The sequence below is a fragment of the Bos indicus x Bos taurus genome, chromosome 11 (assembly GCF_003369695.1).
Source record: "Bos indicus x Bos taurus breed Angus x Brahman F1 hybrid chromosome 11, Bos_hybrid_MaternalHap_v2.0, whole genome shotgun sequence".
NCBI classification, from domain to species: Eukaryota; Metazoa; Chordata; class Mammalia; order Artiodactyla; family Bovidae; genus Bos; species Bos indicus x Bos taurus.
Window position 1 is genome coordinate 78,046,066 of NC_040086.1, and position 143,122 is coordinate 78,189,187.

The 143,122-nt window shown below is 40.8% G+C and overlaps 4 protein-coding genes and 1 long non-coding RNA gene across 11 annotated transcripts; 4 read left to right on the plus strand and 1 right to left on the minus strand.

Moving 5' to 3' along the window:
- The first annotated feature begins 2,732 nt into the window (after positions 1-2,732).
- Positions 2,733-20,739, plus strand: LAPTM4A (lysosomal protein transmembrane 4 alpha). The gene is made up of 7 exons (XM_027556005.1): positions 2,733-3,009; positions 13,193-13,313; positions 16,692-16,768; positions 16,864-16,986; positions 17,819-17,914; positions 18,748-18,846; positions 20,118-20,739. Exons 1-7 carry the CDS (start codon positions 2,899-2,901, stop codon positions 20,190-20,192), a joined length of 702 nt encoding a protein of 233 aa, XP_027411806.1. The 5' UTR covers positions 2,733-2,898; the 3' UTR covers positions 20,193-20,739.
- An 8,588-nt stretch (positions 20,740-29,327) lies between these two features.
- Positions 29,328-48,643, plus strand: MATN3 (matrilin 3). The gene is made up of 8 exons (XM_027556006.1): positions 29,328-29,658; positions 34,227-34,793; positions 37,879-38,004; positions 38,780-38,905; positions 40,474-40,599; positions 43,898-44,023; positions 44,623-44,733; positions 47,564-48,643. The coding sequence occupies exons 1-8, from the start codon at positions 29,442-29,444 to the stop codon at positions 47,617-47,619; spliced, it is 1,455 nt and encodes a 484-aa protein (XP_027411807.1). The 5' UTR covers positions 29,328-29,441; the 3' UTR covers positions 47,620-48,643.
- Positions 48,644-52,479: 3,836 nt separating this feature from the next.
- WDR35 (WD repeat domain 35) lies at positions 52,480-104,562 on the plus strand. 4 transcript variants are annotated; one of them, XM_027556007.1, is made up of 28 exons: positions 52,480-52,634; positions 53,306-53,423; positions 61,100-61,171; positions 62,646-62,738; positions 64,250-64,378; positions 65,183-65,316; positions 66,182-66,347; positions 66,472-66,617; positions 69,787-69,912; positions 70,904-71,089; positions 73,672-73,704; positions 74,066-74,126; positions 80,028-80,172; positions 83,172-83,241; positions 84,271-84,324; positions 86,195-86,304; positions 86,777-86,987; positions 91,040-91,120; positions 94,604-94,740; positions 95,160-95,363; positions 96,215-96,361; positions 96,963-97,095; positions 98,585-98,695; positions 99,584-99,748; positions 100,821-100,961; positions 101,945-102,101; positions 102,842-103,082; positions 103,596-104,562. In XM_027556007.1, the coding sequence occupies exons 1-28, from the start codon at positions 52,611-52,613 to the stop codon at positions 103,744-103,746; spliced, it is 3,546 nt and encodes a 1,181-aa protein (XP_027411808.1). In that variant the 5' UTR covers positions 52,480-52,610; the 3' UTR covers positions 103,747-104,562. The 4 variants fall into 4 exon arrangements, with proteins under 4 accessions (XP_027411808.1, XP_027411811.1, XP_027411810.1 ...); XM_027556009.1 differs by lacking the exon at positions 91,040-91,120 and having other exon boundaries at positions 52,482-52,634; XM_027556008.1 differs by lacking the exon at positions 73,672-73,704 and having other exon boundaries at positions 52,483-52,634.
- A 355-nt stretch (positions 104,563-104,917) lies between these two features.
- On the minus strand, positions 104,918-110,235 carry LOC113901536. Of its 4 annotated transcripts, XR_003513462.1 has the most exons (5): positions 110,144-110,235; positions 109,717-109,753; positions 107,452-107,473; positions 106,612-106,850; positions 106,141-106,495 (listed from the first exon to the last, which is right to left on the minus strand). It is a non-coding gene; the product is annotated as an uncharacterized LOC113901536 (long non-coding RNA). The 4 variants fall into 4 exon arrangements; XR_003513465.1 differs by lacking the exon at positions 107,452-107,473; XR_003513463.1 differs by lacking the exon at positions 107,452-107,473 and having other exon boundaries at positions 110,110-110,198.
- TTC32 (tetratricopeptide repeat domain 32) lies at positions 110,068-117,029 on the plus strand. Its single transcript, XM_027556011.1, has 3 exons — positions 110,068-110,587; positions 115,160-115,326; positions 116,324-117,029. Exons 1-3 carry the CDS (start codon positions 110,436-110,438, stop codon positions 116,449-116,451), a joined length of 447 nt encoding a protein of 148 aa, XP_027411812.1. The 5' UTR covers positions 110,068-110,435; the 3' UTR covers positions 116,452-117,029.
- The last annotated feature ends 26,093 nt before the right edge of the window (positions 117,030-143,122 follow it).

The following is a 143,122-nucleotide window of genomic DNA, read 5'->3' on the forward strand; positions in this document are numbered from 1 at the left end:
CGTGTCCGACTCTTTTCGGCCCCATGGACTGCAGCCTACCAGGCTCCTCCGTCCATGGGATTTTCCAGGCAAGAGTACCGGAGTGGGTTGCCATGGCAACGTACTCCAGTACTCTTGCCTGGAGAATTCCAGGGACAGAGGAACCTGGTGGGCTACAGTCCATAGAGTCACACAGAGTTGGGCATGACTGAAATGACTTAGTATGCATGCATGCATCTTTCTGAGCCTGGGTTATGTGCAGTAACAGCAACCAAAACAAGATTATGGAGTAGACTGGACTTGAGCAATACACTTTGGGTGTCACTGTCTCCCATTATCCCCAGATGGGAGCATCTAGTTGCAGGAAAAGAAACTCAGGGCTCCCACTGATTCTGAATTATGGTGAGTTGTACAGTTATTTCATTATATATCACAATGTAACAATAATAGAAGTAAAGTGCACAATAAATATGCGCTTGCTGCTGCTGCTAAGTCGCTTCAGTCGTGTCCAACTCTGTGAGACCCCGTAGGTGGCAGCCCACCAGGTTCCCCCATCCCTGGGATTCTCCAGGCAAGAACACTGGAGTGGGGTGCCATTGCCTTCTCTGAAATATGCACGTGAATCATCCCCAAACCACCCCCTCACCTCTGCACTATTGGTCTCTGGAAATATTTCCTTAACAAAACCCGTCCCTGGTGCCAAAAAGGTTGAGGACCACTGGTTTTAAGGATGAAATGATTGAAAAAAAAGTGATTAAATCCATGCATAGAACACAGTTAGGGTTATGGAATTTTTTTTTTTTGGAGCATGTGGAATTATTATTACTCCTTAGTAAGTGGAGAAATGTCATAATTTATTGAGTTAAATTGCTACCGCTGCATTCCATTCTTCACTGTAGCTTGGCTTTAGTATGGCCTCCGAGAGAGTTTGAGAGTATTATCCGAACTAGGATAATTGTCTGCAGACAATGCTTTCAGTGTCGCAGAAGTAAACAAGCCTCTGCTCTTCTAGAATTTATATTTAGTGAGGGAAATAAATAATCAACAAATCAATAAATAATTTCAGGCAGTGTTCATTGAAACCTTGCCCATGTAATAAACTTTACACTAAATTTACTGTGGTTTTCAGCTAAGAAAGGCAGAAGGGAAGGCATTTCTGTTTCCTAAAAGGAAGTGTATTTTCCAAAGAATAAAACAACATCTTTTCATAAAAAGATAAAAGTCCTAAGTCTCATACAGACAAAAAATGAACAGTGTAAAACATTTTATTTACTCATTAACGAGGGGATCAGTGAAATTTTATAGAGTCGGTTTACAGGACAATGTAAAGTACCCACTTACATCATTCAAATCAGGATTGGGAAATGAATTTACAAATATTTTTTCCAAGGAGGGGGATTCAATATGAACTTTAAAGGACAAGAGTTTCTCTTGCTATCAGTTAAAAACATTTAGAGTTGAATAGATGTTGCTTGAGAAAAATACACACAACCTAAAAGCTGAGAATTATCTTTTATTTGTTGGACTTAGCTGAGGATTGAAGCCCAGGAGACATTCTCTCAGACAGCTCTGAGGGCCTTTTCCAAAATGCAAACGGAGGAGCCAAGATACACAGGGGTTTTTTTTTTTTTTTTTGAGGGGGGGGGTAGGGGGCGGCGGGAATCACTGATAGCAGAACACCAATAGATTACTGCTAGTTAAAGATAGATCAGATAGCCCAGGCCAATGAATTAAGTGTTTTTCCATGTATGGGAAGATGCAAGAGTCTGGACTTACTAAAACTATTCCCTTACATCTAAGCCCAATAGCTTATTTTCCTCCATCCTGAATCCTGCATCACTGGTTGTGGCTGCAAAGGCCACACTTGGTTTGAGGGCCGCACTTCACCGCCACAATAGCCTCTGTTTACTTAAATGACAATTATGCTCTCTTGCCATACTTGACTGCACAAAAATGGAGAGCTCCCCTAGATTCAGAATACCCAGAAAGGTGAGCCAGACTATGGCTTGTTTTTCATGGAAGACACCCAGGAACCTCAGTGCATTTCATTATGTTTCACAATTTTTCCTTATAAAAGTCACTCTATCTGTAAACACCCAGCAGCTAAACAGTTCTGCCTTATGTTTTCTTCAATTCTTTTCTTCTCTGGCAGAGTAGCATGGTATTTCTTTGCTCCCAACAAAGAGGTGTCAAAGAGAGACAAAGGGGTAGGCTAACATTTGATCCCTCTAAATAAAGTTCAACTTACGCAGCCAGGAGGGCCCCAGAGCAGGGTTTAGCCCCACCCCCTTCTCCACAGGCACCTCTCCTGGCCAGCCCCATAATTGAGCTATGACGCAAAGGTCACGTGAGCAGCCGCGGTCCCGTGATGCGTTCGAGCTGTACGTGGCAGATTCACTCAGACAAGTCCTCCCTGCCCGGTTTCTTCCACCTACTCCATCTAGACTTTCTTTTTTCCCATTAAATGCCTCTCACCTCCTCGCTTTCACTTCGGGGAGGGTGAATTACCAGGCTCCCTCTCCAACCCGAACTACCCTAAGCCCAGGAACCAGCCCTCGCCGTCTAGTAAGAGGAGGGGAATCTATTAGCGCCGAGGCGAGTTGCGGCTCTGATTGGGTGTGAGATCCTGTCAATCTTCAGGCTTTTCCAATCAAAACCCGCTTCCGCCTAGCTTCCCGTTCTTCCATTGGCCTGAGTGCGAGGAAGGCGAGGAAAAGCGTAAATCGAGCTCTCGCGGGAACAGCGCTTTGCCCTCAGTGCGCAGGTGCGAAGGCTCTTGGCTTGGGGGCCCTGGCAGGGGGGCGGTCTTGAAGACGCGTCGTTTGGTTTGACCTCAGTGACGGAGTTCTCCGTCTTCAACCGCTGGGCGGAAGGCGTTTGTTAGGGGCCCGGCCAAGAAAGAGGCCCTCGAGGTTCCTGATGGTGTCCATGACTTTCAAGCGGAGCCGCAGCGACCGGTTCTACAGCACCCGGTGCTGCGGCTGTTGCCATGTTCGCACCGGGACGATCATCCTGGGGACCTGGTACATGGTAAGGGCGGGCGAGGAGGCAGGGAAGGGGCCATGGTGGGGGGAGGATACGCCGGAGGGGGAAGCGGGAGAGACTCATATTTGACCGGGAGGATCCACTGGGAGGGAATGGGGCGGGAAGGCCTCGGGAACCTTCTTTTTAGTGGCCTCTTAAGTTTGGAGGGGGGAGACTTGTGTCTGGGAATCGGCGTGGGGGTGGGAGGGACCAGGGAAATTGTGGGGTTTTTTTTAGGCGAGAATAAGAGGAGAAAAGTGGGGGTTGGGGAAGGCACAGGCGTTGCGGCCTAGTGTGGAGGGGGCCTGCGGGAGGAGAGAGCTCGACTTTGGTGTGGTCAGTTCTGGAAATGACCAGGCTGCGGGATCTTTATGTGTGCTTCCGTGATCTGAAGGAACTGCCCCCCACCTCCCCACTCTCCGTCAGTGCTTCCTGGGATTTTTTTCTTTTTACCCCCCTAAAGGAAAGAATTAGGAACGCACCTTCCGAGATGCAGCCTGGTTTTAAACATTATTGTTTTACCTGAAGGGAAGGCAAGAGATCCAGTTGAACACAGTTGTCTCTTGTTTCTGGAGCTTATTTGTTACAGTGTGTTTGGGATGTAGGCAGACAGGTCTCTGTTGTGAGTCTGGAAATTCTCTTGGAGGTAATACCTTTGGCCAGTATTTACTTACTATCTGCCTTTTTCCAAATGCAGTAGGTTTTCTCCTGCCCGCTGGTGAGAAGCTTTTCACCACAGACCCATTCAGGTTTTTGAGACCTTTGTCTAGAACCTGCTGTGTTTTGGTAACGTGCTAACGTTCCCGGGGGGGTGGGGGCAGGATTTGTGTGATTCTGTGTCATAACCAGGTTGACAGTGTTACTGATTGGTGGTTCACTAGCAATGCTGTTGTGATTTCTTAGCACCATCTCCACTACTATTCATTTTCACTAAAGCTCATGATTTGTAAATACAAGATTCCATTTAGGTAGTCTGGGGTTATGATGACTTCACAGAAGTTTTGAAAAACTACTCATATTGTCTGTCGGCTTGGTCATCTTCGCTAATGACTTTGTGATTTTTAAAGTTTTTATTTGTTTTTGTTTTGAGAGGTTGTGGCATAAGTGATAATGCAGTTTCTGATAACTTTGTGAACTGCAAAAAAGGAAGAACTTTATCAGATTTTTTTTTTTTTTTTTTGCCTTTTTCTGTTCTCATTTCTTCTGAACCCAGAGGTTCCATTGAAATTATTACTGTTTGGTAAACAGCTGATGAGAATCATCTTCAGTTAGGCAGATACAGTTTCATGCCCACTCACAGGGGACCTGAACTCCACGTTACTCCTTATTTACATTTTTTTTTTTTTTAACCATCTTGCTTCATTAATGTGCATTAAAAACAAAACTTGAATGGGTGGGCTTATTTGCTTATTTCTAAGCTTATTTTAATATTTCCTCTACTTTTATCTTCAGAAACATTGCTATAATTATGTCACCTTTCCCCACAAAGACCCTCACCCCTTTTGTATTTTAACTGATTTGTAATACTGGACATGCATTATATTTCTAATTTTGTTCTTCATTTTTTTAAAGGGCTGGGTCTTATGTTTCTTTTGTTTGTCCTTAGCTCTGCCTTCCCTAAATGAATAATTCAGATCTTTAGGGTCCTCAAGCCTCTTATTCAGCCCTGTTTCCCCCATCCCTGGAAGATGACCTTCCCTTTTACTTAATTGAGAAAGAGTCCAGCAACCTGGGACTCTTCCATGCAAACTTAATCTTCCTGTTTCTTCTCAGATCCTTCCCTCCATTCACAGAACAAAGGATTTCTAACTCCTTGAAAAGAAAATAAGCACCATCTCAGTTTCAGCCATCTGAATGTAATTGGCTGTGTTTCTTTCCAAGGCAGGTATTTTTTTGATGCTCTGGTCTCTGTTCATAAAAAAGAAAGGAATAGCAAGCAAAAATGGGAGTTATAAACCATGAAACTCAAAATGCAGAGAGAAGGATTTTAGTAAGGGCATTTATTCTCTCAAAATAGGGAACAGGGAGTTTTACATCTGTTTCCCACTGGAGGGACTTGATGTGAAAACATTTTGCACAGAGCTCTGTTTTTCCATGCTTTAGTTTCATAAAAAGATCCCATAAACTATTCTTTCTTTGCATGAATTTTTCTAGTTCATGGAATATAATATGCTGCTTACATCAGTTCATCTGCTTTAAGAGATCTGTTGCTCATCTACAGTGCAAATGGCTGTGGTGCACATAGAAACAAAGTTACAGGGACGTGTGTTACTCATCTTTTGTCTTCCTATCAGCTGCTACACAGAGGCTCTCAAGTGTTTTCTTATCTTGACCGTGGCATCTGCCCTTAAGATACTGATGGCATAGCAATGAAGTTTGGAGCAAAGATATGAAAGTGCAGTGTTAAGGAACGAGAAGCTAATCAGTAATAACAGATTCAAATTAGGTTAAGGGTTCGAAAAGGCCATTGGTTTTGTTGATTATAGTATTGCTGGTGATGTTCAAAACTGTGGCTTCGGGATCCTGGCAACATAAAGACATAATTTCTGCCTAGTTGGGGAGACAACATTTAAAAACCAAGACCACCAAGACACAAAGAGGACTTGTCCAAACAGCACTTTTGTTTTTTTTTGTTTTTTTTTTTTGCCAGAAGCTTCTTTACTAAGAGTGAGTGAAGTCCAAGTACCTTGTCAGGATACTCTTCTTCCTGTATTCCAGGTGGGAGAATATTTATGATTCTCCTTGAGGTTGCCCGGTGCTGTTTAGAACCTTGGGTGCAGTCCTCAAGCTCCTGTTGGTTGCAGATGCTGTAGCAGTAACTTTCTGTTGGATACAGTGTCACTGCTTTCTAGCATCTGCTTCTGCTGAGGTCATGTTAGGTGATTGCACACTGTGTACCAAAGGGTTAATTAGTGAAGTGAAGTCGCTCAGTTGTGTCCGACTCTTTGCAACCCCGTGGACTGTAGCCCACCAGGCTCCTCCGTCCATGGGATTCTCCAGGCAAGAATACTGGAGTGGGTTGCCATTTCCTTCTCCAAAGGGTTAATTATATGGTAGTAAATAGTGCAGAAGACACAGAGAAGCCAGAGCCAGTTACTATATGTACCAGCCCTGAAATGCTAGCCTTTGGCATTTAGATTTAAAGAAGCATGTTTAGCTTAATACTTAGTTTAAATAATAGGGAATTTCAGAATGAGTTCCAGATTAAAGTCTGGCGTTCATAAATTGTTTTTTCTATCATTTAGTGAAAAATTTGAAGCCAGATGATTTTTAAACAACATTTTCTTAGGTTGGAAAAGGCCATTGGTTTTGTCGATTATAGTATTGTTGGTGATGTTCAGAAGTGTGGCTTTGGGATCCTGGCAGTCGAAGGAGATACAAGTTCAGATGTTTATTGAATGGTTGAAAATGAGCTTTAAAGTCTACAGCAGCAGTGTCCTCCTTCATGGTTGATGGTGTACTACAAGAAGGCATTTAGAGCACTGGTTAAAATTGTAGGTCTTGGAAAGGTGTAATAATATATGGCTAATTTTTTATGAATATCTTCACCATAAACAGTCTAAAAGTGAGGTAGCTAGGGAAGAAGTGAAGACAGGCTCCTCAAGCTGTATTCCTTCCCAGTCCTCACTCCTGACTCCTTTAAATCAGTATGGCTTATTTATATTTCAGAGTTAGTATGTTTCCCCAAACTTTTTAAAAACTTCATTGACAGAAATCTCAAATATACAAAAATAGTGAAATAGTATAAAAGCCTTTCTTTTACTTATACAACTTCAACTACTAACAGCCATTTTGCCAATTACAGTTAGTTTTGTAATAGTTCAGTAGTTTCCTTGGCGAAGCTTCCTTGCTTCCCTGCCAGAAGAAGCTGGTTTCCTCACTGTTTATCTGGAAGAATTACTGCATACCTCTTGTGTGTGCTTATTAAAAATACTAATTACACATTTGAATTTTTCTCCCTACAACATGATATCCTCTTTGAGGGAGAAAGATGCTATGCCTTTCTCTATAAAATGTGTGTGTAATAGTAACTTATTAGAGCATTTGAAGTATTCATTAGACCATTGTTAAATGAATTGTCTCCTCCAAAAATAGTAGGAATATCTCATTCGTAACCGCACAAAAGGGTAAACAACTGTATGTGTACATTTAACTACATATACATTTAACAGCATTTTTAAAGACAGTTTTGGTTTTTATCTGATGACAGCTGTCTGCTGACTTGCCTGAGACCCTTATCAAGATGCCCTAAGACATTGTTCTAATTATAGTCTGAGCATAAGTTGGGTTGTGGCAGAATATACTGTGGGAAAACTAAAGAATAAGGATTAAAGGGAAAAAAAAAAAAAAAAAAACAGTCCTCAGGAATCTTCTAGGATGGGTGTGGCTGTGAAATGAGAAGCAAAGAGGAATTACTCTCCTGGGGCTGCGTGCTTCCAAGGATCTGATCCTACTCCTTTGAAACAAGTGAAATGTGACACATCTGTTCTTTGTGATTGTTTGTTTACTTAAATAAAGTGTGTAAAAGTCTTATAACGCAGACCATATTGTTTATCCCAGTAAATGCAGTACCCCTTCTGCATGGATGTGTCCATTGCCCTGGCTGTTGACATATGTGCATATTGGCTGCATTCTGTACCACTCCGTGTGACTAGATTTAGAAGTCAGTCATTATTTTAATTACATTTTTGCAAATTTTCTTTCCTGAATGCAGTAAAAGGGAAAAATGAATCAGGAATAAATATACTGGAGTTGTTTGTATGTAGTTGTTCTGTTCAGATTTTATATTACAAGATCACAAAGTTCATCTTATGTATGTTTTGAAAAATGCTGCATGGAACTTAGAAATACCAGTGGTAATCAGAAGTAAATAGAATGGAGTCTGTGAGCATAGGATAGGTACTCAGGGGTGAAAATAAGATCACAGGATGAGTTTTCCAGTTGAGTGCTTTAAAATGTTACATTGAGGTGCTAATGAAATATAATTAATCAGTGAAGAGTTGAAAAATCCTTTGAGCTTGTAATGAAATAGTGCTGAAATTTATCATTTCTTGCTTCTTTTGATTAGACCTATGATTTATTTTGTTTAATATTCAGAGAATGACTCACAATGAAAAGAAACTTGAAGTGTCACTAATACTAGAAGATAATAGTGGGTGAGTCTGTGACTTACCCATGAAAGAGAAGAAAAGATTTCTATAAATGCTATATGTGATGCAAATATTTAAGAAAGGAAAAATAAACTTCTGAATATTTTTGATGTGTCATTTCCTTCATTTAGTAATTGAGTTTGCATGTTATTTTTCACATAAATATTTTTCATTCCCGTACAGAGCTTTTAAACTATGACAGTATTGTGCTTAGTAAAGAAGGGTTTGCTGAATTGATTTTGAACTGATTTCCATGCACAGAATATACGGTGTCTTAGTAGAGATATATGTTCAATAGTTAATTCACCTAATTATATTAGCTCATAAACCACCTACCCTGTCCAAAACCCACTGCAATAAAAATGGGCAGTTAAAACATCAGCTATCAACTGGGGAGTCACCTTGAAAATATGATTGTCTCTTACAAGATCTTTCAAGTGTTGAAGGATGAAATACCTTGCTTTTGAGCAGTGCAAGGAAAAAGCATGTACCTGAATGTATTTAGAGAGTAACAAACATTTTGTGGCCTTCAGTTCAGTTTAGTCGCTCAGTCGTGTCCAACTCTTTGCGACCCCATGCCAGGCCTCCCTGTCCATCACCAACTCCCGGAGTTCACTCAAACTCACATCCATTGAGTCAGTGATGCCATCCAGCCATCTCATCCTCTGTCGTCCCCTTCTCCTCCTGCCCCCAATCCCTCCGAGCATCAGAGTCTTTTCCAGTGAGTCAACTCTTCGCATGAGGTGGCCAAAGTACTGGAGTTTCAGCTTTAGCATCATTCCTTCCAAAGATATCCCAGGGCTGATCTCCTTCAGAATGGACTGGTTGGATCTCCTTGCAGTCCAAGGGACTCTCAAGAGTCTTCTCCAACACCACAGTTCAAAAGCATCAATTCTTTGGCGCTCAGCCTTCTTCACAGTCCAACTCTCACATCCATACATGACCACTGGAAAAACCATAGCCTTGACTAGCCGGACCTTTGTTGGCAAAGTAACGTCTCTGCTTTTGAATATGGTATCTAGGTTGGTCATAACTTTCCTTCCAAGGAGTAAGCGTCTTTTAATTTCATGGCTGCATTCATCATCTGCAGTGATTTTGGAGCCCCCAAAAATAAAGTCTGACACTGTTTCCACTGTTTCCCCATCTATTTCCCATGAAGTGATGGGACCAGATGCCATGATCTTCGTTTTCTGAATGTTGAGCTTCAAGCCAACTTTTTCACTCTCCTCTTTCACTTTCATCAAGAGGCTTTTGAGTTCCTCTTCTCTTTTCTGCCATAAGGGTGGTGTCATCTGCATATCTGAGGTTATTGATATTTCTCCCGGCAATCTTGATTCCAGCTTGTGTTCCAGTCCAACGTTTCTCATGATGTACTCTGCATATAAGTTAAAGAAGCAGGGTAACAATATACAGCCTTGACATACTCCTTTTCCTATTTGGAACCAGTCTGTTGTTCCATGTCCAGTTCTAACTGTTGCTTCCTGACCTGCATACAGATTTCTCAAGAGGCCGGTCAGGTGGTCTGGTATTCCCATCTTTTTCAGAATTTTCCACAGTTTATTGTGATCCACACAGTCAAAGGCTTTGGCATAGTCAATAAAGCAGAAATAGATGGTTTTCTGGAACTCTCTTGTTTTTTCCATGATCCAGCAGATGTTGGCACTTTGATCTCTGGTTCCTCTGCCTTTTCTAAAACTAGCTTGAACATCAGGAAGTTCACGGTTCACGTATTGCTGAAGCCTGACTTGAAGAATTTTGAGCATTACTTTACTAGCATGTGAGATGAGTGCAATTGTGCAGTAGTTTGAGCATTCTTTGGCATTGCCTTTCTTTGGGATTGGAATGAAAACGGACCTTTTCCAGTCCTGTGGCCACTGCTGAGTTTTCCAAATGTGCTGGCATATTGAGTGCAGCACTTTCACAGCATCATCTTTCAGGATTTGAAATAGCTCCACTGGAATTCCATCACCTCCACTAGCTTTGTTCGTAGTGATGCTTTCTAAGGCCCACTTGACTTCACATTCCAGGATGTCTGGCTCTTGGTGAGTGATCACACCATCGTGATTATCTGGGTCGTGAAGATCTTTTTTGTACAGTTCTTCTGTGTATTCTTGCCACCTCTTCTTAATATCTTCTGCTTCTGTTAGGTCCATACCATTTCTGTCCTTTTTCGAGCCCATCTTTGCATGAAATGTTCCCTTGGTATCTCTAATTTTCTTGAAGAGATCTCTAGTCTTTCCCATTCTGTTGTTTTCCTCTATTTCTTTGCATTGATCGCTGAGGAAGGCTTTCTTATCTCTTCTTGCTATTCTTTGGAACTCTGCATTCAGAGTTTCCTTTTCTCCTTTGCTTTTCACTTCTCTTCTTTTCACAGCTATTTGTAGCCTTAGATAATGGTTTATTTTGGAAAGATCTCAAAACAAGAGTTGCTTAGGAATGGTTGTAAGTGATCCTGTAGTAGTAAGAAGAAAGATGTTTTTAAAAGAACCAGATTGGTGTCCTAACTCTGTCCTGTTATCACCTCAGTGAGCTTAACACATGGTATTTCACTTTGCTGAACCTTAGTTTAACCGTCAGCAAATGAGCATAAGTCATACTTTCTTCACAAGGTTGTTGTGAAGAATAAAGTCAAATAATATATGTAAATTTACTTGATTTATAGTGTGTCTTTAGAAATCTCAATTGATTCCGAATTAGGTATTGTGACATTTATCTTATTTAAAAACCTTGGGCTGCTTGTCTTCGAGAATGTGAAATGCCTTTAGCTGATAAACGTATTTATCATTCAGGGTGGACAGGAGAGAGCTCCATGATAGAGATTGTTTAAAACACTATTGATAAAGAAGCTCAGATGTCCCTTGAAAGTATCCCATGTTCACGAAGGGAAGGAAGGCAGATGCTGTGGACTTTAGATAGGGAAGCCTACTCCAGTTCTTAAATCATTAGCAGGGTTGTTTTGAGCACTTAGAGGAAGTGGTGCCTCTTGGGATAACTGTGTAATTCACGAACAACTAGAGGCATAAAGAATCTCCTTTTTGAATTGGAGTTACACCCTGGTAGACCAGGGAAATTCACCAGATACTGGTGATGGGATTTCAGCAAGATGTTTGACAAAGTCTCTAGATGTTACTTTGGACCAGATAAAGACTTTATTTGAAAGCTGCTGACCAATGGGAAGAGAAGAGCCTCTATCTGGCAGCTTGTCCTCAGCCCTGTTCTCTTGCTAGTGACTTAGGTGGAGAATCTCATTAAATGATAATCATGTTTTCAAATGCAGGAAGCTGAGAGAGTGTAAATCTATCCATAGGGTGTCAGAATTCAAACGGAGAAAATATTGATATGCAAGAATGTTATAAGATGAAATTTGCAGATAATGTATAAGGGCTTACGCTTAGGCCCTGAATCCAGCTCTACAGGTAGATATAGGTGGTAGCTTAGCAGGATCAAGTGTGAAAAAGAATTGGGAGTTTTAGGAAGTCACTCATGTGACATTCCAGTGTTCTTGCCTGGAGAATCCCAGGGATGGGGAGACTGGTGGGCTGCCGTCCATGGGGTCACATAGAGTCGGACACGACTGAAGCGACTTAGCAGCAGCAGCAGCATGTGACATTTAAAAGATTTATGCAGCCAGTGCATAAAAGAACCAGACTGTGTTAATTGAAATTTGTTTCAGACACGTTGATTGAAATTTGTTAGTTAGGATGTGGGAACTGAGATCCTGATGTGCTGTGATCAGATTGCTCTACTCTCATTTTACTAGTTTGTTGAGCAAAGTTGGCTTAAAACTCGGCATTCAGAAAACTAAGATCATGGCATCCAGTCCCATCTCTTCATGGCAAATAGATGGGGAAACAATGGAAACAGTGAGAGGCTTTATTTTGGGGGGCTCCAAAATCACTGCAGATGGTGACTGCAGTCATGAAATTAAAAGACACTTGCTCCTTGGAAGAAAAGCTGTGATCAACCTAGTAGCATATTAAAAAGCAGGGACATTACTTTGCTGACAAAGGTCCATCTAGTCAAAGCTATGGTTTTTCCAGTAGTCATGTATGGATGTAAGAGTTGGACTATAAAGAAAGCTGAGTGCCGAAGAATTGATGCTTTTGAACTGTGGTGTTGGAGAAGACTCTTGAGAGTCCCTTGGACTGCAGGGAGATCCAGCCTGGATCCTACAGGAAATCAGTCCTGAATAGTCATTGGAAGGACTGATGCTGAAGCTGAAACTCCCAATACTTTGGCCACCTGATTTGAAGAACTGACTCACTGGCAAAGACCTGATGCTGGGAAAGACTGAAGGCGGGAGGAGAAGGGGACGACAGAGGACAAGATGGTTGGATGGCATCACTGACTCGATAGATGTGAGTTTGAGCAAGCTTTGGGATTTCGTGATGGACAGGGAAGCCTGGCGTGCTGCAGTCCACGGGGTCGCAAAGAGTTGGACACGATTGAGCGACTGAACTGAACTGAGGTGTTAGAGGAGTACTTATTCAGAAGGGATAACAAAATATCTCAAACCATAGACTAAGACCAGCAGGCGGAAGTTAAGTGATGTAGTCAAAATCTTTTTAAGCATTTTAGTGTAGCTCAAGAGGAAATAATTCCTTACCACTGTACAGGAGATACTGTGGAGAGGCCTTAGACTTACCTGATGGATCATTAACATAGCTAGACATGGAAATTATATTTATCTGATAGATCAGCTTCTTCAAATCCAGAAATTCTGAGATAGGAGTATGAATAAATATGTGATTCAAATGAGCAATTTGTGATCTCTCATTTTTCATTTTGGTGTCTTTTTATTCTGTTTTATTAATATAGGATCAGTCCAACATCTTTTCTCTGAAATGATTAAGTTTATACTTTATGAAATATTTAAAGTATTCTTAAAGTCATATTGTGTATTTTATCTCATAGGTAGTCCCCATTTTATGTCTTTATTACTTCAGGGAAGATGTTAGTTAAACAGAGGACGTCTGAAGATTGTGTTGGGGATTGCTTCCTGATTAATAATATAGTCTATAAAATGTTATCTTTCATAGGTGGTCAACCTGTTGATGGCAATTCTGCTGACTGTGGAGGTAACACACCCAAACTCAATGCCAGCTGTCAACATTCAGTATGAAGTCATTGGCAATTACTATTCGTCTGAGAGAATGGCTGGTATGTTTTTGGTTGAAACTTTAGCCTGCTAATCACACACACACACCTGTTAGGTAGAGGATTGATTGTTGTTATACTTGGCTGAGGCACAAAATGTGTTTGCAGGCTTTTCAAAAATACTCAGAATTAAATTTGAGCATTTGTAGCCAGAAGATCTAGTGGACTGCTAGGAGATTTCTGAGAAATATGCATTGTCCGCATTGAAATACTGTGGAAAGAGGAGGGGAGAAGAAATTAGAAGAAGACTGAGTCTTTGAGGGTCAGCTGGTAAGTGTAGTAGAGAATGAGACATTTGCTCATGGAGCACAATCCTACAGTAAAATATAGAATACGAATTATTTGAATATTTGGTGGTATCTTTTGCTCAGGGTCTCAATTCTTAATATATTTTTATTGTTTAGATGAAGATTTGACATTGGACTTTATTTAGAGTATTCCTAGAACATTCATGGAAATTACTTTTTTAAAATTATTTGTTCCCAATAGTATTTTTATTATTTATCTTTCTCTAAAATGCAAGTTTAATTTTATGTTAAAAATTTAATATTTGAATAGAAAATTATGCTTCAGACTTTTCGGTGTGAACAGTTTCTTCAGAAAAATGTTCCCAGTTCACATGTGTTTTATATTTGTAATATTACAGGATCTTAATTATATTTTTAGATTAGCTTTTGTTATAAACTCTACACATTTTTACATTATGATCCTCTCTTATCTGTTAATGAAGTGTTTTTTTTTTTTTTTTTAAATGGTTATTAATTCAAATGATTACTGTCCTCAGGCCTAACCTATTTCTTACAGCAGGTAGAGTTTTGTGGCCATCAATAATACATTATAGTATGATGACACTAACAGTTGTTCATATTGTGTTTTTTAAAGTGTTTTTGTTTTGTTTTTATATGAGTGTCCTAGTTTTACTTTCAAACATATATAATCTTTTAATTTTGTTGTCAAATTGATAACAGAAATAGCAAGAATATATGGAAACATCCCTTCTGGCATTTGATTTTTTTTTTTCCCTGAATAAATCTGTTTTTAATTAAAAACCAGAATAGAACAATAAATGTTAGCTTCTGATGTTGATATTTTTTTTGTATTTATAAACTTTAGGCTGTAAAATTTTACTGAATCTGCTAATGTCAGCATTTTCCTTTGTCATGTATATTGCTCTTAAAATTGAGGTGTAGAAAAGATTTATGGTTACTGAGATTTTTGTAGGTCTGTGCAACTGGCTCTTTAGTCTCAAGTTTATTGTGTGTTGCATGAGTGTTGTCGCTGCTGCATAGAAAATCACATTATTCATTATATCTTTGTTGACCGTATTCTACTGAAGCCCTCAGTTCAGTTCAGTCACTCAGTCGTGTCCGACTCTTGTGACCCCATGAACTGCAGCACGCCAGGCTTCCCTGTCCATCACCAACTCCCGGAGCTTACTCAAACTTATGTCCATCAAGTTGGTGATGCCATCCAACCATCCCATCCTCTGTCGTCCCCTTCTCCTCCCACCTTCAATCTTTCCCAACATCAGGGTCTTTCAGATGAGTCAGTTCTTCGTATCAGGTAGCCAAGGTATTGGAGTTTCAGCTTCAGCATCAGTCCTTCCAATGAATGTAAGCAAATATAAAAATACATAGTTCTTGGTGATACAGTAGTTGGTATTTCTTTGGAAGGTAAAATTTGACCTTCCCACAGACCCGGTGTTGCAAAGGTAAGTTAATTTCTGATCACTGGCCTGATAACCAATTTTTTAAAAGATGAAGTTTGTGATTAATTATTTTTAATCAGCCAAACAGGCTGTAACACTCAGTTTATACTGCAGCATATGCAAACTGTTTTTCAAATAGGAATTTATCATTACTTATACTTACCTGGGGTCGCGAAGAGTCGGACACGACTGAGCGACTTCACTTTCACTTTTCACTTTCATGCATTGGAGGAGGAAATGGCAACCCACTCCAGTGTTCTTGCCTGGAGAATCCCAGGGATGGGGGAGCCTGGTGGGCTGCCATCTGTGGGGTCGCACAGAGTTGGACACGACTGAAGTGACTTAGCTTAGCATAGCATAGCATAGCATACACACCTGGGAGATGGGTAAACACTTGGGATCTCCCAGAGGAGGTTCTGAATATGGTGCAAATCTGAGGTTCTTTGGGCATTGAGTCCCTCATGTTTTGCTTGCTTTATTGATTCACACCTACTGGAGTATCCCTTGTTCCTGGCATTAAATGTGTTTTGCACCCACCACTCCATCTCTCCTCGGTTTTGCTATTTGTTGCTCCAGTGGAAGACCTTGAGCTTCACTTTAATTATTTCAGTATTTCAAGAAGTTTAAATCAACTCGTAGTCTTCCAGTAACGGATTTTTGAAAGCTAATTGTTTGAATTACACATTTTGCTTTCAAGTTTGTTTATATCTGAATTCTTCCCTTTGAGAACCATTGTGTGCTGCAGCAGGGAAGTTCTTTAAGTCTTTAACATTTAGTTGTCCTATATCCTCTAGGAAAATTTAGAGAGCTCTTCTTAGTTCAGTGCCAGATACTGATGCTGTTTGTATTGCCAAGTGACACAGTGATACGTAACACTTACCCACTAGTGCGAACACTGAGCAGGTAGTCTAATCATTCGTTATTAGTGCCTTTCTGGTTCTTGATATCTAGCCAGAGCCAGAGAATCAACTTTAGACTCTTACAGTGCTAAGAAGCTCATCAGGTCAAGTGTGGGTGCTTTTTGGTTTGTTTTGTTTGAGATTACATGAGCACTTTGTGAAAAAGTTTAGTGGACGTGGATTAATGTAGAGAAAGGCAGCAACTCAAGGACGGATTGAGGACCAGAGAAGAAAATAGACCTGGATGTAGCAGAGAAGCCACGGTGAAGGGATTTGGCGCAGGGAGTTTGGGTGTTGAGGTGGGAAAGGGGCATTGAGGGAGAACTTGACTTTCAGGTGATTTATTTTATCTTAGGCAAGAGGGGGTGTCTGTACAACTACGTGTTTAAACAAATACCAGCCTTTTGCTCCAGCTGAACCCTGCTTATCTCACAAGACTCAACTTGTGTTATTTCATTTATCTTTTTTCCCTGATGCTAAAGGCAAAACTAATTGTTTTTTTGCTTCTGTTGTAGCACTTGCCACATTGCATCATAATTATCTGTTTGCCCATATTCAAAACTTAGACCCTGGGCAGGGATCTGTCTCTGGCAGAGTACCAGGTTCACGTGCTGTCCTAAATCAGTGGCCATGAGTCGTAGCAGTTTAACAAATAAGAAAGAGCAAAGGCATGAATTTCATAAGCTTCATTACTTAATAACATTTTGTCATAAAGAGTCTTATGCTTTTTGTTATATAAGTAGCTTAATTAGATTTTTGCTTCTGTTTTCATAGATAATGCCTGTGTTCTTTTTGCCGTCTCTGTTCTTATGTTTATAATCAGTTCAATGCTGGTATACGGAGCAATTTCTGTAAGTATTCTATACTTTTCGAGTTTTGACTTCACTGCGTGGTCCTTAGTCATTCCGTATATGTGATGTGATGTTGTGGTTATTTTTTCCTTCAGTATCAAGTGGGTTGGCTGATTCCGTTCTTCTGTTACCGGCTTTTTGACTTTGTTCTCAGCTGCCTGGTTGCTATCAGTTCTCTGACTTACTTGCCAAGAATCAAAGAATATCTGGATCAGTTAGTAAGTGTGTATGCTAATAAAACTTAAAAAAATTTTTCTTTTGTTGAAAACCAAAGTCAGCTTTTGGGTACTATTTTTATTTAATCTACTATGTTTTATTTATTTATTTTTAAGCGTTTTAAAGTATCATTACTACTGTTACTGACCATATTGAAACCAAAAAGATGAAAATAGAATATCTTCTTACATACCATGTGAATAATGAAATATTAAAAGTCCCTAAAGATGGATATCATAGAACTTCAGGAGTAGTTCAACTTTTGGGTGTATGAAAAGTAAATAAATAATTGGACTGTGTTTGGCAGTCGTTGGAGTTGTGCTCATTGGCACTCATTGGCACTGTCAAAGACAGTACCTTCTCTCTGTAGCAAATATGTGAGTGCCTCCTGTATTCTTCACTCTATTCTAGGCAAACTGTTGGTGTATGGTGTATAAACATAACTTCCTTCTCTTCAAGGAGCAAACCATGTATTTGGGGAATCAAGACATGAAGATCTTATTTGTAATAATAAAGTAGGGCTGTCTCGTGACAGCAGGCAGTGAGCAGAGGTTAATGCTGTGGGATGGAGGGGCGGGGAATGCTGTGGCCCGAAATAAGGTCTGGTGGATGGAGGTGTGGGATCCAGATAAATGAAAATTAATTTCAAAAATGCGTCTTGTAGGAATTTTATTGAAACCTACTGTAGAGAGTCCATTTTGCATACTGCAAACTTATTGTTCGTTCATTCGAAAAAACATTTATATTGATTGCTTCCTGTGTGCAAGGCACTCTGCTTGAGGGCTCTAAAACTCCCTTCTGCTCTGCCTATTTGTCCCTGCCTTTTTTTTATAGCCTGATTTTCCCTATAAAGATGACCTCCTGGCATTGGACTCCAGCTGCCTCTTGTTCATTGTTCTTGTGTTCTTTGCCTTGTTCATCATTTTTAAGGTGAGTTACCGACTATTTGGTGGGGAAGGGGGGCATTTGGATTGTGAGAGTGTCCTTCCAGACCTTCTTGTTGCCCGTGTCTCCTCATAGCTCTCCTTATTCTAATATGGTAGAGATAGCTCCAGGGAATGTCTTCTGTCCTTTTTTAGGCAGTGGTTGGAGATAACCAGGATTCTTCTTGTCTAGGAACATCATGTTTTTGGACATGGTTCATGGTTGGGATTGAAAATCTCTTAAAATTCCCAAAGTTCAGAAATAGAATTCCTTCTGCAGCATCGTTGTTGTCACACGTGAATTGGAATCCCAGACTTGGGTTTCTCTGTAAAATAGTGGTAATAAAGCTTGTGACATTTAAGTGAGGGCACGTAGGGAAAACTCCTGGCCTGTACTTGGTCCAAGTGGATGCTGGTTCCCTTCTCTGGAGAAAATGCAGGGAGAGCATTATAAGACTCCTTAATTTTAGAGCAGGTAAATTTAAATTAAATTTATAAGTTAAAAAATAAAGTTAGTTGCTCAGTTGTGTCTCACTCTGTTCAACCCTATGGACTATAGCCCCCTAGGCTCCTCTGTCCATGGAATTTTTCAGACAAGAATACTGGAGTGGGTTGCCATTTCCTTCTCCAGGGGATCGTCCCAACCCAGGGATCGAACCTGGGTCTTCTACATCTCCTGCACTGGCAGGCAGGTTCTATACCAGTAGAGCCACCTGGGAAGCCTTAAAAGAAGAAAAAGGCAGTCGCTGCCAGTGGCTTCACAGTGCAGCCGCATTAAAACTATAATTGTACATACAGTTGAGTTTGGAGTATATGTAAATTTTGTTTGTATTCCTTTAGGCTTATCTGATTAACTGTGTTTGGAACTGTTATAAATACATCAACAACAGAAACATGCCGGAGATTGCTGTGTACCCAGCCTTTGAGGCGCCTCCACAGGTGAATGATCTTTTATGATATTAAAGCTTCACTAGCCATTATTGAGAATTTCCAAAAGAATAATCTGAACCTTGATTTTCTCTTCAGTGCTGTAACTGTGGTTTAGGGCACGAATAGCTTAAATCTGCAAGTTTCAGCATTTCCCAGTTGGAATCCTGGGTATGTGAGCTGGAGACACTCTGTACTGCTCATCTCATTCCATCTGGCCAATGGTTTTGACTCATGATCAGTCTCCAAGTGTTGCATTTTGAGGGGGAGACCAGTCAGTGAACAGCAGTATGAGCGATGCCAGGCTCTTGGTTTCTGGAACTTCTGAGGATAGGGTACCATCAGCTGAAGCTTGTGGTGTTTTCCAAAAACATCCATAGGATCCAAAGGGGAAGCTGACTTTCCTGTAGGGAGAAGAATGCAGTATGTTCCGTGAGTCTGTTGGGAGGCCTCCTTCTTAGACCCTCTAGTTGCTGCTGTACTGTCTTCCAGGCTTCCAGCATGTAGAGTGTATATGGCCCATGTAGCGTCAGCCTGTCACGTTGGAGTCACTTAGCTTAAAAATGCCACTGTTTACCTAGGTATGCCCTTCACCTTAGAGCAGGCGATACAAGTCCTTGATGCTTTGACTATAGATTCTGATAAAATACAGCCTCGTACTGGAGGGTTCCTGTAGCAGGGTTCAGCGGGCCCTTCACCGAGATCCTCCGTTCTTGAGGTGACTTGGCCTGGCTGCTTTATCAGTCACAGTGGAGCGAGGGGAGGGCAGTACATACTGCCTATCAGGGTATCCTGGTGGCCTCAGGGTCTGTTCAGAAGCAAAATTGTCTCTGCCTTCCCTTCTTAACTTCCTCTTCTGTTATCCTCTCTAGTGATCTTGGATCAGACACATCCCCTGCAGGTAAAGCTCCAGGTTATTAGTTATCTCTACTCCAAAGAACTATAGTTGACCCTTGGACACCATGGCTTTTAACTAGAGAGTCCACTAATACACAGATGTTTCTCAGTAGTAAATAATACAATACTACCCAGTCTGCATTGAGTCCATAGATATGGAACCACAGATACGGAGGGCTGACTGTGCAGTGTTGGCACCTCTAATGTTCTCATTACTTAAGGGTCAGGTATCCTGAAGAGTCAGGTGTACTTAGCTAACAGTTTCTTTAGCTCTCCTCTGTGGGTTGGTATACCCCTATTTAAGGTATTAAATCTGAAAACAGTTATTAAGGTAGAAATTTAAAGGAGAATTAAGTCCAATATAATTTTTTCTTGTCTCTTTTCAGTATGTTTTGCCAACCTATGAAATGGCAGTGAAGATGCCTGAGAAAGAACCACCACCTCCTTACATACCTGCCTGAAGAAATTCTGCCTTTTTCAATAAACCCTATACCAGCTTTTTGTCTTGTTCATTTTACAGAATGCTGCAACACAGGGCTCATCATACTTGTTTGATACAAAGTTCATTTTCCTTTGTTTAAGCATTTATTTTCAAACACTAACAAGCTTTTTGGATAGTATTAAAAGTCAGATTTTGTTGTTAAGTATGTTACATTTTAGTAGTTTTTGAAGACAATCTAGGTTAAGCAAGAGCAAAGTGCCATTGTTTGCCTTTGATTGGGGGTGGGTGGGAAGGGGGCATTCTCTACACATATTCTTTTTTAACTTTGCACTTTCTTTATATAATAGTTTGCATTTTGGTTATTTGCTGCCCTGGATACTTTCAGGAAGAATGAATTAAATATTCAGGGTGAATGAGTTCAGTTTAAGATCTGAAGTTTTCAGCTATGAAAATACGAAAAATATATAACATTTTAACTTGACTGTGGAAGATGATGGTTGCATGTTTCTAATTTGTATGTGTTTCCATCTTTGAGATAAGATGCTTTAATAAATCTCTTAAATATTTATTGTTGTTTTTAATCTATTACCCTTTTTTTTGTTGAAACCCAGCATTTTCCATTATAAGCAACTCAGACTGCTGCAGATTTTTGGCACTTTGAGAACAGCCATAGCCAAGCTTGGTGGACCCAACCTGGCGTTGTTTTTCTCCTTGGAATGGGAATGGTGGACCATTACGGCCTGTGATCACTACTTCATTCAAGGCACATTTGTCTTTTGGGAAAGGACAGGGCTTAGACTTTATGTAGAGAACAGTCATAATATTAATCCTAATTATTGCCCCCAGGAAGGGGAGTCCTATGAGATCTGTGTTCCAAAGACTGAGCTCACCAGAATATACATTCTCTGTGCATTGTAAGCACATTTGCTGTAATGAAAGAGCATGGACTGTAGCATACCAGGCTCCTCTGCCCATGGAATTCGCTAGGCATTCCACTGGAGTGGATAGTCATTCCCTTCTCCAGGGGGTCTTCCCAACCCAGGGATTGAACCCTGGTCTCCCACATTGCAGGCAGATTCTTTACCATCTGAAAAAAGATAAGCCCAGGGAAGCCCATAAAAGATTTATTAGTACATGGAAAATTCTGTGAATTGGCCATTTTCTCTGCTGCTGCTGCTAAGTCACTTGTGTCTGACTCTGGGCTACCCCATAGACCGCAGCCCACCAGATTCCCCCGTCCCTGGGATTCTCCAGACAAGAACACTGGAGTGGGTTGTCATTTCCTTCTCCAGTGCGTGAAAGTGAAAAGTGAAAGTGAAGTCACTCAGTTGTGTCTGACTCTTAGCAACCCTATGGACTTCAGCCTACCAGGCTCCGTCCATGGGATTTTCCAGTCAAAAGTACTGGAGTGGGTTGCCATGGCCTTCTCCCATTCTCTGATCATCTGACAAATGAACTTCCAGTAAACTGGCTTTGGAGAATGACTTGTTGAGTTGGCCTGCCTCCTTTCCTGGAGTACTTACCTCCATTACAGTTCATGTGAAGTGTATCTGAGTCTCTGTTAATGAACAGCTTGGCAATAAGGCCTTTTTTTGTTCCATCTATAGCACTTAATTCAATGACCTACACAAACCGGAGGTGTGGAGGGTGGGGTGCAGTGGGATGTTCACTGAATGAAACAATTTGTCTCCACAAAATTTTCACTGGTAATAGGTTATTTTTAGTATAAATTTCCGTCAGATCAGTCATTCAGTCGTGTCCCGACTCTTTGCAACCCCATGGACTGCAGCATGCCAGGCCTCCCTGTCCAGTACCAACTCCCGGAGTTTACTCAAACTCGTCCATTGACGGTGATGCCATCCAACCATCTCATCCTCTGTCATCCCCTTCTCCTACCTTCCAGTCTTTCCCAGCATCAGGGTCTTTTCAGATGAGTCAGTGCTTCGCATCAGGTGGCCAAACTTTTGGAGTTTCAGCTTCAGCATCAGTCCTTCCAATGAATATTGAGAACTGATCCCTTTAGGATGGACTGGTTGGATCTCCTTGCTGTCCAAGGAACTCCCAAGAGACTTCTCCAACACTGCAGTGCAACAGCATCAATTCTTCAGAGGTCAGCCTTCTTTATAATCCAACTCTTACATCCATGACCACTGGAAAAACTATATCCTTGACTAGATGGATTTTGTTGGCAAAGTAATGTCTCTGCTTTTTAATATGCTGTCTAGGTTGGTCATAACTTTTCTTCCGGGGAGCAAGTGTCTTTCATGGCTTCAAATTTCATGTCTATAAATTTGGTATCATCTAAATGTGGCCACACCACACTTAAAACATTTAATTTTTTTTAAAGATTATTTATTTTGGGCTGTGCTGGGTCTTTGTTGCTGTCCACAGGCTTTCTCTTGTTTCGGCAAGTTGGGACTACTCTTCGTTGTGGTGCTCAAGTTTCTCATTGCAGTGGCTTCTCTTGCAGAGCACAGGCTCTAGGGCTTTAGTAGTTGGAGCCCACAGGCCTAGCAGTTGCGGCTTGCAGGCTCTAGAGCTTGGAGCTCAGTAGTTGTGGAGCATGGGCTTAGCTGTTCCAAGGCATGTGGGATCTTCTCTGACCAGGGATTGAACCCCTGTCCCCTGCATTGCAAGGCAGATTCTTAACCACTGAACCACCAAGGAAGCCCCCATGCCTACATTTAAAGCATGTTAAAAATGAGACCAAGAAACTTCTCATTGATAAACTGTACATTTTATTCCTTCTGTTGGATGGTGTACCAATCGCCCTGTTTTCCAATCTGTGACTAATTTGTTCGGTCATCATGGAACTTTCTTTAATCGTTCCAATGTTCCTTGTAGGCAAACGCTAAATGTGCCATTTTCAGGTCTCCTTTTGCTGAGAGAAGGAATATGTTATAAATAAGCCCAAGGGTTGAGTGAAAGAAAAAGTTGTAATTTTGCTTTTCTGAGGTTGCTTTGTTTTTTTTTTTTAGTAAAGTCATGACTTTTAAGTATGAGAAAATAATTTACTAGCAGGAGAATGTTGCCACCTAACATGGAATAAGGACACGTGAGAGGCAGAATGGTGGAATGAGCACAGGATCTGGAGTCAGAAAGTTGAAATTCAATTCCTCGTGTCACCAAGCTATTACTCTCTCATCTTGGGAAATTTAACTGGGATCTGAGCTTCAGTTTCTGCATCTGTGAAATCAGGAAAATGCAAATTCCTGGCCTACGGCCTTCTTGGAGTTGTTCTTAGGATCAAGTGAGGTAACAGACATGGAAAGGTTGGCAGTTATAAAGCACTGTGCAAATATTATCATGAGGGGCTGTGTTGAGCAAGGAATGGGTAAAGGAAGGCCTGAAGAGGAAGTATTTGACCTGGAAACCAGAAAAAGAGTAACTGTTTTCTGGTCCGTTAGAAAGGAGTTTTGTATCTGTCATCATTCAGTTAGGTAGCTCAAAATCCGAACACGGCATCAGGAAAGCTGATTTATATTCCTGGCCCTCCCGTCAGTTGAATGAAATAAGTAAATAACTTTGCAAACAAGTGACTGCCCAGATTCCATCTTTCTCTGACCTATGACTTTTTCCCCCCCAACAGTTAATTATCTTTTAAAGAGAAAAATAATTTTAAAACTTCCAAATATACGCATTTAGTTATCAATTCTAGTGCTCTTCAGTCTGTTCATAGGTACACATTTCAATCTGTTACCATTCTTCAGCCAGAGGACATGTGTTACTTTTTTCTGTTTTTTTTTTTTTTTTCCAGCATGGTTCTGCTGCTGCTGAATTCTTTTGGCTTTTGCATGTCTGAAAATGTCTTTAATTTACTTCTGTCTTCAAAAGCTATTTTCCCAGGGTATGGAATTCTAGGTTGTCAGGTTTTTTTTTCACTTGGGACTGTAAAGATGTGGCTGCCCTGTCTTTCTGGATACATAGTTTCCACTGAGAAAATTGCTGTCTTCCTTAACTTTGTTCTTCTGTATGGAAAGCCTCTCTTTTTTTTTTTTTTCCTTCAGGTAATTGGAAGTTTTTCTCTATCACTGATTTTGAGCAATTTGTTTATGATGTTCCTTGATTGTACTTTTTTTTTTACATTATGTACATTTTTTATGTTGTGTGTGTGTTTTTTTAAACTTTTTATTTTGTATTGGGGTATAGCTAATCAGCAATGTTGTAGTTTCAGGTGAAAGTGAAGGGACTCAGCCATACATATACATGGATATACATGTATCCATTCTCCCCCAAACTCCACTCCCATCCAAGCTGGCACATAACATTGAGCAGAATTCCACATGCTATACAATAGGTCTTTGTTGGTTATCCGTTTTAAATATAGCAGTGTGTACATGACCTTTCCAAAATCCCTAACTATCCCTTGTGTGTGTTTCTTGTGGTTAGGGTTCATTGACCTTGGATCTGTGGGTTTATAGGTTTCATCAAGTTTGGAAACTTTTTCAGCCATTATTTCTTCAAATATTTCTTCTTGTCTTCCCCTCCCTCTCCTTTGAGGATCATATCTGGTTGGAAAGATAAAAATAGACTTCCTATAGTGATGTGATTTGAGATAAGCCTTGAGAATTGGACGTATATGAACCTGTGAAGATGCGGGGTAGATGACTTGATAACTTATTTAATACAAAAAGCTCAAGAGGGGGAAGTGGAAACCAAACCTTCATGTCTGTGTGGCTGGAAGGATCCCAGTATCACTAGCAGAAATGAGGAGAATAAAGGAGAGGAAGTTCATTAAAGAGGAGAGGATAAGTTCACTCCTGGAAATGCTTGAGCTTGGGGTACTTTTGTGATCTGTGAATAGAGAGTAGCACAGGCAGGGTAATTGATGGAGTTCTACTTCTCAGGAGCAGGATTAGGACAAGAGACCCAGATTTTGGAATTTCCCTGGTGGCTCAGATGGTAAAGAATCCACCTGCAATTTGGGAGACCTGGGTTTGATCCCTGGGTTGGGAAGATCCCCTGGAGGAGGGCATGGCTACTCATTCCAGTATTCTTGCCTGGAGAATCCCCATGGTCAGAAGAGCCTGGTGGGCTACAGTCCATGGGGTTGCAAGGAGTTGGACATGACTAAACGACTAAGCACAGCACCAGAGGAGTGGTAGCTGAAACCACATCAGATGAAATTCCTGACATAGATGGTACATAACCAAAGAAGCCCTAGTCATTCAGATTTCCCACCCCAGCAGTTTATTCTAGGGAAAGAACAATAAATCATCACAAATCTGTCATCTGGCTCTTCCATCTCTCCTTTTCCCCCTTTATCTCAAGACCAGCATATTCCAGATTGAGGCTGCCCCTTAAGTTTGAGTGCTGGAATGAAGATGTAGATCTATGAAAGACACATAACAGAGCAAGAAGTAAATTTTTGTTGCTAGAAGACCCTGAGGTTTTGGAGTCATTCGTTACCAGAGCATAACCGAGCTTGAGTGGAGTGATAAAGAAATAGTTTCTTAGAACTGTAAAAACAAGAGAGCAGTAGTAAAGTGAGTTTTTAAAGGAAGCTATGCATAATTAATGGCACCCCCTCCAGTACTCTTGCCTGGAAAATCCCATGGGCGGAGGAGCCTGGAAGGCTGCAGTCCATGGGGTCGCTGAGGGTCGGACACGACTGAGCGACTTCACTTCCACTTTTCACTTTCATGCATTGGAGAAGAAATGGCAACCCACTCCAGTGTTCTTGCCTGGAGAATCTCAGGGACAGGGGAGCCTGGTAGGTTGCCATCTATGGGGTCGCACAGAGTTGGACATGACTGAAGCGACTTAGCAGCAACCCATAATTTACTCCCTAACCTAACCAAATAGGTTTACTCTCTACCTATGCCTACCTGCAAATGTGCTGAAACAGACCATTACAGTTCATGTTGCTTCTCCCCCTGCATTTCTTCAGAGAAGGAGCCTGTGGTGGAGGAACACCAACTCCCCCGCTAGAGGAGGCCAGAGGAAGGGCCTGTGCAGAGCCCTTGTCCGCACAGAGCGGCTCTTGTCAGGCAGTGGAGTGAAATGGAGCAAAGCCATTTCCTCAGCATCCTTCGACTCTTGGAAAAAGTAATGCCAGGTTATTTCTTTTCTGACAAGTAATCTATCATGCCTGTTTACTATCCTGCCAAGGTAGGGCTAAATATCAGCCCTGTTCGTGAACTTTTATTAATATTTCTTGAAATCGTGGTCCCACTGTAGACTATAAACCTGCACACAGTGAGGGAGAATTTACAGCAATTTAACAGTGAACAATGCAGGCATCAGCTCTGTGCTCCTGGAGCCTATAGTTGAGTGGGGTAAAGAAATAAATACACTATATATACATATATTGGAGAAGAAAATGGCACCCCACTCCAGTACTCTTGCCTGGAAATTCCCACGGACGCAGGAGCCTGGTAGGCTGCAGTCCATGGGGTCACTAAGAGTCGGACATGATTGAGCAACTTCACTTTCACTTTTCACTTTCATGCATTGGAGAAGGAAATGGCAACTCACTCCAGTGTTCTTGCCTGGAGAATCCCAGGGACGGGGGAGCCTGGTAGGCTGCAGTCCATGGGGTCACACAGAGTTGGACACGACTGAAGCGACTTAACAGCAAGAGCAGCAGCATATACATGTGTATATAGTACACTTTATATATATGTGAAACACACAGATATTGATACTGTATATATGTATATATACATGAAACACAGGTATTGATACCATAATAAATTGGAAAGGAAGAAAGAGTAGGAAAGAATCTAATTAAAACAGTTTTTCAAACTGCTGACTGGGAAACAGTGAATCATGAACTCTGTTTAGAGGTTTATGACCAGATCTTTTTTTTTTTAATTTTATTTTTAAACTTTACAATATTGTATTAGTTTTGCCAAATATCAAAATGAATCCGCCACAGGTATACCTGTGTTCCCCATCCTGAACCCTCCTCCCTCCTCCCTCCTCCCCATACCCTCCCTCTGGGTCGTCCCAGTGCACCAGCCCCAAGCATCCAGTATCATGCATCGAACCTGGACTGGCGACTCGTTTCATACATGATATTATACATGTTTTAATGCCATTCTCCCAAATCTCCCCACCCTCTCCCTCTCCCTATCAAGCTACCAACGGTATTCTTCACAGAGCTAGAACAAATAATTTCACAGTTTGTAAGGAAATACAAAAAACCTCGAATAGCCAAAGCTATCTTGAGAAAGAAGAATGAAACTGGAGGAATAAACCTACCTGACTTCAGGCTCTATTACAAAGCCACAGTTATCAAAACAGTATGGTACTGGCACAAAGACAGAAATATTGATCAATGGAACAAAATAGAAAGCCCAGAGATAAATCCACACACATATGGACACCTTATCTTTGACAAAGGAGGCAAGAATATACAATGGATTAAAGACAATCTCTTTAACAAGTGGTGCTGGGAAAACTGGTCAACCACTTGTAAAAGAATGAAACTAGAACACTTCCTAACACCATACACAAAAATAAACTCAAAATGGATTAAAGATCTCAACGTAAGACCAGAAACTATAAAACTCCTAGAGGAGAACATAGGCAAAACACTCTCCGATATATATCACAGCAGGATCCTCTATGACCCACCTCCCAGATCTTTTTTTAAAAAAATGAAACAGAACTGAATGGACATGAATAAAGCAGATTAATTAGAGTCTGTCACATGTGGTAAGGGTAAACACTGTTTCAGGGAACTACTATTTCTGTTGTATATAACACTACTAGATATTTATGTCACTCTCAAATTATGATATAAAATGTAGCTGTTACAGTGGATAGTTAGGCTTCCCTGGTGACTCAGTTGGTAAAGAATCCTCCTGCAATGCAGGAGACTGGGGTTTGATCCTTGGGTCAGGAAGATCCCCTGGAGAAGGAAATGGCAACCCACAGTCCATGGTGTCGCAAGAGAGACACAGCATGGTGACTAAACCACCACCAACACAGTGGATAGTAGTAAAAATAAGTTTGAAAAAACTAAGATATAGGGATGTCCCAATGCCAAGGCCACAAGGTGGGAACAAGCTTGGCATCCCCAGGACAAGGGGAAAGCCTAGTGTGGTTGATGCATGGAGAGAAGAGTACAGTTTCAGATGTGGTCAGTGTGGTCAAGGAGGTGGCCATGCAAAGGAGTTTGGAGTTTATTGGAAGTGAAGTTGCAAGGTTTAAGAAGTGATCTTAAGGTTACTATGTGGAGTGTAGATATTAAAAGGTAGCAGTCTGAAAGTAGGAAGACCACACAGGATCTGTTGGGACTCACGTTCATTGCCGTGTTTTACCATCCAGCTCAGCAGTGACCTGCTTTTGGAAGCCTTCCTGGTTTCCTCAGGCAGAGCCAGTCTCTCCTTGACCTCAGTATATTTCCTTAGACAGGTACACCATTGATGCTTCTGTCTCTACCCATGGGCTACGAGTTCCTGGAGGGTCCCCTGGGTGGCCTCCAGCCCTGTGCTGCCACCACCATCACCCCTGGGGGAGGAAGTGGGATGGAGGGAGAGCCTTTGAAGCCTGTGGTACAGGCTGTCCTTCCAGCTCACAGAGGGCTCTCTGGGGAATGTATGTTTGACTTTCTATTCCTGGTAATATAAGTTCAAATGTTTAGGATGTTTGAAGTTAGGATGAAAGTATTTCTATTCACGCTGCTAGCATCTGTGAGGTTGTTTTTTTTTTTTTTTTTAAGGAAAGCCCACAGCAAAACTTGGATTCCCTGGCTGGGGAAAAAAAATGTAGTTGTGAGGAGCTAGGGGAAACTCTGAGGTGGGCAAACCTGGATGGAGCTGGACCGTAAAGCCTGGGCCTCCTGAACTGGGAGCTTGGGAGTCAGGAGGGCGAGTTGGGGGTCGACCAGGCCCCGGGTATATGGCCAGACAGAAATTTCGAGAGGGGCAGAACCTGGCCAGGAGGCAGCGGACCGAGCCCACCAGACGAGACCGGAGCAGCGGCGGGCCGGGGTCGGGCACCGCGCCCCTGGCCGACGGGCCCCAGACATTCCAGGTCCGCCGCGGGTATGCCCTGGACCAGGCGGCAGGCTGCCCTGGACCAGGCGGCCCGCTGCCCTGGACGGGTTCGCGGGCTGGGCCTAGGCCGAGGGGCGGGGCCTACGGCCGAGGGGAGGAAGGACCCCAGGCTGCAGGGCGGGGCTCAAGGCTGCAGGGGCGGGGCCCACGGCCGCGGGACCTTTAAATTGGCCGCCCGGGCGCTGGTCACCCGCCAGCCACTGACCCAGTCACCGATCGACGACCCACCGACGGACACGGGCAGCAGCGCGGAGCCCACCATGCCGCGCCACCTCCCGGGACTGCTTCTCTTGCTCTGGCCACTGCTGCTGCTGCCACCGCCCCCCGCCGCCCCCAGCCCCATGGCCCGCCCGGGCTTACGCAGGTTGGGGACTCGCGGCCCAGGGGGCAGCCCCGGACGCCGGGGCCCCGCTCCGGCCGCCCCAGCCAGCGTGCCCTACTCCGGGACCGGTCAGCCCGGCGGGGCCCGCGGCGCAGGTACACGGCCTGGGCGGGAACGGGAGAGGGATCCCAGACCGAGAGGGACAGGAGAGGGTCTCAGGGAAGGACACCCGCTTGGAGCGAGGGAGATCCTGGACCAGGGCCCGGCGGGCTGGATGGGTGGGCAGGCGAATGTGGAGTCAATTAAGGAAAATCCTTGGTCACCCACCAAGTATTCCCTTCACCCCAGCCCAAGCCAGACGTGGTGCAGGAGAAAGATCCCCTCCCCTGCGGGACAAATCCTGTGGGGAAACTGAGGTCCAGAGAAGGGAAGGGAGATGCCCAAGGTCCCTCATAGCCAGGGCTAGACTTCCCTTCTCCTGAAGCTCAGACTCCAGCAGCTGCCCCCTGAGACTTGGGCAGAGAGGATGGGGCAGCTGTGGGAACAGGTAGGGGTGCCTCACAGCTCTCTGTCCCAGACCCCGCCTCTTGTTCAGCTTAGTAATCTTTCCCTGAAATTCTGCTTTCAGTTCTCTGGCTGATTGCACCACAACCCCAACCTGTGCTCTCTTACATGCTCAAATACCCAGGACACTTTGGGTCTTTGGTGAACAATCGCAATTCACTTGTGGGTCAGTAGTTGATTCTTGGGGCAGAGGAAACCCCTTAGAGAGCAGAGTTGGAAGGTGATCCAACACAGCCCCTGACAGCACATACAGGGGAGCCGAGCAAGGTGAGAGAATCCAGCAAATCAGGGTCAGAGCCAGGAATAAAGCTCGGGGCTCAGATATTCCAAGTGTGTGTCTTTTCACTGCTTCAGGCTACCAAGCTCTTAGTGTGGTTTACATAGGATTTTTTATCTTCATTACCAAAAAGTCCAGCATCAGAGTTGTTAAAGAGAGGCAGCACCAAACCATTTTCTGGATGTCTAGTTTCATTCGCCAGTGATGCTTCACGCCCCAGGTTGATTTGTGTTGTCCACAATGCACCTTTTGAGTAATGTTGAGGAAAAACAGAAAGGATTCTTTCCTGCATCAGCTCCAGTGGGCTGGATTTGCTATGGCAAGAGCATTGTCATTGAGACAGGGAGTCACAATGGTTATATACAGCCTGACCAGTGGGTTGCTTCAGGTCAAGAATGAGGATAGGGAAGAAGTCTTTCTCCTAGAGGTTATTTTATCTCTGGTCTGATCCACATTCCTTGGGGAAGGGACTAGAAAGAAAAGGAAGGATTTCTTATGGGGTGGTCAATGTTCCCCTGAGCAGCATTGGTCCTTTATTACTTGAAATAAAAACCAATATTAAATGATAATTCTTTAATAAGCACCATATTCCACTCTTTTTCAAATTCTTTTCTTTTTGCATCCAGAAATTGCTAGGCTTTGCTATGGACTTTTATTTCTAGCGGAGTTCTCAGAAACTGACAATTATTATGAGTAAGGAAACATTTTTGGAAATTCAGATTCTCATTTTCTTGATTTCTAAGAATCAAAGTGCTGTTATCTAGAAAAGGGGAGTGAGATTCAAAAACAATGAATGCAAAGGGGGTCTGAATCAGGAAGTAAGCAGATGCTCACAGAACGTCCTGCCAAGCCCCCTGTATTTTCTATTCCTGCTGTAATAAATTACCATGAATTTAGTGGCTTAAAACAGCACACATTTACTGTCTACGAGTTCTGTAGATCAGAAGTCTGACACTAGTCTCTCTGAACTAAAATTAAGGTATCAGCAGGGCTGCTTTCCTTTTGGAAAGATCTTAGAGGAGAATCCGTTTCTTTGCCTTTTTCACCATATAGAGGTGACCCTCATTCCTTGGCTCATGACATTTTCCCTCCATTTTCAAAGCCACCAAAGGCAGGATGAGTCCTCACATGTCATCTCCCAGATCTCCTCTTCTGCTTCCCTATTCAACTTTTAGGAGCCTTTGTAATTATATTGGATCCATCAGTATAACTGCCCCATCTCAAATCTTCAATGCAATCACACTTGCAGAATCTCATTTACCTTGTAAATAAACATACTTACAGGTTCTGGGAATTAGGTCATGGACATCTGTGAGGGGAGGGTATTATCTTATCCTGCCCACTACACCCCTGTAACCCCCATAGATGATTCCCTGCGAAAAATCAAGTGAAGAAGGAAAGGAATCCTGCACATTTACTTGCAAGAACGTAACCTCAACATGAGTAAAGACACCATTTGGATGTTAGACACAACACTGTCAGATACAGGGTTCATATCATATGTAGTTTTCCTTTTACTCAAATTATGCAAATACAGCCAGATCCATCTCCTGGAAAGATTTTTCTTCTTCTTTGCTCTCAATGCATGGTAATCAGGGATGAAATGAAATTCTGAAGTTTTTTTTTTTTTTTAAAAGAATTAACTCCTTTTGACTTAGCTAAATACATGACGTGTAGCATATTCAGACTGATGACTCAACATCACCAAGCAAGATATTTACTAGGTACTTGAGATAATGTTAATTTTGGTGGCAGAAAATGTTGCCTCAGAGAGGTAATCATGCAATGAAAAGTCCCTTTGGGCTGGGAGTCTGGAAACCTGGAGTCCAATCTATATTCTATCACTTTCTAGCTCTACACCTCTCTGTACAAGGGTATAAAAGCAACTCTAACTTGCATCTCTAATTGCATCTCTAACTTGACAAGGTTGTTGGGTTGAAATCCTGTGTTATCTAAAGTGTTATTGAAAGTAGGATTTATTTATTGTCTTAATTAATACCTCTAGGAATCAGGCTGAAAGCAAGAGGATATTTACCAGTTGTTGTTGTTGTTTTTTAAACTATACGGAGGCATAATTCCTATTGCAGACAGGGCTTTTCTGTCATCAACTGCTTAGCTAGGAATTTAATTTTGAATAAATAAATACCTACACTTTTCCCCTTTACACACTGAGTAAATTGCTCTCTTAGAGTTTCATCAATTTCTAGCCAGCCTCTTATTAGAAAAGGAAAGAACCCTGAGTGACATTTCATGCCAAAGGATCTCATTTTGTTTCAGGGCTTGGGGGTGTGTGTGTGTGTTTTGGGAAAGAAGGAGGAATGGCTGCTCTCTTGGATTTGATTTGGGTGGCTAGGAATGGAGAAGGCAATGGCACCCCACTCCAGTACTCTTGCCTGGAAAATCCCATGGGCAGAGGAGCCTGGTGGGCTGCAGTCCATGGGATTGCTAAGAGTCGGACAAGACTGAGCGACTTCCCTTTCACTTTTCACTTTCATGCATTGGAGAAGGAAATGGCAACCCATTCCAGTGTTCTTGCCTGGAGAATCCCAGGGACGGAGGAGCCTGGTGGGCTGCCGTCTGTGGGGTCGCACAGAGCGACTTAGCAGCAGCAGCAGGAGAGGGAGGAGTATAGAACGAGATTAGACGGGGAAAGGATAAGAAGGATGTGCTGAAAACAAAACTGTATTGTGTCTCTACAATGTGCTAGGTCCTTTTGTGTGGGAACGATACATGTTCCTTGAGGGCAGGTAATCTGGCTTATTATGATTATTATTTTTGTAGCCCCTTGGTTTAATACACGGTGAAAGTGAAGTTGCTCAGTTGTGTCTGACTCTTTGTGACCTCATGGACTGTAGCCTACCAGGCTTCTCAATCCATGGAATTTTCCAGGCAAGAGTACTGGAGTGGGTTGCCATTTCCTTCTCCAGGGGATCTTCCCAACCCAGGGGTCAAACCAAGGTCTCCCGCGTTGCAAGCAGACACTTTACCATAAAAAAAAATATTTGGGGAATGAAAAAATGAAAGAGAAGTGACTAAGAGAATTTGGTGGGGGCAGTAGTATAGATACCAGGTCAGAATCTCTGCTTCTTGAAACAAGACATGCTGACAAAGACGGATCTCAACGTGGACCAGACAAAGTGGTCACCCTTCTTTCTACTTTTCGAGGTTTAAACTCAGGGCTATTTGGACCTCAGAGTTCACTAAACATGAGTGAATGACCAGATGGAGGGAGAATTTAGGGCTGCTCTGGAGAAGGAAATGGCAACCCACTTCAGTGTTCTTGCCTGGAGAATCCCAGGGACGGGGGAGCCTGGTGGGCTGCCGTCTATGGGGTCGCACAGAGTCGGACACGACTGAAGTGACTTAGCAGCTGGAGCAGTTTTCAGCACATTGAAAGTGGAGAAAAAGAAGGAAGTCACCAGGAGAGCACCGGAGTGCCTCGCGCCACAGTCTGCCGTTGTCTGAAGGGCTGTGAGGCTTGAGCAGGCAGTGGAGGGGGCATTGAGGCTGCCCTGAATTCAGTTCAGACAGGGTTCAGGGATGGCCAAGGTGCCCAAGAGAGGCCTGGAGTCCATTCATTCCTGGGCGTCAAGAGGAACCTTTGAACAAAACTTTAAGCAGAAGGATGAAACTTTCCAAGTGAAAAGTTCAGGACATTCAAATAGGGGAGTTCTTTGAGGAAATGTCACACCTCTATGTGAATTCTCGCTGGGGAATCCTGAAAGGCCTCAGTGCTTTCAACCACCAAAGGGAGGGTGGTCTTCAGGAAGACAGCAGAGAGTGGGGTATCTGGGGCCAAGGATGCTGGTCGCAACATTCCCCTTCTGACTGTGATCCGCTCACGGGTTAGCCATGTCCTGTTCCCCATGCCCTTCTTTGCAGGTGTTTGCAAGAGCAGGCCCTTGGACTTGGTGTTCATCATCGATAGTTCTCGTAGTGTACGGCCCCTGCAGTTCACCAAAGTGAAAACCTTTGTCTCGAAAATAATCGACACTCTGGACATCGGGCCGATGGACACGCGGGTGGCAGTGGTGAACTACGCCAGCACCGTGAAGATCGAGTTCCATCTCCAGACCCACTCGGATAAGCAGTCCCTGAAACGAGCCGTGGCGCGGATCACGCCCTTGTCTACGGGCACCATGTCAGGCCTGGCCATCCAGACGGCGATGGATGAAGCCTTCACAGTAGAGGCAGGAGCTCGAGGGCCCTCTTCCAACATCCCCAAAGTGGCCATCATCGTGACCGACGGGCGGCCCCAGGACCAGGTGAACGAGGTGGCGGCACGGGCCCGGGCGTCCGGTATTGAGCTGTACGCCGTGGGCGTGGACCGGGCCGACATGGAATCCCTCAAGATGATGGCCAGCGAACCCCTGGACGAGCACGTTTTCTACGTGGAGACCTATGGGGTCATTGAGAAACTTTCCTCTAGATTCCAGGAGACCTTTTGTGGTAAGTCTTTGCTTCTAGTTAGAAAAGATGTTATAGTCAGACATCATGTGTCCGAAGAAAAAGAGATTTATTCTTTTCTCTTTGGTGCAAATTTTATGGAAAACTTAAATATAAGCAACGTTTTTTTGGTATGTGACGGTTTTTTTTTTTCTCTAAACTTAAGCATACTTTGTTGGCTTAGGAATATAGAGCTGCCTTATGTATAAGTTGGTTTGCTCATAAAATCTTCCTGTTTGCATTAGAAATGTGAAGTTCTGGAAATATCCAGGGTAAATGATCCTGCTGTTCCCTGATGGGGTCAGAAAAAAATACAAATAAAAAACCAGACACCTCTCTTCTCCCCTCTGCCCACCGCATTTTTTCCAGATATTTTCTTTAGTTTTACCATCTCTAGATTTAACAGAACTCTGCTTGTTTTTTTTTTCTCAGAAGACAGGGACTGCATCTGTCCCTGGAAAGATTGGCTGGCTTCTTGTCCGGCATAAATGTCCATTGGAGTGTATACTTAGCAAACACTCCAGTTTTCAGATTCGGCTCTTTCTCTGATTATTCCTTGTGGAGGGACAGGATTAAGAACCACGGAGACTAGGATTTCAGCTCATTTTTGAGATAGCAAGATGTAGGCTATTTTTTGGTTCTTTATTTTAATGTTTTAAGTTTTAAATTATTTTGCTACTGCCCTCCCTCTCCTTTCTTCCTTTAGGATGGAGTTTAAATTAAATGCTGATTTAATTAGAATTTTTAGCATGAAACAGTCAAACCCATGAATATGAATCCATTCAAGGCTCAGTTTTATCTTTAGTCACTGATCAGAATTATGAATTTGTGGGACTCGAACTTTTTAATTTTTACTTTTAAATTTATTTTTTGTTTTTCTTTAAAAAATTTATATCTTCCTTTGTTTCTATCTATATTAATTTTTTTAAAGTCATTTGGAGATAATCTTTCAAAACTTTGTAGAATTATCCAAGCAGGTGTGGACAAATTTCTAGTTCAGGTGAATTTTAAAGTGTAGATAACTTTTGCCATATAATTTATCCTACATTTGTTTTCTCAATATGTGTTTATCGATCACTGATGATACAAAGATAAAGGTAATCCCTGCCTACCATCAAGCATAAGTCTAGGGCTGGAGCTGAGACAAGCAAGTGAACCAATAATTATTGTTGTCAATTTCAAGGAGACTTTATACATAAATGAAAGTGAAACTCAGTAATCAACAGTTTGTCAGGAAATGGGAGATGAAGTCTCAGTCTGGAGCGAATTCTGACCTCATCTCAGCCAGACCTGGCAGGGGGCCTCTTGTGTTTCCTGCCTTAGGACACTGGGTCTTCTCAAGCTGTCCTTGGCTTTGGTGGCATCAACTTGGCAGTCATTGGTTTCCCAAAAGAAAATAGCTTTCTTTCTCCCAGGAAACCCCCCCTGTATTTGTGGGTGAGAACTTTTCCATGAAGATGCTGTTCTGTGGCAAGGTTGGGCCTCAAAGCTAGCACCTGGGGAAGGGCTTGAAGGACATAAAGTAACAAGTGGTGAGTGGCCACCTTTTCATCCTGGTACAAGAGACCTGCTTGTTCTGGGGGAAAAATGTCCTGTCTTTGGAAAAAAAGACTGAGGGGCAGCTGTTGTAGTCAACCGACTGGAAAGATTATTCCATGAAAAGGCCCTTCTTGGAAAAATATTAGCCTTGTCCTGTTGCTAGAACTGTGGGGGCTGGGTGAACTGCCACAGGGATGCCAGCCTCCTCCAACAGGCCTCCTTGGTTTCTCAGAAATGACCAAATTCATGATTCTTTTTTCAAAACATGTCGCTTGGGAAAAAAGTCTGACATAAAAATGGCTCCAGGAGCAAAAAGATGAGGATGCCATTTAGCTAATGTGTTGTGTTCTTCTTTTTCTTTTACCGACTCGTATATAGCAGATGGAGAAGGCAGTGGCACCCCACTCCAGTACTCTTGCCTGGAAAATCCCATGGACGGAGGAGCCTGGTAGGCTGCAGTCCATGGGGTCGCTAAGAGTTGGACAAGACTGAGCAACTTCCCTTTCACTTTTCACTTTCATGCATTGGAGAAGGAAATGGCAACCTATTCCAGTGTTCTGGCCTGGAGAATCCCAGGGATGGGAGAGCCTGGTGGGCTGCCGTTTATGGGGTCGCACAGGGTCAGACACGACTGAAGCAACTTAGCAGCAGCAGCAGCAGCATATAGCAAATGGGGCTTCCCTGGTGGCACAGATGGTAAAGAATCTGCTTACAATGCAGGAAACCTGGGTTTGATCCCTGGGTTGGGAAGATCCCCTGGAGAAGAGAATGGCCACCCACTCTAGTATTCTTGCCTGGAGAATCCCTGGACAGAGGAGCCTGGCAGGCTATAGTCCATGGGGTCGCAAAGAGTCAGACATGACTGAGTGACTAACACTGTCACTTTCTTTTTCATACAACATATGAGTTTAGACTCCTTGCAGATATGAGAGTCACATGTAGATACATTTGGGCTCAGGAACCCACACCATATATTTAAAAGGCAGTTACCTGCATTGCCGTCCACCATTTGCATGTTCAAACATGTATTGGTACCCAAAGAGTGAGTGGATTCCAGGCCTCGTGCAATACCTGGGGATGAATTCTGTTTAGACTCACACTATAAAACCCTTGGAAACTGGCTTCTGATTGCAGTGGGACAACTAGCTTGTAGAACTTCAGGAAGTACAATATTGTTCTCTTCTTGCTGTTGGAGAGCAAAAATCTTTTTCTCTGTCCAGGTGGATACATTGGATAAAACCCTGAATTGTCTGATTCATGTAACTGTTTGGTTTTAGCTCCAAATTCAAAAATCCCTTTCTCCTTTGAGAAACTCAACCACAAGATCTATGATTTTAAATTAGTAGCATTCCTAGTTACTAATTTAAACATTACTAAGAGTGGGGCAGAAATAAGCCAAGGGCAGAAAACAAATAGTCAATTTTTAGAGTGAACTAAAGATGGAATTGGAGAGGAATGTGCAGAGCGATTTTTTTTTTTGACAAGAGAGGAAGTATCTGAAATGCTTCTTATGTGTTGACGCTGACTGTTGTAAATTTCCTTTGCACAGCTCTGGACCCGTGTGCACTGGGCACACATCAGTGCCAGCATGTGTGTATCAGTGACGGGGAAGGCAGGCACCACTGTGAATGCAGCCAAGGATATTCCTTGAACGCTGATAAGAAGACATGTTCCGGTGAGGCCTGCTTAAGGGACAGTGGCTGACAGGGGCATATTTTGGGACTCACTCCCCAAGACTTTGGACTGGCCTTATGCTTTTCTCTTAACTGCCTTGTGGCAGATTTACTGTTATCAACAACTTTCCTTGAAAAGTAACATGAGGAGGAAAGTGAGATAATACCTAAAACAATCTATTACAGCATTTATGGCTTGTTTTAGAGAGAAGGGTTAGTAGGGGAAAAGGACAAAACTCTTGGTCTTTTGAGGTTTTGGAATTTTTCCTGGATTTCATTTAATTAAATACAAGCTACTTTTACCTCTCTGTAACCCTAGATGCTCATGGAATCTAGAAGTGGAAGAAAACTTAGGGAGGTTCTCACTCGTCTGCTGTATGAATTACTCATATACTGTCAATGAAGAGTACAGATTAGGTCCATTTTGTTAGATCCTAGAAAATAATTGTTGAGAGGAATAAAACTGAAGAGATCATTTGACTCAACCTGATCATTTTATAGAAAATGAAATTGAGATCCGTCCCCGCTGCCCCAAGAAGGGAGAAGACTTACCCCTGTAATGGGGTCTGTTAGTGAAAGAACCAAGATCAGGAAGTGAGTTCCAACCCTCCCATCCAGTAGGCATCCTCTTGTGTCAGACTGGCCCATTTCAGTAGCATTGTGTGTGTGTGTATGTGTGTGTGTGTATGTGTGCATGGATGTGTGTGGTGTGGCCCATAGTTATTTGCTTACCATGTTTTCCATCTGTTGGCATTTGTCCTGGTTGTCTTTTGATAGCTATTGATAAGTGTGCTCTTAACACTCATGGCTGTGAACACATCTGTGTGAACGACAGAACTGGCTCTTATCATTGTGAGTGCTACGAAGGTTACACCTTAAATGAAGACAGGAAGACGTGTTCAGGTAAGTGGGGGCAGGGGCTTTACTATTGCCTCTCTGTTGGGGGGGTCATCTCAACGGGGAACTTGATATCTTTTTGTCTGTTGCCATCTTGGGCTTTTCCCATTTCTTATGAGACAAGTTAAAAATGGCAGTATGTTGTCTCGTGACCTACCTGTGTGAGTGTGTTGTTCATTTCCTTCTCTGTCCCCAGCCCTAATTGTCCTCTCCAGATGCTGAAGACAATTTAGTTAAAATCAAATAACAGCCCACCAATTTAGTTAAAATCAAATAAAAAATAAAAAAAGAAAAGCAGTAACTCCGCAGTGGAGAGACCTGGCAGACACCACTTCCACTAAGTCATCAGAGCTGATGTCACCGGCAGTGACAGAGTGACGTCATGCTTCTCCTGTCGTCACATGACACACAGTGACGTCATGCTTCTTCTGTCGTCATGTTCTCAGGGCACAACAGCATTTCTGTGGTTTTCTTGCTAAAGATTTACGATCATGAGGAAACCTCAGACAAACCCAAACTGAGAGACATTCCAAAATGAGAGATGTTCCATGAACTAATTTTTCAGTAGTTTTCAAAAGTGTCACAGTCATGAAAGGCAAAGAAAGACTGAGGAAATGTCCCAGATTGGAGGAAACTGAGGAGATGTGATAGCTTAAAGCAACGTGTGAGCCTGGATTGGATCCTGGGCCACAAAAAGGCATTTGTGGTAGAAACACTGGCAGACTTTGAATAACGTCTTTGGTTAGTTCAGGGCATCGTATCAGTGATTAGTTCCCTGGTTTTGGTCATTACTTATATAATGATGTGCTTATATAGGATGTTTACATTTGGGGAAATTGGATGAAGTGTAGGACTTCTCAAAACGAAAAGTTCACAAAGATAAACAATAGTTTAAAAATATCATGTCGGTAGAGAGAGAAGTGCACAAAAGTGCAGTTTGGGTCTTGAGTTCTGATGCTGTTCTGAGTCAGTTGATCTCCTTTAGACTCAAATTTCTCATTTATTACAGGAGAGGACTGAGCTACAGTTTCTTCAAACGTGGATTCTGTGTCTTTCTGAATCTAGTATAATTAGTTCCACAACTGTTGGAATCCCTCTGATTCAGCATAAATACAGCAAATCTAAAAGGAATGCTTTAGAAAGTATTTATGAGATACTTAGATTATAAAAGCTCAGTATAGGGGACTTCCCTGGCAGTCCAGTGGTTAAGACCCCATGCTTCCAATGCAGTGACTGTGGGTTCAATCCCTGGTCAGGAAACTAAGATCCCATATGCCACATGGTGAGGCCAGACAAACAAACAAACCAAAAAAAAAAAAAAAAAAGACCAACAATATAAACTCAGCATAGATTATGAAAAGGAGTAGGGGAAAATAGAAGACTAAGTATTGTGTGTGTAGGAATTTGTTTTACTCAACTAACTTCTAGTAAGAGCAAATATTACTGATGGCTTTGAGTGGTTTCTAGTAAGTTCTCCTTTTTTGCATTGCTAGCTGCAAATAAGATTTCTACATATGGGTAATAAAAGACCTTTCCGCATTTAATTTCTTTTCTTCTGGACTTCCACTTGGCAGCTCAAGATCAGTGTGCTTTGGGCACGCATGGCTGTCAGCACATTTGTGTGAATGACAGAGCTGGGTCCCACCACTGTGAGTGCTACGAGGGCTATACTCTGAATGAAGACAAAAAAACGTGTTCAGGTAAGGTCCACTCAGTAAATTCTTTCGTATGGGACCTTTTCTACTGCAGTGAAACCAACTTTCAATTCACCATGAGAGAGATTCTTAAACGTAAGGTAAGCAGTTGGACTTCAGACATTCTACCATGCTTACAGACCAAGGCACACACTGCTAGGCGGCAATGAGCTCACTAGGTTTTGCAAACATAGCTCACTTCAGAAAATTACTGGGTAATGGGCAGGGAGTGGGGGATATAAGAAAAGCTAATTGGATGTACGGTCCAGGAAAATTTTATATCTCTGAAAAGCAAATAGGAAACTTTGGAGGAAGTCAGTGGGACAGTAACTATTTGGTGTGATAGGCTGAACTGATCTTTTTCCAATTAAAACTAGACCTGGAACTTTTCTGTAGTGTTCGACTTAAAGCTGGATCGTTTTTAGTGAAGGAGGCTTTGTAAATGACTGAATTAGACCCACACATATCTTCCAGTAAGTTTGAAGCAAGTCCTTCCCTGACAGTTTCTAGATGATCAATCTTGGGTGAATCTGAGGCTTATGACTTGGTGAGGGAGCCCGTGCCAGAACTGCTAATCCTCATTAATTTGATTTAAACTCACTGGGAGAACAGAGTGGCATTTATAATGTAAAAGCAGTCCTCTGAGAAATTCCTAACTCTCAAGGTGGTGTTTAATTTTGGCATATTCAGTATTTTTTTTTTTTTTAGATTTTATGTATACTCTCCTCTTCCTTGAGGAGGTGTAATGTGTGACCTTTTCAAGAGAGATTAAAGGAAGTGGCACATCACCAATCGCCCTTTAAAAAAGAATGAGATCAATAAAACAGTACTGAACCCCTATTTTGTTCCCAGGACTGTGCTTAGCCATGTGAGCATGTAAGGAAGCATCAGCTTCTGCCTCTGAGTTACGACAGGTTGGGTGCAAAACCAAAAAAGCGTCATTTTTTTTTTTTTAAAACATTGGAGGATAATTGCTTTACAATGTTGTGTTAGTTTGTGCTGTACAACAATGTGAATCGGCCATAGGGACACATATATCACCTCCCTCTTGAGCCTCCCTCCCACTCACCTCCATCCCACCCCTTTAAGTCATCACAGAGCGCTGATCTGGGCTCCCTGTCTTATATAGCCGCTCCCCACTAGCTATCTGTCTTACACATGGTGGTCTATATATGCCAATGCCACTGTTTTAATTACTCCTGAACCAGTACCTGAAGAAAGCAGTGACTGGTAGTGAGAGTCCATAACTAAGGAGAGGCCAGGGGTGGCCGAAGGGCTGGGACTGGAGGAGTGGAGCGGGTATGGGCAAGGGGAGGGGCTTGTGTCAATTTGTTGAGGTGGGTGGGACTAAATCACAAGGGTGGGACTAAGTCCCCTGGGTGCAGAGGATTCAAGGCTGCTCTTCTCTGCAGACCTTCGAAAAGGAAACAAAGTGCATTTACATGTAAACTAACAGATATTATGGAATAAAATGAACCACTTTATTAAAAAGAAGAAATCAAAGGAGATTTTTAGTTAAGACAGATTTCAGTTAAGGCAGCAGTTCCAGGTAATGGTTCACCCACGTTCTTCAGTGTCTGCTGGGTGCCATGCGCTGTCCCAGGCATTTTAGCAACAGTCACACATTTACTGATCACAGCAAATTTACTCATAGCAACTGAGTTACTTGCTGGTGGTCACTTGGCTAGTGAGTGGGAGAGCCAGGATTTGAACCCAGGCACTTGATCTGGTGGTTCGTAGTTCTCAAACACTGAGCTACACTGTCTCATGGTGCAAAGCACATGACAGCAAAAGGAGATAGAAAAAGAAAGATGCGATGGTGGGAAATTATTTATATATTTTACAGCAATAATGGGTGCCATGCTAAAACTGGGGTATACAACATGGGGCAGATCCCCTCTACTGGCTTGCCTTCCCCTCGCTGGGCAGTGGGAAAGCTAGTAAATTAACCGTGGGGCCCCAGATCGGGGGCTGGGGACTGGAGGCATGTCCCCTTGTTATCTCTGGAGTTGCTGCTAAGCTGGGCTGAGGGGAAAAAGAAATGCTCTGCTAGCAGGCATTTTGCTGGAAACATCTGAATTGTAGTAGTGAAGGGAATATCAGTGTGAAAGTTGGAAAGACGTTGTGGTTAGATTATCTAGGGCCTTCTGTGCCATGAAAGCTCTTTTATAGGCAGTAGTGAGCTATAGATGAAGGTGAAAGAGGAGAGTGAAAAAGCTGGCTTAAAACTCGACATTCAAAAAAACTTAGATCATGGCATCTGGACCCATCACTTCATGGCAAAGAGATAGGGAAACAATGGAAACAGTGATAAAATAAGCAGACTTTAAGAAAATCAACCCCAAATATACATTGGAAGGATTGATGCCGAGGCTGAAGCTCCAGTACTTTGGCCACCTGATGCAGGGAACTGACTCATTGGAAAAGACCATGATGCTGGGAAAGACTCAAGGCTGGAGGAAAAGGGGACAACAGAGGATGAGATCACTGATTCAATGGACATGAGTTTGAGCAAGCTTTGGGAGATGGTGAAGAACAGGAAAGCCTGGCATGCTGCAGTCCATGGGGTTGCAAAGACTCAGACACAGCTGAGTGACTGAACAACAATAGTGAGCCATGGAAAGTTTAGAAGCATGCAATGACACTTAAGAGGAGATTTAGAGGGGAACAAATAGTTTGACTCCTGTAATGGCCGAGAAGGACCTATGAACCCCAGGAAGACTTTGCTCCTTGTACTGTATTTGTGACAGATAAAAAATACATTCTTATCCAACCAACATCATCAGCACCATCATCATTGTTATTATTTTTCTCTCTCTGTGTGTGCATGAGCTCGCAGGCCATTGTTTTCTGTACCACTTTAAGCATCAAAGACAGGCCCTCGGTCAATACAGTCTTTTTTTGTGCAGCATCAAATTATTAGGGACCTGTGTGAGTAGGTCCCTAATAATTTATTTTTGGTAATGGTGAAGATGATCCATATGTAGCTGGAGAGCTTGGAGGTGTTATGGAAAGGCCAGAGGTAAGTTCTGGAATAGAATTAAGATGCAGTGCAGCCCTCCAGGACTGGCAGCGAAAAAAAGAGAGGCAGAACCCAAAATATTTGCAAGAAATAGCAAGAAAAGGGCTGTGGGGGAGGGATCAGGAAGAGGCTCCCTCCTTCTGAAACATGGGAGACTCTGATGACTGAAGGATTCATATGTGCCCACTTTGGGACCAAACCAAAGCTTCTTTCTCCCAGAAGTCTGTGTCGTTTCCGATTGTAATTTGTGAATATTCTCTCTCCTGCCCCAATCCTGGCCAGTTCTTAACCAGTGTGCCCTGGGCTCTCATGGTTGCCAACACATCTGTGTGTATGATGGCAATGCCTCTTATCACTGCGACTGTGACACTGGCTACACTTTGAATGAAGACAAGAAGACATGTTCAGGTAAAGATGGTCCCTTTAAGCCTCATCCATGCACTTGGACAGGAGTGAGCTTTCCTGTCTCCAAGTCAGAAGTACAGTTTTGAGTCTTGCCTCTTGGTCAGAATCCTCCAGTGGTTTCCAAATGTCTTCAGGATGGAATGTTTCTACTTTTCCACCAGGCGACCTTCCTGCCATTGGTTTTTAAAGGAACCTCCACCCTGTTCTCCTTAGTGAACATTTTCGTTTCTTAATGAAGACACAGTATCACAGGGAGATGGTCTTTATCTCTGCATTCTTGGCTTCTCCCTACATCCTGTTGAAACATTTTAACTTTGTATCATGGAGAATTTCTGATCATCACAAAAGCATTGAGAACAGTAGAACTCTCATATAACCATCACCTAGCTTTGACAATTGTAAACTTTTCCTCAACATCTCTGTTTCTTCTTTGACACATCCCACAGTCTTTCCTCCTCTTTCTGTGTGCTCTTACATCCTTTTATCTCCTAGAACATGCACGTAGCTTAAGTCTTAAAAATAAAAGTATTGAATCGTCGATTTCCCGATTTCCTATGATTTCTGATTAGCTGTAACGTTCTGTGTACTGTCACTGCCTCCAGCCATTGAAGAAGCACGAAGACTCATCTCCACAGAAGATGCTTGTGCGTGTGAAGCCACTCTGGCATTCCAGGATAAGGTCAACTCATATCTGCAGAGACTGAACTCCAAACATATCCTTTTTGGAAGGATTTCTACTTCTGCTTGAAGCCAACCTAGGTCTTAACAATGGACATTTGAGGACATGTCACAGGATAAGGGCCTTATTCATTAAGTTTTAAGATGAACAGTAGTAATACACAGCCTTGATTTTTTAAGAGTTCTTTTAAAATATTTTAGGGGACTGTTACATCCATTTTTATTTGCATGTGAAAGCGGTGTAATTATTTTTCTAGTGCTTTTCCACAGCAGTATAAGCTCCTGCTGCTAAGTCACTTCAGTCGTGTCCGACTCTGTGCGACCCCATAGATGCCAGCCCACCAGGCTCCCCCATCCCTGGGATTCTTCAGGCAAGAACACTGGAGTGGGTTGCCATTTCCTTCTCCAATGCATGAAAATGAAAAGTGAAAGTGAAGTCACTCAGTCATGTCCAACCCTCAGCAACCCCATGGACTGCAGCCTACCAGGCTCCTCCATCCATGGGATTTTCCAGGCAAGAGTACTGGAGTGGGGTGCCATCACCTTCTCCGGTATAAGCTCCTAATTGAGCTCTATTTAACCAGGGCTATCATCCTGATTCCTTAATAGGACTTTCTTACTCAGAATCTGTACAAGACCAGTCAGCTGATGAATGGAGTGTGATAACTCAGATGATACACAGTTATACACTTTGTTTAGCCAGGTGGTCAAAGAGCAGGTTTCAAAATGTAACATGGTACCACCTCAGAAACTTTCAAAAGCAGTTCTTCAGCCAAAGGAGTAATTCAGGAAGAGTACTTTTTCTTAGTCCAGCTGAAGTTAACAACACTGTTCTCAGGGATCTTCGAGGAGTATTCAAACTGTGATAGTTACCGAAAGAGTGTGTGCTTGCTGCTCAAAAGTCAGTAAACAGGCCAGGTTGGTGGAAAGGAAAGTTTGCTTTATTTCAGATGCTGGCAACTGGGGATGGTCAAGGGGTGAGAGTTTTTATAAACAGGGCGTGGAGGGCTAATGCAGAAACAGAACAGTCATCTCTAACAGTCATCTTCAGATTGGTCCACGGTGGTTTGACCAGCATCATCTTGGTTGTTTTAGGTACACTTAACCTTCTCTTCCGAGGTCCATTTGTTCTCTTTTCTTTGTGGCCAGTTCTCTGAACTGTGGCAGCTTCTGTCTTGCCTGCAGTCTCGTCATCAGGTAGTTAACTTCTTCCACCTAGTGTTTTAGTATCGATGAGACAGTTCACAGGATATGGCTCAGAATATTATAACCCTTGAGAAAGAACTGAAAGTCCCTGACTGTGCTTAATGCTTAACAGTCTTTGACTGTTTTCGTTTCCAAATTTCTCATTTCTCTGATTAAGCTTATTCTTGGACTGAAGTTTTCCACAGACAAAAGGCAGGCAGAGGACATGGTAAGGGGGCCAGGACCAGAGGGTTCAGCGCTGTTCAGCAGGGCCACCTCAGAGCTTGCAGAGACATTCAAGGGATGTGAGGGGACACAGAGCATTTTAGAGGACCCTGTTTCCAAATCCTTCACTTCCGTAAATTGATCTGCTTACAATGCAACTTGGGGTCAGTTGGCAGTCTCTTTTCCCATCGCTCACTTCAGTGCCACCAATCTCTTAACTTTACACAAGAAAGGGATATCTCTTGCTTACCCTGAATTTTAATAAGGTGAATTTCTTGGAAAGGTAAAATCTCCAGAGAGCCAAATAAAAGGACAATTCAAGTTTTTTTTTTTTCCCTAAGTTATTTATTTTTGGCCATGCTGGGTCTTTGTTGCTGCACACAGGCTCTCTCTAGTTGCACTGAGAGGGGGCTGTTCTTGTGGTGCATGGGCATCTCATTGCGGTGTCCTCTCTTGTCGGGGAGCCTGGGCTTTAGGGTACACAGCTTCAGCAGTTGTGGCTGGGGGCATCTAGAGTGTGGGCTCAATAGTTGTGGTGGGCAGGCTTAGTTGCTCTGCAGCATGTGGAATCTTCCCGGACTGGAGATCAAAACCCATGTCCCGTGCATTGGTGGTGGATTCTCAACCACTGTACCAGCAGGGAAGTCCCTCAACAGTTTTTTAAATTAAGGTTTCATAAACACATCTCTCCCAATTTGTTCCATTAAGAGATACCTTTCTAATTAAAATTTACCTTTTATTTTTTAATGATTTTATCTCAAAATTTATAATTTACTTGTTTGGATCAACTGTGTGCCCATCATAGTTGTAATGATAACTCAACCAAGGTGATTAAAAAAATTAGAGCCTTTGGTCAAAAGAAAATTAATTTAAAGGTAATCTAGACGTAAACATGTATGTGCTTGTTGTCTGTATAAAGTTTATGTCAGAAAGTGTAATAGAGTGATCAAGAACAGATTTTCAAGATTCAAGTAGAATAAAATTCTGTGGAAGCAGAAGAAAGGGAATACAAATTTAAGAAGATATTTTATTTTAGAAGAACAGTAGTAGTAAGAATTCAGTATGTTATTAATATTACATAGGATACATTTAAAAGATTGGTTTAAATTTTATTTTAAAACATCAATATTTATAATACAGCAAAATTGCATACTTTGTTACATAAAAGTTATGAACATTTTCATATAATTTAAATATGCACAAGGTATTACTTGTCAAAATTATTTTAGGGGACAGATGAACAAAAATGCTTGAAGACTGCCACTTTATATCCTGCTCTCTAAAGAACAAAATATCTGAGTTTTAGACACATTAGATTTTTGGTGAGAAAATTTCACTCTTTTTGTTCCATTGAGAACTTACATTTTTCTTTTACCTTGTATTGAAGTGTCTTAAAGTGTGTTTACATTTTCTAATGTCTAAAAATATGTGGTTTTGGCCTTAACAACTAGTCACTCGATGACATTTTGGAGAAGCTGCAAGCAAATGAATATGGACAAGTACATCGTTAAACTACTCAAATGTTTTACCTGGAAATAACGAGCATTTGGTGTAGTAAATACTTCGGCATATTCAAATGTTCCTGCTACTAATCTGCCATTACAAATGCTTGAATGCTACCGAATCTTCTGGTGAACCAGTGTCATTTTTCTAAGGAAATAAATGTCCCTAATTAAGTGCAAATTTTAGTGTCTCTAAAGCTATGACTGTGAAATAGTTGGTAGAAAATACAAGAAAAGTTTTCATAATTTCTTTACTTCTTTACTAATTGAGCCATTTAATTTTAAAATGTTTGTATTAGTAAGATAACCATACTTAAATTGCAAACTTTTCATCTATATTTTTTTCTTGATATAGTATAATCCAGTCTTGTTACTTTAGAGTGTAACTTGTAGAGGGTATTTACACATAAAAGTTCATATAATTAAATTGAGATGAATATAATTTAGAACTATATCGCTAACACTTTTTGTTTTTTCTCATTTTTGCCAGGGTATTGTTGAAGCTGTGATCAGGGGATTGTAATACATATATCTAAATATAGTTAACAGATTAAGTGAGCTGTTACATACCATTTTTAATTCATTCTGATGTTAGAACGAGACACACACAGCTAAAGACTTAGTTGTGAATTAAGTGTTAAACTATTTACCAAGAACAAAAAATTCTAAATTTACTTGTTTTACTTTAGAATCCAATCAATAAAATTATATATTTATAAATATTTCTATAACAACATAATCTAATGTTTTTTAAATGTTAATGATAAGCCTGTTTTTTTCACTTACATATTTGATAAAATTTGTTTTCACCTTTAAAGCTTATAACTTTTAGAAGAAAGTAGTTCTTTAAATTATAGACGATTCATTCTTTTTTGGTTTATGTTGTCTTTACTGTAATAAAAACATCAATATCTATATACTATTGTCATGATTTTTTTTTACTTATATCAACTTTGCTCATGTATTTTCTTAAATTAAGCTGAATTACAATTATTTTGAAAATGAAACATTTTCTTGTCAATGAAACAATGTCATGACTCATCCTATAATTTAATCTCATGCTCTCAAAGTTAAAATTTTAAGTTCAGGTTAAATAGAAAGGTTTTGATCAAGAATATTGTGGGAGAGGGAATAAAACAGAATTACATAAATTCAGATTAAATAATGATGAGGGTACATTAAAATAAAGACCTGAAAAGAAACCCAGAAACAAAAAAACAAAAAGCTAAACTGTCAAGGGAAGAAATGAAAAATGAACACATCAAAGGCAATAAATATTATATGAAACATATAATGTTATTTGTCAACATTTTTGAAAGGACCTGACATACAGCAAGTGCTATCTTCCAAACTTATTTGAGCACACAATCAGTTATATTAATATATCACAAAGAAATGGTATTACAGGGTAATAAATGAGAGCTCATGTACAAGAACTATGGAAAGGTATTTAGAGACAAATTTTTAAGGATGTGACCATCAGTAGCTTCAATTAAACATGCCTTAAACTTAACCAGTTGGTTAGAATCCCTCTGGCTTAGAAAACTGATTTTTGTTTCCTGAGTCCAGTATAGGGAGCCTGTGATCAGGTGCCAGAAAACATATAGGGATGTAATCTGGTGCTGAAAAAGATACACATACATTTGAAAACAAATATGTATTACACAAATATATTTAGTAAGGATTTCTCAGGGAGACCTATTTTGTGCATTTGGCTAGGCACAATTGGCCAAAAGGAACATCACAGGATATATAAAAATGGCCTTGGAAGCAGACAGGAATGTTGGGATGAAAAAAGCATATTGGCTCATTTAAAGTGTGAGCACCAAAGTAAAACAATTTAAGACTGAAGAAAGATCTGATTTTAGCTCCAGTTTAGATCTGACAGGAAAGGCACTAGGATTTATTGTCAATTTCCCAGGATGCTGAGACAACAGACTCAGGTCAAAGGATTTGAACATTATTTGCTGGGGATGGGGAAAGAATTCAGGCGGGGGAAATTAGATAAATTGGAAGGACTGATGTCCTTTTCATTATAGGGGACTGGAATGCAAAAGTAGGCAGTCAAGAAACACCTGGAATAACAGGAAAATTTGGCCTTGGAATACAGAATGAAGCAGGGCAAAGGTTAATAGAGTTTTGCCAAGAAAACCCACTGGTTATAGCAAACACCCTCTTCCAACAACACAAGAGAAAATGCTACACATGGACATCACCAGATGCTCAACACTGAAATCAGATTGATTATATTCTTTGCAGCCAAAGAAGGAGAAGCTCTATACAGTCAGCAAAAATAAGATTGGGAGCTGACTGTGGCTCAGACCATGAACTCCTTATTGCCAAATTCAGACTTAAATTGAAGAAAGTAGGGAAAACCACTAGACCATTCAGGTATGACCTAAATCAAATCCCTTATGATTATACAATGGAAGTGAGAAATAGATTTAAGGGACTAGATCTGATAGAATGCCTGATGAACTATGGAATGAGGTTTGTGACACTGTACAGGAGACAGGGATCAAGACCATCCCCATGGAAGAGAAATGCAAAAAGCAAACTGGCTGTCTGGGGAGGCCTTACAAATAGCTGTGAAAAGAAGAGAAGTGAAAAGCAAAGGAGGAAAGGAAAGATATAAACATCTGAATGCAGAGTTCCAAAGAATAGGAAGGAGAGATAAGAAAGCCTTCCTCAGTGATCAATGCAAAGACATAGAGGAAAACAACAGAATGGGAAAGACTAGAGATCTCCTCAAGAAAATTAGAGATACCAAGGGAACATTTCATGCAAAGATGGCCTCGATAAAGGACAGAAATGGTATGGACCTAACAGAAGCAGAAGATATTAAGAAGAGGTGGCAAGAATACAAAGAAGAATTGTACAAAAAAGATCTTCACGACCCAGATAATCACAATGGTGTGATCCCTCATCTAGAGCCAGACATCCTGGAATGTGAAGTCAAGTGGGCCTTAGAAAGCATCACTATGAACAAAGCTAGTGGAGGTGATGGAATTCCAGTGGAGCTATTTCAAATCCTGAAAGATGATGCTGTGAAAGTGCTGCACTCAATATGCCAACAAATTTGGAAAACTCAGCAGTGGCCACAGGACTGGAAAAGGTCAGTTTTTATTCCAGTCCCAAAGAAAGGCAATGCCAAAGGCAATGCCTCAAACTACCGCACAATTGCACTCATCTCACATGCTAGTAAAGTAATGCTCAAAATTCTCCAAGCCAGGCTTCAGCAGGACGTGAACCGTGAACTTCAGATGTTCAAGCTGGTTTTAGAAAAGGCAGAGGAATCAGAGATCAAATTACCAACATCCACTGGATCACCGAAAAGGCAAGAGAATTCCAGGAAAACATCTACTTCTGCTTTATTGACTATGCCAAAGCCTTTGACTGTGTGGATCACAATAAACTGTGGAAAATTCTGAAAGAGATGGGAATACCAGACCACCTGACCTGCCTCTTGAGAAACCTGTATGCAGGTCAGGAAGCAACAGTTAGAACTGGACATGGAACAACAGACTGGTTCCAAATAGGAAAATGAGTACGTCAAGGCTGTATACTGTCACCCTGCTTATTTAACTTATATGCAGAGTATATCATGAGAAACGCTGGGCTGGAAGAAACACAAGCTGGAATCAAGATTGCTGGGAGAAATATCAAGAACCTCAGATATGCAGATGATACCCCCCTTATGGTAGAAAGTGAAGAGGAACTAAAAAGCCTCTTGATGAAAGTGAAAGAGGAGAGTGAAAAAGTTGGCTTAAAGCTCAACATTCAGAAAACAAAGATCATGGCATCTGGTCCTATCACTTCATGGGAAATAGATGGGCAAACAGTGGAAACAGTGTCAGACTTTATTTTTTTGGGCTCCAAAATAACTGCAGATGGTGACTGCAGCCATGAAATTAAAAGACGCTTACTCCTTGGAAGGAAAGTTATGACCAACCTAGATAGCATATTCAAAAGCAGAGACATTACTATGCCAACAAAGGTCTGTCTAGTCAAGGCTATGGTTTTTCCAGTAGTCATGTATGGATGTGACAGTTGGACTGTGCAGAAAGCTGAGCGCTGAAGAATTGATGCTTTTGAACTGTGGTGTTGGAGAAAACTCTTGAGAGTCCCATGGACTGCAAGGAGATCCAACCAGTCCATTCTAAAGGAGATCAGTCCTGGGTGTTCTTTGGAAGGAATGATGCTAAAGCTGAAATTCCAGTACTTTGGTCACCTCACGTGAAGAGTTGATTCACTGGAAAAGACTCTGATGCTGGGAGGGATTGAGGGCAGGAGGAGAAGGGGACGACAGAGGACGAGATGGCTGGATGGCATCACCGACTCGATGGATGTGAGTTTGAGTGAACTCTGGGAGTTGGTGATGGAGGCCTGGCGTGCTGCAGTTCATGGGGTCGCAAAGAGTCGGACACGAGACTGAGCGACTGAACTGAACTGACTGACCTTCGTTTGACCAATGGGCGCCAGCCTACCAAATCCTGTAAAGTACCTTTCCTTTTCACAATGTTGGGACTTTGGGGCTTACACAACACCCCATCCTTACGACCTCATTTGAATGGGCGCCCTTACTGAGCTGGTACTGAAACCTCAGTCGAGTTCCACCGCGACCGTCCGAGGTCGAGGCCGGTCCTCGGAGCCCGTCCGGACCAAGGACACCTGAGGCTACGAGGCAGGGAACTAACAGTCGCGGCGCCGGCCGGGTCCCTGGGCAGGAAAGCCCAGAAGCAAATCCACCACGTCCAACACCGGTTTGGGCCCGCGACAAGAGCTCTACCAGCAACCCCGACGTCCGCGCAGGCGTACTACGCCCGGCGATGCGAGGGCAACGCCGGAAGTGTCCCTTCGGCGCCCCGGATGCGACCGGGAGGCAGCGGTTGCCAGGGCGACGAGAGCTTCCCAGAGCCGCTGGTACTCGCGATCTGCAGCTTAGAAGGTTTCCCGTGGCGGGCTTTGACTGCTGGGGTCGTCCTCTCGGGGTTTCCAGGATGTTCTTTTACTTGAGCAAGAAAGTGAGTTTCCCAGGGTTCGCCCTTGCTCCTCCTCTGGTTTCTCAACCTGCAGGCGATTCCGGCATTCTGCCCGAGAGGCTATGCGTAGTGATCCAGCCTTCGCCATCCCTTCTTTCACCTTCCTGCGCGGTCCAGCCTCGGACTTCCCTTTGCCGTCCCTGAGCCCACACAGTCCTTGGCGGAGCCAGCCGCTCTCTCGCAAGATCTTTCCCATTCCTGCCCCTGGTTAGGTCCTTTTGGGGGGGCCCGCAGGGCAGATCACTGTTTGCGTCCCTATCTTTCTCTACTTCACCTGTTGCTCATCAGATGATTTAAACTCGTTGGATCATCACGGGCCGCTGGGCGGGGAGAAAAGTAATAAAAACGTAGGCAAAGTGTGTGTGGAAAGGGAATAAGGATTTGGAGGTAGAGTTTTATGCCTGCTTTACCTCCCCTGCCTTTTAAAAATCCATCAGGTCATCCTCATTGGGTTTCTTTTTGCAGTCACTGCCCTTCTTCTGTGGGCAGTTCTTTGTCTCTTTCCCAAATGGGCCCCGGGCAGTTCAAGGGACTATGCTTATTTTCATAGTTTCACATTTCTGCAAGACCGTTTCTTCTGCAGTCTTCATCTTCCGTAGACTCACTACCAACCCCTTCGTTAAAAGTTGTGAGTGGCTGTGGTTGCTTTTCAGGTTGCCATGTCCAATAACGTGAAGCTGAAATGTATATCTTGGAACAAGGACCAAGGATTCATAGCATGTGGTGGTGACGATGGATTACTGAGAGTTTTGAAATTGGAGACACAGACAGGTAAATGAATGCAAGCCCAGATGTTTGAACATAAGGGAAAATCATTTGTTCAGAGAGATTTGCTTATGGTATTTGTCAGTATGCAATTCTAATTCTTTCAAAAGGAAAAAAAACCCCAACATTTTGGGGTGTTCTAGAATATTTTTGTAAGGAAGTTCAGAAAATATCGAATGTAAACCTCAGATGGCTTTTGCTGAAATTATCGCTGGCAAATGAAAATGAATGAAGGATGAAGACTAAGTCATTATATTGTCTTGTGCCATGTTTGTTGATTGTGCTGTATCATTAGCAGTCTAATAAAAATGACGTGAGTCACCTTTTCAGTGAGGTCACAGAAATCTCACATTTTGGCAGCTTATTTACAGGCCTGTGTTCTTTCTGCTTTTCAGATATGTAAATAATTACGCGCTTAGTTCTCAAGAACAGCACATGGGATTAAAAAAATTGTTTTATTAAGAAGTCTCTTGTGTTTTACAGCTTGATTTCTCTTTTTCTAGTTCTGTGGAATCATAGCACACAGTTTCACATTTCTTAATTATCTAGTGTTGCTCTAGGTTGAAGAGCTAGACAATCCCTGATCTATATAGGAGATCTGGATAAGGAGATTGAATTGGAACCTGAATTGGAACCTTGGCTCTGCCGTAAGACTTCTGAATACATTTCAGCAAGTTTCTGAATATCTTTGATTTTAGTCCAATCTTTTGTAAAATTTGGGTTTGAACTAAGTTACATTTTGGATTTCTTACCAGCATTGCTTCTCAAGCTTTATCAGGTATAGGAATCATCTGCAGAGGTTGTTAAAATGGATTTCTGGACTTAGCCCCAGAGTAGAACTGGAATGGGGTCTGAGAATTTGCATTTGTAGTGATACTGGTGTTGCTGGTTCTCAGACCACACTTTGAGTAATACTGTTTTACAGCTTTGAAGTGATAGTTGTAAATATTATTAAGCACTTTCTATGTCTAGGGTGTTTAACCTTTACCGTCTAATTTGACCTCACAGTAATCTTGAGAGGTAGATATTTCAGATGAGGCAACTGAGATACTGATCAATGAATAACCTGCCCAAGGTCACATGGGAAATAAGTGACACAGCTGAGATTTTAATAAAAGGAATAGAAAAGAATTTTACTTCAGCCAAATGGAGAACTGTAGCCAGGGAGGCGGTCTCTCAGATGATTCTGAGAAACTATTCCAAAGAAGATGGTTTTTAGCATGGTTTTATCTCCTGTCTGAACAAAGAATATCAGACACAACAGGGAGGGTGCATTCTTTTGAGGAATTTATTTGCTTCCTACGCAGTGAGTCAGTGTGGCTTTGGCTTCTGGGAAGGGAGCCTCATCATTGAAGGAGTACTAGCACTGATGTCCCAGGAAGGGCAGCATGGACCTCTGTCTTTAGGATGGACATTCTTTACTTCTGGACAATGCACACTTTTCTTTGATGGTTAAAGCAGATATACAAGTTATGTTTGATAGCTTAAAAAACACACTGTTCTAGTTAGCATGAAGTTTAAGTTAAATAATGTATAAACCATTTTGACTTTCCTATACTGCAATATGTGAAAATTTCTTCCGTCAAAACTTAGTTTGTCTCAATTTCAAACCTCATTTTTAACCACTACATGGAGGGCTCATGGACGGCCTAAGCAAAGAGAGAATAGTTGTTTTGATGTGCTAGATTAATTATATGAAAAAAAAGCAGATTTGGAAGGTAGAGACTTATGTACCAATTTGAGTTTGTCTTCTGTTGCTTAGTAATTTAATCTCTCAGTGCTTTAGCTTTCTTAACTGTCTTAAAGGAAAATAACTTTTGTCTGTGTTGCATTTCTCAAATACTTACAAGTATATGCTCATATGTGCATGTACATATACATATTTTGCCTAAAATATGTAGGAAGTTTTAGTTACATTAATAAATGGATGTATTATGCTTAATATTGAAGGCTTGTCAAGAAAAAATTACTTCTTTTCCTTTTATACACTTCTGATGAAATGTGGTTAGAATATTCTTTGAAATTGAGCAAGTGAGCAAGATGAAAAATAGATTCTTGAATGGCTTGGAATATGGAGTTAATTATTTGTTTTAAAATTTAATAATGAGTGTAAATCATGTTGAAAGAGAGAAATATAAGAAATATGGCTGGATGAGTCTTTAAAAGGTCAGTCTATTGTATCACAACTATTGTTATTAAATACGATAATAATAAAGTAATAAAGTTACTGTTACTCCAGTAATCATCACCAGATATTGATTGCTGAGTACATTTGAAACATTGTGATATGCTGAAGATGTGGCTTTGTAAGTGCCATTTTGGTGGTTGGCTACAGAATAGCTAAATTATCATCATTCTTCCATATAATATAACAGTCGTCTACATCAGTAAAATACCTATTATAGCATTATTTTAATGGCTGTTTAGTATTCCATTTTGTTGATATATATAATGATTTATATATCCAGTTCTAGTGTTGGATATTTAGATGTATCCACATAAGTTGTTCCCAACAATATCTTTGTATCCAAAGATCTTTGCTAAAGATGTTTCTTTGCATGGACCTTTAATTACTTTCTAGCATACAGTTCTAGAGGTGGAATTTACTGGATCAAAGGTCATGTAGATTTATAAAGGTCCTCATATGTTTAGCCAGTTTACCTTCTAGAAGGCTTGCATTGCTTTGCATTCCCTGTAGTGGTATTCCCAGTTTTCACTCTTGCTTTAGAAGGAAAGGAACTATTAGAACTGATAGAACCAGTGTTTGTCCCCATCTTGTTACCTCAGGTTAAGATGGAGAGGCGGGTAGTGTTCTCTCACAGGCCACCTTTCACAGGTTTTGCTGGAGCCCACCTCCTCTTGCCTTCTCAGGGCCCTTATTCCTTTTTAATTCTCTCTCTCTTTCCTTTTGAGTATCAGTCTGCTTTCTCCTTCTTTTCTCTCCCTTGCCAGCCACTTTCATGTTACAAAGCTAATGGGCAGCTTTTTGTTTTTTTGTCCTTATGCACATTTGACTGGTTCTTGAACTGTTGTTTTTTCAAGAAAAGAGAGAATTGCAATGTTTTAAATTATTGTTATACATATTGCTATCCCCTCCTTTATTTTCTTATAAGTTCTCAGTCTCTTTTACCAGATTCTCCTCTAACTGTTGGAATTCCTGAGAACTTGCTTCTGGGCTCTTTTCATTTCGCATTCTCTTTAGACTTATTCTTTCATTCCCATGGCTTTAAATGCCCTCTGTGGAATGACGATTCCTAAATATATCTCTCCAGCCCAGTCCTGATTTATCAGACTTGGACATCTCCTCAAGAATCTTTCACAGGCATCTCATACTGAACTCTTGACCTTCTCCCGTTTATCTTCTCTCACTTGTCTCCATTTCAGTAAATATCTTAAATTTCACCCATTTGCTCAAGCTAGAAGCCCACTTCTTCCCCCCTTACCATCATCTTCATCAACAACCCTATGCTTCTGTCTCCAGATTATCGAATCCATCCTTTCCCTTTGTCCTCTTCTGCCCCTCCAGTCCCAGCCACTATCATCTCTCACCTCAACTGGTTGAGAATCAACTTCATGGTTTCTTGCCTCTTTCTTGTGTGATCTTAAAACAAAAACAAAAACAAACACAAAAAGAACCAGGTCATGTCATTTCCTTTCTAACAGTCTTTAAAGGGACGCCGGCTTGGGCCAGAGTTGCTTGTGGTGGAATTTGAGAAGGGCCCTGACTGGAGATGGCATCTCTTGCTCTTCCTGCCACTGCTGCAGACGGCGCAGTGTACTCATCTTCATGAGAAGAAATATTGCCGGAAAGCAGGCATTTGAGTCAGAGAAGAAGTGTTCCAAGACCATCCAAACCACCTGTGTAGCCATCTGCACAGCCCTCCAGGAACTGCAGGCAGTGGGAGTATCAGCTTTCTGACGTGCCCGTGCAGTGAGATTGACACTCAAAGCTTCCTGCCTTTGTTCTAGGAATGTTCGTAATCCAGACCAACTCCATACTTAAAGAATGTGCTGCGAACCCAGGCTCCAGAAACAGCAGGTCAGGGGCCCATAGCTGTACCCGTGGATGTGTGCATAGTCACTTGTAGCCAGTCATGCAGCGAAGCCAGGCAGCTGAGTGATCCTGCCTGGGAGTCTGTAGAGCCTATAGCAGCTCCTTCTCAGAATCCCACCATCTCTTCAAGTGTTGCAAAAATGTCTTCTTCACATTTCAATCCTGCTTGTCAAACTCACCGTGCAACACATAATGTGAATTTCTCTTGCAGTTGGGCTGCTGACCACTTTCATGAATGCAAAATGTGAAAACTGATGTTAATGAATGTCAGCCAGGTTTTCCCAAGATGAAAATGCTCAGACTCGGTGTGCTTGGTTCCTCGTTTTCTGAGCAGGGTCTTCTGTTTTCCTCTGTTATCTCTCTCATTCTCAGTGACTTTATTACCGTTAACTTTTGTAAATCCTTTGGATCTTTTGAGCTTGTGGGAGATACTTTGAATGGTTTGAATTGCTGATTTCATTCCAAAATTTCCCTTCATGGGTTTCAAATGCCTTCTTTTATTGGTGCCTCCTTTCATCATGCCTTTCAAATCCAAGGGTTATTGATGCTTTGAGAAGAATTCTGTCAGTATTAACAGATGCTTGTTCCCATGCCAGTTTGTTTGCTTATTGGCTGTGGGGAGTTTAGTAATGTAACTCCGTGGAGTCTTGAAATCTTGGTGGTTTTACTTGACCTCACTGAAAACTTTTGAGTTTTTTTCTTTTGGATATCTGAGCTTTCAGACAGATTTTGCAGATATTTTCTGCATAATAAAGTTCTAGAGTTACTGCTAGCAAAAGACAATATTTAGATGTGGAAACTATTTGTTCACCATGTAAAGGAGAATTTAAAAAATGTATTCTCATGTATGTCAGAATATGCTTTGTGAAGAGGCTACACTTCATGGTTTAACAAATAGAAAACATGCATGCAATGCAGAATTTTGAATTCAGACCATGTAAGCCAATGGAAGGATGGAACTGCTTCATCAAACTTTCAAATATGTTGGGTCCTGCAAACCCTTAGAATCACGTATCACTAATTTTACTTGATTATAGTGATTGTGACTATAGGCATTAGAATGGATTTTTAGTGCTATAAGAAATATGTTTTTATGAAATGTTTTTAGAACTAGAATAAGGCTTAAGTGTGTAGGTACATTTTTAAAGAGATTCAGTGAGTAAGAGAACCCATTGTTAAAAAAACAAGGTTCAACCTAATGTGTATGTCAACATTTATTCTATCCTAATTGTTTGACAAATGATTGTGAAGTTATATATGTGTATTCTTGTTCATGTTACTAAGACAGTAACTAGATAGTTAGAACCAATGGTTTTAGAGGAACTCAGATTTTTTTCCCTCTGAGATTGTTTTCAGAATAAAGAATATATTTCATAGTAATTTTAAGATACATGTTATCTGAAAGGAGAATTTTCTTGAACTTATAAAAATTCCCATTCTCACAAATTCTTAAGATTTTCATAAATTAGTATTTTTAAATGAATGCTTCAAATGGTATATTTTACATGTGACTATCAGATTTTCTGGGAGAAGGAAATGGCAACCCACTCCAGTACTCGTGCCTGGAAAATTCCATGGATGGAGGAGCCTGGTTGGCTACAGTCTGTGGGGTTGCCAAGAGTCAGACACAACTGAGCTACTTCACTTTCTTTCTTTGTATAGTTCCTTTTGGAGGAGGAAATGGCAACCCACTCCAGTGTTCTTGCCTGGAGAATCCCATGGACGGAAGGGCCTGGTGGGCTACAGTCTATGCGGTTGCAAAGAGTTGGACATGACTAAGCAACTAACACACACACATACACACATGTCAGATTTTCTAAGTGAAGATTCATTTACTGAGAAGACATTTTATGTTACTATATTCTGGATAAGAAAGCTATGCTACATATACACAATGGAGTATTACTCAGCCATTAAAAAGAATACATTTGAATCAGTTCTAATGAGGTGGATGAAACTGGAGCCTATTATACAGAGTGAAGTAAGCCAGAAGGAAAAACACCAATATAGTATACTAACACATATATATGGAATTTAGAAAGATGGTAACAATAACCCGGTGTACGAGACAGCAAAAGAGACACTGATGTATAGAACAGTCTTATGGACTCTGTGGGAGAGGGAGAGGGTGGAAAGATTTGGGAGAATGGCATTGAAACATGTAAAATATCATGTAAGAAACGAGTTGCCAATCCAGGTTCGATGCACGATACTGGATGCTTGGTGCTAGTGCACTGGGATGACCCAGAGGGATGGTATGGGGAGGGAGGAGGGAGGAGGGTCCAGGATGGGGAACACATGCATACCTGTGGTGGATTCATTTTGATATTTGGCAAAACTAATACAATTATGTAAAGTTTAAAAATAAAATAAAATTATATTATATTACTATATTCTTCTCTGTAGTATGATTAGTAATCCAAGAGAAAAAGTCACTTCAAATAATAAACAGCCTTTAAAGGCTTACATTGCACTTTGGATAACAAAAACTTTTCACTGCTTCTTGCAAAGACTTCAAATTTTTTTCTATGCCTATCACTTCTGCCTCATCTTATGCCATTCTCCCCTTATGAACTATATAGGCCTTCTTTCAGTTTGCTAAAGGCTCTAAAATTCTACCCGGGGGCTATTGCATTTGCTGCATCCTAGCCTGAAATACTTTGCCCCTTTCCGTAACTGGCTTGGCTTTTTCCAGTTTATCCCTTGGTCTCAGCTTAGATACCATTTCTTCAGAGCTCCTTCCTTGGTTCTTCCTCCCTCCAATCTAAATTAACTCCCCCTCTGTTTCTTGTCTCTTATTATGCTTTTACTTTTCCCAGTTGATAATTTTATATATGGTGGTGGTTTAGTTGCTAAGTCATGTCTGACTCTTGCGAACCCATGGACTGTAGCTTGCCAGCTCTTCTGTCCATGGGATTCTCAAGGCAAGAATACAGAAGTGGGTTTCCATTTCCTTCTCCAGGGGATCTTCCTGACCCAGGAATCGAACCCTAGTCTCCTGCATTGTAGGTAGATTCTTTACCAACTGAGCTGCAATGGAAGCCCAATTTTATATATATGCATATGTATTTATGTGGGTGTGTGAGTGTCTATTTAATATCTGTCCCCTCAGTACACTATAAGCTTTCTAGGGGGAAAAGCCTTTTTTTCATCATTTTGTATTCAGAACCTTCCACAGTGCATAGCGGAGTGTAGACATTCAATAAATGTTTGTTGAATGAATGAATGAATGAATATGATTCTGCAAAATCTAATAAAAACTAGTTTCCCAAATCTTTGCTTTTTGATCTCACTTATGCTTTAGAGTTTTCAATCTAAAATCATAAATACTTCTTTTTTGTTGTCTTTTGGGAAGGAATAAGTAGCAATAATAATTACTAATTATATTTAATATGCTAAATAAAGTATTCTTTTATACATCTTGCTTTATTTCACCAGAATAATATCTTGCAAGGGGGTACGTGTTTGTCCATGTTTCTACCATGAGAAAAATAAGTCAGAATAAGGCATTCTTTAAAATATTATTCTAATATTATTTAGGAATAGGAAAAAAGCAAGAAATGTCAAAATCTTATAATCTGTCACTTTTATATATTTGCCATAGTATGTTTTGTTTTTGTTTTTTCAGATGATACAAAATTGAGGGGTCTTGCAGCCCCTAGTAACCTTTCTATGAATCAGACTCTCGAAGGTCATAGTGGTGAGTCATGTAAATTTTTAAATCATATTTGAATAGTATTTTTAGCTATTTAGAACCGCTTGTGTGTGTATGCTTAGTCGCTCAGCCGTGTCTGACTCTTTGCAGCCCCACGGATTGGAGCCTGTCAGGTTCCTGTCCATGCGATTTTTTAGGCAGGAATATTAGAGTGGTGCCATTTTCTTCACCAGGGAATCTTCCCGACCTCGGAATCCAATCAGAGTCTCCTGGAGCCAAGGGGTCCAGTCCACATTGCAGGTTGTTTCTTTACCCGCTGAGCCATCAGGGAAGCCTTAGAAATGACTTGTGCGTGCGTGCTAAGTCGCTTCAGTCGTGTCCAACTCTGCAACCCCAGCACTGTAGCCCACCAGGCTCCTCTGTCCATGGGATTCTCCAGACAAGAATACTGGAGTGGGTTGCCATGCCTTCCTCCAAGAAATTACTTAATGCAAAAATGTCATTGTTTAAATGATGGTCTTATTTAAAGTAATCACTTCTGTTTAGCCACAATTATGCAAAAATGTTGTTTTAAACAATGGTCTTATTTAAAGTAATCATTTCTGTTTAGCCATAATTTACATGGCCTAGAGTCATTCAACAACTTTCACATGATTAAATAGCATCTTCAATAGGTATGAAAAAAATAGCTATTATTTTATATATTAAAAATACTATCTGTCTATGGATAGGATATCCTCCTCTTTAAGAGTATGTTTTATGGTCCCAGATTAATGTAGACTGAAGAGACATGACACCTGAATGTACTGGATGATGCCAGACTGGATCCTGAAATGAGAAAAACAGCTATCTATCATGGACATTATTTGGACATTTGATAAAACTTAAATGTGGACTGTGGGTTGGAGATAATAGTGTATGTGTTAAAAATTCTAATTTGTAAAACGGTTTTGAAAGAGAATGCCCTTGTTCTTAGGAAATATACAATAAAGTATTCAGGGATTAAAAAACTAAAAAAATGTTCATATAACCCAGAGGTTTAAGATATGCTCAAGAGTGTGTTACTAATAGAATAGAAAACAAGGTGTGGTGCAGGGGGAGAGATTCAGAGACATCTCTTTGACAAATACCACCCCCTCTAAAGAAAAAAAACAAGTACTTGGTATGATGTCCTTTGGGCATCATAGTCCTTGGGAGTCAGGCTAATTGGGTAAACCTTACTTACATTTGTATCTGTCATCAGATCTATGGCAGCTCTTATAGCTGATCCTAATTGGTCCCTTAGCCGGCATAAAATAGGAATAAACATGAAAATTAGTATTAGGCATTGTTGTAGAAGCAACTGATAATACTAACTGTGTTCTGTGAACATTTTTGAGTAACTTTAGACTGGTTAATTGCCCAGAAATGGTACTGATTTTAACATACTCTCGGCATTTATTATAAAAATATAAATTTAAAATTAATTGTAGCTTCTTTTTGCTTTTTTAGTTTCTAAACTGTTTTTATAAATTTTTAGGTTCTGTTCAAATTGTAACATGGAATGAACAATATCAGAAGTTGACTACCAGTGACCAAAATGGGCTTATCATTGTTTGGATGTTATATAAAGGTATATTAAGACAGCTTATTTAATCTTCCACAGATTGGAGTTTGGATCACAGTAGTTGAACGGAGAAATAACATCTTTGAAATAGACCCTTTTTAACCAGCAGTAGGAGTTCACGGGGGGTGATATTTCCAGATTTATGGATTCCTACTTTTCCCTTTAACCTTATTTCTTTTGAACTGTGACCGTGCATTAAGAAAGTGAATTATGTGACTGTTGATTATCTTCAAACTGAGCTTAGACTCTTGGCAGAATAGTTTCTGCTTGAGATAGCTCTTTTTTTCAAGTTTCCAATAAGAATTCATTTCTTTGTGGTCAGTGACTGGAGTTAGTTTAGTAGATAAAAACACATTTATGAAGAAGTCAAAAGCAATAATTCATTTCCTTTAATGAGTCAATTAGCTTCCTTTTCCTTCATGGATATAGATTTTTATCTCAGCTCTGACTGCTGGCTCCCCATTTGTGCCTTTTGCCCAGAGTTGAAAGAGTCAGAGAAAGATTAATTTAGGTGTATCACTGTTACCAGAAAAATAACTCATAATACATGTTCTCTTGAGGCCTGTAGGCATCATCTTTGAATGAAAAGGGTACCTTAGCTCATGTGTGGTTTTAAAAATGCTTAGGGTATATACCTTTAAAAAATTCTTAATTAAAATATGCTGTAGTGCACAAACTCATCTATTTATTTTTAAAGTTTATGTCTGTGTATGTGTGTGTGGGGAGTAGAATGTGAAGGTACACGAGATTAGAGTAGGTCCTCTCTGAGCCTCAGTCTTGATGGGTAATGCCCTGTTCTGACTAGTTTTCCATGTTACTTAATTACTTGCTTGGCTTTAGGCCAGAATTGTATGTATGGGAATGTAATAAAGCCTTTTAAAGAACAAAAAGAAAACAAAATAGCCTTGTGATATGCCTCACATTTGATTATACCTTGAGACAAGTCACATCTCACTTCAACCCCATGTAAGTAAATACAAGAACGTTTTTGTCACTCAGGTTTAGTGATGTGATATCACTAATGTGACGTGAGCTTAAAATTTTTTTCAGTCTTCTAGTTTTTACATAATACGCTTACATTTAACATGCCTACAGTTAATCATTGGAGAGTTTGGGTATACTTACGAAGTAATTGTGGTTATTCTGTTTTTTTCCTTGCTTATTATCTGAGGTGCACTCAAGTGGGAAAAATCAGTCTTTGAGAAAAATCACTCATTTTGGCCCTTTGGAAGCAAATGAAGTTTTATGTTTTAATTGATAGAAAAAAAGAGAAAAAGGATAGGCATTTATTGTGTTTTCTGTGATAATCTTTGAAGCAATTATTAGTAAAGGCATGAGTTATTTTTTTCATCTTGTTCTGTTGGATTTGAAGATTTTGTAGTTTAATGTCTTAGGTTGTGGAAAACTTTGCAGTTGTTTGTCCCATCGTCTATTTTATGGAAAGTTTCCAACTCTGAAGTACCATTTATCAGATGTGAAAGTTTTGACTTGCCATTTGTTTTCCTTTGTGAATACAGGCTCTTGGTATGAAGAGATGATCAACAACAGAAATAAGTCAGTGGTTCGAAGCATGAGCTGGAATGCTGATGGACAGAAGATCTGCATTGTATACGAGGATGGGGCTGTGATAGTTGGTTCAGTGGATGGTAATGCGTTTTGCACCCAGAGCTAAGGTCAAGATTTACCTGAAGTTTTGATATTTAGAGGTTTAAATGTTATCATATGTTAGCATTCTGACAGAAAAATAAATACGAAAAGAGAAAATAGTTGCTGTACAATTTGATGACATAGAAGAACCACTTAAGTCTTACTGTTTAGTCCGTAAGTCGTGTCTGACTCTTTTGCGATCCCATTGCGACCACATGGACTGTAGCTCACCAGGCTCCTTTGTCCATGGATTTCCTAGGCAAGAACACTGGAGTGGGTTGCCATTTCCTTCTCCAGGGGATCTTCCTGACTCAGGGACTGAACCTGTGTCTCCTGCGTTGGCAGTCAGAGGGACTAAATCAGAATAGGTAGAGGGATTCACTTTAGATTGGTGTCTTGTTGGGGACATGTCTTCCTTTGTATTAGGAGGCAAAGCAGAAAAATAAGTGTGGATTCACTTGTGTTCTGAATGTTTGAAAGTAGGAATGGGTTTTTTTTGGAGAAAGCTTTTATTTTCTTTCCAAAGTAAAAGGTGAATTCTTCTGCTAATTGGGAGTAAGGTTCTGAGTCAGAATTTAGAAGAGAAGGGAGAGAGTTGGAAACAGCTGCTATTTCAAATGCTTAGTAGGGTGTTTGGCACATAGTAGGTGCTCAGTAAGGATCTAATGACTGAATAAATTAAACAACTGAATGCTGTGAAGAATGTGAGAGCCCTTTAGGGAAACAAAGATTTCTAGAGCAGTTGTTAGAGAATCGTGACTTTGAAATTTTAGTGAAATAATTATGTTTTATGTTTGTTTTAGGGAATCGCATTTGGGGAAAAGACCTGAAGGGTGTGCAGTTATGCCATGTAGCATGGTCTGCAGATAGTAAAGCCTTACTTTTTGGAATGGCCAATGGAGAGATACACATTTATGATAATCAAGGGAATTTTATGGTATGTGTATATATACTTTTGTTTTTACAACTTTGTATGCTTATATATCATTTTTATATGTGTACACACATTTATTCATTATGATAATTTGTGTAATCAAGATAGTCTTTAATTCAGGTTTTTTTTTTTCCTGAATTTGTTTTATTAAGAAAACATTCTGTGTTGCTTCAAGGTAAATTAGTGCTTTTAGTTCTGATTTTCTGATAGCTGGAAGGGACAAAACTGCAGTGTGTCGAAACTGAGGAATGATGGGTAGGATGATGTGAAGTTAACCTTTGTGTCTTCTAATTTCCAAAGCCGAAGTTTACATGAGATACCAAAGATATTTTTTGTAGCAAGGCATTAAAGCTTGTGAAAAGGATGGCAAGCTTATACAGTAAGGGACAAAAATCAGGTCCTGGAAAGAAAGCAAAATAGAATAGACTAGGATAGAATCTCAAGGAAAGCTCTGGCTTTGTGAGATCTAGCTGTGGCAGACCTCTGACCTTACTTATGGCGATTTGTTTTTAGTCAGGTCAAGACATCACATGAATCCACTCAGTGGAAGTGATAATAACCAGTATCTACATATTGCTATTTGCTGTTTGACACTTTGCTATTTTCAAAGCACTTTTGTATACCTTTGATCATTTGAGTCTCACAAAACTCTATGAACTTTTTTTTACTTTTAATCCTCATTTTATGAATTGGGAAAACTGAAACTCAGGTGAAGTGATTTGCCCATGGTTGGTGAATCAGTAAGTGATGCAGCTTGCATTCAAAACCAGATTTTCACATTTCAGTGTTCCTTCTATAATAATACTCTATTCACACTAATTGTACTACTGTTTTCAATATAAAATACTGGCTCACTGATTTTATTTAGGTGAAAATGAAGATGAATTGTTTAGTGAATGTCACTGGAGCAGTCAGCATTGCTGGAATTCATTGGTACCACGGCACAGAGGGTTACGTGGAGCCAGATTGCCCCTGTCTCGCCATCTGTTTTGACAATGGGAGATGCCAAATAATGAGACATGAGAATGACCAAAGTATGTAATTTTTCTTTTTTTTTAAATGTGGAGAATTAAAAAAATATTTAAAAAATTGTTCTTAAGATTATAAAAAGTTCTCTCGGCTAAATATTTTACCATTATTCCTTTTTTTTTGGCCTAGATCCTGTTTTAATTGATACTGGCATGTATGTAGTAAGTATCCAGTGGAACCATACTGGCAGCGTCTTAGCAGTGGCAGGCTCCCAGAAGGTCATCACTCAGGATAAAGATGTAAACACTGTGCAATTTTATACTCCATTTGGTGAGGTAAATGTCTCATTAAAGATTTTGTCTTTCTTTCTTTCCATTTAAATATGCAGTGAATAAGGTAGGGGAAAAAAGAATGGAGGAAGGGATATACACTTGTCACTTTTTTTTGAAAGGGACATTTTAAATAAAAATGATCAACTATTAGGTGTATTTCTTTGATTAATATCCTCATAAGCCTTCATTTTATCATGGAATTTATTTTATAATCTTTACATTTAGAAAACCAGATGTTTCATGTAAGAAATCACTGGGGAATAGTTATTGAGAATATTTTCTCCGTAATATGCATATGCATCTTTTTCACAGGTGGTTTTTGAGTTGTTTTTAGTGTAATTTAGTTGTTTCAGATTAATTTTAGGGGGTTTTAACATGATATATTAAATGTGGATAGGTATTAAATATACATTGCAGTCTGTCCTTCTCCCAAACTTCTGTTTCAATCTGTTGTGAAATAATTGCTTATTTTAAGAAAAATCTATCTTAAGAATGAATCATAGGTGTTACTACATTAAAAATAAATACATTTTAAAAAATAAATACTATCCTTCTCAGTATTATTATTAATAAATTTAATTTTCAAAGAGTTTTCTTAAAGCAGTAGTAAACATCAAATAGGAGAATTAATATGTTATACACTTTATTTAGAAAGTGAGAATTTAGTCACTAATATTAATAAGTATTTACCTATTTTATTTTCTAACCATAGACTAAACTCGGTTTCTTTTGGATATCCTGTTGGTTTTTATAAATTCATCACAAACTTCAATAATTTCTATTTTTGCCTATACCAAAGTCTGTACCAGTTGTTTTTACTATGTTAGTATTTTTTTTTTCTGTATTTTAATAATTTCTGTCAGGGTAAACATTGGTGTCAGAAGATGCTGAAGGTTACCTAGTAGAATGTTCTCTAGAGTGTAGGCGGTCTCTGTTCATTATCAGCTAATAATATTTCTGGTAGATGCTAAAAGCTAAGGAAAAACAAAAGTGCAGTTCTCAAGGTTCCTAAATAATTAAAAATCTGAATTCTGGTTATCTCAGTATTTATAGCTTTCTTTTAAATTCATGTTCTTTGTTGGTTATTTCTATCTGTTGCCATTGGCTTATTTATCACTGTATTATTCAGCTTATTTTTGTTAGTTTAGTCTTCTCTAGGTAACATGCATTCAAAGGCCCATATGCTTTATCTTGCAAATCACCGTGTTATGTGTTAAATTGAAAACTGTAAGTGGCTTTTGGTATAGTTGTAATTAAAAATATCTAGCCTAGTCCTCGGGGTATTTGGTCACTTAATATTTTTTGAATAAGTGAATATATAAGGTATTTATTTTTGGATCTATGTTATTAGGAAGAACTTGAAAGGAACTTAACTAGAGATGTCAACTTAAGGAAAACCTCAGGGAAGAATTCACTTTTGATTCTGAGGGCTAGGATCTTCTGGTCTTTTCAGTGTGGTCTTAGCTATGGGAGGGGATAACAGAGTGTGGGGTTTGTAGTCTGGCCTGGCTTTGGCTTTGAACTCTGTTTCTACAGTGCTGTTACACTCAGAGAAGTTACTTAACCTCTAAGACTCAGCTACCCTATTTCCTCAAGACTCTACTGTAAACATTAAATGAGGTAGCAGTGGGAAAATGCCTACCGCAGTGCTCTGTGAGTGCTCACTAAAAGTCAGTTGTTCGTCCTTGCTGCTGCCACCACCTGCCATGTTGGCAGAGTGAGATGGCAGCCTTCTTCTCACAGTGTGGGTGTCAGTACCAAGAGTCATGTTGTGAGAGCCTGTTTGTTTCCTCTGGCTTCATACAGGCAGCAGGACAGATAGAGTGCACCCTCCTAGGTTAAAACTACGCCCTCCCCCAACCCATTGGATGCCATGGCAAATGGAGTTTAATATATTACATTTGATTTTAGAGCATATCTGCTTAAGAATGAGGGATACCAGTATAATTTATTAAAATTCTGGGGAGTATACTGTTTTGTGAAATACACATAGATTAAAAATGTTTTCTTTCTATGGCCACATTAAAAAGATCTTTGTATTCATCTATTCATTTGCTAATTTAACCTTTAAGTATACTGTCAGTATACAAAGAAATTCATTTGATTACATTATACATTTATTTACTTGATAGATTTTTTATTTTTTTGTACTTGTTTACCAAAGAATCTATTAAGGGATAGGGAAATAAAAGTGAATATGAGCAAGTTATTGCTGTCAAGTAGCTCACTGTCTAAATTCTCTGGAACCACAGAGGGAGGCAAGAAGGCAGGAAGTAGTATTTAAGATGTGTCTTAAAGGGTGAATAGGAGCACTCCAGGAGGACAAGGTATAGTTGGATGGGAGAGGCTTGGGGGAAAGGATTTCAGGCAGAAGAGAGATTATATGGGCCAAAGGAATGGAGACAGAGTAGTTCCCTCACGAGGAGAACACGGTAACTATGGTTAACTCGTAGAGTATTGAGCCACAGAGTTTTGGGCAAATGGGGGAAAGGCATTGTATACTACTCCAGAAAGTGTGATGGTGGGTAGCTACTGATTTTGAAAAAGTATTAAACATTTTTAAAAGCAGACTAGGATATGATTGGATTGGTGTTCCAGAATGATAATCGTGGTAGCAGGGATTGAATTGGAAGGGTGGGAATGAAAGAAGAGAGTAAAGGTAAATTGTAGTTAGGAGGCTACTAGATAGTTCAGTCAAGAAAGAAGGCAGTTGTGACGAAGGAAAGGAGTGAAAGCAAAAGGCTGGGCGTCTGGTTGGCTGTTGAGGGCGGGTGGAGGCCGAATAAGAGGTGGGACTTAAGGACTGAGTTTACTAAGAAGCACAATTCTTTCCAACCCTAAATTGGGATGCATCTTAAAATCAAAGTTGTCCTATTTTAACTTGCAGCAGTGTGTTTTTCTTTCCTAAGTTGGACATAAAAATAAAGATGCATATTTAAATCTCTGGCATCTTAGATATGATGAAATTTGATACTGAATTCTTTGGCAATAGTTTGTTAATTTCTCCTATCATACATTTGTTTTTCATTATAAAAATGGAAGGAAACTGATTTGAAGTATGTAACAACCTTTCATAAAATAATTTTTGTACCACTTTTGATCTCTGTGAAGTGATAGGTGATATTTTATTTAAATTGTGATACTTTAGGTTAAATATAATTATTTTTTTCAGCATCTAGGTACTTTGATGGTTCCTGGAAAGCAAATGTCTGCACTATCTTGGGAAGGAGGTGGACTGAAAATTGCACTGACTGTTGATTCTTTTATATATTTTGCAAATATTCGACCTGATTATAAGGTGAGTATTAAGAGCAGTTGTGAAAAAAAAGATGTTTTTTATTATATAATTTTATTATGGTTGAAAGTATAGTCTCTGTATTTTGTATATATTCATAGCCACTTTGTTTTAGAAAGCAGCTGAAAGGAGGCTCTTCAGTGTGAACAGTGTAGAATTAGTAAACTAGTAAACTTTTCTGGAATACTATATATAGAGAGTACCAAGAGTGTCAGCGTGCCGTGTGCCCCCTGAAGCAGTAGTAAAGACAATGATAATAATGTTGACACTGAATATCAATTTATCCAAAATTATGTATAAATTTGTCGGGAGAGGGAAAGCTCTAAGTTCTATAATCAATACACATATGATATGGAAATCAAAACCAAAACAGTTTTCAGCTAAAAGAGTTGTAAATGGCTACTCCGAGGAGGAAATTAGGCAGAGGGGGTCCTGCATTTTGTTTTGTGTTAAATAAACCATGCAGAATTATTTGACTATAAACTGTGTGCATATGCTACTCTGATAAAAAACAAATATAAAAAATGTAGATGAGAGAAAAAAGGCAAAGCAACTGTCTTTGAGTTTTGGCTTCAGGACTTGGAATTGAACTTCAGAAGGGATCCCTCTTGCTGTAGTCCCCCACACGGCTATTATTGACTATTGAAAAATCTGAAACTTTCCCCAGTGAAGCTTAAATCTTACAAATTAAAATGAGGAAAGTTAAGCCCAATTTATTTTTGCAGTGCTTTTTTTTTTTTTAAACTGTGTTTATTACTTTTAGATTTGTTATTTTAGTGAGAAGAGATATGAAGCTGAATATTCAGTCCCTCTCTTTTCTATTTCTAAAGGATTACTTTTGTCAGCACTGATAAAACACATACCTGCAATATTTCTAGAGGAAGAAAATATAATAATGTGACTTTCCCAACATTAATTGCTATTTCTCTCTCCTTTCTCTTCCCTCCCACTTCCCTCCTTCTGTTCCTCCCTTTCTTCCTTCCTTTCTTCCTAGTGGGGTTATTGCTCAAACACCGTAGTTTATGCTTATACCAGACGCGACCGTCCAGAGTACTGTGTTACCTTTTGGGATACAAAAAACAATGACAAATATGTTAAGTATGTGAAGAGTCTCATTTCTATTACTACCTGTGGAGACTTCTGCATTTTGGCAACAAAAGCTGATGAAAATCACCCTCAGGTAGGTGTTCCTTGATATCTTAAAACTTAGATGGGTTTAGTACTTGGCTGAATTAGGCTCTAGTTATCTATCTTCTCAAGCATAGCCTTTCTACTGGCAGGTACAGAAAGTATTGGGTCTATTGGCCAGGTCTGTCTAGACCTCTGTTTGGAGAGTTCTGTGGCTCCATTGGTTCTCTGTCCCCTGATATTTTTTCTCTGATCAATTAATCCATTGGCAGTTTATGCTGACTGGTACTGAAGCTTTTGATCTATGAAATATATTTAAAATACCACAGTCCTTTTCCAATTTAAAATTCCATAAATAAAAATGAAAAACCAGATGTCTAGTACAAAGGCTCAAGAAATGTAACAATGGCCATTTATAACAGTTTTGACATTCAGAAATGTACTTTTATGTGGAGTTATATTGTTTTAAAAGTCAATGTCTCATAACATAAAATATGTAATATAAATAATGCCCTTTAAAAAAGCCTGCTAGCCATTTAAATATTTGCAGAAGTATGCACATTTTTCAAAAAAGGACTACCAGTGTCTTTGATAAACTATTTTATCCCACTAAAAAGCATAGAAGTTTTAGTTGAAAGCAGCCATTTGAACAGTCACACTTGGCTCTGTTCTCTCCTGAAACTCACTGAAACAAAGGGAAAGGTATTTTTTGCAAAGCCACAAGCCCACAGGGACCAGAAAGGGTGAGGAAACAGCAACATAATTTTGGAGTTTAGAGAGTAGGGGGATTAGTGGTAATTACCTTAGCAGACCCAGGAAAGTGGAATCCTCTCTCCATCAGTGGAAAAAGGAAAAAAGCAACCAGTTTGTATCACAGAATCCCAGAGACATGAGATTTGATGGTGGTACCTGGTAGGAGAAAGAGAGTAAGCAGCAGAGTACTTTGGGGGAAAATAAAAAGGGTGTATAAAGAAGCAGATTTCTAGATTCCCTCCTTCTCTGAGCCCCTGAACAGCTGCCCTTCTCAGTCCCAGGGAGACTGGTTTGCTCTCCAGAGAGGATACAGAAAGTCTCTGCACTGAGGGGCACTAAGCATAGGGAAGGGTAGAGGGACTCTTGCTGAAAACAGGGCAGTTAAATGGATGCTACCCCAATCTTCTGTTCCCACTTGGTTCCAGAACAGATTTCATGGGATCAGGAATCATACTAGCATTTGACTTGTCAACTTAAAATACTTTGGAGAATTGCTTTCAAAATTCTGAAGGAAAATGTTTTCCCACCTTGAATTCCATACCTTAGGTAAACAATTCTTTAAATATAAGGGTGGAATAAAGACACTTTTAGATGTACGAGATCACCGAAAATTTACCTTCTGAGCTTCCTTAACTTCAGAAGGGACTTCAGGATATGGTTCACCAAAATGAAAAACCAGGAAAGAGGAAGAAACAAGGTTACGTGACGAGCGTGGTGAGGAGTGGTACCAGCTGACAGTTCTGCACGTGCTGAGAGAGTGGATCACCAAAGCAGAGCAGGCCACGCAGCTCCAGAAGAAATTCAAGATGAAATTAATACAATATTTAGTGTGGTTGAGCTCCTGAGGGGAGACATACGTAGCTGGGAGATAATGGGGGACTTGAGTTAGTATGAAATACAGAGAAAACTAAGCAAAGAGAAGAAAAAGGCAATTATCCACAACAGGGAAAGCAAAATATGCTTGAGAGGAAAATAAAATCATGTTGTACCTGACTCAGCTGTGAACAGCATTTATGGAGTCAAAATAATGTAGTCCCTGAATTTTTAAAAAATTAAAGTTGTTTAAAAATTGAACTGTAATAATACCAGTGTAAGCCCTAAGTTCTGATATAACGAAGTTATAGTGGAAAGATGGAGGGGTGAGAATGTGAGATGGGAGGCTGGGCAAGAAGGGTGACAGACGGGCGCGTGCTTAGCTTTCCCGGTGGGTGTGGTGCGTGGTGTCGCAAGGTGAAACAGAGTGAAGAAGCAGCGCTGTAAACACGTCACTTACGCTTGTGCAGGTAAATATCGAACGAGTGAATTACAGGAGCTGAAAGTAATTACTCTTGGCAGCAAGAAATGGGAAGTTGGGGGGATTTCGTAAGAAGTCTTATTTGGTTCTTTAAACTATGAGCTGAGCATGTGAATGATAAGCATGTAAAGCACTTGTATTTTGTGGCAGTAAATAAGTTTAAGCAGTGGAAGAGTAAATCATGATATTTTAGTATAATTTTTACCATTTAGTTTATGTTTATGAAATTAAACAAGTTTTGAGACACTGAGAAAAGAAAGCATCTGTGCATAAATAGAACATTGAGAATGGGCTTGTTTGAAAATATTATTCTAATCAGAAAAACATCTGTATAAAATAGTATTCTTAGTACTAGATATGGAGAAGATGACTAACAGCAAAAAATGAAATTATCATTAGAATTATCTTATGTAAAGTATACATTATGCTTGATTATTTTTCCTAATAGGAATCATTGATAATTATTTGTGTATATTTAACTTAAAAATAGCATTTTAAGTTATTTTCAGTGGGTTGGATAATGTTTTTTTTCCTGAATTAACTGAATTTTTCTGAATTTCTCATGTCATTTATATATTGCTTCAAAGGAGGAGAACGAGATGGAAACATTTGGTGCAATGGTAACAAATTAAATTAGCCTTTATATAGCTGGTTATAGGATAAAAATGAGTTTTGAAGTTACAGCTGATCAGCAATTTTAGAAATATAAATAATGAAATGTAGTCAGTGTACTTGTGTTTCTTAAATGGTCTCTTTAAAACCAGTGTTCCACTATATCTAGAAATCAGCCTTAGTTTAATTTTAGTTTGTATTTCTTTACTTTTGTGCTATAGATTATCTTTGCTATTCTTTGTATTTAATTTTTATCAATTCTTTCTACGTTAGTGATACTTGAAAAATAAATAAACATGCTTTGTTAAGCGTTATTTCTTTTATTGTGCATAAGCAGCAGTTTTGATACTTTCTGTTTTATTTGTTCAGTTTGTTCTAGTTCTGTGTAATTCTATTGGCACACCTCTGGATCCCAAATACATTGATCTTGGTAAGGAAATGTTAATGTTTACTCCATCTTTATTCAAGTCTTATTTGTAAACTAATTTTAAAATGTAACAATGGTATTATTAACTAGGATGTTATTCTCTAAAACAAGGATGAGCATACTTCCTAGTGTGCTTGGTTCAGGTTTGGTACCAGTCTATGCCTGTTGTCATAGTAAAATCATTAGTAATGTCCCATTTCACTCTCAGAAGGATCCTGCTTAGTACAATAATCATAAGTTTACTCCAGAATTCACAATAATCTCATGACTGCTATACTGCCATTATTTGCTTTTAATGGGAAATATAATTGTATGAGGATTGGATCCAATGTGATGATTAGTATGTAATAAACTGAGGATTATAGAAAGAATTTTGCCATGAAACCACTCTTATTACTAATAAACTGCTTGTAAATACCTCTCTTCCATAAAGAACACTTTAGCTGCTTGTGGAAGAGAGTTTTGCCTGTTCAGATTTTTCTGATGAAATCAGTCTATTAATAGGAACAACATAAAATATTTTCCTGACTTTTTGTTTTCAGAAGACATTTGTTGCTTTAGATCTATCATGCCCTCTAATAGCTCTGGAAGTAACCACAAAAGTTTCCAAATCTTATTCTTAGTATTTTGTCAAAAGTTGTTACCAAATATTTTATTGCCATTTCACTATAACTTCCAAAATAATGTTTTTTAAGAGCATGCTAGTTTATTGGATATGGTGTTAGAAAAAATAGGTATCAAAAATTGAAAACCCATTGAATTATTGAATTATTTTCTCAATCTGAGAATTAATCTTTTTTTTTTTAAGATTTCACATTGAGCCTTAACAATCAATTGTTAAACTCTGCCTTCTAAGTATTTTGCTAAGGACTTTGAGTGATACAAGCAAATGTAAAACACACTTGGTGGTTTTGTTGCTAAGTCGTGTCTGACTCTTGTGACCCCATGGACTGTAGCCCACCGGCTTCCCTGTCCATGGAATTTTCCAGGCAAGAATACTGGAGTGGGTTGTCATTTTCTTCTCCAGAAGATCTTCCTGATCCAGGGATTGTACTGGGGTCTCCTGCAATGCAAGCGGATTCTTTACTTACTCAGCCACCAGTGAAAAATACTTAGCTGGTCTCAAAGATTTTATACTCTATGTTTAGGGCCTAGGTAGCTGATTTCTCTTTTCTTTTTTTTGGTAGCTCATTTTTAAGCATTGAAACTTTTCAGCTTCTTGTCTTATGTTCACTGTTAGGTTTGTTTATATGTTTCTCTATATTTATATATGTACATTAATGGTAGTATTCTTTGTAAATGTTAGTATTCTTTAGCTTAAAATTGTTGCAGACTCTTACCACATGAGTATCTTCTATTTATTAAAAATGTGAGTCTTAAATGTAAAGGATAAATTATGTCAATCTTCAGATTATATGTTTTTTCTTTTTAATATCAAAAGTGTTAATATAGAATCATAAGGATGATAGGGTTAGCCTCAAAGTAATTTTAATCACAGGCAGTCTGTGTTTTAATAAAGCCAGATGTAAATCTTTTACCTTCAAAAAATGGCAAATGCTTGAGGGCATGATTATTTGTATTTTTGAGTCTTGAGACTTTTTTATTTTGCGGTCTTGCTGGCTGAAATTTTAACAAGCAGTTCTTTCACTGCTCTGCAGTAAACCCAGCCAAAGACTCAACATTTTTGTTTCATACATATCCTGTAAAATTCCTTTTTAAAGTTTTTATGCCAAATTTTCATGAGGACTGGAGGCTGAAGCAAAAAAAAGTATTTAACTGATATTGTCCTAGGAAGTATAATTTTTGTCATCTACTCTTCCTGAAAGCCTCTGCAGAAACTTTGAAAAAGAACATTGTATATTATTATATATTATATAAAGTTTAGTTTGTAGGGTTCTGTTGTACTATACATGTAAGAGCCAGATACCATTTGGGGGACCTCTTCTTTTAAGCCCTCAATTCCTTCTGTGTGCTTCTGTCCAAAGTACTTACTCTGCACTGTGATTATTGATTTTCTTGTCTATTTTCCCTACAAGATTTTGAGCTTCTTAAAGATCTGTCTACAGTGTTTCATTTCTGTATCCCCACTGCCTACCACGGTGCTTGCCCAGTAACAAATGTTTATTGAATGTATAAAAATATTTAAAAGAGAATCCATTTATTTAGCAAACCACCAATGAGCATATACTGTCTCAGGTACTGTACTGGGTACAAGGAGTGATAAGAAGTTAATTCTCACACTTCCTGTGGGATGTCTAAAGACAGAATTAAAATATAGTTCATCTATTGAACAGTGACTCTTTCTCCCCGGCTGTGTGCTTAGTATTGTGCAAGGTGCTGGCTGAGTGGATATCCGTGCATAAGGACGTTAGGGACACGTCCTCTACTTACAGAAGCTTTCATTTGAGCTGAGTTCTGAAGGGTGGGTATTTCATTGAGTGACATTTAAAGAAGAGGAAATAGCATTTGCAGAGGAATGAAGGCATGAAAAGTGCCTGAAAAGTACCAGCTGCCTGTGCCGCAGCCATGGTGGGGAGAGCACATAGGGCTTTCTCATCTTGGCCTGTAGCTCATGCACTAAATCTTCTGTATACCTCTTCAGCGAGAGGTGACGATCAAAGTCATTCAGTGCAGTTTCACTTTACCAGCTCTTTAAAAGGCCGAGAAATGAATAGGTAGGAAAGTGGGGGAACATTACGATGTCGACATTTATTTCAGGTCTCGGCATTAAAATATAATGTTACAAGCAGGTTTTACTTATATGTGAATTCCTAGATTGTTTTAAATTATTTTACATCGTTGCTTGGCTACTGACTATTACCTGTTAGTGTTAACAAGGTTCAATTATTGGAAGCGTAATTACTTTCTTTAACATTTTTTTCCAGTAATCTTTATAGAGATTTCAAATTTTTTTTTCCAGATATTGAATAGTTGAGAAGGACATGGACTGCTTTTATTCTGGCTGTGTTTTTTTCCTAAAATATTGTATCTATTATAATATGTGGTTGTCTAACTTTTTCCTAGAGGCTTAGTTCCAGGAAACTTAAGAACTAAACTACCTGGATGGGATAGATAATAAATAAAGATCTAGCATAATTTATGTAGATAGCATTATCTATGCATATGAATTTGCCAAAATTACTGCCATAATGATTCAGAAGAACACATGTCATATATATTTTTGTTTTTTGTTGTATTGACTAGTGAATATATATAGTTTTATTATAAAAAGCAAAAATAATAGCAACCACATCTAACAGTTATTAACCCTTAAGGAGAAGCAGTCTGCCATAGTGGTTAAGAACACAGACTCTGGAACCGGATTGGCCGTGTTCGTGTCCCAGCTTCTATTGTTTTTCTAGTCGTGTGACTTCAGCTAGTTATTTAACCATTCCATCCTTCAGTTTCTTCATCTGCTAAGTGGGGATAATGATAGTGCCCACCTTACAGGGTAGGTATGAATTATGTATGTGATACATTAATTATATACGAATGTAATTACATAACATACCTGGCATAATTTTTAGAAATTCAGTAAATACTGGCACTTAAAATTACTATTATTAATTATGTATTCTGTGCCAGATACTATACTATACTTATATTTATTTCTCTCTTAATCCTTCAAGTAGCTCTATAAGGTTGGTAATATTATTATCTTCAATTTACAGTAAGCAGACCAAGGTTCAGCTGGAATAAGTAATTTATCTAAGGCCTCCATGGGGCCGCAGAGTCAGACATGACTGAGCGATGGACCATGTACACAAACTTAAAGCAAGTGCCTGTGATTTGAATCCAAAGTTTGACTTGCTGTGAACCACTAACTTTTAAATTTTGAATTCAGCTAATAATAAACTTGTGATTATTTAGGCTGTATCAAAAAAAGGAAACATGACTATAATTTTTAATTGTAGCTAAGCACTGGTTAATAATGCTTTTATATGCTTTCTAATAAAATTAGAAAGCAGTTAAGGTTTGTGAACTTACTTCATATCACACTAAAGGCATAATAGTTATTTGTGTCAGAGTATCCATGGTAGAATTTACTGAATATTTAGCAGGTATCTTATGATTTAGTGCAGATGGGATCAGCGAAAGCTGAGCAAAACCTGGACGTGGGCTGCTCCTTCGTCTCACTCAGGGCTCCCCCTGAATTGGGGCTCTGCCACCATTCTCAGGACTGCCTTCCAATCAGCTGTTCTTTAAAGGAAGGCTTCTTGCTCCCTCTAGAGTTTGATAGCAGTTGGTACACATTTTGAATAGAGAAATCGTGACAATTGTAATGAAAAAATTTTTTTAAATATAATTCAACTTACTGAGGTATTTAGCATATAAAAATTCTTGTATTTGAATCTCAACTTGTTTATTCAATTAACACCATACCATCAGTCTAGTTTCTAATTTTTTGTTCAGTTCCTATGTCTCTTACTGCCTTAAATGTCCTTTATTTGGACTGTGGCAAGAACTCCCTGGTGGCTTAGACAGTAAAGAACCTGCCTGCAATGCGGGAGACATGGGTTTGATCCCTTGGAGAAGGGCATGGCAACCCACTCCAGTATTCTTGCCTGGAGAATCCCTGATGTACAGAGGAGCCTGGCGGGCTGTAGTCCATGGGGTCACAAAGAGTTGGACACAACTGAGCGACCAAGCATAGTACACAGCATAAAAACTCCATAAAGGTAGCTGTTATTAACACTTTCCCATTATCCTGACTTTATTAATGATTACTTTGTACAGTGTTTGTGAATTGAAAAATATGTTTTGTACCATTTTAACTGTGAATTTAGAAATTAGGTACTAAAATGAGCTTTTAATGAGTTTTTTGTTTTTCTGTGTTTTGTGTGAATGTGTGTATTTCATTTTATATTGTTTACTTTGTTTATTTTTGCTTGACTAACCTTGGGCAAGTTATTTTTTATCTTTAATTCTCTGTTTCTTTATCTGTTTACGATGGATTTTCTATTTCATCAAAGGGTACACGGTGGAAATTTAATTAAATATTCACTAGGAAATGGAACAGATGAAAAGATGTTTAAGAGAATATATTCTTAGTGAGAAGGAACTTTGAAGAATATCTTTTTCTAAATTAATGATGGGTGTATACCTAGGAGTGGAATTGCTAGGGCATATGGTAATTCTATATTTATCATTCTGCAGAACTACCAAGCAGTTTCTCAAAGTGGATGCACTGTTTTACATTCCTACTATTTCTCCACATTTTTGCAAATACTCATTATTGTCTGACATTTTGATTCTAGCCATGCTAGTAGATGTGAAGTATTACTGTGATTTTGATTTGCATTTGCCTCATGGCTAATGATGTTGAGCCTCTTTTCATTTGCTTAGTGGCCATTTGTATATCTTCATTGGAGAAATGTCTATTCAGATGCCTTGCTCAATTTTTAATTGGATAATAATAAATTATCCAATTTATTGTGATACATTATTGTTATAAGTGTTATTTGGACATTCTAGATTTAATTCCCTATCATATATTTGATTTTCAAATATTTTCTTCCTTTTGTGGATTGTCTTTCGCTTTTTAGATGATGTCCTTTGGAGCACAAATATTTTAATTTTGATGAAGTCCAGTTTATCTCCTTTTTTTCTTTTATTGCTTGCATTTTTGGTGTCATATTTAAGAAATCATTGCCTAACCCAATGTCACGAAGATTTATACATAAGTTTTCTTCTAAGAGTTCTGTAGTTAGGTCTTTGATCCCTTTTGAGTTGATATTTTTATATGGTCCTATAGGCTTTTGACTCTTCTGATTTCTCAGACTGTGTTTGGAATATTCCGTCTGTAAAATAAGGGGTTGGATTCATGATTGCTGAAGTCATTTGCGGCACAAACCTTTTGTAATTCTAATTGTAACCAAATTGTCTTTCTGTTCTTTTTAATAGTGCCATTATTTGTTACAATGACCAAAACCCATGTGATAGCAGCTTCGAAAGAAGCATTTTATATCTGGCAATATCGTGTGGCAAAGAAGCTTACAGCATTGGAAATTAATCAGATCACCCGGTCTCGAAAAGAAGGGAGAGAAAGGTATATCTTTTAGTGCACATTTTTTAGTGGCTCAGCCATATCACATTTAAATCAGACATAGCTATTTATAAATTGTCATGCTTGAGAACCATAAATTGTTTTGATTACTAGAAATAATATTTTTCCATTAATCTGAATATCTTTCAGATTTGTGTGTTTAAATTTTTTAAATTAGTTTTACTTCTGGCTGTACTGGGTCTTTGTTGCTGTTGTACTCAGGCTTTCTCTATTTGCGGCAAACAGGGGCTACTCTAACTGCAGGGCATGGGTTCTCATTGCGGTGGCTTCTCTTGTGGAGCACAGGCTCTCGGACGTGCGGACTCAGTAGTTGTGGCTCACGGGCTTAGTTGCCCTGTGGTACATGGGATCTTCCTGGAACAGGGATCAAACCGGTGTCCACTGCATTGGCAGGTAGATTCTTAACCACCGGACCACCAGGGAAGCCCTATGTGTTTAAAGAGAAGTAGCATGTGGTATAATAAAAAAAAAAGCCTTTAGAGATAAAGACCGGAAGCCTATGTTTTTATAAGGAATGGCTATTCTCACTCATCTACTCTCATCATATTACAGTTGTTAATGCTACAGTGAAACGTGATTATTCAATTGAAATCTAAATGTCTAACCAAAACTTCATTCCTAGGGTTAGTGGTAGAAGTTTTTCCAAGAAAGTGGGATGATTCTATTGTCATAATCATCACAGGAGAGGCAGGTCCTTAGACACAGATATGGAGAAAGTCTATAGGTGGGCAGAACTGGTTCCTCACCTTCTTTCTCCTGCCCTGGATTCCAGGGGCTTGGGGGTTGAAACTATTTCTTAGAAGTGGGGGTAAAGACGACTCTACCACATGGAGAAATTAGGAGCCCTGATGGAGGGATTCTTTGTAGTAAGTATTGCAGTGCATTTACTGTGTTTTGTAAGTTACATGGTCTCTGTTAGTGATATTCCATGTCTGTTGCTCTGTTGTTGTTATCCTGAGCCTTGAAGCAAAGCATTTGGTTGAGTAATTTTAACCTGATGATTCTTAATGAAGGCACAGGCCTGTGTTGTTGTTGGTGGGCAGCGAGCAGACTTTTCAGAAATCTCAGGTTGCTTTTTTCAAATCATTTTCCTTCAAACATACTTGAGATCTTAATGCAGTCTTCCCTTCCTTTTATGACTCATTTGTGTACTAAGGTAGGCGATACAACCCCAGTAAAAGTATTTTGGATATGTGAATTCATGTGGAAGCAGAAAAAAAAAAAACCAAAACAGTTGAAAGAGAGTCCGTGTTGTCTTCTGGGTAGTCCTGAGAGACTCAATGCAAATAACTTCTGGCCTCTTTGAGGAGAGCACGTGGTAGACATAGCAGTAATAATGAGAGACCTGCAGTATGTGGGGAGAAGGTAGATCTTAGGACAAGGTTGGGGAAGAAAAGTCTAGCCTCTCCACGGAGTGAGTGTCCTCCGTGAATGAGCTAAAGCGATTCCGGCTTTTGTTTAAATAAAGAAGGCATCATTTCCTTATATTTCTGTCTGGAATATAATTGCTAGTTTTAATGATTTTGGACCAGTTATCTCTGAACTTCAGTTTCGTCATCTGTAAAATACAGCTGGCGATGGTGATAAGAGCCAGCATTGATTGAGTACTTCTTGTTACTTCTTGCGTGCCAGATACTGGTGCATCTTGTCAGTACTCATATTATTCCTGTTTCACAGGAAACAGACAGAGGTACCCAGCTGGTAAGCAGAGATGGGACATCCTGCCAGGTCTATCTGGCTCTGAGCCCCTTGACTCAAGATTAGCCTTTCTTGTAGTACCCTACTTGTTTTAATAAAGGGATTTGGGTCAGGTGATCTCTTGAGAGACCTCCTATTCTAATCTTTGACTTTTACTTTGTGACAACTAAGTAGAGTTATTAACTGTATGTACTTAATGGAAATGTATTAAAAAGTAGAAATATGGTTACTCTAAACTGGTATACCTTTCTGTGTTTCATGCAGTTCTGTCACCTGTATTTATTTAACATTCAATCTCCTTATTATATTGATGAAAATACAAATGTGACTTCAATTTAGCAGTGATAAAATTTAATGATATTTTAAAAGTAGAAAATGGCTTAATTTCCCGTGATTATATTACAGCTACAATGTCTCAAACCCCTTTTTATGGATCAGGCTCTGTACATGTGTGCTTTACAAACATCATTTAATTTATGCCTCTCAAAAGTCCTGCAAAGGGCAAATTGTTAGCCTTCTTTTACAGATAAAGAAATTGAGGCTCAGAGAAGTTAAATAATTTGCACAGGGCCTCAGAGCTACTCAGTGATGAGGTATCTCTGTTCCTCCATTCATTTTAATGTTTTTTTCAGCAGACGTTATGGAGCGCCTGACAGTGTGTGGCAGGCACTAGAGATGTAGTTTTTGCCTCTAGGAAAATCACTGCCTAGTGGGAAAAGCAAGTAAGCTAGCTGTGATACTGTGGTGTAAGTGTTACAGTAAAGGTATCCAAGAGACAGTACACCTGAGGTGGTGCCTCTTTATAACACAGGAAGCTCAGGGGAAGGTTCTTTTCTTCAGAACAAAAATCCCATTAACGAGAGCTTCCCAAATACACTTAAGTTTTACTTTTATTAAGCATATCGATAAAAAGGAAATTACGGAGAAACAACAGAGACACTTGGTGCTTTAGAAGTTGTTCCTGACAAATGTTCCTTGGGAGAGTAAGGGAAAATATCTTTTGCAGCTCATTGAAATTCATTGGAAATCTGTGATTCTATGTCCAGGTATAGTTTTGGCCCAGCTTCCAGGAACATGGCACTTGCATAACTAGTAAACACGTGGTCGGTAGTTTCTGCCTTTATAAGGTTGAGCTGTGTCGAGAACTCTTTAAAATAATCAGGACATTAATATTAAATAACAGTATTCATTGGTGTCATCCAATCCTTTAATTGTTCTAGAGATCATGAAATAGTATAAACCTTACTTACACTGTCATTGAAATTTGAATTTTTTTTTTCCAGAATTTATCATGTTGATGATACTCCTTCTGGATCATTGGATGGTGTGCTTGATTATAGTAAAGCCATTCAAGTAGGTGATTTTATTAGTGCCAGCAAATGTTAATATCCATAGATTTGTAAATACTGTGATTTTATTTTGAGACATGAAAAAATTTATTTCCAGTGAATAGCATATTAGTCGAGTAATTTTTTAAAAAACTTCTATTCTGATCCAACTTGTTCTAGATCTGCTATGTTTTCATCTTTTGATTAAAAAAAATTTTGTATTTTGACACAATCTTAGGCTCATAGGAAGTTGTAAAAATAGCACGTAAAACCGCTTTACCCAGCTTCCCACGTGGTGACGTCTTATGTAATGGTAGTGTAATATCAAAATCAGGAAACTGACATTGGTAATGATGCGGTGAACTAGACTACAACTCAATTCCTTATTCAGTTTTCACTAGTTTTTACGTGTAGTTTTGTGTAACTTTATCACCATAAAGGAACTTGCCTAATGCTACTTCTTCATTTTTATACTCACTCTCCACCCCCATCCTTGTCCCCTGGCAATCACTAATCTGTTTCCATCTCTATAGTTTTATCACTCTGAGAATGTCTTATGAAGAGAATCATATAGCATGTCACCTTTTGAGAATGGCTTTTTCTTTTCTTTTTAAAGATCCATCCAGGTTGTAACAGTGCCATACCATTTACCCCTTCTTTATTTTGGCATATGCTGGTCCTCATGCTAAACGTTCATCTTTTACGACTAAGCTCAAGTGTTTGCCTCTCCTCCCATTTTGGTCTAAGTTTAGGCTCCTCCCTCTGTGTTCTCGTAACTCTCATGTTTACCTCTACTCTGATCACACTGTACTGTTGTTAGGCGCTGGGTCCAGTGTTCCCCACTAGACTTTTGAGTAATCCCTGAGGGCAAAGATTACATCCGAGTATCTCCAGTGCTTCAATGTCTGTCACAGAGTAGGTGCTCAGTAAGTAAATAGTGGTTAAGTTAATAAATATATAGCTGAAGTATTCTTCTTAGTGAATTGCATACCACCTTATACCAGATCAGTCATTCAATAAATGTTTAATAAAGAGTAACATTGATTTATTTTAGGGCACAAGGGATCCGATTTGTGCCATAACTGCATCTGATAAGACGTTGATTGTGGTAAGTGGTTAAAAAAAACTTATTCTATGAACAGTAATCTTTTAAGTGGTGAAAACAGGGCAAAGCAATATGTTTTGGATTTGAATCTCATCTTGTGGGCACCTCAAGTTTTACTAGGTCCAACAAAAGAAATAAAGTTTTAAAGATTGCCTCACAAATTGTTAATCATTTGCAAAAAATAACTGTGAAAGTAGTAGACTCGTGGCCAGCTGGGGAGAGTCCGTCACTGGGTTGAATGAGCCCTGTAAAGATTGGCCAACGTGCAATAGATTGGATGGTGGCAGTAGGTCTTGGAAAGTTTCCTCTCTATGTAGCCTGCTTTGTTGTGTACTAGAGAAAGTGCTTTGGCTCAGCTGTTTTTGTAAGACTTAGAATGAAGAGGTAGTGTGTTTGCTAGCCAATAAAATAAAGAAGTCTGTGGCAAATTTTTGCTGAATTTTTCAAATAAAATCAGTGTATCAATGTTATAGTGTCTCTTCTTGAGCTCTGATATTTGAAAATAGTGATTTTAGAAATAAATGCTGAATATAGTCAAGCTGGTAGAGTCATTAAGTTTGAATTATGTAAATAGATCCTTGAGTGTGTATATTCCAGTTCTAGTTACATTCTTTAGACATTAGCTAAGCTTATGGGGGGAAAATCTTAAGAACATAGTATTCATTTTTCTCACCAAATGAATTTGGTGTATGTTTTAAGCAGTTTGTCTTACAGTCAGCTCTGTGGAGAGTCTTTTCTTTTTATATTCTTTGTTACATAGCACGTTTTTCGGTTGTGTTGTGATTCTGACATTTGCAGGAAAAAATGAAAAGAAAATGCAAGTCAGATCAACCATAGAAGTGGACTTAATTCCTAAATGAGAAAGTCTCCCTATAAGAAACACTCAGACAGTTTTAATACCAGCAAAAATTTTAGTGGTAAAAATATCTTCTGCATTGAAAACTTTCCACTGTTGAAATATAAAGAGCTTTTAAAACCATGACGTTTTCAAACTCAAAGTCATAGGACCTACTTTTTCAAAAACAAAATCTGATTGCATACTTCAGTATATTAAATCTTTTAAAGCCTGTACCTGTCTTTTGCACATTAAAAAAAATATCTGCCCTCGTTACCAGTCCCTTGCCCTTCCCAGTCTTCCTGACAGGCCCTCTGCAGAAGCATGCTCAGAGGAGACAGCTGCTCCTGGCAGAAAGGGAGAGGGAATAGTGGGCTGAGGGTAGCCTCCTGTTTTTTCCCATTGCCATGGCCCAGGCATGGTAGGATTTCAGTCTGTTGCTCTGTTGATTTGTCAGCCTTAAGGCTTGCAGAGTTGCATGGAAACTTACCTTCTGTTCTGTGTTTAAACACATTGAAATAGTACTCACTGTATCACTGCTTTCTGATCATCACCTTTTGCCACGATCTGGTATCATATAGATGGCTACAGGATGACAACATAGACTTTCAGTGACAACTGTATTTGTATGGTGGTCTTATATTTATTTTTCATGTATATGAAATTTAGTTCAGTAGGTGCTGTATATGTTAGCTTTCAATGTACCCTGAATATTAACCTAGACAATTGTAAATAACCCTAGATATGTCTTCCATCTGATATAAGACTTGGTGTATTAAAAAGAACTAGGTTTCTGACTTTTTTTTCTTGGATATTACATGAAAAAAATTAGATCATCTTTGGCCACTTTAAAAAGGTTTTAATTAAATTAGGAGTTAAATATGTACTCAGAACATGATCAGTATCAGAATTGAGAATTCACTGTGACACTACCACTTTGGATTTGAAGCAAATGTATGAACATATAGAGAGACCTGTAGTTGTAATTTAAAGTTATTATGGTAAATAGGCTTTAGTAATCAAAAATATTTTCTGTAGAGTCGTGAATCTGGCACCTTTCAGAGATACAGTCTTCCTAACGTTGGTTTGATTCAAAAATACTCCCTTAATTGTCAAGCCTACCAATTATCCTTGAATTGCAACTCTAGGTAAGTCTGAAAACTTTCCATAGGTAGACTGTCATCCACTGGGATTGTTGTATTTATGTAACAAATGCAAAGACGTGTGTTTGTGTTCAACTTGTATAGTCCAGTGTGGTTTTACTATACTATATTTGTATTTAAATATTATATTTATTAGGAATATATATATACACACACATATATATATATTATATGTTTTTCTCGAATTGGGCAAAGATGTTTTTCTCTAATTGGGCAAAATATAGAAATTCTACTGTAATATTTTAGGTTATTTGCATACCAGTTGCTTTAGTCCCTTGGATACTTTTTTCTCTCAAGGAAGCAAAATGGAAATGTTTGTTTCAAATTAATTATTTAAAGCCATTTCTACCTTCTTCCTGGGTTCTGGTGAAGTTGTTTTGAGGAATGGTGACAGGTAATTATATTCATGAATGCGGGATTACTGTTTCTCCCCCTCCTCCAATTTCATTACTTGTAGCCGCCTTGCTGTCATCGACATCTTAGGAGTTCTAACCTTCTTTGACTTGGATGCTCGAGTGACAGACAGCACAGGACAGCAAGTCGTTGGCGAGTTGTTAAAACTGGAGCGAAAAGATGTCTGGGATATGAAGTGGGCCAAAGATAATCCTGATTTGTTTGCAGTGATGGAGAAGACAAGAATGTATGTTTTCAGAAACTTGGATCCTGAGGTAAAACCAAGAAACAAGCATTAATGGTACATAAATAATGAGCCAAAAACCAAAACCTGGACATTTCTCCTTTGTTTCTTCAAGAACTTTCTTAGTGTTGGCTGCATGAATTCTGAAAATAAATAGGAACATTTCTGTGGAACTCAAAAATATTTGGTCTTAAGTGGGATTAATGTTTATCTTTTAAATATTCTCTACTTTCACTGAAAGGTACTTTCTAAGCATTTATCTGTTCTATTTAAAAGATGGAACCATGGTCACTAACTGTATAGTCTTTATTTCTTCCCTTGCCAAAGTTTAAAAAAAAAAGAGAATCTGTAGTCTTATTTACCAAAGTTGCTTAAGGCAACCTAACCAAAAAGTGGTTGTGAAATTCCTTTGCCCTTTCATTCTATTTTGTCTGTTCTGTGCCTACCTTTGTCTCATTTATATTTACATGAACTTTGTCAGCCAGTAATCCATGTTCTTTTCTCATCCTGATAATCTTGTGGACGATGACTAATAATCTCCTCTCTCTGGTGTGTCAGAATGCTCCTTTCTCACTGATTTTTAAAGTTATATTTTTTGTTTTCTACTTGTGACTCACATCAACTGAGTTTTAGGCACTGAACTTTCCTGTCAGTCTGCTCTGTAATTCTTAGCTATTGTGTTTGGGAATTCAAAATTTGAGTGGTAGCCTAAACAAAACATAATTAAGAAGATAAATCTTTTAAACAATTTTTGAATTATCTGTGGATTTTCAATTTGAAATTTTCAGTACTCCTATTGTACTCCTCTAGTTGGAGAAGGCAGTGGCACCCCACTCCAGTACTCTTGCCTGGCAAATTCCATGGACGGAGGAGCCTGGTGGGCTGCAGTCCAGGGGGTCGCTAGGAGTTGGACACGACTGAGCGACTTCACTTTCACTTTTCACTTTCATGCATTGGAGAAGGAAATGGCAACCCACTCCAGTGTTCTTGCCTGGAGAATCCCAGAGACGGGGAGCCTGGTGGGCTGCTGCCTATGGGGTCGCACAGAGTCAGACACTACTGAAGTGACTTAGCAGCAGCGGCAGCAGTGGAAATAATAAGAGATGACTTGATACGTGCTTTGTGGCAGTAACTGATGTTTGTTTGGACCTGTAGTTTCCTTCTTGGGAAAAAATTACATGCTGGGGCCTCTGAGCTACTGAAGATCTTCTGTAATAATTTATTTAGTGGTAAACTATTTGCCCTTTTATTTATTTTTTTTAATTTTTATTTTATTTTTTAACTTTACAAATATTGTATTGTTTTTGCCATATATCAAAATGAATCCGCCACAGGTATACATGTGTTCCCCATCCCGAACCCTCCTCCCTCCTCCCTCCCCATACCATCCCTCATTATTTTCAGTTTTAATATCCTAAATTATATCCTTATTTGAGTCCTACTCAGGATCTTTGGGTTGGCCAATGACCTGATGTAAATTGCCCTCAAAGGCTTTGTTAAAGCTTTTAGGTGTCTTATGAAGTCACTTAGTCATGACCGACTTTTTATGACCCCGTGGACTGTAGCCTACCAGCCTCCTCCTACCATGGGATTTTCTAGGCAAGAGTACTAGAGTGGGTTCCATTTCCTTCTCCAGGGGATCTTTGCAACCCAGGGATTGAACCCGAGTCTCCTGCATTTCACACGGACGCTTTACTGTCTGAGCCACCAGGGAAGCCAGGTGTCTTATGGATCTTTGTAATTTTTAGACCCTGAGTAATGGCTCAAAGGGCTTCCCTGGTGGCTCAGATGGTAAAGAATCACCTGCAATGCAGGAGACCCAGGTTCAGTCCCTGGGTGCAGAAGATTCCCTGGAGAAGGGAATGGCAACCTACTCCAGTATTCTTGCCTGGAGAATTCCAAGGACAGAGGAGCCTGGCAGGCTCACAAAGAGTCGGACACGACTGAGCAGTTACCACCACCAGTGGCTCAAAGGAAGGGCATTGCCTTTAACCTGTATAAGCCCAGCTGTCTTTCAAAGGTTTAAAGAAAACTTGACCTTTCCTAGAAACAAGTGTGGAAGTTTGGCAGGTAACCATGGGATAAACTTGAGGATGGAAGTGAAATACTTTTTGAATGTGAGGGTCCTTTATCCATTGTTGGCCCCACTTACACTGATTTTGAAATCATGTGCCTGGAGAAGTGAGAGGATTATGCCTGGCTGTTTATGATGTGTGTGCAGCACACATGGTGAGTCCAGGACCAGGGCAAATCTTTGCTTAGTGGAAAGTGTTTCTTAAGTAGTTTCAAAAGAACAACCTTTTATTTATTTATTTTTGGAGTTTGTTGTCTGGCTTGGCAAGTATTTCAGTTTTCTGTTAGATTCAGAGGTAGGTGAATTTCTTAAAGACTTAACCACTGACTGAATTTCTTTATAAACCATGCTAAGCTGTTGTTTTCATTCATGAGAACACTGGCTGGCTGTGGTCCCTGTTTGGTCAGTTACCCTGCTTGCCATGCCTCTAGCACATGAGGACATACTCTTCAAAACTGGACTTACTAGAACTCCTTTAGGACATCGTATTCTGTCCTAAAGGGACAAAGGGTCTTCCTGTGCCATCCTGATCCTGCCTGATCACTCTCCTTACCTTTCTGTTTCTCCTGTCCTCTTTGTTTTTGGTATTATTTTTTATCCACAGATCATCTTTTATGACTTTATCTTTTGTCTGCCTTGCTTTGTTGAATTATCCAGCTAGAAATAAAAAATTTTCTAGTGATGAACCTTTTTATACAGGTATACTTGGTTTACATGTAGTACCAAAAGAAAGCCTCTAAAAGGTTCCTATAGTCTATAAGGAATATTTCACCACGTGTGCTTTTTTGTGAGTTAAACTTTGTTCCGATTCTTTCTGTTCATAAAAGCATACTATTTGCCTTTATGTAATATGATTTTTTGAGGAAGTGTAGGGATTTTATAAAGTTTTCTCATATAATTTTAATCAATTTCTACTTTTTAAAGAAAATATATATTTTAAAACCTAATAAACATATATAATATGCCTGCAAGAGCCTCAGTATTAAACTTAGACATATTAAGTGCAAACTAAATATGATTCAATATTTACTTATTTTCATCTTTTTAGTGTCTTCCTATTATTATAGTTTTTAAGTTTCTATTATATATGAAGCACTAACTTTCAGAGTTATAAATCTGATACATTATTGCATTTGGATTTTAGGTTACTTTCTATTTCTTTATGACTTTACACATATATTTTGAAAAATTTCATTCTTGAGTTATTTTCATTATCAGACATTATCCTATTCTTTTTGCAGTGTTCTTGGAGGTATTAGGTATATTGGGAGTTTATTTTTTTTTAATATAATATTTATACCTATTTTTTCCACTAGGGGTTTAGGACAGCTACTTTACATTATAATATGCATTTGCTCTACTTTATTTCTACAAGCCTGTATAGCACTAGGACAAGAAAGAGACATATAGCAGGTTCATGTATTTCCATGTTGGCAAATTAAATCTCATATAGGAAATGAATCTATCAACAATACCCTCGGGCTAATGTTACAGAGAACATACTTTTCATGGTATGAGACTTCTTTGATATATATATAAATATATATATATACACACATATATATATATACTTAGATACAAATTTCATTAAGAACTAAATTTAATGTTACATGGAATGAATGAGAATTATCAAACCGTATAAACCATCTTTGGATTAATTCAGAAGCTGATGCTGGATCCCATTAGGGAATTAATACTGCTTATGTGAGGTGTGATCATCATCATATGGCTATGTAAGAGAACATCCTTATGTTTTAGAGATACATACTGAAATAGGAGTGAAAGTCATGATGTCTCTAGATTTACTTTACTTTAAAATACTTTAGCCAAAAAATTGACAGAAGTATATCTCCAAACTGTTAATATTTATATGATAGGTATGTGGGTGTTAATGACATTTTCTCTACTTTTTTGTTTTGAGAATTTTTATAATAAAATTTAAACTCATGATAAGTCAAAGAAGGAAAATTTTATACTTTTAAACATAACATTTGTTTTTGTCTTTAAAGGAACCCATTCAGACTTCTGGATATATCTGTAACTTTGAGGATTTAGAAATTAAATCTGTTCTTTTGGATGAGATATTAAAGGTACTTCTTATTAAAAAAACAGTTACATTTCTGTTGTTGGCTTGACTGGAATTCGTTTTTGTCCTGGGCAGTATGGGGTGCTGGTGAGGAGTGTGGGTTGCAGTTCCAGCCCGCTCTGTCACTCACACAACCTTTAGACAGCTTCCTTCATCTTTTAAAGTTTCATTTTCCTTTCCTGCTTGTGAGCCTGCTTTTATCTCTATAAAATGTGGGCAGTAATAGGACCTTTCTTACAGTATTGTTATTTTGTAAGATAATGAGTAGAAAGCAGTTAGTGGAGTGCTAGGACCAAGAGCTCAGAAAGGGTAGTTAGTTGTCATTGTTTTATGTTAATAACAGAGAACACTGTAGAAATATTTGATAATTTTCTTTATAGTCTTTTTCTTGTTCTAGAATATTTGAGTAACTTTTTGTTTGGAGGTCCACCTTCCTTCCATTTTTATTTTCAGGTTTTATAAAGTAATCTTTCTAAATTCCAGATAATTTTTGAACTTCTACTTTGACCTTCATTGAACAGTCTTTGAGAATTTTTTACTCTGAGAATATATTGCAAGTTTACTTTCATCTTTTTCAAAGTGTTTATTTTCCTATGTACTATGTATGTTTTTTGGAATTGGGATAGTAGATTTTAAATTTCCAGAAATGTTCCATTTGATAGCATGTTTTCATATTTTAGTCTGATAATGTAAATTGCAACTCTTTTATTGTGATCCAGTCTTTTCTGTATATGATGACCACACAAAAGCAGCAGGAATGGCTCCCACCCCAAATTTTGTTTGCATGTCAAGAGTATTAACACCACAGACATACCAAAAGGGTATGGTAAGAAGATCTTACCTACATAGTGAGGTTTTTCGGGGAGGAAGGACAGCTTTCCTAAGCTGGTTCAAAATTGATTTGCGAGCAAGGAAAGGAGACAGGCTAGGGTTTTTTGGGTAATTAGAGGGTGGGGCTAGAGTGAGGGTTCCCATAAGTAGGTAGAGATATGTGTGGTTTGAAACTCCTGTGGCACCAAAGGATGGAACACTTAACACTTTCTTATCACCTTGTCCAGATGTGAGGCAGAAGGGGAAGGAGTTGGGGTGAGGCTTAAAAGCTCTCAGCAATCAAACATCAAAAAGGAAGGTCTGAAATTCTGTTGTAATCTAGATATTTTAACGATTGCATGTTAAATTGCTTCAGTTGTGTCCGCCTCTTTGTGACCCTTTGGACTGTAACCTACCAGGCTCCTCTGTTCATGGGCTTCTCTAGGCAAGAATACTGGAGTGGGTTGCCATGCCCTCCTCCGGGGGATCTTCCCGGTTTAGGGATTGAACCTGTGTCTCTTAGGTCTCCTGCATTGGCAAACTGTAACCAATATGTGGAAAGATAGATTTGATATGATAGATGAAATAAACAGGAAAAATTTTATAAAAGTGGCATCATTGTACAATCTACTTTTTTAGTGTTCAATTTAATTTAAACAATGCGACAGTGAATCTGAAGAAATTGTAGAACTTCAGATAATTTTTTTTTTCCACCACAAATGTTGCCATTTTTCTGGGTTAAGAAAGAAAACTGAAAAACTAAAGAAACTAGTGAAATTAAAAAACTACTGCTTTTAAACTGCATCTTAATGTTTGATATTATTGATTGTGCACTCTAAAAGATGGTGTTCTTACATTTTCTCCCTCTTTCTCGCCTTTCTTCATTAGTTATATTGTTATTTTTACTTTGTCAAGATTTAGAATGTTTACATTTTGTTTTCTAACCCTATTTTTCCAGGTGTTTAGTCTTATATTTGTTTAAATGAAAGCTACTAATCAGCCTTTTTCTGTATTTTCTCTGTGCATGAGTTCTTAATTTTGATTAATCTTTTAGTTGGCTGGATTTCATCATTACAGCATTTTTCAAGAAAGGCTCATAGTTGCTGATTGCCTTGAATTCTGGAATGCTTAAAAATGATTATATTGACACTTATGAAGAATTTTTAAAACACGTATTTAAACTGGTTCAATTCAGTTCAGTTCAGTCTGTATACTTTATTTTTTTTTTTTTTTTTTTTTTTTTTTTTATTGTTTTTTTTTTTTTTTTTTCTTCCAATTTTATTTTATTTTTAAACTTTACATAATTCTACACTGGGCAGTTTGTGTATATCTTGTACTAGGCTAAAGAATCACTGCAGTACTATTGGCTGGTTTACTGGTAGGGGTTGTTAAACTGAGGGAAACCAGCTGCTCTGTGACAATTTGGTTCTCTGCCTGACTTACCACATGCAAAGCCATAAAGAAAAGAATATTGTCATATCATAGTTCCCTCTGAGGCCTTGTTGACCCAGGAAATATTTATCTGAACTGTGGCTTCCTTCAAGCATACAGTTTTAAGGAATAACATGAGTGTGGTACACCTAAAAATAATAGAATGTTATATGCCAATTATATGTCAATAAGATAGGAAAAAGAAATAACATGAGAAATTTCTTGGAGGAAGGAGTGCAGAAGAAAAAGGAAGGGAATTAACAGCTTTTTATGAGGTGTTTATTTGTTGTTACAACTGTACCTGATAGATATTTAGATCAGGAAGGTTCTTGGTAGATAAAATTATTTACCTAAAATTCATCTGTTCATGGATTCAGCAAATATTGTTTGGGAACAAGTAAAGACAGTTCCTGGCCTCCAGTAGAGAATCTGGGGAGATGGACAAGAAATTCAGCAACTAAAAGAGGATTATGGAGAAGGCAATGGCACCCCACTCCAGTACTCTTGCCTGGAAAATCCCATGGATGGAGGAGCCTGGTGGGCTGTGGTCCATGGGGTCTCGAAGAGTCAGACACAACTGAGCGACTTCACTTTCACTTTTCACTTTCATGCATTGGAGAAGTAAACGGCAACCCACTCCAGTGTTCTTGCCTGGAGAATCCCAGGAACAGTGGAGCCTGGTGGGCTGCCGTCTCTGGGGTCGCACAGAGTTGGACACGACTGAAGTGACTTAGCAGCAGAAGAGGATTAAAGGTGCTGTGGTTCAGTCAGCAGGTATATTTCTTCAAAGGTCTGAAACAAGTGTGTGTCAGGTTGGTTCTGAGACTGAATAAGGTGAATAACACAGCTGGGCATTGTGCTCAGTGTTCGATATGGTATTATCTCATTTAATCCTCACAATGCTAGAAGGTAAATTTGATTGCCATCCCATTTTTTTAGATGAAGAATTTGAGGCCTGGAGAAATCAGCTGGCTTGCCAGTGATACCCAGTTAGCAGTAGGCACAAGCATGATTTGACTCCAGGCTCTCTAGCTTCAGAGTTGGTGTGTGTAACTGTAGTGCTGGATTATGGGTATTTTCCAGAAAATTCAAAAGACCCACACATGGGAATTTCTTTTCTTCCCAGTTTTGCTCATAATATGATGCAGTTGTTCATTTGCTTTTTTTTTTTTTTTAGACTGTAAGAAAGAAATACATACTCTAAAGGCAACTATTTGGATTTCTCTCTTTTCATCTTTACTTTTAGAATCCAGAATATCCAAATAAGGATTATATCATTAACTTTGAGATCAGGTCCCTGCGAGATAGTCGAGCACTGATCGAGAAGGTTGGAATAGAGGATGCATCTCAGTTCATCGAGGATAATCCACACCCCCGACTTTGGTATTTAAAAATAAATAAATGAAACCTCATAAAGTATCAAGTGTAAAATCTCAGCCGTTGTCCACTACTCTGATACTAGATTCCTAGTGGGAATAACTTTCATTCTTGCTCTTCTTTTTAAAATACAGAAATTTAGAGGTGGAAATAGTCAACATAATATTAGGACTTCCTTGGTGATCCAGTGGTTAAGACTCTGCACTTCCACTTCAAGGGCCATGGGTTTGATTCTTGGTCAGGGAAGTTCTGCGTGCAGCTCAGTGCAGCAAAAAAAAGAAAAAGAAAAAGTTTATAAATTTGTTAAAATAATCACTTCCCACTGTGTTTCACTAGAAGCAATAGGTGTAGTAATTGAATTCTGATTCAAGACTGGTTTATCTATAGTTCACCATAGGCTTTTACTGTTTCTCTTTTTAATATAGGCGCCTGCTAGCTGAAGCAGCTCTTCAGAAATTGGATTTGCACACTGCAGAGCAAGCGTTTGTGCGTTGCAAAGATTACCAGGGCATTAAGTTTGTGAAGCGCCTGGGCAACCTGCAGAGCGAGCCCATGAAGCAGGCAGAGGTGGCTGCCTACTTCGGCCGGTTTGAGGAGGCGGAAAGGATGTATCTGGATATGGACAGAAGGTAAGTGCGGAAGGTGCAGGTCTGGACTGCTCCCAGAATCTGCATTTTTTTTTTAAACAAATGAGGATTGTAAAATAGACTAAATATATCACACCATTTCTTTTAAAAAAATAACTTCAGTTTGGATTCCAACCCAGACATTCAACATGACCTTAATTTATGCTTTGTAATTCAGGGGCAGCTTTCTTCTCTCTTTACGTAATGTTAATGACTGGCCATGGGAGATTTTTTTCATTTGGTAGGGGAAAAACCCATGTAACTACAGAGACCAGGGGCTTTATCATTTATTGTACCACTCGTTATTTAGGTTCTCTGTTTTGGTTTAGGTCATTATTTAATTTTCTGTTGTCAAGGAGCATGAAATGTAATTCCAAGGTATTTAGGGATTGAGTTTTACTCTTTATATGTCATTTTTCTTTATATAAACTACTGTATGAACTTCATTTCAGCTGTGAACATTATATCTAGTTTTTATTATTTGTACTTTCAGGAGATTGCTAATAATACAACTTAAGCTTTGAAAAGAAATATTAAACATGTAAACATGAAATAAGCTTGATCATGTATAAGAAACTGATGAAAAGAAATGATTATTATTAAAGAGATTATTTTGCCAAGTAAATTGAAAGCCTAGGAGAATAAGAGGCAGAAAAGTGTTTCTTTTTTCCTGTTGCAGGTTCTCCCCATTGCCTCTTCCCTGGTCAGGCTAAATTTCTAAAATGTTTAGAGTTACCTTATCTGTCTCTTCATTGCTGTGTATTCTCAGTATCAGAGAATTGAACCTAGCACATAGCAGGCACTTGATAAATGCTTGTTGAATGAATGAATATCTTTTTTTTTTTTTTTTGTAGAGATCTGGCTATTAGCCTGCGGCTGAAGTTGGGAGATTGGTTTAGAGTACTCCAGCTCCTGAAAACTGGATCAGGTGACGCGGATGACAGTCTCCTTGAGCAAGCCCACAATGCCATCGGAGACTACTTTGCTGATCGACAAAAGAGGTAGGTCACCTATCTGGACCCCCCATCCATTCATTCTGCACTTGAAATTGTAGCTGCCTGTGTAGAGTACTTCCCTATGAAATAATGCCAGGGAAATGAAGACCATCCTTCAGGTCGCAGAATTCACATAGCCCTAGTTACCATGGAGGAGCAAGGGATCCTTCCAGTTGTCAGGTGAGCATTGTAAGACTTTGGAATTTCAAAACTCAGAAGACGTATGCTTTAGCACTAGGTAGCTTTCTACTGTTTGTTTGCTTGTTTTGTTACAGTAGCTTATTTTCAGAAATCATTGGCTTTTATTCTGAAACTATCATTTTGATCAGTATGCTTACTTATATATGTCAATGTTTGAAAATACAACTGTGTCAGAGTAAAGCAGTATTTCTTGAGAATATTCAAAGAATATTGTAACTAAAATATGCTATGCAGTCTTTTTTTGGTTTTTCAATTTATGTGCTTCAAAGATATTTTACAACTAAAGCTGATGATTAGAATAATATTATACTAGTGCTGCCATTCTAATGAAAGAACTTTTTTGGTGAAAGTGCTTATTTATCAGGAGATTCACATTAGTTTAAAAGTTTTTCTTTTCTTTCTGTAGGTTGAATGCTATTCAGTATTATGTACAAGGCCGGAACCAGGAACGCTTAGCTGAATGTTATTATATGTTAGAAGATTATGTGGGATTGGAGAATCTTGCCAGTTCACTTCCAGAAAACCACAAGTTGCTTCCAGTAGGATATTATACATTTCAGTTTTGGGAGTTGTTAGGTTACTTTATAAAGCTTTTCTGTTATAGTGAGGAAATGTACTTTGTCATATGGAAAATTAAAAATTATAACTTCACAGTTTCTAAGACGTGAAATGATCCTTTAGTTATTAAAACAATTTTCAGTATTACAGAATGCTTCAAAATGGAGAAGGAAAAAATCAATCATATTCCTACTATTTTAACATGATTACCGTCTTGTGTGGGGCTTGTAAGTTTCATAACATTGCTTTAAAAATTAGCTGAACACATGAAATATTTACAGATGAAATATGTTTTCAGAGATTGTCTTCAGAGTGATTTGAGGTGGGTGTGGGGAGTAGTTCGTGTGTATGTATGTTTGAAATTTACTATAAGAAAAGTTTAAAAAGATAGCTAGACTTTAGTAGATTATATTAACAACAAAGAATGTAACGTTTAAAAAAAGAGTGAAACTAAAGGCAGAGTTCTCTGTAACTTTGTTCTAAATTTTTTTCTTTGGGCTCTTTAAATTAATTGTTGCATAATTAATGCTGCTGCTGCTAAGTCACGTCAGTCATGTCCAACTCTGTGCGACCCCATAGACGGCAGCCTACCAGGCTCCGTTGTCCCTGGGATTCTCTAGGCAAGAACACTGCAGTGGGTTGCCATTGCCTTCTCTGGCATAATTAATGGGGAGAGAAAAACTCTGACCATTTAGATATTAAGAAATAAAAAAAAAATCCAGATAGTCTGAAAATTGGCAAGTATAGCCCAATGGGCATAATCATTTTTGTTCTGGTCCCCTCTTCCATTTTTGGCCTAGTTTCCTGAACAGATGAATAGCCAACTTGTTTGGAACGTTGCTTAATAGAGGTATTTGAGAGCCCTGTGAGTGTGAGATTTCCCGTAAGCCTCTAGTTAATGATTAACACTGAGTATCACATCAATCCTTTAAAGGTATTTTTTACCCACTAGCTTGGGGTTTGCTTTGGGGCTTGGCATTTCTGTAAAGTAGCTACTGAAGTGAAAGAAGACAAGAGTTCGGTATCTTTAGAACCTGGTTGAAAATCAGATCTGTGCTGTGAGCCAGTGAAGCACAGATATTATAAAAGGTGATGCCTTAGCATCCTTTCTAGTTTGTACCCTCTGCCTCTATGTCCAGTTAAAAGAAATATTACTATGCTGTTTGCTGTATAGTCACTAAGTTGTGTTGTACTCTTTGTGACCCCATGGACTGTAGCCCTCCAGGCCCCTCTGTCCATGGGATTTCCCAGGCAAGAATATTGGAGTGGGTTGTCATTTCCTTCTCCAGGGGATCTTTCTGAGCAGATGCCTTAGTATCCTTTTTGGTTTGTAGCCTCTGCCCCTATGTCCATTTAAAAGAAAAATTATTGTTGCTACCAGTAATTGTAATATTCTTATGGAGTTTTATAAGTTGAAATGTAAGTGATTTCCTTGGTCTGTGAAATCTGATGGTAATGTTTTGTCCACAGGAAATAGCACAGATGTTTGTGAGAGTTGGAATGTGTGAACAAGCAGTGACTGCATTTTTGAAATGTAATCAGCCTAAGGCAGCAGTGGATACCTGTGTGCATCTCAACCAAGTAAGGAGCTGAAAGTCACCAGAGTGATGTTGTAAAGACTGTTGCCAGGACAAGGGTTGGAAAGCTTGAGACAGATTTTGTGAAAGGAGCCAGATATTTGTTTATTTGGTTGAGGACTGAGAAAATGTCAGAATTTGCATTTACCTCTTGAAGTGCTACCATTAAGGGTGACCACCTCATAACTAACTCAGTATGGGAACCAGAAAAACCCTGTGCTTTTAGTCTGGCAAGTTTTGTCTGGAAGTCATTTCACAATTTTCTGCATTTTATTAGGGTTGTGTTTTGTTTCCAAAGAAGGACCAGTTAATGGTCATTGCAAGAGGAAGGAATTGAGTTACTTTATCAATATTTATTTTGGCAAATCTATTTTCTTTTCCTTATAGAAAACATATATTTGATATTTTTAAGAGCTGGAATTTAACTGAAATGAAAATGCAGAATTGTTGAAATTGTTCACTATCAATGTATTCTTTTAAGCATTTTCTTAAAGTATTTTATAAAGCTCCATTTGCTTTATAAAAATAAATGTTAAATCTGATAGGATATTTTCTTAACTGAAATTCCATATTTTTTTACTATAAACAAATGTATCTTTTTCTTGCTCATAGTTTGTGCAAAATTAGAATTATAAGATTAATATGACTATAAACTTTGATTCTTTCTTTTTCAGATGTGCTCCTTAAGCACATCAATCTTAGATCATTTGATTATTTTGCATGTTTAACTTCTAAAATTTATAATTCCTCTGATTTAAAAAAATTTATATACCAGTTTTAAATTTTGATATAGTGTTTATTATTATAAATTTAAAGCTTTATTGTATGTATTTTTAGACGTATCGGACGGTAAATGCTTGGGTAATTGTATGTTGTATATATTTTCCCCAAGTGGAACAAAGCTGTTGAATTGGCTAAAAGTCATAATATGAAAGAAATTGGTTCCCTGTTAGCAAGGTATGCATCTCATTTATTGGAAAAGAATAAAATTCTTGATGCCATAGAACTCTATCGGAAAGCCAATTACTTTTATGATGCTGCCAAGCTGATGTTTAAGGTAATGTAATAATCTTGGTGAGTATTTGATTTGTTTTAGTTACCAATGTTTTCTTATATACTAAAGAATATATTTTCCATTCTTTGGAAACAAATATTTGTTATAGCAAGATCCCTCTCATTTTATTACTATCATAATATAACTATGTGTTATCTTAGTAGTATTACCTTTTACTAAAAAGGCTGTTTATTAATTTTAGCACCTTACTGATTTCTAAACAACTGTATATTTACTTAATACTGAAGTTAACAATTAGAGAATTTTCGGCTACTATAAAGTACAAGTTTCCGTAACTGGAAATTAAATCCCGTTGATAATAAATTTTCAAGTCCTTTTATTTTTATTTATTTTTTTAAATTTAATTTTATTTTTAAACTTTAAAATATTGTATTAGTTTTCCCAAATATCGAAATGAATCCGCCACAGGTATACATGTGTTCCCCATCCTGAACCCTCCTCCCTCCTCCCTCCCCATACCATCCCTCTGGGTCGTCCCAGTGCACCAGCCCCAAGCATCAAGTCCTTTTAAATGTGCAAGTTTTAAAGATGTTACACTTTTCATAGTAGGCATTTGGAGGGAACATGACTAGTATGGAATTAATGTAAGCAAATTTTACATTCTGTTCTATTCTTTTACCATTTGATTTAATGACAAAGGAAAAATTTCCTTCTGAATCATTTAAACAGATTTAAATTCCTGGAGATATACCATGGTAAAGCCATCTTATCTCTAGGTACTTGAAAATTATTAAAAAAAAATCTTTTATATAAAATACTACCCTTTCAATGAAAGCTTTCTTCACTCTGACTTAATTATTTATCAGCATCTGTTATTTTCTAAAATTGTTTTGCAGTCTAATTCCAATGGCTAAATACTAAGGAAATAACTAATTACTTATCAGTACTAAGGAAAAGAAAATGTGTTTTAAAATATTTGTCATAAACGGATAGTACTTATATTCCACCCTACTGACTTTCCTCCTCTTTTTAGAGAATCAGATTTCAGAAATGAGAACATTTGTACAAACATAGATTAAGAAATATCTTCCCCCAACTCTTTAAATATTTAAAGATTGCAGATGAAGAGGCAAAGAAAAGAACTAAACCTTTACGTGTGAAGAAGCTCTATGTACTGTCAGCTTTACTTATAGAGCAGTACCACGAGCAAATTAAGAACGCCCAACGAGGCAAAGTTAAAGGAAAGAGCTCAGAGGTAAGGTGCAATATTAAGTAATGTTAAGTCATGTGAAGCATTTAAGGGAAAAAAACCCCAAAATGATCAAACTTATCTTTATGGATAGACCATTTAATGTATTTGTTTGCATTTATTTTCTTAAGTGATATGAGGAAAAAGAATAAATGATTTAGAATTAGTACTCACATTTAGACATCTCAACTTGGAAATATTGAACATGATTTTTTTTTTTTTACTAATCTGTAATCTTTGCTTAATTCCTTTCTTGGTAAATCCTTTCTAATCAGGGAGTTTTAAAAGCTTCCCTAGAAATATGTGTATTTTTTTAATTGTGAATGAGTGTTGTATTAACATAAAATTTAATCAATTCTGTTTAAAAATTTGATCATTTCTTGGGGAAGAGAATCCTTTCACAATATATCCGTATATAAAATCACCACAGTCTACACTTAAAATATCTTACAATTTGATTTGTTGATTACGCCTCAGTAAAACTGAAGAACAAATTTGATCATGTCAGTTTAACAAAGTATGAATTATAATAGAGAAGTCTGTGGTGACAGTTCTGTAATGATGAAATATGCTAATTTATTCATTTATTATTATTTATTTTGGCTGTGCTGGGTCTTCATTGTGGTGTAGTGCACAGGCTCAGTAGTTAGGATTCGTGGACTTAGTTGTGGTATGTGAGATCTTAGTTCCTCTGCTGCTGCTTCAGTTCCTCGCTTCAGTCGTGTCCGACTCTGTGCGACCCCATGGACTGCAGCCTACCAGGCTTCTCCATCCATGGGATTCTCCAGGCAAGAACACTGGAGTGGGTTGCCATTTGGAATCAAACCTGGGCCCCCTGCATTGGGGGCACGGACTCTTTTCCCCTGGAACACTAGGGAAGTCCCCTTCCCTAGATATTTTAACGTATAACAGTTTCAGAAATCATCTCTATTGGAAGGACTGTTGTTAGATTTGTGCTGACAGCAGATGCGGGTCTGCTTTATTTGTAGGCCACTTCTGCTTTGGCTGGTTTGCTGGAAGAAGAAGTTCTGTCGACAAGTAGTCGTTTCACTGATAATGCTTGGAGAGGGGCTGAGGCTTACCACTTTTTCATACTAGCACAAAGACAGCTCTACGAGGGCTATGTTGACACTGCACTGAAGACAGGTGGGTGTATTAACTCATATATGCAACATGTCTAAGAAGTCATAAATTGAAGATGAAGGGCAAACTCCTTCAAGTTACTCTTATATTAACTTCAATAACACTTTTTTCTTTTTTGGCCATGCCCTGTAGCCTGTGAAGATAGGATATGGTAATCAAAATAAATGATCTGAGCTGATAACTTAGAGACTCAGTTTCACTTCCTTTTTTCTCAAAGTTCTATTTTTTCAATAAGACAGACTGAGAAGCGATAATCTGTTCAAAGAAACACAAAGAGAAAACATATGATTTCATACTTCACTTTTTTTTTTTAAACAAAAAGAAACATGATATTGTTTTGAGAATCCACAGAAATTTCTAACATATTTATATGGAACATATAAATGTTTTATGTTTTATAAATATAAAACATATAAAATTATACAATTATAATATATATATTTATATTTATATCTGCAGTGTATTTTGACACCAATAATTTTTCGTATATTTCTAAGTGGTGCAGCCATGTGCGTCATTTGGTGGTGGTAATTTTTATAGGCCCTGAGCTGTTGGCTCGTGTTACAGAACGTGGTGGTCCTGTGGTCTACTTCCCCTACTAGTTCTCTGATCACCTACCATTGTTTTCATTAACTTTGCTAACATTCATGTGGGTTAAACTGAGCCAGCCTAACATTCTTCCCCATGCATGTTCACGATGGCGTTATTGCTTTACACAATCCAAATTGCCTTCTCTTTCCTAGCTCTTCACCTGAGAGACTATGAAGACATCATCCCTGCAGTTGAGATCTACTCTCTGTTAGCACTCTGTGCGTGTGCCAGTAGAGCTTTTGGTACTTGTTCAAAAGCTTTTATTAAACTCGAATCTTTAGAGACCCTCAGTTCGGAACAGAAGCAGCAATATGAAGATCTTGCTCTAGAAATCTTCACCAAACATACTCCGAAAGATAACAGAAAATCCGAATTGGACGGCCTTCTTGAAGGGTAGGGCCAATTGTAATTAGTAGATGTCATTTTTATATAGATTTTTATATCTAAATATCTAAATAGTGTAGTATAATGATGAAATCACTAAATTTTAAAGTGTCATACCTTAAATCCCTGGTGGCTCAGCAGTAAAGAATCCACCTGCAGTGCAGGAAATGGTTCAACTCCTGGGTTGGGAAGATACCCTGGAGAAAAGAAATGGCAGCCCGTTCCAGTATTCTTGCTTGGAAAATCCTACAAACAGAGGAACCTGGTGGACTACAGATCATGGGGTCACAAAGATTCTGACACCACTGAGCGACTAAACAACAAGCCACCTTAACATTGTACTCAAAGCCTATTTTCTTTAGTCTTAATAGTATATTAATGATTTCTCATTGCAAGAAAAGTTTTTATTTGAAATTTGCCTTGAAATGTTTTACATTGTTCAGGGTTTTTTTAGTATAATAAATAAGGTCTTAAGTGATTAGACATTTTAAAGTGTAATTCTTTCTCCTCTTATTTTTACAGAGGTGAAGGGAAACTGCCGACGTGTGTGGCCACAGGAAGCCCAATTACTGAATATCAATTCTGGATGTGCAGTGTGTGTAAGCATTGTGTCCTGGCTCAGGAAATAAATAACTACAACTTCTGTCCCTTATGCCATAGTGCAGTGGGATGAAGAACTGACAAACTGCATATACCAGGAGAGTTTATATAATAAGGTTGATTCCATATAGTTTATGTAAAAAGCAGCATCATTTCAGAGTTGTATTTTTATACAAATATGTATATATATATGACAGAAACTGGTTACGCCTCACTGTCTTCTGAACTTTGGGTCAGCTGTTGAGAAATCCATGATTGAGACAGAATGAGTAAAGAGAAGGTCATCTGCATGTGGTGGGGCAACTCTGTTAGGCCATTCTTTTGGGTTTTCATAAACGGTAAGATAAAAATTAAGCTGTGAGATGTGAAAACACCAGACTGGCTTTCTTCATGTATCAGGAAATACAGCATCTTACTATCTCCACCATAGGAAGGGACTCCCACTCTTAATTCAAGTTTGAAATGAAGGGGAAAAAAATTGCTAAATGGCCAGGCTGGGATCAGTGCCCATCCCTAGAACAGTCCCAGGGTCTAAGAGGAAGGGCAGGGTGCACCACAGATGTCTACTCTAGTATCACTAATGGTATAGGCAGTGAGACATGGGTCTGGAAGAGCAGTAGTCTTATAAGGCTATGCTCTGGAAGTTGGAAGGACTGAAGCTGACCTCTGTTCAAGACAGAGATCAGGAACGGAAGAAAAAAAACAAAACCCAATAATATATACACATAGACATGTTATGTATATATATAATTTTGTGTAAAAATATAACTGAAATAATGATGCTGATTTTCATATATTTAGAAATTGACTATATTATCTGCCTATCTATTTTTGTGGCTGGTTATTATACTATGGAAATATTCCAAATAAAAAAAATTTTCTCACAGTGTCAAGGTTACTAATTCATTAAACATTTTTGATGGAGAGGGATGGGGAAGCGTGAGAATGGAGCAGAGTTGAATTTAGGGAATTGACATAACCTGTAGTAGGAGATGGTGTGCGTGTGTGCTCAGTCACTCAGTTGTGCCTGACTCTTTGTGACCCCATGGACTGTAGCCCGCCAGGCTCCTCTGTCCATGGGATTCTCTAGGCAAGAATACTGGAAGTGGGTTGCCATGCCCTCTTCCAAGGGATCTTCCCAACCCAGGGATCGAACCCATGTCTCCTGCACTGGCAGGTGGATTCCTTATCACCAGCACCACCTGGCAAGCCCAGAGGGAGATTAAACAATTGTAACACTGAAATGAGCTCTATTTCTAGTCATGTTTAATTAAATACGCATTGAAAGTGTTCTCTGTTTTACTTTCAGAAGTGATAAAGAGGCATTTAAAGACTTTTTGCTTTTGTTTTTACAATTTGAATTGTTTCTAATAGCTTTTTAAAAATTTATTTTTTATTTTCATAGCTGCACTGGGTCATCGTTGCTGCATCCAGGCTTTCTCTAGTTGCAGAAAGTGGGGGCTACTCTCTAGCTGTGGTATGCAGGCTTCTCACTGCAGCGGCTTCTTTCGTTGGCAGAGCGCAGGCACTGGGGCTTGTAGGCTTCAGTAGTTGCTGCATGTGGGCTCAGTAGTTGTGGCTCATGGCTTCCAGAATGCAGGCTCAGTACACAGGCTTAGTTGCTCCACAGCATGCGGGATCTTCCTGGACCAGGGATTGAACTGGTGTCCCCTGCATTTCAGGACAAAGTCTTAACCACTGGACCAGCAGGGAAACCCTAATAGCTTATTTTTTATATCTTTTCCTTTTTACCCACTTTCTTAGTTTCATCTAAGAGATGGCAATTGGCATGTACTCTTCATAATATTGTGCAGAACACTTGTCTCTATTTATAATGATGTAAATTTATAGAAAACATCCAGTTTGTAGTTATAGTTTTAGCTGAAACATTGTCACTAAGCTGGACCTTTTATCTAAACAAGTCTTGGGTTTGGGAAGTGATTCTCAATAAGTGCCTGTTTTGATTTACTGTCATTAATTTTAAAAAGAAAAACTGTTATCAGTCATGCATAATTTCTTACCTGTTAAAGATAGCTAATAATGTTCTCTATTTCCCATGAACTTACATCTTTTTATTCTGTGGCTGCAAACCAGACTTTAGCACTATTTTATCAAGATTATTTGCTGAACTTTGACATTTAGTAGAGGCAATAAAGAGAAATATACAACATTGTTATAGCAGCTTCAGTACTGAAGTTAGTTAATCCAAATGTGTTATGTTTTTGGTCCTTTAGAGACAAGTTAGGCATGTAGCAGATAGAGAATAGTGAGCTATGAGAAGAGGTTTGGAGCTTAAATGAGTTCATGTAGATAGTGGGTTGCTGTGCCTAGTTAAAACGAGAAGACCAGGTCTTCTAAGTCTCTGTGTTCATGTGCCTTGTGGGAAGTTACCTTGATACAATGGTAGCCTCCAAATACAGTACCAGGCAAGCCATTCACGGAACACAAAGGATTACACACCAAAAAATGATGCTTAAGTCACATGGTTTACTGAATCAACTTAACCTACACAGTGAGGAACAAGGAGAAAGTGATGGGAGAGATTAACACTGTTAGTGAAGGATGCCAGTCAGGTACACGGATTCCAGTTCCCGATTCCTGAATTATGTACTGTTCTATGTCCTCACTCTATCTCTTCCTCACCAGCTTCCCCCAGGGGTGTGGCCAGGAAGAGGACCGCAGTTGAGATTGGGGAACTCTGTCAAGTAGAATGTGCCTGAGGCCAGTGAGGCACACTTGCTCTGAGGAGGAGGCAGGTTTACCTGGTCCCAGCTGTAGGTGCCACTGGGACTGCTGAGCAGTCATGGATTCAGTTGTGTTTCCTGGGTAGAGGACAAGTGTCATCGGTGGGTAACTGAATCGAGACCTCACACATACTGAGCATGTTCTAAGCCTCATGCATACCCAGTGAGCCATGAATACTTAGTGCCTTGGTTACCTTTTGGATCTTAGCGCCTCATCAATATCAAGTATGCTGTGCTGTGCTTAGTCACTCAGTTGTGTCTGACTCTTTGAAACACCATGGGCTGTAACCCGCCAAACTCTTCTGTCCGTGGGGATTTTCCAGGCAAGAATACTGGAGTGGGTTGCCATGTCCTCCTCCAGGGGATCTTCCCAACTCAGGGATCGAACCCCTGTCTCCTGCATTGCAGGCAGATTCTTTGTCATCTGAGCCACCTGGGAAGCCCAATATTAGGTTGAGTCACACAAATATGCTGTATTTACTTTGTATAACATATCTTATAAGTTTCTAACTTATCTAATTTTAACAGTGTGTTTCATCAATCTCATTTGTTTTCTTCTATGACAAAATATAGTATTCCCCCAAATCAGAAAATAACATCCTAGAAAGACAAATATCGTATGATATTGTTATATGTAGAATCTAGAAAAATGATACAAATGAACTTACTTATAAAACAGACTCACAGACTTAGAGAACAAACTTATGGTTATCCGGGGGAAGGGTGGGAGAGGTGAGAGATAGATTGGAAGTTTGAGATTGATACCTACACACTGCTATATTTAAAACAGATAACCAACAAGGACCTATGTATAGCACAGGAAACTCTGCTTAATATTCTGTAATATCTAAATGGGGAAAAGTGAAAGTGAAAGTCACTCAGTTGGGTCCAACTCTTTGTGACCCCATGGTCTATACAGTCCATGGAATTCTCCAGGCCAGAATACTGGAGTAGGTAGCCTTTCCCTTCTCCAGGGGATCTTCCCAACCCAGGGATCAAACCCAGGTCTCCTGCATTGCAGGTGGATTCTTTACCAGCTGAGCCACAAGGGAAGCCCTAAATGGAGAAAAGAATTAAAAAAAAAAGAATAAATGTAATATGTATAACCGGATCACTTTGCTGTACACCTGAAACTAACACAACATTGTTAACAAACTATAATATAGAATAAAATTTTTTAAAAAAGCAAATCTTTCCTAGGTTAAAAAAAAGAAAACAGCATCCTAACAAAGACATCAGCCCTAAAGGATATATCTCCTGTTAAAGGTAACTACATCTTCCCACAAGATTTTCTATTTTCAGGAATGAAACTAGACTTCATCAATGAGAGAGAAATTTTCAGAGATGTAGGTTTAAGGATTCCTTCAGGACTGCATGTTCAGAGTTGTGATTTTTGGTCCTTGGTCCTACTGCCTGAATCTCTCTTTTTTCCCTTTCTCATCCCAGAAATCGGCTGAGAACTCTTAAGTTAGATTGTCGTTCTCCAGTCCTTCCTGTGACTTGTTGATTACATTCCCATTTGCTTCAATTCCAAATCAGCTATTGATCCTCAGACTTTTCCTAACGTTTCTTTTGGGAAGTTTCTTTTGGAGCCTTCTCATTTACCACTAATTCCTTGCTACCTAAGCCCTAAAATTTTTCTTCCAACTAGTTATTTCAGACAGATTCTGAGTTATTGTCACTACCTCTTGGTCTGTTTAACACAGAAACCAAAACTTTTAAAAACAACTTCTCCTACCTTGTACACGTAATTATCACATATGTAAATGTATGTGTTTTTATATATACTTACACACATACATTGGAGAAGGCAATGGCACCCCACTCCAGTACTCTTGCCTGGAAAATCCCATGGACGGAAGAGCCTAGTGGCTGTAGTCCATGGGGTCGCTAAGAGTCGGACACGACTGAGCAACTTCACTTTCACTTTTCACTTTCATGCACTGGAGAAGGAAATGGCAACCCACTCCAGTGTTCTTGCCTGGAGAATCCCAGGGACGGCGGGGCCTGGTGGGCTGCCGTCTATGGGGTCACATAGAGTCGGACACGACTGAAGCGACTTAGCAGCAGCAGCACACACATACATATACCCACATGCTTCATATTCATATATATATACTGACATATCTGTTTTAAGAGCTTATGACTACTTGGGATTTATATCTGTGAATGTTTTAGTGATCTGTCATAATGTTTTGGGGACAGATAGATCTTTGTCCTGCTTGAAAATGGTGCTAGAAAAAGACTCCCAGTACAAATTGACTCAATTGGTTTTAAATATTTAACATGAAGGAAATTTCCAGATAACTCTCTTCTGATGAAAGGGGCAAAGAGAAGCAAAATTGTCATATATAACAAATATGTGGAGGGAATTTGTATAGACAGAATGAGGCATTATGATGAATGTTCTCTTTCTGTAATAAACACGAACTGACTCCCTTTAAGTAATGCTTCTTTTTATCACAAACTTTGGCCTGAACATTACGTTAAGTTTCAAAGTAGCAAGGTAGGACCTGACTGACAAAGCTATACAAATAAGTAACATAGCATTATTGTCCTGCTATCATGCACAAATGCTAATTATATATATACATATGTTTCTGCTAACATATAATTTGCAATTACCTTTTTGTATTCTAAAAGCTGAGATCTTAGATTTTATGTGGCATTCAGTGAAAAATATAAAAATAAATGCTGAGGTAAAATTGTACTTATCCTGTTTTATCTGTAATTTATGATAACATGATAATTTGTCTTCTTTTGATTTAAGTATTTTGGTGGGGGTTGGGATGATGGGCATTGGGCTCCAGAGTGGATACAGAGAGAAAGAGACGGGAGGTACAATAAAAGGTACAGAGTATCACCTTTGCTACCCAGAGGAAAACAACTTAGGCAAATGTCTGGTGACTGGAGGTTGCAGCGAATAACTCCTTAAGAGGTCATCTAGAGTCCACATTTAGAAATGGGGGGAAAATTGTTACCAGACTTTTAATGAAAAATCAAGAGTTCCTAATTTGATGTTATAGCTCCAAAGTATTACTACTGTGCTTCTAAAATGAAAATAGCAATATTATGTTGCCCCCTACTGTTTATTCTTACCATTTTCTCAGTTCATTAAAAAAAAAAAAAAGACCACTTAATAGTTTTTGAGTATTAGTTTTACATGTTCATGGTAGAAAACTTCAAAAGTACATAAAGAGTATACATGAGAAAGTAAAAATAGTCTTAACTTTTTTTTAAAAAAGGCATTAATTTACATTTTAATTGAATTTAGAAGAAAAAACGGGGGTGAAACTTACGTAAATTTTCATCATAATCTCGTTTTTAAGATTTTTTCTAAAAGAAAAAGACATTAAAACAGTTACTACTTTATCTACTCATTTATTTGGTTATTCTACTCACAATTTAGTTAGTAAAATTTAGAAGAAAACGGAGGTATCTCTACACACCCACTATAATAGCTAGGATCGAAACTGACAAATGTTGGTGATGATACGGAGTAACTTAAAGGCCAATGCATAGCTGGTGGAAATGCAAAGTAGTACACCCACTCTGGAAAAACTGAAGTTTAGAAATTCTCTGTATATTCTGGAAATATACATGTACAGTGTGTGTATGTATCCCCCCCCCCCCATCCCCATCCCCATCCCCACCCCCATTCGCTGTAACGAAGGGCAAGCTCCTTGCACCACCTGACCACAGCCTTAGAAACCAGTTTGGGACTACCAAGCTACTGCTTTTCTGGAGATCAGGCAAGCGGGACCAGCAGCTATAGCAGAAGCGCACTTGCCAAGGCTGCGTCTGCTTAAGCTTTCCTGAAATACCGGAGCGTTCTGCCAGGAGCGTCACCGATCTCGCGAGACGACGGGTCCTCGGAAGACACAAAATTCTTCGGCTGCTCTGGCCAAGGATTTTTGCCGAGTTAAATTCCAAGGTGCGGAAGTGCTGTGGGTTGTCGTCTCTAATCGCTCAGAAATCAACCCCCAGTTCCACAAGGAAAGCTAGGCCCCCAACCGCCATGGACGGGCAGCAAGGCCAGGAAAGTCCCGCAGCCCTAGCACTAGCCCAGGCTCATTTCAAGAAAGGTGAATACGCGGAGGCCGAGGCGCTGTACTCCGCTTACATTCGCCAGTGCGCCTGTGCAGCTTCGGAGGGAGCAGCACGCGGGAGGTAAGTATCGCGAGAAGTGGGGACAGCGGGGTCTCCGGAAGGTGGACGGCAAGGGCCCCGCTTTACTCGGCCTCTGGCACTCACCCGCCCAGCGGCCGGACGTTTGTTCTTTACAGAAAGGCGGTGAGGGAGCGTGCCTGGAGCGCAGGCCTCCGCACGTTGCTCCGGGACTCTGAGAACGGTGTCCCGACTCTATGTTAGCTGACCCGGAGTCTTAGAGCGGATAGGGCTTTTCCCACCTGTCACTTGAACAAGACCTGGTGAGGGCGAGTTGCCGCGCGGGTGCCACGTGAGCGCACAGCGTCGCGACTCAAACCGCGCGACATCACAGCAGGTGCTCTGGGTTTTCACGTGTGAAAAGAAATTTAAATATGTGGAAATAGTATAATGAACCTCCAGGTGACCATCCCTGGGCTTAAGCATTGTCACTTCACCCAGGGGATCAGGTTATTCACCCAGGGATGTCTCAGAATACATTTCTAGCCGTTAAAGGATTTAAAAAGACGCAACCACAGTATCATTATTCTTAACGTCATTAATCCAGTGTCATTATTTGGAATTTTCCTGTTTGATCAATAAAAGTTGTTTGGCTGGTTGGTGTTTTCGCGGTTGGTTCAAGTCAGGATGCACGTCAAGTTTCTAAGCCTTTAAGGCTCCCCTTCATTTTCTCCCCTTGCAGTTTATTTGGTGAGAAGGATATCCTCACCAAAGGATATCCAGTCCTATGTCCTGAGACTTTCCCATATTTTGGATCTTCTGGATTTACCCCCCACCCCATGTCATTTAATATAGTCCTCTGTCTTATGCATCGCTTGTGAGTTGGTAGTTAAATCTTGAGGTTTGATCGAATTCAGATCCAAAATTATGGTGAGAATATTGTTATAGGTGTTGTGTACTTCTGTCAGAGAGCATGTAATATCTTTCTTTTTGTGATATTAGCAACCTTGATCCTGACCAGGGTTCCTGGCCTTCCCTAAACAAGAGAAATTGATTAGAAGCCAGACACGGAATTCAGGCAAGCTTTATTGAGGTCTCTGCTGCAGCAGAGCAGAGCAAAAAAACTAAGTTTCCCTTGCTTGCTTGGAGCAAGGGGTGAAGTTGGGATTGTGTCCAGGGGTCTTGAAGGCTGGTGGGGTGGCTTAGGTGGTTTGCCCACCTCTTTGGACCAAGGTTTTGAATGTAGGGGACATGTGAAGTACCCTGTTTCTGCTCCTGGCATCCTGTCTTTGCTTCCAGCACTTCAGAAGTGGCAGTTGGGATTTTATTTGGTTTGTATCTTCTTATCCATAACTGGCTCCAGCTGCCAATGCACTCAATTATTTTCAGTTCCTTATAGTTTTTGTATTTTGATGCTGGAGAAGACATTTGTCCAGGTGCAAACACTGCAGCAAATGGTCCTAAGTCCCAGCTCTCAGCCTGTCTCAACCTCACCTGCTCTGGCAAAGCATCTTATATTTACGCCTGAATGCGAAGCATTTGTTGTACTCCAAGATTTGCCTTTGTTGTTCTTGTTAATGGTTCTTGTTGTTAGTGGTCCAGGATGAGAAAAAAAGAACAGAAAGGGGATAATGAGCAGTGTTTTTCTTGACAGTTTGAGTTGTCTGCTCTGTCACCCTCCTCCTTTCAGGGATTTGATTTTTTTTTTTGACCAGATGCCAGCTTGTGTTTTGTGTATGAGGCTCAAGAATCTTCTCCTGTTTGTTAAACTCACATGGAATTAAATCAGAAAAATTAAGTGGCTTTCTCATTTCAATAATACACCAGAATAATAGTTAATAGTTTTGAACAAGCAGTAATATGATACCACACCTTCCCCCCAAAATTATTAAACAGAAAATTTAGTTTTCTATTCTTGTTTCAAGCTGGAAGAATAGACTTATCTAGTAGGTTAAAACACTTTTTTATTTTTAAATTTTCATTGTAGTTGCTGCTATATAATGTTAGCTGGACTGTGCTAAGTTGCTTTAGTCATGTCTGACACTTTGCAACCCTGTGGACCGGAGGCCGCCAGGTCCTCTGTCCATTGGATTCTCCAGGCAAGAATATTGGAGTGGGTTGCCAGTTCCTTCTCCAGTATAATATGATACAGGTGTACAGTATAGTGATTTACAATTTTTTAAGGTTATACTTCACTTATAGCTATTATAAAATATGGTCTATATTCCTGTGTTGTACAGTATACATTTGTAGCATATTTTATACCCAATGTTTTGTACCTCTTAGTCCCCTCTCCTTGTTTTGCCCTTCCCCCTTCTGTCTGTCCACCGGTAACCACTAGTTTGTTCTCTATGAGTCTGCTTCTTTTTTAGGCTGCAGTCCATGGGGTTGCTAGGGGTTGGACACGACTGAGCGACTTCACTTTCACTTTTTACTTTCATGCATTGGAGAAGGAAATGGCAACCCACTCCAGTGTTCTTGCCTGGAGAATCCCAGGGACAGGGGAGCCTGTGGCTGCCGTCTACGGGGTCACACAGAGTCAGACATGACTGAAGCGACTTAGCAGCAGCAGCAGTAAGTTTCGAAAAGGATTTATCAGCAATAAGCATATTGATGCCATCTAGTATTGTTACAGCTTCTCCCTGGTGCATCTCAGCCTGAGAGCACAGATTTATTGTGTGGCAAATTTAATTTATGCCCCTTACCAGCATAAGAAAGAAAATCTGCAATGGTTTAGTAGAAGATTGCTCAGCATGCCTGCATGAACCTTCACATTTTCTTATAGTTTTTAAATTCTTCTAGGAGCTCCTGGTTAAACAGAATTCTATCATTTTCAACTTTCTTCTTTAAATATATCTTTTAGAGTTCGTTTATTTTTAAATAATGAGTCACTGAATCATTTTGAAACAGTATTCGCAATCTTTGCATGCCTGCCACTCTGAATGGTTTATAACATTTTCTTTTAATATCCAAAAGTGCAACCTTAGCCATCAACTTTATTTCCAAATATTTTTTCTTTGCTAAAGTTAGCAAGTGCAAAAAAAAAAAACACAAAAACTACATTTGGATTAGGTAACTTGGTTATATTCCATTAAAATAAACACTATCATTACAAAAATCTCAATGTTAAAAAAATTTGGCTTTAACTGTTAGCCCATGTCTTTCAAATATGAAACAATTTTCATATGGAGAATAGGCTTTTAGAATTTGTTATAATGAGGTCTAATTCTAAATTAAATATCTGATGATCCTCTGATAATAAGACATCTATCACAAAGTTTTGAAGCTTAGAAATTTAATGATTAAAACCTTACTGAGTCCTGAGGCTGCATTTTACTTAAAACTCTTTACTGGGCAGCAGTTCAGCTAGTGTCATAACAGAGATCGGTGATTGGAGTGTCCCCCTTGTTCTCTAGGATTTCACGGTGGTGCTTGTGGTGTCCTGAAATGTCTGTGTACCCAGTCTCTCAGTCCTAGTTCACAGAAACAGGTGTTTTCTAAATTGCAGTGGTTCCTCTCTACTGGTAGGAAACTTCAACTTGAAGGAGACCCCCTAGGCTGTGAGTACCCCTCCTGGCAGCAGTAGTTACAGTGCCTGAGATCTCAAGGATTAGGATGTTTAGAGAAGTTACTTTTTGTAACACTAACTGCAGTCACAAATATTTTCTGAGAACTAGATTTTGCTCTGTGGAGCTTAAATGAAGACTGACAGATGAGTTTAGCCTGCATCTTCCCTGTTTGGTTCAAACTTGAGAGTCCCCTTTGCAAAAAAGAAAGGAAAACAGAATCTTTCTGCAGAGCCCATTGAAGTTCTCTGTGTAGATGGTTTGCCCTTTTACAAGTAGTATGTGGGGCTGTGTCGGGATGTGTCCTGTTGAGCTGGTGGTTGGTCAGAGCTGCCTGGATGTCTAACCCCTCACAGGAAAGGCTGCTTGCTCACAGCTCCTTGGGCAGCCTCCGGAACCCTCAGATGCAGAGCCAGTTCTGCACACTGGAGTCCCAGTGTGGACCTGAGCTGTGATGTCTTTCTAGCAGGAAGCTGGTTTGGCCTCCGGAGAATGTTGGCTGAGGCTGGAGGGAGGGCAGGTCATCCTCAGACAGCACACCTGGGGATCAGTGTCTTGGATTTTCACTCAGGGCTGACTTTTCTTTCTTTACTGGTGGAAAATGATTTCAAATCTCACTGTTTGAAGATCCTTAAAAAACTTGAGGATAAAACTGATGATTCATTTTATGACATGGCCATAGTGAACTTGGACTTTGGGCTGGCTTTCTCCCCTTGCTCATTTCAATTCTGAATTGTCTTCTTTGCCCCACTGGCATGTGCTTTAAACAATCATTTTAATATTACATTCAGCAAAACACGGTGACAATGAACAGGGGCTTTGACCACACAGTAAAATGAATGCACTTTTTAGATTGACATTGTAGTGCTAAACAACCCTGCAAAAGTAGACAGCAGGATTAAACAGAAACTGACGCCATGGCTTTATTTCCTTACCCTGTTTCTTCCGCTTGGTTTTGCAGTGTCGACACTGCATGTTACAGGCTATGAAGTTTGACAATACCCAAAAGAGAGTGAAAGTGGAAACGAGGGGTAACACTGTGTTTTTAATGTGAACTTTTTGTTTAAAGCAAATGCAGCCCTGAGGATTTGGCTACTGCATTTAACAACAGGGGGCAAATCAAGTACTTCAGGGTTGATTTTTACGAAGCCATGGACGACTACACATCTGCTATAGAAGTCCAACCCAGTTTTGAAGTTCCATATTACAACAGAGGCTTGATATTGTATAGGCTGGGTAAGAAGTTCTTTCTTCTCCCTTTTGTCTTTGACAGTATTTTGTGAATTCAGATCTGTCAAATGTTGTAAAACGGATGGAGTAATCATCCAGGGTGAAACTTAGGTGAAATTTAGTTTTAGAGCCAGGAACAAAGGAAGTGTACCTGAATTTATTTTAGGCTTTCAGTGGGTATTAGAGACCGCAGCAGGGCACTGGGGTGGGAATTGCAGCCGGGCACGGGAGTGAGAGCCATCCCATTACTTTGTCCCTGTGCGTCCCCAGCTGTGAAATGAGGGTAATGCTCCTGATCCACTGTGCAGCTTTTCTGAGTTACAACCTTTGAAGGCACTCATGCTGTGTTTGTGCTTAGTTGCTCAGTCGTGTCTCGACTCTTTGTGTCCGATTCTTTGGGACCCCATGGTCTGCAGCCCGCCAGGCTCCTCTGTCCATGGGATTCTTCAGGCAAGAATACCGGAATGGGTTGCCATGCCCTTCTCCAGGGGATCTTCCCAACCCAGGGATCAAACCGGTGTCTCCTGCATTGCAGGTGGATTCTTTACCAGCTGAGCCACCAGGGAACACCACTTGAGACGATATATAGGAAAGGGATTTTAGATTTTGGGACTACGGGGACTATGAGGATTGTTTCTCATTTAAAGGGTTAAAAATAATATTCATTTCCTGTTTCTTAATTTTACTGTTATTACATTAAATAGGGAATATTTTATTGAAAGTTTGTGTCGATTTAAGGTATTTACCGGTTAAATCCCCGTAGGTAGCCCATAACTAATTTTAAGTATATTGTTCTATAAGGGTGTGCAAAGTTACTGTGGTACACACATCCATATATCATTATCAAGAGGAAAAAATTCCTTTAGTAAGAGTGGTTGAAAGCTTGTAAATATAAAAGCAGGAGTATGTGTATCCAAACTTTCCTATGAATAATATATAGAAATACTCAGCTTTTTTTCCTCTTTTTTCATCCCCCCCCACCCCACTGTGGGTTCTTATACAGGATACTTTGATGATGCTTTGGAAGATTTCAAGAAAGCATTAGACTTAAATCCTGGATTTCAAGATGCTGTTTTGAGCTTAAAACAGACTATTCTAGACAAAGAAGAAAAGCAAAGAAGAAATTATTGAAAATTTTAACTCATGATCCTAATGGCTGGCATCTCCTTGTCTCTAATTGAAAGCTGATGTTAAACTGTTTTGATTTATATTTAAGATAAAGAGATTCATGCATCAGCACTGAAAGTTAAATGCTATACTTGAGGTAATTGACTTTAGGTTGAGTAACTATGTTGAGTAGGTATGCTTTTTATAAAGTGTAAATAATTAATAATAATGTATAATTGTATCTTATTACAGTACAATGTTTAAAGAAATGTGTAGTATTTTCTTCAGGAAAACTGTTTTGCTGTTTTTTATTCCCAACTTTTTATTTAAAAATTTTTACCTCATCAGAAAATTGGAAGTATGGTACAATAAACACTTTTAAACTTTTAACTGAGATTCACCAGTTGTTAGCATTGTATCACATTTGCTTATTCTCTGTATTTAAATATATAACTTTTGTGCTGAACTGTTTGAAAATAAGTTGCAGATATCACCATACTTTACCCTTAAATATTTCGACGTGCACTAAGAATAGAGACAGCCTTCTTTATAGCCACAACACCATTATAATACCTAATAAAACTAATAATTCTATAATACCATCCATGCCCAGCCCATATTTGAATTCCCCAATTGTTTCCAAAATGTCTTGTGTAGATTTTTGTTTCTGGGATCTGGAGTCAGTCAAGTTAACACTGCGTTCTGTTGTTAAGTCCCTGTGTTTTTTAATCTACAATAGTTGCCTCCTCATTTTCTCCCCGTGGCATTTACTTTGAGAGTAAAGCTCTCTTATTTTATAAAGCTAGGCTAGCGAGACATAATATTGGGCTTAACAATAAACATCTTTCATGAGAGCCATTTGAAAGAATTCAACTTAAATTTTTTTTTCTCTAGTAATCATCGATAAGGTAGTTAAGCTTTAAATATCAAGCATAGTTTTCTGTCTCTGGATAATGACAGTAATGTTCACCATCATCAACATTTACTGAATACTCAATATAAGCCAAGCACTGTTCAAACTCTGAATAATAAATTCTGAGTGGAATGGGGGTGATTAGAGAGGTGAAAAACTGACGAAAAGCACTTAGAAAATAGAGGGCTTTTTGAAAATCTGTTCTATTTGGGTGCTGCCAGGGAACAATTAGGCTGTGATGAAGCTTTCCTGAACTGGGAAAAATTTGAAGGGAAAACAAGCCAGAGTCAGCCATGTCTCACCTACATTTGTGTGTGTGTGCGTGTCTTATTGTTGAAGTTTTGGCTTTCAAAAATTCAGATCCTGCATCTGTGAATCTCCCAAACTAGTTTATTATTGCTATGGAAAAATGGTTCTGGGGTGCAAATGGCCCTAATTAAGAGAAAAGAGTATGTTTGCCCAGTGTCCCCAGAGGAGGGTCAGAACTACGAAGTCATAACTACTATGACTTTCTCAGATGCCATCACCATTGTCAGCCTTCCAAGGGTTTTATTTTTTGTGGGTTTTTTTTTTTTTTTTTAGTTTAAGTGATCTCATAAAGCAGAGGACGTAATTGCCTCGTTTGTTGTTCATAAATACTATCTGGCCAAAAACATAAAGAACCTGGGCTGCAGGTGAATGACTATTAAACGGAAATGAAATTAGAATGGAAACAAAAAGTCCCTTTCTGGGATGATTCACATTTTCCAATATGACTTATCTTTCTATTTGTTGGAAATGTCTTTTAAAGAATTTATAAAATTGCATTAAAATATAGAAAAATTCCTCTTAAGAAAACTTGTTTTATAAACATATTTTAAAACTTATTTTAAAAAAAGCAAAGTCCATAGAACTTGGGAGAGTTTAAAGCCAGTCTACCCAGAAAATCAAGTATTAGAAAAATGCTTCAGTAACTTTATTTTCTCTTGGCTTATATTCTCTTTTCTTTTCTCTTGAATGGGATTAGATATAATATAAAGAAAAAAAACTGTTAAAAATTTGATTTGGTTTGTAGGGTTTTATTATTTGACATTTCTTCATCATTTATCAGAAAAAAAGTCACTGAAGTTCAGAATCAGCACTTGCTTATTTGGAACCCAAGCACTTATTTTCCTCAGGTTACTGGAAATAACTGATTTCCAGTTATTTTCTTTAAATTTTCCTCATTTATTTATTTCCTTGTTTATTTTCTATAAAACTTTAGACCTCACACATTCAGATTCTAAATTTCTGATTGAGTGAATAATACCTTTGTTATGTGCCTTTTAAAAAATATTCTGTTTTATGTTTGCTATTATTTATATTTCCCACATTTCAGTATCGGTTGAGCTCTTTTTTTTTTTTCTTTTAACCAGAAAAGTACCCAAACTATGCTGTTTTCCAGTTTTTCTCTTTGAAAACAAGGCAGAAAATTGTAGATTGTTATAGTTTGTTCTTTACAAAGTAAGGTAAGAGAGAATAAGTGGATATATATTGCTCTTGAGCTTAGAAAATTACTTTTAACTCTTCAAAGCGTGGAGCTATGGGACTTCCCTGGTGGTCCAAAGGTTTAGACTCTGTCCTCCCAATGCAGGGGCCCCAGGTTTGATCCCTGGTCAGGGACCTAGACCCCATATGCTGCAACTAAGAAGGTCCTGCATGTCGCAACTAAGACCCAATTAAATAGATAAATATTAAAAAAAATAACATGGAGCTGTTTGTTTCTTTCCTGAAATCTGGAACTGAATGAAGCATGTGAATTTCCTTTATGCTGGCAAACCATAGCCTACCTGCTGGATGAGCAAGCAAAATTTCCAAGTCAGCTTTTAGTCATTTTCTGTTTGCCCATTTCCAGATTTTTCCTGTTTTTTCCTCTTTCACTGGCCTCTCCCTGCCCCACCCACCACACTATACATAGTCTTAGTCTTCTGCCATTTTGCAGACGTTAGCCTGTTGCAGAGGACATACTGTATTTCAACCCTGTCATGCAGTGTAAATCAATCCAATGTTTACACTGACAATCAGTATTTCCAGCTCTGCCAAATCTAATCCCTCTTAAACATTTAACTCTATGTTTCAAGTAATTAAACCCACATCCTGTTTAACAACTTTAATTTGTCCTTAAAAATACTTCTTTTAAATGAAAAGCCATGAAATGAAAAAAAAATTATGTTAATTTTAGTTGGAAAAATTATGAATTCCATTTTAGCCCAGATACCTAAATGCTTTTTGCAGATAGAAAAATATATCCATTGAGTGGTAAAGACAAGTTTATATAAGTTTCAATTTGAAATTACATAACTACATTTACAACAGTTACATAAACTATGTTTCCTTTACTCATTTCCGCCCCCTCTGCCCCTGTGTCATTAAAAAAAATCATTTTATTGAGATGCAAAGTGTACACTTTAATGGTTTTTAAGTATGTTTGGAGTTTCTGCATTGTTCTTACATTTTTTCAAGCTTTTTGGGTCTTATGGTATTCTGGCAGGCAAACTGCATTTCATGAAGTTATAACACAGAAAAACACTTTTGGGCAAATTAAAGGCGAAGCATTGAGAGTGTTTCAAAACACCTAACAGGACACACACAAAACAGATGGAAGAGTCTTAAAAACTGCTGTCTCTTCTGATTCCATCCAAATAAGTAGCATGATTCCAATTTGGCTCATGTGATGTCCTCCGACTAGAAACTTGTGTGGAGTAACCAGGAGGTATGTCTCTGCCTGAAGCTGTGATGTTGAACTTTCACTTCTTATGGCATATTTATTTAATGTGTTTTGGTGAACAAGTTGTTATTTTAAAAAACAAATTACTGACAAACATATGGTGTAACTTTCCAAGAGCCAAGTGAAGAGGTAATGAAACAGTTGGTACGTGAGCTAAGTGTAATTTTAAAAGCTTCCTGATAAATGCTCATTGTCATGTTTTCTATATTTCTCAAAAGTATGACATTAAATTATGGGAAAGGGATTCCAGTTTAGAATGGCGTTTGAGGAGAGACAGAGAAGACCTAGAGAGATTGAGACTTGTTGAATTTCACATTTAATGTTAAGGGGACTTCAAAAAAAAAAACCAAACAAACCACTACATCATTTCATCCTTTATGAAAAGAAAGAAGGATGAGAAATACAACCTTTTTTTGAAAAACAAAGTAATTGGTAGGATACAAAAAATACCTAATTGTTATTAAAGTAACAAGAAGATGAAAGGACATGTCCACATTGCAAAAGACATGATGAAAAAGAAGAAGCCTACAGGGAAGCCGCAAAAGCAGAAATTATGACCTGTGAATGTGCGTTTAACAGGGTGAAAAGAGCACTACAGCATAATGCCAGCTCTGTGTCTGTCAGCACGAACACGCACACGTCGGCGAGGTGACGAACGTCTCATTTTTCGCAGGAGGAAATTGAGGCTAAGAAATTCAGTAACTTGCCCAAAGTTATGTCCCAGACACATATGAAATTCAAAACTGCTGTTAATATCAATTAGGTTTTTGTTGCTGGTTTCAACGCGAAACAGATATGTGGATTTGGTGGGTTTTTTTTTTTTGGTAAAATGTTTTAGTATCCATCAAGGTGGGTATCAAGACAGTATTAAAATATACTTAGGTTTTATATAGCATTATTATGATTCTAGAATTGCTTGTTGGTAATTTTCCTGCCTGATTGAAAACAGACACACAAGATGGTGAAAAGCAGATTAATATTAAAAGCAAACTCCATTTGGAAAATTGAAAGCCATAGCTGCCAATATGTAAATTTGTATCTTATGTTAAGAAAAAGTATCCAACATTTGTAAAGAAAGCAAAAGGAGGATTGCATAGCTTTTCAATATCATACTGAGCACAGTCTAGCAAACCCACCCACAGAGTATCTAAATTCTCCAGGGTTGCGTCTGTCTTTTATTTCCTATTTACTCTTAAAATTTTTTTTTGTTTATTTACTTTTACTTTTGGCTGCACTGGGTCTTCGTTGCTGTGCACAAGCTTTCTCTAGTGGGGGCTACTCTTTGTTGCCATGAGTGGGCTTCTGATTGCAGTGTCTCTTTTTTTGTAGAGCACGGTCCCTAGCGTACACAGGCTCAGGAGTTGTAGCTCGCAGGCTTACTTGCTCCATGGCATGTGGAATCTTCCTGGACCAGGGATTGAATCCATGTCCCCTGCATTGGCACACAGATTCTCAGCCACTGAACCACCAGGGAAGTCCTCCTGTTTATTCTTGATTAGGACCCAGACCCTGTCAGGTTACACGTAACTTGAAGATTTTTCTTTTTTCTCCCAGAGAAGATGTAAATGATTTCAGTCTGGTAGATATGATAACTCTCAAAGTTATGGTTTTCTGGCCTGAAGGACATTACCTAGGTTTGATTTTAACCCAGTAACTTTATTCCCAAGTAAAGCTGGGATCTTCCTCATGGAAGGCTTTCATCCTTGTGGTTCTCTGGTTATTGAATTAAATAAACACTTGTCATGTGAGGGTTTGAAAGCATGCACTGGCACATCACTCACAGAAGAAGCGGAGTTCTCACAAAAGCTCCCTTGAGGAAACTTGTACTTGCTGTTTCCTCTGCACCCTCACCCCAAGGCCAGGCTCTCATGACCTTCAGGTCTTTGCTTCCTTCTCACCTCCTCTGACCACCACATTTAAAATGCAAAACCCAGGACTTCCCTGGCGGTCCAGTAGTTATGCGGGTCCCACCCCTGGTCAGGGAGCAAAGATTCCACCTGCATTGGGGCTAAAAAGCCAAATCATAAAACAGAAACAATATTGTAACAAATTCAATAAAGACTTTAAAAATGGTCCACATCAAAAAGAAAAAAAATCTTGAAGAAAAAGCAAATCCCGATTCTCACCTCACTTTATTTTTCTCTTTCTACCCCATCATGCGTTTTTTGCTTTTTTAGTTTCCCTGTGTTCTTAGTCCCCCGGGAAGGTAAGCTGTATCAGGGTGGGGATTTTGATATGTTTTGTTTACTGCTGTATCATCAGCACTAAACAGTGCCTGGCACACAGAAGGATCTCAAAGATGTTGAACGGATAAGTGAATTAGTGATCATCAGCTGTCAATTGACTTGCTGTTTAGATCATGCAGGTTCATTCCTGGCTGTTAGGTGTGGAGTGAGCAAGTGTCTGACATCTCATTTCAACACTGATCTTGAGAAAGGGCCTGATATACAGTTGTTTTCATTTTATTTGAAACAGCTCATGGTTCTAGTTTAATTTAGAGAAAGAAAGCTCTCTAAAAGACAAGGTTAAATTCTTCAAGGACTTTCTGTTTCAATAGGGCTTTATAATAGGGACCTGTTATGGGCTGACATGCTGAAGTCTTATGCATGGCGCTTGAGAATATGGACCCTATTTGGGGTTGTTGTGATGTAATTAGTTAATAATATGAGGTCATATTGGAGAGGGGCAGGCCCTTAATCCAGTATGTTGTTGTTCAATCGCTAAGGCTTATCCAACTCTTTGCAACCCCATGGACTGGGGCACACCAGACTTCCCCGTCCTTCACTGTCTCCCGGAATTTGCTCAGACTCACGTCCATTGAGTTGGTAATGCCATGCAACCATCTCATCCTCTGTCACTCCCTTCCTTTTCTGCTCTCAATCTTTCCCAGCATTGGGGTTTTTTCCAATGAATCAGCTCTTTGCATCAGGTGGCCAAAGTATTGGAGCTTCAGCATCAGTGCTTCCAGTGAATATTCTGGGTTGATTTCCTTTAAGATCCAGTATGTTTGGTGTCCTTATAAGAAGGAGATTTGGATGCGGACAGACATGGAGGAGAAAGCCACGTGAAGACAAGGCAGAGACTGGAGTGATGCTGCCACAAGCCAAGAATTGTCTGGGACCACCAGAACTGAAAGAGTCAAGGAAGGACCTCCCCAGGAGGCTCTGGAGGGAGTGAAGCCCCACTGACATCTAGATTTCAGATTTTTAGTGTCCAGAACCGTAAGAGAAAAGGTTTCTCATAAGCCACCCAGTTTGTGGCACTTTGTTACGCTTGGCAGCCCTGGGAAACTAGAAGAGCACACAGTATATATCCGGTTCCATTTCTAAACCTTTTACACTTAGGCCTTCATGTTCTTGCACCCGCAGAACCCAGCTCTGTGGGAAGACGGGTGAGCATTTCATTAGAACCGGGGAGGGGAGGGAAGAGAGGGCTCTTGTTCTCCTGTATGGTCATGTATAGGGTCATGACCCTAAAGGGCCCAGGACTAAGCTCCCTACAAAACAGGCTGGTTTGCCATGGCTGCCTGCAGAGAAGTTCACAACCACCCATGTGCCTTAGAGACACTCAGCTCTTGGAGAACAGAGGCTCCACTGGCTGGAGAATGGAAAAGAAAAGTGGGAGTTCCTTCAGGCTGCCAAACAACAAGCTGTTACAACAAGCCAGGTGAGACGCCATCCAAGTTGGCGGAGCCGGCAGGATTGGGAGCCGTCTGTGGGGCCTGCAGAACAATAATCCTTTCCATTATGAAGACCAGCTGCCGGGAGACTTACTGGAACAGCCACAGCCTCTTGGATGTGGAGGGTGGGCTGGGTGAATGGAGCAAGGCGTCTGCGCATGGAGCCGCAAGCCACCATCTGTCACTGATGCCCGCACGTGACAATGGCCAGGGGCCACGTCTCTACCCCACCTCCCTGCCTCTGCTCCGGTGTTCTCTCCTGGAAAGCCCTCTTCCCCGCATTTGTTTAAATCCTGTTTATTCTTCAAGTCCCAACAACTACTGTCAAACCCTCCCCTGCCAAATCAGCCCAAACTCATCTCATTGTTCTTCATGTTTCCATTGTGGCCTCAAAAGAGCACCTTCACCACTGAATGTAGTCCACAGGCCAGCAGGGTGGGCATCACCTGGGAGCTTGGTAGAAGCGCAGACTCCAGCCCTAAGCTAGACTTACTGACCCAGAATTAATATCTTCATGAGCTCTCGAGATGCTTCATCTGCACACCAAGATGTGGGAAGCACTGGCCCATATCACTGGTTCTCAGAGTGTTTCTAGACCTGCAGCACCAGAATCACCTAGGAACTTGTCAGAAGGTAACATTTGGACCCACCCTAGGCCCTCTGAATCTGACTCCCTGGGAGCGGAGTCAGGATGGGGCCTACCCTTCTCCAGGGTACTCTATGGACATTCAAATTTGCAAACCACTTGTCTCTATCATTCAGTCCAGCATCTAAGAATGCTATCTCATCTCCTGTGTGTTTGTCCTTCCCTTTCAAGCCGGGGATCCTGAGAACAGGATCAGTGTTTGTGTACATCTCTCTGGCTCTAAGGCCAGGTCTAGGCATGGCACACCTGGTGTCCAGAGTAACCGACCAGTGCCTCTATTCAAGCACATGGTGGCTGAAGAGGAGAGGATGAAAGGGGAGATGCAGGGAGATTTCTTTTTTTTAAATATAAATTTATTTATTTTAATTCGAGGCTAATTACTTTACAATATTTTAGTGGTTCTGCCATACATTGACATGAATCTGCCATGGGTGTACATGTGTTCCCCATCCTGAACCCCCCTCCCACCTCCCTCCCCATCTCAACCCTCTGGGTCATCCCAGTGCACCAGCCCCGAGCATCTTGCCTCATGCATTGAACCTGGACTGGTGATTTGTTTTACATATGATAATATACATGTTTCAATGCCATTCTCCCAAATCATCCCACCCTCGCCCTCTCGCCATTAAAAAGAATACATTAGAATCAGTTCTAATGAGGTGGATGGAACTGGAGCCTATTATACAGAGTGAAGTAAGCCAGAAAGAAAAAAAACCAATACAGTATACTAACGCATATATATGGAATTTAGAAAGATTGTAACAATAACCCTATATGCGAGACAGCAAAAGAGACACAGATGATGTATAGAGCAGTCCTTTGGACTCTGCAGGGAGATTTCTCATTGTTCTCCTGAGTTTCCTGAGGACTCGAATTGGGGATGGGGAGGCTTTATGCTTCTCTCAAATTGGAGACCAAGTGGGTGTCATGGAATTTGGCATAATGACTCAATAGCTCATCAGGGCCTGATTTGATTCAAAATTCTGTTTCCAGCAGTTTTATGTGGGTTTTCCACCCTGGAAAAAGTCACTGCCATTGAGCAAGGAAAACAATGCTGGCTGAGTGTGCCTTTCTCTGGATCAATAAGCCCCTCATCTGGGCAAGTGGAAGTGGCTAGCTCTTCTGGCGCGTGGTGTCAGCGAGAAGGATTTTCAGACACCGCTGTGTCCTGTCACCACCAATCACCCCCAGAGCCAGCAGTCCTGTTGGGAGGAGAATGTTCCAGAACGTGGCCTCAAGTGCTCTTCCTCCTCAGCCTGGCTGCTAGCTTTCAGATTTCTAGACATAATTACTTTTGAATTGCTTAATGGGCATATAATTTTCATTGGAGTCATATGACACTTGAGCTGGAAAAAATCATCTCCTTTGTTTATTATTTATTTAAAAGATTTTTTTTTTTTTGGCCATGTCATTCGGCTCTCGGGATCTTAGTTCCCTGACTAGGGATGGAACCCGGGCCCACAAAAGTGAGAGTCCGAGTCCTAACCACTGGGTCACCAGGGAGTTCCCTAAAAGATGTTATTATAATTTTTTTTTTAGAGAAGCTTTAGGTTTACAAAAAAACAGAGAGAAAGTAACAGAGATTGCCTATATATCTTCTACCCTCACACATGCATAGCCTCCCCAGCTAGTACTGTCACTCACTAGAATGGTACATTTTTACCAAGGATAAACCTACATTGATGCATCTCAAACAGCCAAAGCCCATAGTTGATCCTAAACTCCTATGAGTTTAGACAAATGTATGCTAGCATATGGGTTTCCCTGGTGGCTCAGGTGGTAAAAAATCCGCCTGCAGTGCAGGGGAGCACAGAGAAAATTTCAGGGCAGTGAAATAAAGAGATGGGACTACCAGACCACCTTATCTGCCTCCTGAGAAACCTGTATACAGGACAAGAAGCAACGGTTATAACTGGACATGGAACAATGGACTGGTTTAAAATTGGGAAAGGAGTACATCAAGGCTGTATATTGTTACTCTGCTTATTTAACTTGTATGCAGAATACATCATGTGGAAATGCCAGGCTGGATGAATCATAAGCTGGAGTCAAGATTGTAGGGAGAAATATCAACAGCCTCAGGTACGCAGCTGATACCCTAATGGGGGCTTCCCTGGTGGCTCAGACAGTAAAAAAAAAAAAACAAAAAAACACCTATCTGCATTGTGGGAGACCTGGGTTCGATCCTGGGTTGGGAAGATCCTCTGGAGGAGGGCATGGCTACCCAATATTCTTGCCTGGAAAATTCCAAGTACAGAGGAGCCTGGCGGGCTATAGCCTGGTCCTACCTCAGTCCAGATTGAGAGGATGACAAACAAAAAAGACAAGCGCCTCAGCCACTGGGAAGCCAATCCCTGCCAATTCTGCATGGAAATTTGTTCTTGGGACAAATTTAGGTGCAAGGGTCAAAAACTTATTCAGATTCAACTCGAGTCAAAATGGACTTTATTTTAAGGATACAAGTTTCATGGGATCCAAGACTGAGCGTGGGGTGGTGGTGGTGGGGAGGGGAGAGCCATTGCTCCCTGCCAGCTGCCCCCAGCCCAACCTCACTGGTGTCCTGAGGAGCCCAGGACAGAGCACTGGGGTTTGAACCGACTGGTAGTGCAGCCAGGCATGTTTAGGGGGAGGCTGGACCTCTTCCGGAGCACTGGGTTGGAGGATGGAGCTTACAGAGAGTGACTTAGAATAAGGACAGTTTGTCTGCCCACTGCTGCTGTGCCACGTCGTGGGGGCATGGTGCCACTGCTGCCCGGGAGGAACCCAGAGGAGCACAGACTCTGAAACCTGGGCTGCTCCCAGAGAGGAAGGAGAGGAAGTGGTCCAGCTACACAGTTTCAGTTCTTCATTCCACTTATCAGGGGAGTCCCTCTAACCCAGGTTGGGGAGGGATGGGTACAGGGGTGGAGAGATGTCTTTGCTATTAGAGCTCCACCCACATGGAAGTAGGCATGGATGGACTGGGGGGACATAGTCTTTCTTCTCCTCTCAATAGTCTAGCTGCAACTGCCTTGATTCAGGCCAACATCCATCCTACCAGCATGTTAGAGCCTCTGCTCTTTACGTTCAGAGCCCCTTCCCCTTTCAAGAAGGCTCTGAGTTGCTACACCCCTCCTGAAGTCTTTCTCACTCTCCTCAGAGCTATTGTCCCTTCTCTGAATATGTGTGCTCATCAGCTTATACTCATTTACATAGGGCCTTATGCTTTTCAAAACAATTCAAGTTTTGATCAGTGGTTATAGCAAATACTGTCTTCTTAGGAGCCCTTTAAGGGTCTCCTTTACGTGGGCCAATGCATGTGTATTTATTTGTGCTCAGTTGCTCAGTCGTGTCCGACTCTTTGTGACCCCATGGAGTGTAGCTTGCCAGGCTTCTCTGTCCATGGGATTTTCCAGGCAAGAATAGTGGAGTTGGTTGCCATTTGCTCCTCCAGGGGATCTTCCTGACCCAGGGATGGAAACTGCATCTCCTATGTGGGCCAATACTTGCACTTAAACTTTGTGTTTCCTTTTCTTTGATGTTCTTGGTGTTTCTAAAATTGTGATCATGAATTAGGGGCTGGAGGTCCTCAGTGGGGAGAAGCCAGCATCTTGAACTAGCCTCTGAGGCCCAACAGGGGTCCAGCCCCAACAGGGACTCTGTGGCCAGAACTCTTCATCACCAAGGCCAAGAACTACACCTCACTCAGCCCACCCTGGCCCTTACAGCTAACCAAACCATGATGTTCAGCTAGGTTAACAGGATGGACCACCCATTTTTATAGTGAGATACATTGACCCCCTGAGACCATTACATGGGCTAGGAAGGGAAGACTGGGCCGAGTGGAGGGATTAGTCCATTACAGCATGTTCTGGAAGGGAGACAAGCTCCATAATTGGGCCTGGGGGGAACATTCTTACTACCTTCCTCAGAGACTGCTTCAGGACTGGCCAGGAAGGGCCCCACAACTGTAGGCCTACATCTGAGGCCATTAGATCACATGTGGAGGAAGAAAGGGCCAGGCCAAGATGGCCTCCAAAGCCAGACTGCGTTCTGTCAGCTTCCACAGAAGAGTTAATATTGATCCCTGTGGGAGTGAAGATGGTTACCTGGTCATCACTGGAAAACACCGTCACCTGGAGAAGTGGGCTTCATACATGTTGCTATGGAGATCATGACTGTTCCTGACAGGTCAGGACATGTGAGAAAGTGGGGACAGTTCAACTGGAGCTGTTGAAAGCCCTTGTGGAGAACTTAGTTCCTGAGCAGCGTCTTCCTCCATGGAAGGACTCCAGATGTGACGAGTATCCTTGTCGCCGATGTTTCTCCTTTGCTAACTGGAGACTAGACAGCAGAGCTGAGGTAATTCGCCTTATGTCATAAACTCTAAGGCGACAGGCTTGGAGGGCCTTTGCCGTGGAACCGTGAGAATGCTCCCTGTTTAATGAAGGGGTCAAGATCCCTGAATCGGAACACCACTGACAGGGCAGCAGGGCTGACATGTCCTGGGGTTAAAGGTGTTTGAAATTTGAAATCTGTTGATATTTATGGCATGCCCTACAGGTGGTCCTGGAGAGAGCTAACACAGTGACCACCACCATGACGAGGAAGCAGAAAGCAGGTCAGGACAGTGGCCAGGACCTTTAGGTGCTGTCCTCTGAGGAGGAAGAAGGCAGGGTCTCAGGGTGGGCAGGGCTCTCAGGTGACAAATGTGTTCTGAAGTTCCCTCTCAGATCTTGGCTTTCTGGCTAACAGGCCCCATTGTCACTGAACTCAAGCCATATGGTTAAGTATACTTTCCTGGCCCAAGTTCAAGGTGCATGTAGAGGTGGGGAGTCGCTGAGGCAGGAAGACTAAGATTTCTTGGCTCACGTGGACTTTCTTCCAGGGCTTCCTTCCTTAAGAAGGATAACCACACTTGTTAAACGTCTCATAAAATGCCTGAAAATTAGCATAGCCAGACACTAGACAAGCTTGATGGGTGAGGGCCAGGTGGTTTGGGCCAAAGTCTTTAGAACTCACGCAGATCTGCAGGCAAGGCCTCTTCCTCAGGCTGAGTGAGCAAAATGGGCCCAGCTGAGACGATGCTGTGATTCACAGAGAGCTGTTCAGAGAACTCAACAGAAAGGCGACTTTGTAGGTTGGTCAGGACTTGAGGCAGCTCTCAGAAGGTTGAGCTCATCTTGGGTAACAGAAGGGAAAGATGAAGCTTTTCATGGGCAGAACATGTTAGGGTCATCGCTCTACAACTCGGTAGGGGTTGGTGCTCACCTCCGCTCTCCTCCGCAGGACACTGGTCTGGGCAACGCCGATTACGGTTCAAGTGCAGACAGACTCAGGTCAGGTAGTGTAGGCATGTGTGAGAACAGAAGTGAGGAACAGTGGAGACTCCCTAGCAGGACATCTTTGAATTAGAGGCTTTACCATCACTTTGAAAGTCTCCAGTGACTTCATAGTTCAAGCCCTTATTTTGCAGGAGAACATAGTGAGGTATAAAAAGGACAAATGACTGGTCCAAGGTCACACGCTATCAACCGGCTAATCAGAGGATGCAACTTAAGCCAGGCTGCTCCTGCCAGGATTCATCTGAGTTACTAGCTACCATTTGTTGGATTTGGCCTGGACATTGATGCCAAGTCACCAAGTGTGTCAGCCTGGATCTTTTCTCAAGAACCTAGGGAGTACTCGGGCCTGGGGCTCCCATGGTCTTTGCTCAGTGTCCCCGAGCTGTCCCTGTAACTGGGAGTCATGTTTGGCCCTTTCTGGTTCTTGGAGAGGTCACCTCTTACTGTAAGGATACCACATGCTTCCCTGTCAGCCTCTTGACCAATGAGGGAGGGCATATATGACTCCCTCACTCTGGGACACAGGGTAAAAGTCTACCTCCAATAGGTTGCTCTCTTTTCTGCAGCTGCCAGGAAGAATCTGGAGACAAACAAGGCATGTGGCACTCTGGATAAAGCTTGCATCCATCAGCATCTGCCTGCAGCCCATTCTGGACTGTTCTTATATGTGAGGAAGCCGGTGTGGGGGTGGAGGAAACTTCTTGGAAGTTGGGGGAAGATCCTGACTGAGAAACTGCACAGAGGGGCTGGAAAGTTCTGCAGATGGGCTCAGGTGACATGAAGATCCACTGGGAGATTGGGAACACCATGTTAGGGGCCTCTGTCTGGCATGTGAGGTGGCCTTACAGAATATATCGTCTTCATGGACACCTGTCAACAAGTAGGCTTCTTATGTGGCAGGTACACACAGGGGTGTAAGGTTCAGAGAAGCTCCCCAGCTTCTCATGGGCCCTCCTGGCCCACAGTCATGTGCCACTTCCTCTGTGGGGCTCCACGGGCCACACACATTCCCAGGACCTGGTCCAGCCAACACCCACACCCAGTTATGTCTGCAGAGCAGGGAATCTGCCTAAAGTTATAGGTCCCTCTGGTGTACGTGTGTGTTAGTTGACAAGTTGCATCCGACTCTTTGCATCCCCATGGAAGGTAGACCACCAGGCTCCTCTGTCCATGGAATTCTCCAAACAAGAATACTGGAGTGGGTAGCCATTCCTTTCTCCAGGGGATCTTCTCAACCCAAGGATCGAACCCAGGTCTCCTGCACTGCAGGCAGATTCTTTACCATCTGAGCCACCAGGGAAGCCCATAGGTCCATCTTAGTGACCTGGATTCTCCTGAGACATCCTCAGGGCTGAGGGCTTAGTTGGGGCACAAGCTTTGACCCCACCTCTGCGCTCCAGGCAATAGCAGGGCACCACCTGACCGTAGTTGGCTGAGTGCATACAGCCAACCAACCTGCAACCCTGTGTTTCTACATTGTAAATACCCGATTTTCTGCCTCTAACCTCATCAGAGCTTGCTTCCAGGAAGGGATCTAGTCCATGGCAGTTAAGACTTAGGTACTAAGGGACTGCATTCCATGTAAGTACTGAGCTTGGCTCACATTCACAGAGTGAAGAAATGAATGAAGTAGTTTCTGGCCTGAAGATATGCATTCTGACTGGCGTTCCTCCCAATTCCCTGTCCCCATTCACGTGTGCTCACCTCCATGTTGGGGGTGGGAAGACCCACAGATGGAAAGACGGGTGATGCTCAGGGGGAAGGCAGCTCTGCTGGGAGGACTGGGAGGACCCTCCATTCACTAACTCCCCACCCCCAGCCAGGCCACTCTTACCCTGTGGTCAGGGAGGCTGGGGTGGGGGCCAGGAGGTTGCTCTGGGGACATGGGGCCATAAGAACCCATTAGAGCGCTTCCTCTGTCACCAGCGAATTCAGGGCGAGGCTTTGATTTTCAGAAAGTCCAGGCCAGCATCCTCCAGAAGATCCTGGGGACAGAGTGGCTCTCCTGAAGCTTGGGAAGACCCGGTTGGGGGGGGGGTGGTCCCTGAGCAAAGGTGCCCTGCCTCTGTGACCCCTATGGGAGCTCCCCAAGGGAGCTTCCATCAGATCTGGTGGTTTGGGTGCCCCTGGTCTGGGTCATGGTGGGGAGGGCTGTGAGGAGAAAGGGGCAGGGGAGCTGGGACCACCTACCTGGGAGCAGGGTGACCTGGGCTGGGGAGGACCACCTAGCTGGGAACATGGTGACCTGCATGGGGAGGACCACCTACCCGGGAGCACGGTGACCTGCATGGGGGTGGACCACCTACCCGGGAGCACGGTGACCTGTGTGGGGGAGGACCACCTACCTGGGAGCACGATGACCCGGGAGGGGAAGGACCACCTACCCATGAGAACGGTGACCTGGGCGGGGGAGGACCACCTACCCGGGAGTATGATGACCTGGGCGGGGGAGGTGGGGCAGGAGGGCCGGGCAGGCAGGGTGAACTGGGTGGACTGACCAGGGGGTGGGGGCGGTGGCAGGGTGCAGGTGTGGGGCATAGAAGGGTGGTGGTAGACGATCGATGGGGGCGGCCCTGAGGGGCAGGTGAGCACCGTGTGCCACCCACCCCGCACCTCTGCTCCATCTGGAGGTGATGCGGTCGGGGAGGCAGGACCTGGGACCCCAATGAGCGACTCCCGGCTCCCAGTGTCTGGCCTCCCATGGGAGGGTGGGGGACACTTCCGGCTAGGCGAAGATGTACCCTGGTAGTTGGGGACAGAGACTTGCCAGTCATGACATTTTTATTTCTTGAGACCTAAAATCTAGGGACTTCCTTCTATTCATCATCAATAAAGACCGTGTGTGTCAATGGCCATGGGTTTCATGGAAGTCCGAAGAAATCGCTGCAGTTTCACCGTCAGGTTCCAGGCTCTGTCCCAGATGGAGTTCAGCTTCTGGGGCAGTTTGTCTCCTAATGGTTCTTGGATCTACCTCTTAAAAGGAAAAAAACAACGTATATGTTTAACTATCCATCCATCCTAAAATGTGATTTAAGTATAAAAAGTGCTTAAAATAGATGCACAATTTAAGGCATAGTTAGAGCAGACACCTCATGCTTTTGATCACCCACAGCTAAACAGGGCTTGCATCCTGGAAGCCTGCTCCATCCTCCTCAGTCATCCTGATTTATTCACTCAGCCTTACCTGCTTTCCTGGTTTTAAAGTTGCTTTTGTGGCTATAGTGACCTTGCAAAACTGTTCCCATTCTGTTGAATATGTATGTTGTTTGCAGCATTCAGATCTTGTAAATAATGTGAGAAACATAAGCATGATTTCCTTAGGATGAATTCTCAGCTGTGCAGGTTTCAGACAGCGGACACCTTTATTTTCAAGGTTCTTGTAATATGTTGCCATGTTTTTTTCCCTGCAAGGAGTTTTGCTGATTTACACACCCACCTGCAATCCAGTCCAATCCAGTCCAGTCCAGTTCAATTCGATTTAATCTAATTCATTCCTCCATTTCTCTCCCTGGGAAGAAATGGCAGTTCCATGTGTAAGTCCCAGTTGCATCACATCTTTGCCAACCCTGGGTTTGAGTTTTCTTAGACTAAACGCATCTCAGACTAGTCTTAGTTTGCATCTCTCAGACATTGGGAAAGTTGACTATCCATTTATGTTTGCTTACTAATTGGAATATCTTCCAAACTGTATGTAAAAATTGTCCACTTACCTCTTCCGATGTTGATGTTCCTTTTGCCTATCTGGATGCATTATTTATGTACTAGAGTAAATGCTTTTTGACATTTTTGTGTCAGACGTTTAGAACTGAGTGAAACCTGGAGTTTGTTGGTCTGGATACCCCCTCCCCTTCCCCCCATTATGCCCATGACCTGTCTCAGCACCTGTGAATGTGACCGTATTTGAAAAAAGACTTTTGGCAGGTGGAATTAAGTTAATGAGCTTGAGATGAAGAGAGCATCCTAGATTATGAATAGCAGAGAGTGGTAGCTGGGTGATACCCCCTTTCTGGTCCCTCAAGTCTGTAAGATGTGTAGATCAATCCAACCCGTCTGATTCTCTACAAGTGTGGATTCTTTGGGGCACTGGCTTCTTGCTCGGAAGTTGCTCTGTATTTTTCTTTCTATTCTATGGATACTACTGTTGGTGCTCTGACTGTTACTCATACCCATGGATCATCAGGAGGGGCTTGGGATACATAGCCAGCCCACTAATGTATGAAGGTCAGATTCACTGAGTTCCTGGGCAGAGCTAGAAGAAAAGATACGGATTTCTGGGGGTTATGTCTCTGAGTGTGACCTGGTACAGGGAGGGAGGAGGGAGGAGGGTTCAAGATGGGGAACACGTATATACCTGTGGCGGATTCATGTTGATATATGGCAAAACCAATACAATATTGTAAAGTTAAAAAAAAAAAGAATTACTCAAAGAACCTAGGGGCTTCCCTTGTGGCTCAGCTGGTAAAAAATCTGCCTCAATGTAGGATACACAGGTTCAGTCACTGGGTTGGGAAGATCCCTTGGAGAGGGGAATGGCAACCCACTCCAGTACTCTTGCCTGAAGAATCCCATGGACAGAGGAGCCTGGAGGGTTACAGTAGATCTGGAGCTAAGTTGTCCAACTTGGTAGAATGATACGAGTGGCTACTGAACACCTGAAATGTCATGGCCGCCGCTGAAGAATTGCATTTTTAAAAAAGTTTAAAAAAAATCCTTTTTGACCTCGCTGGGTCTTCACTGCCGCACGCAGGCTTTCTCCAGTTGTGGCAAGCGGGAACTACGCTCTGGTTGCACCGTATGAGCGTCTCATTGCGGTGGCTTCTCTTGTTGCAGATCACAGGCTCTGGGTGTGTGGGCTTCAGTATTGTGGCACACTGGCTTAGTTGCCCCACGGCATGTGGGATCTTCCCAGACCAGGGATCGAACCCGTGTCCTCTGCATCGGCATGGGTTTTCTTAACCACTGGATGACCAGGGACTGTATTTTTAATTTTCTTTGAATTAAAATTTTTAAAATGCTCAATTCAGTTCTTGGAAAAATTTAAAGGGTGTTTGCAACAACAGATTCAGATGTGTAGTATGTGAATCTACTTTTCCAACTGCCAAGTTTCTGAAATCTAAATATAGCTCAAGTACTATCAATGAAAATTTAGTGTCCAAATTGAGATGTTGTGTGTTAAATATATACCAGATTTTAAAAGCTTAGTGCCAGTAAAATAATGTAAAATATCTCACAAATTATTTTTCATGTTGACTGTGGATCAAAAAGATAACATATTTAAGATATACTGATAGTGTTAGTCACTCAGTCGTGTCCGACAATTTGCAACCCCTTGGATTGTAGCTCGCCAGGCTCCTCCATCCATGGAATTTTCCAGGCAAGAATACTGGAGTGAGTAGCCGTTTCCTCCTCAAGGGGATCATTCTGAGCCAGGGATTGAACTGGGGTCTCCTGCATTGCAGGCAGATTCTTTATCATCTGAGCCACCAGGGAAAGTTCTTAGATATATTAGTTCAAGTAAAATACAATTAAACTTAATGGTACCTGCTTCTGCCACTTATTGGGCTTCCCCGGTGGCTCAGCTGGTAAAGAACCCGTGTGCCAACACAGGAGACGCAAGAGATGCAGGTTCAATCCTTGGGTCGGGAAGATTTCCTGGAGAAGGAAATGGCTACCCACTCCAGTATTCCTGCCTGGAAAATTCCATGACAGAGGAGCCTGGTGGGCTACAGTCCCTGGGGTTGCAAAGAGTTGGACACAACTGAGCACTCACACTGCCACTTACTGGTTCTGTGGCTCTAGGTAACTGACTTCTGTTTTCCTTTATCTAAGATTACTGAGTTGATACCCTCTAGACTCATCCCAGGCTGCAGCCAACTTTGAGGCTGGAGGGTTGATGCTGACGTTGGTGGGAGGGTGGTCTCTAGTCACATGGGGAGGCTGGGCTTTGGGCAGGGTTGGAGCCCCCAGCCCAACAGGAAGGCCTCTTTTCCCCATCCCCCGCAGAAGGAGGTTCCTGGATGGAATGCTGGGCAGTACAACGTGGACATGACCCTCGGGCAGCTTGTGTGGAGAGTGATCAAGGCTGGGTGGTCAGACTTCCGGGTTGAGAGTCTCTATGCAAGGGCAGAGGAAGTATGATTACTTTATTCCATACTGAGCTGTCTTCCACACGTGCAGCAGAGCTGAAGCTAAAAGAGGAACCCTTGTTTTATTTTTTAAAAGAACTCTTTTCTTAAAATTTATTTTTAATCGGAGGATAATTGCTTTACAGTGTTGTGTTGATTTCTGCCGCAGAACAACGTGAATCACCCGTAAGTATACACATGTCTCCTCCCTCCTGAACCTCCCTCCACCCCTCTAGGTCCTCAAAGAGCACTGAGCTGAGCTCCCTGTGTTATATAGCAACTTCCCACTAGTGATCTGTTTTACGCATGGGAATGTTTATGTTTCAGTGCTACTCTCTCAGTTTGTCCCATCCTCTCCTTTCCCTGCTGTGTCCACAAGTCTGTAGAAAACCCTTATTTTAACTAATAACTGAAGAACCTGTTATGGGAAAGGCACTCTCCCATACATTGTATCATTGCATCTTCTTGGTAACCCTGTGAGGTAAGTTCTTTTCAAGCCTGTTTTTGCTGTTCAGTTGCTCAGTTGTGTCCAACTCTTTGAGGCCCCATAGACTGCAGCACGCCCGCCTATTTTAGACAAGAGGAAATGGGCTTATAGGAATTAAGTGACTTGCTCAAGACCACAGAGCTGGTTAAGGGCAGAGGCAGGATTTGAACCCAGCTTTGCCTGAGGCCAAGGCTCAGGGTCTTGGAAGTAAGTTGCTCACAATGACCAAGAGGGCATCTGGGCTGCAATGTGCCCTCAGAAGTGCTTAGTTATAATCTCGCTGCCCCCCACTTCAGAGATGGGGTCCATGAGTTCTGGTGGGGTTGCTGGTGGAGAGCCAGGCTTGGAGCTCGATCATTGCTGGGTGGCCTCTGCTCCCCGATGCCAGGCCTGCTGGAAGGCACCTGGGAGCCCTGCTGCATGTGTCCCTGAGGAACAGAACCCTGTTAGAGGGTCAGCCTGACTGTCCACAGCTAGCATGGTCTGAATGAGGCTCAGCTGCCCCACTCTCGTGCCTGGTATTATTCCTTTAAATATTTATGTAAGCAGTTGGATGGCCCTGTGAAGGTGAAGGAAGCCTTGATGTCCTTCCTAGGGCCTGGCGTCTTGGAGTCCAGAGAATGTGGGATGAAAATTTGATACAGGCACTTAGGTAAACATGGTGAGAGGAGACTTCCTGCTCTGTCCCACCTCTGGGCCTGAGAATGTAATATTCTAAAGGACCACTGGGTGTCGCCCTCGCTCCACAAGTGGGTCTTCTTTAGTCTAAGGCTTGTGCTGGCCTTAGGGTCCAGGAGGTGTGTTCCATTATCTGGCTTTGCTTTGAAGGTAGTGGGCCTGCCTTGGCCAGAGATAGCACCAGGGAGCGCAAACTGTTTGTAGGCAACATCAGGAATTTACTGGGATTGCTCATAGAACACTTTTCTGTGGAAGTCTCCACTGTGTGGGCCCCAAGGCTTATCCAATTAAGAAATCTCCAGGCTCTTGGTGTCAAGGCTGTGTTTTTGCACCTGCAATATCCCGGCTTCCTTATCCCAGGGGCTTGGAAACATTGGACACGAGGCCCCTGACCTTACTTGAGGGATGGAAGGGCCTAGAAGATCCAGGCAGATGAGGTACTGCTGAGACCTTGACACTGCCCTGGTCCTCACAGAACATAGACCTGTCCTCATGGACTCTCTCAACATGCTGGGGGCAGGTGGGAGGGATCCACCACCTCCATGCCAAGACCGAGGGTCACATGGGGGAGTGCCTTGTTCAAGGTCACTCAGCTGGTCGGGGCTGAGTCCCCTCCTGCCACAATTCCATCCAGAAAAAGGTGCCCCTTATGAGTTGAACCGTGTGCCCCCAAACTCATGTGCTGAAGTCCTGACACCCAGAATCTCAGAATGTGACCTTATTTAAAAATACGCAGTTGCAGATGAGGCATACTGGACTGGAGTGAGCCCCAATCCAGTACGGTGGTGTCTTTTATAAAAGGGGGAAATTTGGACACCTCTCTTCCCTGGTGGCACAGATAGTAAAGCATCTGCCTACAATGCAGGAGACCTGGGTTTGATACCTGAGTTGGGAAGAGCCCCTGGAGAAGGGAATGCCAACTCACTCCAATATTCTCTTACCTGGAGAATTCCATGATCAGAGGAGCCTGGTGGGCTACAGTCCATGGGGTCAAAAAGAACCGGACTGAGAGGCTAACACACCTGGATACAGATAGCACCCAGGGAGCAGGCCGTGTGAAGGTGAAGGCGGAGGTCAGGGTGATGCCTCCACATGCCAGTGACACCAGAGATGCCCAGCAAACCACCGAAGGCTCCCAGAGGCTCCCCCACAGCCCTTACAGCCCCTGGCCTCCAGAGCTGGGAGGTGATAAATTTCTGTGGCTTAAGCCTCCCAGTGTGTGGTCTTTGGTCACAGCTGCCCCCAGTGCACTAATGCAGTGCCCAGGCCTGAGAAGCCATTTCAGAGCCTTGATTCTTCCCTCTGGGCCTCTGACTGGTCACCGGCTCTTATCTCCTTACTGGACGCTCTGACTGAACAAGTCCCCTCTCTTTCCTCCGCTTCACCCCAGCCTCATATTGTGGACTTTGCTCCAAAATGACCAGCCCATATCAGTCCTCCCCTGAATCCATTCTTTCAGGAAGTTGAATTCTATCAGAGGCAGCAGATTCATACTAAGGTGTGAGTGACTAACACCTCAGTGGTATGATTTGGGGCGAGGCCTCCCTTAGCTCTTCCAGAGGAACATCTGTGTTGGAGAAAGTTTAATTCTCTAAGAGGGCCCTTTACTGAATGCAGAATAATTTTGTCATGTGATTGCTTGACCTGTCAGTAAGCCATGAAATGTGCTGTCTTCCTTAGGATGAGGGTGGAGTCCTGGAGTCTGTGTTAGTGCTGTGGACCCAGGACGGGTTCTGGCTTCTTCGCAGCTGAGGCCCGGGAGCAGGCCCATCCCTCACCCAGCCAGAAGAGGCCTGGGCCGCCTCTCACCTCCCTCGTCAGTGGGGAGGACGGAGATCAGACCTCCTCCAGCCCTTCTGCTTCTTCCCCCACTCCCCCACCAGCTCATAAAAGCGGGATTGCTCACAGGGGTGAGGGTGTTTTCAGCTGCTCCAAGCAGACGCGTTGCCCCTGGGGTGGGTGGTGCTGGCTGGCAGGCCTACTTGGCCTCCTGGGAGTCAGGCTGGCAGGATGTAATGGGGCCCAGGAAGTGCTGGTACCAGACAGGCCACACAGCTTGGCTTTAATGAGTGGTGACCTATGGTCTTCGGCTGTGGCGGGCTGGTGGGGTGGGGGCATCGGGGGTACTAGGGGAGGCGCGGAAGGCAGGGTGGCCCCCTGAGCTGGGTGCAGTGGTCTCTTTCTGCAGGAGCCTTGATGTCCTGGTGTCTGGGTCGAGGACTGGGAAGGCGAGAAGAGTCCCTGGTGGATGGGGAAGCGGGGAGGGGCCACACTGGCTGGATCACCCCCTCACAAGCCAGTCTCCCTCAGGACTGGCAGATCCCTCTCTGCAGTCCACTGCACTGGGCTTGGGTTAAGCCATGCCGTGGGGGCAGCTCATGGTGTAGGAAGTGGCCCTTTTTCTGGAAGAGCGCTGTTCACGGTGGCAATACTGTGAACCCTGACACGCTTACTCTGCCTGATCACGGCCCTGAGCTGATGGCTGGGTCGGGCAGAATAGACTGTGTGCAGTAGAAATAGGAGCAGGAGAGGAAGAAGGGCATTGTTGCCTGTCAAGGGATTCAGGGAAAGCTTCCTGGAGGAGGTGGGATTTGAGCAGGGCCTTGAGGGATGGATGGGTTTATCTTAGAGGAGGGGGCGGGGAGGCCAACCTGGCTGAGGAGACCCTGCAGATGGAACATCCAGGAAGGAGCGGGTGTGGGACACGTAGGCATCAGGTAGCTGCTCCAGGCTGTTCCAGGGCCTCTTAGCAGGGGAGCATCACCATGGAGCACCCCCCTCTCTTTTTTTTTCAACATATTTTATTATTATATATTTTATTTATTTTTCTTAACTCATTTCTTGATTCAAATGACTCACTGGAAAAGACCCTGATGCTGGGAAAGATTGAAGGTGGGAGGAAAAGGGGACGACAGAGGATGAAATGGTTGGATAGCATCACTGACTCGATGAACATGAGTTTGAGTAAACTCTGGGAGTTGGAGATGGACAGGGAGGCCTGGCGTGCTGCAGTCCATGGGGTTGCAAAGAGTCAGACACGATTGAGCAACTGAACTGACTGAACTCAAATGCATTAGCGAGTAACTTCAGTACAATGTTGATGAATTAATAATAATATAATAAAATTAAGTATCATTTATGATTGTTACTAAAAAATCCCTTAGCATATAAGAAATATAACAAAACTTCCTTAATCTTATAATGGACATCTGTTGGCTATTATCAGGGGTCTCTTTATCCCAACTGCTGTATTCTCGATTCCCTTCTCTTCTCAAAGTGCTCACCATGGTGACCTTCCCTCAGCACCCCTGGCCCCGCCCTTCCGCTTTGCCCTGAATTCCCTCCGTCTTGTCTGTTTTCTGGCCCTAGTTGCTGGTATCCTACAATCATGTCCAGACCCAATCCCACCTTGTGTGTTGAGCTTCCCTGGCTTCGCTCAGCCCTCCCTCCACACCAGGCACCACTCACTCTTTGCCTTCCTGAAATAATTTTCAAATCTCCCTGTGTTATCATTCTGTGAACACTGGTCGGGCCTCCATCTTGTTGGGCATCATCGGAAAGTCGTGTCCCCAGCCTGCAGAAAGTCACAGCCGGGGGGCAGGCTGACTCACCAACCCATCCCTGCGCCACGCGTCCAGGCCTGGTTCATAACAGGGTGCAGACCTGGTGTCTGAGGAATGTCCTAGCTGAAGCCCGAGCTGCCTCTCCAGGCATCTCTGAAGTGTGGTCCCCTTCCTATCGCACCCAGGCAGTGGCCGGGACACCTGGGTCCCCGGCGCAGTGAACAGGCCCTCTTGCTTGGGTCTTTGCTTGCCTTGCTTGCTTGTCTTTTCCTGGTATTACTTCACTCAGGGTTTAGCAGGGCCCTTATTTGGAGAGCCTGGCTTCCTGGGACGAAGTGGAAAGCTGAGCAGACTCAGACCTGCTGGCCTCGTGGCAGCGCCGTCAGAAACCAGATCGTGTTTCTGTCTCCCCACCAGCGCTGGGAATTGAACTATGTGCGGAAATACAATTCATAAATCGATGGACTTTATTTCCACTGTTCCCAGGCTTTAATTTCCAGAAACAAAATGTCAGTGTTATGGCTGAAATTCTCTTAGTTTTAGGAAACCCATCATAACCCAGAATTGTTTATGCATAGTTCATATATTATATGACAAGAAGGGTTTGGAGAGTAATGGAGGGTCACGGGATTGTGGTTGCACGGAAACAAGATGATCTGAACGTGGCGGTCCGTTATTTATATTATCCAGATCCGCGTCCTGCCCTCACAGCCCCTCCCCAGGAATAAACCCAGGGAGTTGTGGGGTGCTTCTGGAAGACGAGGCTGCAGGTAACCTGCCGCCTCCAGACATGCCAGGGTCTATCACTCAGAGAGCTTGCACATAGTGTGTGTGCTGGTGTGTGTGAGTGTGAGCAGGTGTGAGAGAGGGTGTGAGTGAGTGTATGTGTGGGTGTGACTGCTGTGGGCTGTGTGTATGTGTGTGAATGAGTGTGTGTGACAGTGTGACGTGAATGCTAAGGGCTGTGTGTGTGCATGTATGTGAATGAGTGTGTGAGAGTGTGGTGTGAGTGCTGAGGGCTGTGTGTGTATGTATGTGTGTGAATGAGTGTGTGTGAGGGCATGGGTGTGAGTGCTGAGGGCTATGTGTGTGCATGTATGTGAATGAGTATGTGAGAGTGTAGTGTGAGTGCTGAGGGCTGTGTGTATGTGTGTGAATGAGTGCGAGTGAGGGTGTGAGTGTGAGTGGTGATGGCTGTGTGTGTGTGTATGTGTGTGAATGAGTGTGTGTGAGAGCGTGGGTGTGAGTGCTGAGGGCTGTGTGTGTGCATGTATGTGAATGAGTGTGTGAGAGTGTGGTGTGAGTGCTGAGGGCTGTGTGTGTATGTATGTGTGTGAATGAGTGTGTGTGAGGGCATGGGTGTGAGTGCTGAGGGCTATGTGTGTGCATGTATGTGAATGAGTATGTGAGAGTGTAGTGTGAGTGCTGAGGGCTGTGTGTATGTGTGCGAATGAGTGCGAGTGAGGGTGTGAGTGTGAGTGGTGATGGCTGTGTGTGTGTATGTGTGTGAATGAGTGTGTGTGAGAGCGTGGGTGTGAGTGCTGAGGGCTATGTGTGTGCATGTATGTGAATGAGTGTGTGAGAGTGTGGTGTGAGTGCTGAGGGCTGTGTATGTGTATGTGTGTGAATGAGTGTGTGAAAGTGTAGGTGTGCCCCTGAATGTGTGTGAGGTCAGTGTGAAAAGAGCGTGGCTGAGGCAGGAGAGTTGGCTCCAGTGTGCTCCACCAGTTGCTGCCAGCGTGACCTCTCACCTCAGTGTCCACACCTCTAACCTGGGGGTGGCAGCGCCGACCTCAAAGGCCACCGAGCGTTTCATGAAATCTGTGTATGAAGAGTGGAGAGAAGGGCTCCCCTGCCTGCTGGGGTTTCTAGACGCTTCCCGGGAGGTGCGCCTGTGTTGGGGCCGAGGTGTGTCCTTGGGTCTTGCCAAAGGCCTGTGGATTCAGGGGTTACTGTGCCCACCTCTGTTCCCTCCCCTGGATTTTGGGAAAGCTGCTCTGTGTGCACAATGGTCAGGCTGGGAATGGGACCCTCCTGTCATCTGTGCTCCTGGCGTGAGATGGACTATAGGGGAAAAGCTCCCCCCAGGTCAATTTTTATCCCCTCAGGTTTGAGCAGAACATCAGTTTTATCCCGTCTTTTTACACGATGCTCCATCATGTACAATCTGCATTTGCTCAGCTCATTGCTCAGCCTTGCTGGATGGTCTCTGTAAGGAGAGAGACAAGCAACCACTTCTAGAAGCAGTTCCAGGAGCCCGGGCGTCTGCAGCCTGTGGTACCTGCCAGGCCCTGGGCAGGGCTGTGTGCTCTGCTGTAGGGCAGCTCTGGGCAGGTGGCGGTGAGGCTGGGGGTGCCTGGCCGGGGCCCCTCCCCAGGTGCAGAGTCTGCAGATCACCTGTCACTGCTGGGGTCGTCTTTACAGACCCAAACAAGGGTTTCAAGTGGCAGAAACTGACTGAAGCACTGAAAAATCATTATTTGGATCATTTAATGTATTAATAAATTTTGCTCTCACTTAACAGAACGCAAGTC

What these genes read in the sequence shown, in the direction of transcription:
- LAPTM4A (XM_027556005.1), top strand. Translation starts at nt 2,899, where the DNA reads ATGGTGTCCATGACTTTCAAGCGGAGCCGCAGCGACCGGTTCTACAGC. An exon ending in TCCTGGGGACCTGGTACATG is followed by an intron (nt 3,010 to 13,192) that starts GTAAGGGCGGGC and finishes TATCTTTCATAG; the next exon opens with GTGGTCAACCTGTTGATGGC. An exon ending in AAGAATATCTGGATCAGTTA is followed by an intron (nt 16,987 to 17,818) that starts GTAAGTGTGTAT and finishes TTTTTTTTATAG; the next exon opens with CCTGATTTTCCCTATAAAGA.
- MATN3 (XM_027556006.1), top strand. Translation starts at nt 29,442, where the DNA reads ATGCCGCGCCACCTCCCGGGACTGCTTCTCTTGCTCTGGCCACTGCTG. An exon ending in CGGCGGGGCCCGCGGCGCAG is followed by an intron (nt 29,659 to 34,226) that starts GTACACGGCCTG and finishes CCTTCTTTGCAG; the next exon opens with GTGTTTGCAAGAGCAGGCCC. An exon ending in AGACAGGAAGACGTGTTCAG is followed by an intron (nt 38,906 to 40,473) that starts GTAAGTGGGGGC and finishes TCCACTTGGCAG; the next exon opens with CTCAAGATCAGTGTGCTTTG.
- WDR35 (XM_027556007.1), top strand. Translation starts at nt 52,611, where the DNA reads ATGTTCTTTTACTTGAGCAAGAAA. An exon ending in GAAATTGGAGACACAGACAG is followed by an intron (nt 53,424 to 61,099) that starts GTAAATGAATGC and finishes TTGTTTTTTCAG; the next exon opens with ATGATACAAAATTGAGGGGT. An exon ending in TCCCAAATACATTGATCTTG is followed by an intron (nt 74,127 to 80,027) that starts GTAAGGAAATGT and finishes TCTTTTTAATAG; the next exon opens with TGCCATTATTTGTTACAATG.
- TTC32 (XM_027556011.1), top strand. Translation starts at nt 110,436, where the DNA reads ATGGACGGGCAGCAAGGCCAGGAAAGTCCCGCAGCCCTAGCACTAGCC. An exon ending in GAGGGAGCAGCACGCGGGAG is followed by an intron (nt 110,588 to 115,159) that starts GTAAGTATCGCG and finishes TTTTGTTTAAAG; the next exon opens with CAAATGCAGCCCTGAGGATT. An exon ending in CTTGATATTGTATAGGCTGG is followed by an intron (nt 115,327 to 116,323) that starts GTAAGAAGTTCT and finishes GTTCTTATACAG; the next exon opens with GATACTTTGATGATGCTTTG.